General features: G+C 40.4%; 2 protein-coding genes and 1 pseudogene across 4 annotated transcripts in view; 1 reads left to right on the top strand and 2 right to left on the bottom strand.

Annotated features, from left to right (window-relative positions):
- Nucleotides 1–17,139, bottom strand: part of LOC107384019 (ephrin type-B receptor 1-B) — a 331,212-nt gene extending 314,073 nt beyond the window's left edge. For 2 of the 3 annotated variants that reach the window (XM_054739946.2, XM_054739938.2), the window contains exon 1: nt 16,926–17,118. In XM_054739946.2, coding sequence (XP_054595921.1) covers nt 16,926–16,986 — 61 coding nt within the window. In that variant the 5' untranslated portion in view covers nt 16,987–17,118. Of the gene's footprint in view, nt 1–16,925 lie in introns of all 3 variants that reach the window. The other variant, XM_054739931.2, reaches the window with a different exon arrangement.
- A 25,370-nt stretch (nt 17,140–42,509) lies between these two features.
- Nucleotides 42,510–143,298, bottom strand: gpc1b (glypican 1b). The gene is made up of 10 exons (XM_070541696.1): nt 142,916–143,298; nt 80,294–80,452; nt 61,035–61,262; nt 60,527–60,690; nt 51,066–51,231; nt 49,205–49,329; nt 45,758–45,886; nt 45,411–45,544; nt 44,240–44,415; nt 42,510–42,828 (listed from the first exon to the last, which is right to left on the bottom strand). Exons 1-10 carry the CDS (start codon nt 143,073–143,075, stop codon nt 42,623–42,625), a joined length of 1,647 nt encoding a protein of 548 aa, XP_070397797.1. The 5' UTR covers nt 143,076–143,298; the 3' UTR covers nt 42,510–42,622.
- Nucleotides 136,067–137,771, top strand: LOC139061810 (piggyBac transposable element-derived protein 4-like; annotated as a pseudogene).
- Nucleotides 143,299–144,179: the final 881 nt, after the last annotated feature.

The raw sequence follows: 144,179 nt of genomic DNA, 5'->3' as shown, positions 1-144,179 counted from the left end.
ATATTTTAGATTTGCACACACACTAATTTAAAAGTGTAGATAGAACATTTTTAAAATCTCATTTAAAATTATAATTGGTCACAAAAATAGACGGCAAAACTAGCCTGACACAACTATGTCACATTGTCACTTAACATTTGTGGACTCACCCATCTTGACTCGCAACGGGGAAGGCTGTTGTTGGTTTAGCATCCAGGAAACAGCAGAGAACGTCTCGGCTAGTAGACGCTAACCGTTAGCATTAGCAACTCCACAGGCTTAGGTCATTTGTGGAGATAAAACATCCATATTGAAAATTAGTGGTAGTGGAGTTGCTGTTATCCATTCCGAGGCGAGATGTCATCTGAAAATAAGACTCCAAAACCTGCCTTCTGAAGCTCAGCTGCAATGTGGCTCACTTCTAGTTCCAAGAAGTTCTGTTTTTCCCCTACCAGAGTGTGACTTAAAAGGCATTCCTTCCTACTAGAAACCACTGCAAATGTATTGATCAAATTACTTTCTATAATTAATTAACTATAAAAAATAAATAAATCACATAACAAATAAGCCTATTAATGGAAAAATCGAAGTGCAAAGTTGCATCCTAAAATCACAGCTGTCTTCCACATCCAGGCAAAAACCGCTCTGTGTTTTCTAATGAAGGGTAGACTAAAGCCTTTGCATGAATAATAAAAGCTTGGGAGATTGTCACTCCGTAACACACCCATCCATGTTCGACTTTGCTCAGCCAGATGCTTTTGTCTACAAAGCTGCTTTGTGATTTGTGTTGCACAGTCTGTGTTGTCATCTACACAGGTTTGAACATGATATATCCATCTTGGGAAAAAAGGGGTTGGGAATGAACCCAGCTATGTGCCTCGTTGAGTTTTAAGTCATCTTAAGATTGAAATGATGCCTTTAAACCAAAAAAAAAAAAAAAACATGCTGTGTTTGAACATGAAAGCATGAGAAAAGAGGCCTCCCTGAAAGGGGTCGGTTATTGTTTTGTTTCTGCTTCAACACTTTGACGTTGATCCAAGAATATTTCTCATTTACCATGACTTTATGAAGCCATCAAAATACACACTTCTCACATCGTCCTTCAACTGTAGGATATTTTGCTTAAAAAAACTGCTAAGAATCATGATGACTACAGAGACAACGTTGGTGGCCAACCTGACATGAAGCAGGCCTGTATTTGTTTCAATTACTTGCTGAGCATTTTGCAACCCTTTCATTTTTACTCCGAACGCCAGCACAGCTCCACTGTATGCAAATTAGGGCTGCAACAAACGATTATTTGGATAATCGATGAATCGGATGGGGTCTCAGCAAAATTAATCGATTAATCGGATTACGTGGGGAAATTTTTTAAAACTGCTTGGGAAACGTTTTTTCCCTCCTTCCCTCACTTTATTAAACACAACGTTATTAGACAACAGTTCAATAGCAGAAAAAACAACATGCTATCACCGAAAATGTCTTACAGCTTCAGGTAAGTTGCATTGCAATGCAAAAATGTAAGCATTTCAACATGCTCCTGACTCAGGCTGGCTCACTTCTTTGAGGCTATATTGCCAGCAGCAGAAAACAGACACTTAGATGGAGTTGAGGTCCCTGGGATGGACAAGTAGGACCTTGCTAGCCTGGCCAACATGGGATATCTGTCTTGGTTCTCTTTCCACCACTTCAATGGACTTTCTTCTTTTGCAAGGTTCTTTTCTCCAAAGTAACTGTGGACCTCATTCCTCACTTGGACATTCTCATCATCACTAGCTTCCACTTGCCCTGGACTGTCTTCATCACCATCAGAGTCAAGGAGTGAGTCATGAAGAGTTCCTGATTTTGATTTAGGAGCTGCATCACTGGTAGATGTGGTCCTGCTACTGCTTCGCTGCTGCATATCCACCTCCCTTCTCTCTCCAAATGCCATTGCTTGGATTTTGCCCTGGACATCAAAGATTTCCTGTGGTGACAGAAACTTCAGGCTGCTGCAAGAACCACTGTGTTTGGTGCTGTGTCTGAAAAAGAAGTTTCAATCTTCCATCGCTCTTGCAGCTGCTCCACAGCCGTAAGCTTGAAAGCCTGCAGTGCAGCTGACTGAAAATCTGCACTCAGAGTGGACCTCAACAGCTCCTTCACCAGTGGAGGAATAGCAGATATAGTGGTGCGTGTTTGCCTGCTCGTGAAGACAGTGGCACATTCAAAAGGCTTAAGAGCCTCCGAAAGCTCCTCAAGCAAGCTCCGCTGGTCTGGTTTCAGGTCCAGATACGTTTTGTCCTTGTGTGTGACAGAGCTGTCAGACAGTGTTGCTGTCACGGGCCACCTTTGTTCAAGCAGTCTGGTGATCATATACAATGTGCTGTTCCGCCGTGTGCTTACATCTTGGACTAGGTTGTGCTCAGGTGTGGCCATTTGTTTCTGTTTTTCTTTAAGCTTTGTGGTGGTAAGCTCACTTCTTTTAAAGTGTTTAACCAGACATATTGCCGCCTTAACAGCTTTATCGATCGCTTGATTCTTCAAAGCAGAGTTGATCACAAGTTGTAAGGTATGGCCAGTACAACTGACAGAGGACAACCCATATTTCACCTCCAGGATGTTTGCTGCAGCCACATTGGCACCATTATCATGCACTAGAGCAATGATTTTGTTGAGAGGAATTTCAAATCGGGTTACTGCCTCCTCTAGCGACTCTGCATTGTTGGACACAGTGTGTCTGTCCTGCAGTGGTTTGGCGGTGAGGCAGATCAACTGCATTTCCCAGTCTTCTGTGATGTAGTGGCATGTAATTCCAAGGTGTGCTTCAGTGGCAACGCTGGTCCAGACATCAGCTGTAAGAGCAAGATTGCTGTTTGTTGATTTAATTAGTCTTAATCTTTTGAAATGTGTCCACATATTTTCTCTCCATGAGTTTGGTGAAATGGGTCCTGGATGGGAGGGTATAACCAGGATTCAAGGTATGGACCATGGCGATAAAGCCATCATCCTCCACCATTGAGAGAGGCCTCATGCCAGTCACCAGCATATTCAAGATGATATTTGTGATGACAGCTGCTTGCTGAGGTGTGCATGATTTGCTTGACAATAATAAGCTGCTCAGTGTTTGTTGTTTTGCCCTGGAGATCATAAAGAATAAAGTCAGCCTATTAGGACACAACATGAACTTTTAGCATAGCAAGTAAGGAAGTGTTGACTCCACCCAGCCCCTTTCATGTGTACCACGCGGTTCGCCAGACAACACCTCTTTCTGCCTCAATTTTCAAAAAATGAAAAACCAGAAATGAAGCCAGAATACTTTGAATGGGATGAGCAAGGGAGGATAAGGTATATGGACAGAGACCCTAAGCTACACCTATCTGTGACCTAAAATGCTGGGTCCAAGTTAAACAGCTTCAGGGCAATTCTCATCTGTCTTGTTTGATCTAATCTGTAGACATTAATTATAATTGGGGATGTCAAGCGACTAATTTTTAAATGTAATTAAACATAGGCTGTGAATTAATCAAAATTAATCACTATTTCCAAAAATGACTGAAAAAATAAGATGTAAAACAAAAAAAATTATGGATACCGCCCTCCTTGTGATGATGCCCTGGGCAACCGCCATAAAGTCACATCAAGAAATGCTGCTGATCGTTCCAATGATCCCAAATTCCCTTTCCAAAACAACACCAACAACTGAACATTTTAAATAGAGTCGCATTAGGCCACATGAAAGCAACTTAACCCAAAAATACATTACCCAGTGTATAACTGCACTCTCACACATCACACCTGCAGCAACAGTTAGGACTCCGCCCTCCCTTTTAAAAGTGTTTTCGCTTCTGAGGACATTGTGGTTGTAAAGCCGCATGTTAGTAGACTGGCCCCGGTGTGACCACCAGTTTCTGCAGGAATATAACGGCGGAACCGGTTCGCAGCAGCGCGAGTCTACGGGAAGACACCCCCCCCCCCACCCCCCCATTTATCTAATAAGCGTCGCACTTACGAATTTATAGACTTTTTTTTTTTACTAGCTTAGGGCATGTCTAGCCTGTGTAATAATCCGGGGCTTGGGGAATCACTTTTGAAAAGTTTTTAACTTACCCGGACACAGAGCTCTCTCCCTCCTCGCTGATGATTCCGACATTCCGACATGCTTGCGTTTAAGATGCTGCATCATCACCGTAGTACTCCCGTGCCATGCTAAGTCTGACCTACAAACATTGCAGGTAATGAATGTCTTTGCCTGAATTAAACAGAAAATGCTCCCAAACTTTAGAACTTTTAACTTTTTTGGATCTCGCTGCTTCTGCCATGTTCCTCTTCAAAACATCTGCCGGCTCTCCCTCGCGCTGAACTGACTTGCTGCGGTCTGCGCGCAAAGGCGGGCGGGGGTGGGGTGGGGTGGGGCTTTTGGAAGAGTTGTGCAACACAACCAATTGATGATGCAATTTGTTGCCAATGCTTTTAATAATCAATTTTTATTGATTTTATCGATTCGTTGTTGCAGCCCTAATGCAAATTATATGGTATCACACATCACAGACTCACAGATAAACCTTCAGAAATCGAGTTGGAAGCTAAGAGATTCTATTAAATTATAAGTGATGATTTCTACAATATGCACCCACGTTTCTTGCACGTCTCGTGTGTAGTTAAGCTTCTACAAATTGTCTATCATTTGCTGAGCATGTAGAAAAGCTCTAGGGCTACGCTGATGCTAGTCTGATTTCAACTTTAGGAATAAGAAAGATTTTTATAATTTAGATGGACTGACTCTTATCCTACTCTTTGTCAGGGATGTATATTTTGATATTAACTGAACTCTGCTTAAAACCAATGTGACACAGTTGTAAAACACCCAGAAAACTGCTGTACAATTACCTTCAGTTTGACTTAGTAGGACCGTTTATCATTTTGACATGTCATCAGCACACAGCTATACAGCCCCAGTGGAGAAAAAAAATAATAAAAATGAGCACATCTGTTCATTCAGCTCCACATCCAAGCTTTACCTTATTTAAAGCTACCTGACTGCATGCCATATTTATGGTGCCCTCAAACACTTCATTTTCCCAGCGTTCGGAAAAGGGGCTGACTCCGCCCAGATCATCATATGTCAACCTGCTGAGTGGCTCTCTAACAGTGCGTGAAGCTCAGATCAAAAGCGTTGCTCTTTAAATGCTCAGCCTTGAAAGCAGGGAAGGGACAGACTTCACAGGAATAAAGAAGCAATTAGAAAGGAGCTATGAATTTTAGAGTGTTCCGTGATTCCCAGTGGGTAACACAAGAAGAATCCTGTGGTAACCAGAGGAATTAAGATCTGATGACAGGTCTTTATCACATTTTGTGAAGCAGTTATATCTGAGGTCATACTGTCGCCTCAGTGATACAACTGTCTGCATGTTTTACAGCCTGAACTGTTCCTCCGACAATGACTGGTCTCTCTCTCTCGTCACCATCAGACTGATAACCACTGTGGTATACGGTGTTCATTTTAGGACATCCTCTGGTCTCATGTGTCACACATGAGATGATAAAGAAAAATAACATACCATCAGACTTCTAACTAAATAGCAACAGACAAAACGGTCTTAGGAAAACCTATCAGACAAAAATGTGTTAGGAAAAAGTTTGTTAGACAGTAATACATCAGACAAAAATACTTTATCTGACCATTTTTTTCCTGAGACCTTTTTTCTGACAATCCTTTTCCTAAAACCTTTTTTTTGGGGGGGGGGGGGGGGGACCTTTTCCTGAGACCTTTTTGTCAGTTGCTATTGAGACACACACAGCTGCATGTTGGATAGTTTCATTTATTGAACGAATAAGTAAATTTAAAGAATGTCTGAAATGTGAAAAAATGTCTTTTCTCTCTACTCACAATGTACCACAACATATACTACTAATATATGTACTAGTGGTATAATACTATATACTCACTAATAAATTGAGATCATAAGTTTGTAAAAGATACACTTGGTCTAAAAAGTTCCAAACTTATCAGTGAATAGGAGCTTTTTGAACACTGACTTGGATTTTTTTTATGTTGGGACTCTAAAATTTACAAAATTAAACTATGATGATATTAAATAACTAATATAAATTTTATTCCAAATCGCAAACCCTAGATAAAATAAGTTGTCCTAATGTGAACTCTTTTTTTAGGGAAGTGCTTTTCTCACTCTGTCACATGTTTTGCTGTTCAGCAGTGAGTCAAGCTGGTGGATCGGGACATCGTCCTCTTATTTCCCATTACCCTTTAGATCAATAGTTAATTACCTCCAGAAACGCTTCTCTTATCCAGCAAGAGAAGTGGACAGCAGGGCAGAGGAATTCAGAGTTACGCAGGGTGAGAACTGTCCTCCCACTTCTTCTACTTATTGGCCCATCAGCGTCTCTCTTGGAAGCTGGCTTTCCATTTTACACTCTGCCGGCACTTCATGTATATCTTTTTCCTGAAAACCACTTTTCATTTGTCATGCCAACACAGCAGCACACACACACACACAAATATTCATGCATACTTTCTTATACTCTCCAGCTAAGAGTCCAGTGTTTAATAAGAGATGATTACATTTATGGTGAGGATAAGGGCAGGAGAGTGGTGAAATATGTCCACATGTCCTGAACCTGGATCAGGCGCCGGTACTTACTCATATATAATGGGACAGGCCTCAGGCCCTTAGCTCTCCATCTCAGCTCATTTCCTTTCTACACATCAAAAGCCTTGTATGTATGTGTATTGAGGTCTGTACACATTCATGGCTCTATGTGTGTGTGTGTGTGTGTGTGTGTGTGTGTGTGTGTGTGTGTGTGTGTATGCTTCAGCACCTCTGACCAACAACAGTCTGTGGAGGAGGAGGCTTTTATTCAATCAGAACAGCTTCTCCCACCATTCGTAGTTTTACCCCCAATAATTCCTTCGAGCACTGGACACGCAGCACACCATACTATGTTTATTTCTATAGCACATTTGGGTCTGTATTTATATAGCGCCTTTTAGGGTTCTGCAACCACAGGAGCAGGTGATCAGCAGACTTCTGAGCTGCTAGTTCACATTACATTTGCAAATGACTTCTTTAAGACCTAACATGAAAGACAAGGAATTAGCTGACAGACAAAGGGTTTGTGCAGTGACCTGAACTGGTGACAAACAACTCCAACAACTTTGAAGCTGCAGGCACATTACACCGCCTTACCTGCCTTTCACACAAGCCCTTGTATGCATTAGCTTATGACATTGTTGCATTCAAATAATTCTGAGTCCAGCAAAAAAAAAAGTGTCTTTGTTTCAACAATCTCAAAATCCAATCACCTTGTTGCCCTTTTCCTGCTCCTACTAACGCCAGGATCACATCAGCTGTGAAGTGTCGAAGTGGATTGCTCATGAAATTTGCGCGCTGCCCGCTGCTCCTCTGTTCACATCAGGTGAGAACTTTCAACGAGCGCTTCTGATCACACCTATTGTTTTCCAAAAACTGCATTTAAAACTATGGAAACGCTCTGTTTCTCCGCAGGTGTGTTTGTGTCTTTGTTTCGTCTCTCTAGTCTGTTTAGCTATGCAAAGGTTATCACATTTATCAATTGCAGTGTTTTATTTTGAAAAATGTCTATTTTGTTAAATTTACCGGCCTGCCTCTTCTGTTTTGATTTGACTTCCTGCCAGAATTGAAGTGGCTCGTGAAAAAAATTAGAGCACACACCGAAATGATCGCTGCACGGCGCAAGCCTTCGTCGCGTTTCGCAGCTGATGTGACCGAGACCGTAGGTTAATAAGGGCACCGAAAAGAAGCGCTCTTCATTCCACGGCGCTTTGCGGCGCATCGTCGCGCTTCCACGTCTGATGTGATCCAGGCTGCACCCATTACTTTCTTTCTGTGTGAGGACCAGCCCGTGTTTCACTTTTTCTTCCTTGTCGTTTTCCCTGCAAATCTTCAAAGATGAAGGCGGGGGGGGGATTTTTTTCCTGGCAGGAAGGTTTGAAGGGGACCAGGATGGAGACCTTGTAACTACTTACTGGTTAACTTAATAAAGATTGAAAAAATGTTGAAGTTAAGTTAACAACAGGGTTTTGTGGACCTAGACTGATCAGAGCTGATGATGTGACTTTAAAGAGGCTAAACTAGCCATGGAATGGTGGTCAGGTGCTGAAAATGGGCTATAAGTATAGAATCCTTAGGAGCCAGGCTTTGTGAACGGCACACTCAATAATCAATTGCTTTTGTTCTCGCCTCTCGATTCAACAAATATTATATGTAGAAGCTTCTCTTTTCCTCCTGACCAAATAACTGTAATCTGATCTGTAGGACAGGTGATAATCGAGAGGAAGGGGTATAAAAAAAACCTTGGAAGCAGAAAAAGAAATGGGAAAAGCACATTTTTCACTCCGCCATCCACTGAGGTACTGAGGTTAGCTGGGTCACTGCAGCCAATCAATGACTAGCACTACTATTTTCCTCTAGGTGTGGCTTAGGTTATCTATTGCTTTCTCCTCCTGCACATATCAAGTCTTACCAGAGTGTCTTAGCGGATATGTGTGTCTTTATCTAGGATGTGCTCGCAACGTTTGATAGATCTGGCTTCTCCTGCAAACAGATGACTCACACAGTTTGAGGTTGAACTGTGTCACGGGTGTCGTTGCTTCCACTCCCATGCTCTAATATGTTGTGCATGTTGCCGATGCGGAGTGTCTGCTTATCCTGCAGATTGGCCTGATAAGGCCTTAGCACCCTTCCCACAGTCACCTGCAATGATAAGGGCCGAGCATGAAGCAAGACGGGTGGAACCTAACATGGCTGATAGCATCTCCTCAGCAAATCTCTGGACAACCGGAATGTGGTTGAAAGCACGGGCAGGAAAATCATAAGCAACACAAGACGGCTGCACAGAAAGTTTTGAACTTAATGGAAAAATACACACAAAAACACATTGTTTACTTTTTTTTCCCTTTGCTACTGCTCACATTCACCCTGGAAGGGTACAAAAAGTGTGCACATACACAAGCGTCCAGCCTGCATCTACCATATGGCCCTCCCAAGGCTCGGATGTCTCTGGGGTAAGGTGAGCTGTGAGGGGGGACTCTGTGTGTTCATACATGATATGCTTGGGTGTGTTTGCATGTGACTGTGTGTGTGTGTGTGTGTGTGTGTGTGTGTGTGTGTGTGTGTGTGTGTGTGTGTGTGTGTGTGTGTGTGTGTGTGTGTGTGTGTGTGTGTGTGTGTAATTGGAAAAAAAAATCCAGCAAAAATAAAGAGAATGAGGAAGCAGCGATAACATGAGGACTTTAATGAAACTGTATATTGTGATGGAAAATAAGATGCATGGATCCCACTTTCTTGCAAGGCTCTCTGCAGTACATTTTCACAGTAAGACACATTTGCAGCTCTTCAGGCACAGCCACTGCCAGCAAGAGTTCACATCAGGGTCGTCGTAGGTGACTAGGCTGCCTAAGTGCACCTTTACATTGTGCAAAGCCCCCGTTATGAGATGAGGGCATGTCTACTGGCTCACTCAGCCATAATGGCGTTAGCACTACTCGAATAGCTGTACAAAACAAGTGAAGAATCAAATTCTACTTTAGGTGGTTCCAGGTCAGCAGTAGTGCCTGTGGCCAAAATGGACTTATGTGTGAACTCAAAACATAATCCTCCAAGTCTTTTCATTCCTCCTGCATTCAGCCACAGACTCATGTTGCACATCTCTCTCTCCATTTGTCTCACTTATGACTTTCTTCTTTCGTTTAACAATTTAAAATGAACGAGCAAAGGAGCAGTTTTGCATTACCATACAAAGGAGACACAACGGGAGTCTTTTCACAGGCCATCTCCTTTGTAGAGCCGGTGAACTCACCAGTTACACATTAGGAGAGAGAAGCCTTAATGTAACATTTTTGTACACGCAATTACAGTTAAAACAGCAATATTTGAAAAATGAATGTAGAGCGATTAGAAATATTAGTCTGAACTGAAAAACAACAGCTAAATGAAGCAAATACAGACAATAAATCAGACTGTTTTCAGCAGTATTTTGCTGAATTTTACCCTTTTTTTTTAAATGATTATACTATTTTGTGGTTTGGTTATCCAGTCAGGTACCCAGGCGCGCAGATTGGGTGGAGGACGGGGGGGATCTGTTCCCCCCAGATTCAGATCGACCCCGATCCATCCCCCCCAACTAAGGCCAGAAAGAAAACAAAATCGGAGGTTAAGCACATGAAGCTCCTTTTTCCAATTACACTGAATGCAGCATGACGTAAACAAACACCGACTCCAGAGGTGCCAAAGTGGTTGCTGCTAGGACGCAGGATGAAGCGAAAAAGGCAAGCAACGATTACTGCATATTTAAAAAAGACCAACAATGTAAGTAGGCGGGGCCAATCTGTTTGTTTATGCATGTTGGTTATAGATTCAGTACGTTGTTGTCAGTGTTGGGACTTACTCGTTATAAGCACCAAAGCCTCATTGCTGACTTTAACAAGTCCCATCTACAAATATGATCCCTCATGAAGTTACTACTTTACACCAGAAGATAGTGGAGATGCGTAACCTTCAGGCTGAGCAAAGTTTTGGAGTTTTTAGAGTTTGAAAATCGTCTCCCGCCATGAGGCTCCCAGTCAGGGAGAGGAGGAGATGCGCACAGCATGAAGAGCGCAAATATGAGATAAAACGTATAATTGCCGGCAGGTCTGGTCTTTGTTGCCTGATCACTTTGTCTGGTAATGCTTGACTCTGATTATGAAGCAGAATATTGACTCTGATGAAGAAATTCACTCATCCGGCCGGGAAGATTGACGCTGCTGCATCATCATACAGCTGGTGCTGCACGAGAGGTGTGTGGAGTTTACAAGCTCCAAACGTTGGGTTTGATGTTGGTTTAACCTTCTCTGGGACGTGATGGATGTAGAAGTGATGGTAAAACACCGCAAACATGACAGACGTGGCGACAATGTAAAAAAAGCTGTGAAAAAGGGGCAGATGCCGAAGCGTTATGTATGGGAGTCAAGTATGCCACATAATCATAAAAAAGTCAAATATAAAATTTGAAAAGATATTTATATATTTATATATAAATAAAAACTTCCCAAATATAATGAAAATTTCTAAATAACGTAAAAATACGAAGGAACATCTGTTGGTCAGGCTGAAAAGTTTGGGAACTACTGCTCTAAGTGATAAGTGAATTTTGTTTTTTAAATGTATTTTATGTGCAGTTTTTTGGGGGCTTTTATGTTTTCTGTAAAGATTGGTGTGCTGAAAATCATTTTATGTTCTTCATAAAGCATGAGGTTTTGTTAGTAATTGATTGGAAGAATAACAAATGAGTGAATGAAATAGTGGTGCACCTCTGTCAGTGCGCCCCAGGGCAGCTGTGGCTACATCGTAGCTCATCAGTATCAGTGTGTGAATGTGTGTGAATGGATGAATGATACACTGTAGTGTAAAGCACTTTGGAGTCCTCACTCTGAGAGGCGCTATACAAGTGCGGGTCATTTATCATTTAGAGTGTTGATCAGGCAGAGCTTTGTTGCCAGCGTTCTACTGCATAGTGGCTTCAAACACGTATATAAAAGTGTTAGGTTTTACGTAAACCGTTGGATGAAATTACACAAACTGACTGAGCTCTAGTTAAGGCGCGTGCAATAGTTTGTGTATATGTACGTGTGTGTGCGTGTGCGTGTGTGTGTGTGTGTGTGTGTGTGTGTGTGTGTGTGTGTGTGTGTGTGTGTGTGTGTGTGTGTGTGTGTGTGTGTGTGTGTGTGTGTGTGTGTGTGTGTGTGTGTGTGTATGTGTGTGTGTGTTTGGGGGAGGGTACATTGGAACTTTGTCCCCCCAGTTTGAAAATCCTATCTGCACCCCTGCAGGTACCCACATTTCTTTTAATTCTTGAGAAAAATACAGAAGTATCAGTGACACACAGTAATTCACTTGAATGGAACTATTTTTGTTTACAAAAAATCCTCCTGAGCTTCACCAAACTGTGATAAATACAGTAATTTAATCCACAGACTGGATAAAAAAAAAAAAGATGTCGCTTTCTGGTTTATAGAAAACCCTTCTGAAACTATCATTTAGCTTTAGTAATCCAGAGTGAGGCACACGAACATTTAGGTGTCATCTGAAATAGTCACATTAATCTAATTCCTGAAAATGAGTCTTGTGTCTTTTCCACCCACCTGGTGGCACAGAGCCATTTGTTAAAATCTCACTAAATCCAATATTGATCTTTGTCCTAATTTGAATGAGGAAATGCTGTTAAAGAGTCTTTGATGATTAACCATTTATGGGTTTTGTGGTATTCATCATTCCTGTTTTGATGGGTTGGTAATGCTTACTTTGTTTCATGGAAAACTTGCCATTAGCTGTTATTAGTTGACTGAGATTAGTTTAGAATAATTTGTACATTTATTTAATCAGTTGGATCCTAACTTTATTTTCCAATTAATGCAAACACGAACATTTAAGAGGCACCCCAAGTGGCTATTAAAGTAACTGATGTTCTGCTTTCTTGGACTTCAGCTATATTTTTATATAAACTGTTATTTGGCTTTTAAATGTAAGTTTGAGTTTTCTCTGCAGGGTGGCTGGGCTCTCCCTTAGAGATAGGGTGAGAAGCTCAGTCATCCGGGAGGGGCTCTGAGTAGATTCGCTGCTCTTCCACATCGAGAGGAGCCAGTTGAGGTGGCTCGGGCATCTGGTCAGGATGCCTCCTGGACGTCTCCCTGGTGAGGTTTTCCGGGCACGTCCAACCAGGAGGAGGCCTAAAGAAAGATGCAGGACACGTTGGAGGGTCTATGTATCTCGCCTGGCCAGGGAACACCTCTGGATTCTCCTGGAAGAGCTGGCCCAAGTGGCTGGGGAGAGGGAAGTCTGGGCCTCTCATCTTAGGCCACTGCCCCCGCGACCCGACTTGGGATAAGCGAAAGAAGATGGATGGATGGATGGACTGAAAATATACATTAAGCTGTCTATGAAGTCAGCCTTTGCCTTTCAACACTTGGTCAGACATTGTTAATCACCAAGGCTAACAAATTGATAAATATATACCTGCATCAGCATGCTGAAGTGAACTCTACTTAGATATTTTAATGCATTTGCAGTGGTCTCTAGTAGTATTAAATGCCCTATACATCGTTCTCAGGGGAAAGAAAGCTCTGGTTCGCCTGTTTGAAGATGTAGGAGTCAACTGGAGGAGAAAGTGGCTTCAGATGGCAAGATTTGGAGTCTTATTTCCTGATAATTGGACATCTCACCTCTGATTGGATACCAGCCACATGACTCTACCACTGACTCTGTTTGCTCTGCAATGTGGAGGTTTTATCTCGACAAATACCACAAGCCTGAAGGAGTTCTGCTGTGTGGTGGTGTTGCTAAAGCTAACTGTTAGCTTCTACTGGCTAAGACGTTCTCTGCTGTTTCCTGGACGCTAAGCCAACAACAGCCTTCCCTGTCACAAGTCAGGATAGTGAGTTCATGAATGTTAAGGGACAGTGTGATGTCACTCTGTCAGGCTTTTCTAATCCTAGAGTTTCACCATTTATTTTCTATCAGAAGCTAAAGTGGGAGATAAGTGTAGGAGACTATTTTCATGTTCAACCTGCATGAAAATCTCAGTGAACAACTTTTTTCAAAAATGGTTTATCGGTGAACCTGCTGTTCGGGTAAAAATAACTACTACATTGTAATATGGCAGTTATTAAGGAGCTGTATGTTAACATATTCTCAGCCACCTTGTTTTATGTAGCAGTACTTTAGAAGAGCGTGGCTTAGTCACTGACTTTATGTCAGAAAACTGAGACAACACATTTTCCTCTGCCTTGTTCTTCTTGCTGCTCATTTGTAAAACATGCATACTGTATTTCTTCTGAAACTATCCAACCTTCCCCTTCTTCTGAGTCTCGTTCCATCTTCCTCTGTCTGTCTTCAACCACTGATTAATCCCCATTTCTTCCTCCTCCCAACCACCCAGTTCCAGGCCGTTAAATGAGCTGCTTTATCAAAGCCTAATTGGTTAAAGGGCAAACAGAAATAAGCAAAGGCTCTCCAAGTAGAGGAGAATTACTGTTTCTGTTGGCAGGAACGATCCTTTGTGCCACAGAGACAACAAAGAGGGATGCAAAATGGAATTGGGAGATTAGAGAATGAAACTAAGGTAGAGAAAGGAGAAGTGCAGAGGGAAGTGGGTGAGGTGAAACAGGCAGGAAGGAATTGGGAGAGAAACAAACAAGGTTGAAAAGGAGCGCTGCACACGCTTTTTCCTTAATGTCATGCAAATCCTCGATTTCAATCTCTCCCATGTTAGCTTTCTGCTGTGGGTCTCCATGCCCCTCTTCAATCATTTGTTTGTGAATGTATATCGCGCCATGTGTGTGTAATGTAGCGTGTGCGCACCACTACGACTGAAGTATGAACCCAAACCGTTTGATCCTTCATTGCAGTTTGCCCAGGTGAATAAATACACATTTACAAAGACCGCTGCATAATTCTGCTTTAGTTTGTTCTGTCTTTTTTTTACAGTCAACAACTAATAGCTTCTTTTCATCCTCAGAATTTGGACAGACTGAAAAAAAAAACATTTTTTCCCATCCTTTTTGTTTTCTTTTCTTGCTTTTAATGGCTTACAAATGGATTTCATAAATGAGAAAAGTCATAATTGAAAAAAATCTCTAATCTAAACTTTTATCATCGGATTCATACTCATAAAGTTAAAAGATTCCAGGTTATTTTGCTTGCTTTTAGCACCCCCAGTGTCCATTATTAATTCACTATAGTTGAACCGAAAATGAAACTTTTCTCCTCGCTGTGTGTTTGTCTTTTTAACACCTTAATCCAACTGCTGAAATGTCTTCCCAGCCTTCGTTGGTTTCTAGAGGAGCGATCCTTCACTAAAGCAAACAAATCAGCTGTTTTAGTGATTTAAAACATGCAGGAAACATGGAAGCAGACTCCAGCTCCATCCTGTCAGCTCGACTCCACAACTCCCTCCACCAGCAGAGACCAAGTCCGGTATTCTGGCCACAGGAGGTGGTGGAGGTCTGAGTAACATTTCATCAACCATGTAAAGGGTCGTTTTGTCACATGTCTCAAGAAAATGGTTTAAAAATATGAAAAAGTTGCAAAGTATCCCTTCAAAAGTGAAGATCCACCTTTAAAAATGAGACACACCCTAAATTCCCATTCATTTTGCTCGTAGCCATCTTTCCACATATCCGTCAGTCACCCAGTTCATCAACTAATTAATCTCGTATCAGGTGTTTGTGTGTGTGGATTGATTAAATAAATCAGCCATGCATCCATATGGTCTGAGCTGCTGATTCCTCAAGCACATATGCAAAAAAGACAGTTTTGATCTGATTTCCACTTGTAATTAGATCATTTGTGACAGGACAAGCAAGGATAAAGTGGTCAGCAGATCCACTTTCACACACACACACACACACACACACACACACACACACACACACACACACACACACACACACACACTACAATAAAGCCAGGAAAAAAAGAAAACAGCAACAGATTGGAGTTAGTTCAGTGAGCATTTTAACCTTCCCATGGGGTAACTTCTTTTCAATTAGCAACCCAAACAAGAAAATCACTTTCATCTATGTTACTGAGGTAACCCAGGGGACATCTCCATGCCCATCTGCTTCATTCTCATCTCATCTTCTAAAAGCTGAAATCACACCCCTCAGCTTGCAGGGAACTTTCACCCTGCCCCTCCATCTCCACCCTGTTTCATTCACCACTCATCTTTCATCCGTTTGCTGTCATTTCATACAGAGTAAACCTTTTGAACCTCAAAATATCCGCCCTTGCAGAGGTAGCAATTTGGTCCATGGCTTGGTATCTGCAGCCTGTGTTAAAATCTGATGAGCACAAACAAGAAAGCCGCTGGCAAATTATAGAGAGCCAGAGCTGGGAACAATCCTGAAGCAGCCTTGTAAATGATTAAAGAGGCGAAAGAAAAAACATGTATATGAAAAAACTAACGCTAATAGTGCTCTTCATTCACTCTTGTGCAGATGCAGACCGCCACAGGAAAGCTGGTGAGTTCCTGTCTCTGTTTTATTAGATAGGATGACTGACGGTGCAGCGACCTGGGAGAAGACACCATCATGTAACCAGGAGTGGAGCCAAAAGATAGTGACTGTGGCTGCAGCCCTTGGAGTGTCCGGTCCCTCAGGTCCCAGCGTGGAAATGAATATATATATATATATATATATATATATATATATATATATATATATATATATATATATATAAAGAAACACGAGGTGATAATAGCTACTGTACCAGTGGCACCACAGCTTATTCAGTTGTCTCTATCAGGATGGACAAAGAAGTAGGAGGAAGGAAAAAAGGAAAGAATTGGACAGAAGAAACAATTTTCTGTCTGTTTGCTTTTTTTTCCTCTCAGCATACAAGAAAACTTCTCATCAACACTGTTCAGGAGTTTGTTTAAGCTTTTTAGAATGCTAAATCACGCTAGGGGGTCACTTTTAACCAGAAGATATTTACTTACGTGTGTTCCTGGGAAAAAAATATCAAAAGTTGGAGAATTTTGCAGATTTGACAGGCAGTTACAACAAAGCTTTGTGCTCCTGCTTTGAAAGAGGGATTGCTCTTGGAAAAATGAATCTCAAGCAACTCTTAATAAATGTTTAAACCTTTATGCTGCATAAAATGGCTTTCATGCAGTAGTTTGTTGTATAATGCTATGGTATCCACATTTAAAACAAAAAAGTGTTGTTTTTGTAAGAACATGTGTAATTTTGAGATCAAGGACGCTGCATTAGGGGAAAACCACACACAACCAAAGCAATCCACGTGCCATCCTGGAAGCCGGGGACGCAGCAGCGCAGCCCAACAGAAAGCATCACAGGCGTCTCCAGAGCGCACCGCGCGCGCCGCGGCCACATCTACAGCAAGTGGATTATTAGTCCTAGATTCTTTATTTACCTTCCATCGCAGATGATGCGGTGAGCAGCACGCATAGAAGCGCAAACAAATCCACTGTCATGGCAGAAGAAGGGGAGTCTCCACAGCCCGTCCCCAAATAATCAGGACGCACAGCGCGCGTCCAAAAAAGAAAGGAAAAAAAAAAAAAGAAAAACAGAATCCCTTGCTTGTCAGAGCGGTACTCCAGCAGACAGCCTCTGTTGTGAGTCACATTTCAAGCCGTAGTAAACAATGTGTGACAGTCAGCGCAAGGGACAAGCGGAGTATAGGGGCCGATGATGAGGGGAGGGTGGGGGGAGTGCGTGGATCGGGGGAAGGACAGAAGGGGGAGACCCGAAATTGCCTGCTCACAGCCCCATTAGGTGTCCGGGGCCAATCAACGACTGGAAGCTGAAACTCACTAACCAATGGCCAACCCGCCGCTCCGCCCACCTCGCATTGTCAAAACAAAACTTTTCCTTGACCTATTTGAAGCGGCGTCCGCTGCTCTGAAGGGGAATGACGCCCCCAGTCGGTTTATGACCGCTACTGCACCCTGTGGTCGGACTTCAAAGACTCAATACATTTTATTTTATTTTATTCCACTTTGAAGATTTGGTTTCTACCACATGACATTCGAGCTCAGATGTTATGCACCCGAAGCCCTGTCCCTCCCTTCCTGCAAACTCCATTCGCACTAAAACCTCTTCCTCCGAGTTTGGACAAACTCAGCCTCTAATGATATTAAACAGGCGCTGCACATCAGCTCCATCCTTTGGCCTCTTGACCCTGTCTTTTATGTGTGTGTGTGCTGCAACAGATGGTGTGCACAATGGGCTTTCCCTGCAGGGACACAGAGGACCAGAGTCTGCTTCAGCAGAGGAAGAGGAAGAACCCGCCTTGTAGCCCAGAACCATACACCTGTCTTGTGCTAGATACGTGACCCCCCCCCCCCCCCCCCCCCCCCCCCCCCACACACACACACACACACACACACACACACACACACAAACAAAGTCCCTGGAGCTGAAGAACTGGGATGGAGCTGTTAAACTTCAACACGAATAGGTCTGGGTTTTCTCCGGGCCAGTGGATGGCCTAATACTTCAGTGTTGTCCCTTTGCAGAACACTGGCCCAGATTCTTTTCACCTGCCTTTTTACGTAGAATAAATTGAGGATTTGAATATTAGGTACAACTTAGAATACTAATTATGTGCCTCAGTCCCATGCTCAAAATTTCTGCCTTGGTGGATATTGAACTGAATTCCCAAATGCATAAAATTAATACCCAAGTGTGTCTTTCACATTTTTCAGCTAGAATTTATGTTCACTAAATTGTTTATGAAAACATGTTGTGTTAAAAATGCAAATTAATCCTGAAAATGAGTCTTTAAATCAGTTTTCCACAGAGCATATTCTGGATAACATTTGCTTACAAATATCATTGAAAATCACCACAAATTTTGAAGTCTTTAAAAACTCTGATTCGATAAATCAAACAGCATCCATGAGCTCATTTAAACAGCGGCTAAACATAATGAATAATAAAACAACCGTGGTGCATAAGAGAAGACAATTTTAAGTGATTTTAGCTGGACAAAGGTAACATTGACATGTAAAAGAAAAATATACCATTTTAAGGAAACTATGAATTCAAACATTAAAGACCAAGCTCACTCATTTATTCAACACATTTGCAGTGCTCTCTAGAATAAATACATGCCTTGTGAGTTGACCTCTGTTGGAAAAAAAACCCTGGCGCTCCTGTTTCAGGAACAAGAAGTGAGCCGGAGCAGAGGTGTGCAGAAGAAAGCAGTTCTGGAGTCTTTTTTCCAGATATTTTAACATCTCACCTCTGATTGGCTAACAGCAATATGACTGTACCACTGACTTTGTTTGCTCTGCATTGATATTTTATCTCCACAATCAACACAAGCCTGAAGGAGTTATGCTGCGTTGTGGATTTGCCAAAGCTAACAGTTAGCTTCATCTAGCTGCTCTCTCTCTCTCAAATGCTAAATCACCACACCCTTCCAAGTCACTACAGCCCCCTTCAGACAGGCCTTGAAAAACGGAAATGTTCCGTACTCTGTCCGTAACATCTTTGTGTCTGAATACAAACATCTGAATAACGTTTTCCGTAATTAAACCGGACGAAGCCCCTAGTAACAGGTCCGGACTTGTTACGGACAGGGTGGCTGCTTCAGACTGGTGAGGTCGAGTACCGGACAGGGAGGAGGGGGAGGAGGAGGGGATCGGGGACACTGTGCGCACCTAGATAGCTCGCTTCTGTAGCATGCGGCGAACCATGGCAGCTTGCCTCCTATGGTACCATCTAGATATGCGACGGAGCGCTTCACACCGCTTCAGTGATTCATTTAACCATTGAGCTTCATCATCCAGGTCTCTTATGCGGATTGAATTGTCCGCACATATTCCAGAATGTCTATCTGAAAAGGGTTTAAGATGGGTGAGTCCATGAACATGAATTTGACAACAGGGCATGCTATTGACTGGCTCTTTTAATCAGAGCAATGCCTCTATTTTCTCTTGGCAGCTAATACAGGAAATCGGGGTAGAAGACTATTTTCACATTTAGCCTGCATGTTAAACTCAGTGTGAGTGATTTTATTTAAAAAAAAAACAACTAATAAATGTTCTCAGTGAACGTGGTCTTTAAGCAAACCTCTATGGTATTTTTAAGTTATTATGCAATTCTCTTCACTGCAGCAAAACTCACAAAAATATATCTAAGAGTAAAGACATGTCTTCAAAAAAACATCAAGTGTGTAACAATTTGGAGGAATGTAAATGGCCCACCTAAACTGTGCTACGCTATCCTGTACTGTACTTTACTATACAGTACTATACTATGCTATGCTATGCTACACTATACCATACTATACTATGTTATGCTATACTATACTATACTATACTATACTATACTGTACTGTACTGTACTGTACTGTACTGTACTATGACTTACTGAACTATACTGTATGGTACCAGACCATACTATGACATACAATACTATGACAAACTTTACTACACTACATTATAATAATAATAATAATAATAATAATAATAATAATAATAATAATAATAATAATAATAATAATACATTTTATTTAAAAGCGCCTTTCAGGACACCCAAGGTCACTTTACACAAAACACGTAATAAAATACAATAAAACAATAATAAAATCCAAAGAAGAAAAAACAAAGAGAGAAACAGTTCAATAAAATCAGAGGTTGTAGGCAGATTTAAACATGTGTTTTGAGTTTTGTTTTGAAAAGGGTAAAACTGTCGATGTTCCTGATGTCTGGGGGAAGTGAGTTCCAGAGTCGAGGAGCAGAGCGGCTGAAAGCTCTGCTCCCCATGCTATGCTTTGTACTATGCTATACTACACTACACTACACTATACTATACTATACTATACTATACTATACCATTCCGTACTGTACTATACCATTCCGTACTGTACTGTACTGTACTATACTATACTATACTATACTATACTATACAGTTCCGTACCGCACCGTACTGTACCGTACTGCACTGTACTGTACTGTCCTATACTACACTATACTACACTATACTATACTATACTATACTATACTATACTATACTATACTATATCGTGCCATACAATATACTACAAAACATTACAAAAGGTCAGTGGAGGGAGGATAGAGTAAAATGAGAATATTGTTCTGAACAAACCTCAAAAATCTTCCGCCATACCCATGAAGGATTAGCCCACCTGTGTGGAAAATGACTAAAATCTAACAAAAGTACACAAATGCATATTCTGAAGAAATAATGTAAATTAGAGAAAACGATAGAGACAATGCTATAACTTAAAGTTCCAATGGGATCTGGGAGACTCAGTTCTGTCTCTTTCTTTGCTTCAGCCTTTTTTGTTTTTCTTGTCTCAGATTTGCTTTTGAGAGAATTAAAACAAATGTTTAGCTTAGAGCTAAGGAAGTTATCTTGAACTTACGACCCACATTTTTGGGTGTCACTAAAATGTGTGAATTGTAATAGGATAACCATTTCCCTTTAAACGTATGCAGCTTACTTCCATCAGCTCTAAGTCATTTGGACTGTGTCCCTCTCTTGTGCCCCGCTGTGATTCGACTCCTAGCCTTTCCAATGACAGAAATCAAACCTGCTGTGAATGGACGACGACTCAGACATTATAAATGATTGTTCCAGTTGCGGCAAACAAATGAACGGGGGCAGACACAGGGCTCCGGGAACACCAGGCAGCCGGTGCTAACCTGGGAAGGTAGAAGATGAGAGCATTTGTCATTTTTAATGGTGTGGTGAGGAGTGGCACAAAAGTGAGGCACTGCATGGCCCCTGGTGCTGGGTGGTTTGTTGGACTCTCATAGCCACCTAGTGTTATTTTTCACGCACCAGTGATTATACTGTTCACCTCCATGGGTCATATCCACAAAGGCCGGTAGGAGAAAACTGTCTCTGTTTGCTGTCAGTGGCCTGGGGAGAAAGAAGGAAGGAAGGAAGGAAGGAAGAGCATGAGGCTAGCGAGAACAATAGCACTTCTGCTGCTGCACAACCTCCCTTACACACACACACACACACACACACACACACACACACACACACACACACACACACACACGATAGCACACGTGTTTATAGTCATTCACCTACTCACTACACCTAAAATGCTCCACTTCAGCTCAGAAGCCTCCACCCAACACCAACAATGAGCCTAAACTCAAAGTACCTATCTCTCAATGTGGCCTGTTTATTTTTTATTTTTTATTAACTAGTTATCTAGTTCTATTTTCATTTAGCTCTTTCAGGACCAGGTTTTATGACATGACACGGCAGTAAGCTCTGATTTCAGATCCAATAAGTGGACTTCACACTTCACTTATGATTTTGCCCTCTAAACATCAAACCTGGACTTAATCTCTCATATCTGCTGTTTTTGGAGTGTTTTGTGGCTTTCTGAATGAAAAAAGGATCAAATTAATTAATTTCAAGACAAAAATCTTGTACATTTCCAACCACTACAAAACCAAACAGGTGTAAAACAAAACAGATTTTTAATTCGACAGGAAGAAAGATGTTTTGAATTTGTTTCATTATTCAAATGTGTGGTGCAGAGATGGAGAAAAGGAAAAGCGTAGCTGTTGACAGCCCCTCAAACACCAGAAAAGAAATAAAAGATAATGTTATTGGTGCAGAATGAGAAAGACAGTGAGATGAAAGATTTGCTCTTTCAAAGTGAGTTTGAAGATTGGTCCAGGCGATAAATATGAATGAATGAAATAAAAGCTGGAGTCAAAATGGAGACAGGATTCAGGTGACAGAGGGGAGCGGGGCTAACATTCACCCTCAGGGCACCAACTGGCTAGCAGGTCAAGCTTTTGCTCCATCCATCTTCAGAGGTCTGCACTGGTCATAGACAATTTGAGCACAGGGTGAGGACTGAATACAGATGTGCTGTGGACCAGTGTTGCCCAAATAAGGGGTCAGGACTTTTCTGGTAAATCCCAGACATGTTTGGACTTTCTGGGTCACTGCTCAAGAGTAGCATTGAAAAATAGGTTCATTACAGGGGAGAAACAAGGTAGGCTGGTTAGCTTAAAAATGTTTTTCTAAAGAGTGCTCAGGCAAAGGTGGTGTCTCCCTGGATTACAAACGGAAACGTTTTTTTTTAAAGCACGTAGACAATGTATGTCAGCTACTTCTACATAAAAGTTTTAAAGCTGATCTCAAAGACTCGTGTGAGAAGTACAATGTTTTGTTCAGAGTTTCAAGAGTAGAATCACTCACTATATGACAGCAGGTTACACAGGGAGATGTGGCAGTAGCTAAAAAAAGCACAATCTTTAATCTGACAGGTGCCGTAAGTGATGGTACCTGTGCCCCGCTATCGGCGCAGTCACTTCAGAGACATTAACTGCACTGCTATGACACAGAGTGACTCAAAAAGACCAAAAAGCAGCTTCACGAAACCGTGGAAATGCCTGTGCACACCTGTAAACACGATCCACGGTTGTTAAATGTTAAAGAAGACTGACTGCATTCCAGCCCTGCTTGCAGAAACCTGCGATCTTAGTTTGTTTTGCTGCTTTATTTGAGAAATCTCTTTAATTTAAAGAAACTCATTACTTATGTCAGAAGAACTGAAAACCAAAACAGCAAAAAGAAGCATTGCCTGCTTTTGTCCACAGCAATTAAAATGCATTTATTTTACTCTTGAGTGGAGATCTTATCTCCAGCGAGGTTAATGGGGTTCTTCTTTTGTTAGTTTTTGTCTGGAAACATTCAAGATTGTTTCCTGATAACTACATTTGCACACCTCTCTTTAGTCTTTTGCATCGTTCTTTTTATGCTTGAACCTTTACGCACCTCATTCAAGCAGCTGCCCCGTAGCAAACAGCATCTGACATGTACTAAATTGTTTTTTTGAATGACTAAACATGTAATCACGGGCTAGTTCACCCCAAGCGCTGTAAAAAGTTATTTTCTGGTGGCAGAAATATCATTTAGGTGGAGATCTTCTTAATGAGGAAAAGCAAAGCTAAGCTGACAGCTCATCGCTTCAAGTCAGCTTCTAGTGTCATCCGTCCCGCTGGCTTTTGTGGAGTTGTTTGTCTCATGGGGGACACTATCAAAATGCAGCTCCTTGTCTCCTCCGACCCGTCTTTTTCTCCCCTTCCTGGTCCAGTGACAGAGAGCTGAGTGCAATCTATCAGCCTCAGTCAGGGCTTGGTGCTTTGTTGAAGCTGTGTAAGGACAGAACGCAAGTGCACAAGAGTGCTCATTTCTTAGTTTGTCACACTAAATGGGATAAACATCTGGTAGAAGAGGTGGAGAGAAAACTCGGGTGTGAAATCAATCTAACCTCTGTCAGCCATGCACTGATCCACTGTCACAAGCTGACCTCTGCAGCAAATGAAACTTCTGGACTGCATTTGAATACAAAGAGTGGACATTTTGGGTCTGGTTTGGCACAGGAGATGAAGTGCATGAACTTCGACTCAAATGATCGTTCTTCGATTCTTTAATAGGAGATGCAAAATGTGATTAATAAGCTTGTGCAAAATAACTCAATGTGGAGATGGGAATAATTATATGTAAACATGTGATTGTGTGATTTAAATATATTATGGAAACAAGTACATTGAAATGATCATTATTTATTTTTCTTACTGGATGCTGAACGGTGACCGCAGTAGGACAGTGCCAAGCTCATTTTTTCAATTTTCTGGGTAATCAGTGGTTCACAATAAACATTATGGAATTTGAGGACAATTAGTGAACTGATTATTTTGATTTTGACAGAAACACACCTGCTACCAAAAGAGCACATACATCATGTTTTGGTCTCCATGAACGTGTGCACAAGTTAGATACCAGTCAGGCATCACTTTTGCAGCAGAGAACGTTCTAAGGCATATTTAAGGCACACATGTCACTTCAGTTCACATTCAACAATTCCTTTTCAGTTTAATTCCCTTCTGTGTAAATAAAGCTGCAGCTATACAAACAACTAAAATGACATGGCTTTTTACAAAATTACAACAAAATTACCTCAGAGAAAGTACTAGAAAAAAAAGTGCAGTTAATGTTTCTGAGGATGGCTGCAGTGCCAACTACAAAGGTAAAAACAAATCAATACTCTGTGTTTAGAAAATAAACAAACAATAGAATTTGAAAATACACAACAATTTTGGTCAGTTTTCAGGTTTTGCTTTAGTTTTTCTCACACACAAACATTAAAATTAGCCTCTAAATGCATTTAATTATAAAATAACTTCAGCCTTCAGCCAATAAGGGAAGAGTGGTTTTATCATAAAGATGGCTGCAGCCAACAGACAACACCTGTGGAGTTTTTTGATTATCTTAATCAATCAATGTCTTTGAAGCACGCTCAGAATTTGATTGATTTCATGTTTCTGTCAAATATTATAGCTTAATGAAATCTGTAAGGTAGTGTGATGCAAAAGTTTGAGCAGCATTGTTAATCTTCATTGTTTTCCTGTAAAAGTCGTTGGTTGCTACAATAAATAAATAAAAAAAATCAGTTAAATATACAATATAGGACACAAACAGTGATACATGAGAAATGAAACAAAGTATTTTCTAAACACAGCCAAAGTTAAAGTATGCAGCTGCATGGTGGCGCAGTTGTTAGCACTGTTGCGTCGCAGCACGAAGGTCGCAGGTTCGAAACTCGGCTGCGGCCTTTCTGCGTGGAGTTGCGTGTTCTCCCCATGCATGCGTGGGTTTCCTCCGAGTACTCCGGTTTCCCCCAGAGATCACAACACGCCCTATAGGTTATAAACTGTAAGTCGCTTTGGATAAAAGTGTCTGCCAAATAAATAAACATTATACAGAACGTGTGCAATCATTGTTTGAACAAAACTAGGCATGTGCAAAAATTTGAAAATATAAATTAAAAGAAGTGAACTCAGTATTTAGTAGAGACTCCTTTGCAGAAACAACAGCCTCTAAACACTTCCTATAGCTTTCAGTGAGGATCTGGGTTCTGGTTGAAGGTGTTTAGGACCATTCTTCTTTACAAAACATCTCTAGTTCATTCAGGTTTGGTGGCCTCTGAGCATGGACAGCTCTCTTTAACTCACACAACAGATTTTCAATAATATTCAGGTCTGGGGACTGAGATGGCCATTCCAGAATGTTCTACTTGCTCTTCTACATGAAGGCATTAGCAGATCAGTGTTCAGGATTGTCGTCTTGTTGAAAGATCCAGCCCCGGCACAGCTTCTGCTTTGTCACTGATTCCTTGACATTGATCTCCAGAATCTGCTGATACTTAGTGGAATCCATGCATCCCTCAACTTAACAAGATTCCCAGTCCCTGTACTGGCCACACAGCCCACAGCATGAAGGAACCACACCATGTTTTACTGTAGGTAGCAGGGGTTTTTCTTGGAATGCTGTGTTCTTTTTCCTCCATGTATAACACTCCTTGTAACGCCCAAATAACCCAGTTTTAGTTTCATCAGTCCATAACACCTTGTTCCAGAATGAAGCTGGCGTGTTCAGATGTGCTTTAGCAAACCTCAAGCAGCTCTGTGTGTGCTGTGGGTGGAGAAAAGGTTTCCTATGCATTACTCTCATATACAACACCTTCTTGTGTAAAGTGCACCGAATAGTTGAACGATGCAGAGTCACTCCATCTGCAGGAAGATGATGTTGTAGGTCTTCGGTGCTGATCGGTGGGTTGACTGACTGTTCTCACCATTCTTCACTTCTGTTTATGAGATTGTTTTTGGTCTGTCACTTTGAGTCTTAACTTGAACTCTAACTGTGAGCTTCTATTTCTTAAATATGTTGCTAACTGTGGAAACAGACTAGAGGCCGACCAACATACTGAGCTGATATATTCAATATTTCTACATCAGCCATCGGCCGAAATTATTTTAAAAAGCCGATAAATACAAAATTTAAAAAAATCAGGCACCTGTGTGGCCAACTGCTAGCCTGGCAAGCCAAATTCGTCCTCTGTTTCTGCACAGAGAAAGAGTCTGGTTACTCACAGGCAGAGAAGCACTGCTAGTAAACTCTTTCTCATAACTGGATTCACCTGTGTATGGAGGTCAAGGGTCACTGAGCTTACACACCAATTTTAAGATCCAATAATCTGTTCTAAAGGTTTTGGGATTAATAAAACAAAAAAATTATGCCCCTGACTAATTTTGTTTAAACAGTTATTGCACACTTTCTGTGAATCCTATAATATTTTTCACTTTATAGACATTTTTATCTGCTTTTGTTGTTATGTTGTATTTTAATCAAAGTTGTGACAAACTGATTTTCACAATAGCCTCTTTACATTTAGAGTGAATAAAAACTCTAAATGAAATAACTCATACGCAGTTGAAAATATAGATTTGATGTCCCAAGACGAGCTCAATTTGCTCCCAAATGTTATCTTTTTTAATTAACTGCTCTGTTAGCAAAGTGTTATATTTCACAATTGTATTTTCAGCTTGGAAGTCAGCTTTTACTCATTTGCAGTATTTTACTGCAATAATATGAATCACATAGAAAATAGCACTAAAAATACATAGAATGGAAGTTTTCTAACAAGCCGAACCAGACCTGACCTTGGTGTCACAGTGTGTGTTCCTTTGCTGCACCTCAATAGCAAAAAAGAACAAAGGAATTCTGAAATAATGCAGACGCCATCAATAAATGTCAGAAACGGGGAGCAGAGTGGCTGAAAGCTCTGCTCCCCATGGTAGTGAGACGGGCAGAAGGAACAGTAAGATGGAGGGAAGAAGACGATCTGAGGGAACGGGAGAGGGTGGTAATACTTATAAGGTCTGAAATATAGGGAGGAGAGAGGTTGTGGATGGCTTTGAAGGTATGGAGAAGGATCTTGAAGACCTGAATTTAACTGGAAGCCATTGAAGCAGCGGGAGAACCGGGGTGATGTGGTGAAAGGAAGGGGTTCTGGTGATAATATGGGCTGCTGAGTTCTGGACCAGTTGAAGTTTATGAAGGAGTTTGTAGGGGAGACCAAAAAGAAGTTCCAGTAATTGAGATGGGAGGTGACAACACTGTGGACAAGAATGGCGGCAGTGGGAGGGGTAAGGGAGGGGCGGAGACGGTTTATGGATTGAGGATGGAAATAGGCTGACTGAGTTATGTTATTGATTTGAGCATGAAAAGAAATTGAGCTGTCGAGGATGATACCCAGACTGTTAACCTGAGGGGAGGGGGAGACTGTGGCCCTGTCAATAGTTAAAGAAAAGCTGTCAGATTTGGATATGGTGGATTTGGTACCAACAAGAAGAAGTTCAGTTTTGTTGCCGAGGAAACAAAGATTTGATTTCTGAGAGGCAGAGGGTAAGGGAGGAGGATGGGAGAGTGGAGTTAGGTTTACTGGAAAAGTAGGGCTGGGTGTCATCCACGATGCAGTGAAATTGGATACTAAATTTGTGGAAGATATTGCCAAGAGAAAGGAGATAGATTATGAAGAGGAGGGGCCCCAGGACAGAGCCCTGGGGCATGCCTGACTTGAGTGGGGAGGGTTTTGAGGAGAAGGATTTTAACTAGATGAACTGAGTGCAGCCGGTAAGGTAAGAGTGAAACCAGCAGAAGGGGGTGTGTGAGTGATACGTAAGGAAGAGAGTTTATTGAGGAGGATGGGATGAGAATTGATGTTCAACGCCCCACTCACATCAAGGAGAATGAGAATGAAAATCAAACCAGAACCAGCAGCATTGAGTAGATTATTGGTGATTTTAATGAGAGCTGTTTCTGTGCTGTGGTGGGGACGGAAGCCAGACTGAAGTTGTTCATAGAGGTTATTGCAGGTGAGATGGGAATGGAGCTGAGATGCAACGGTTTTCTCAAGAATTTTCCAAATGAAGGGGAAATGGGAAATGGGACGGAGAGTATTGAAATCATTCAGATCTGAACCAGGTTGTTTCAGTATAGGACTGACTGAAGCAGATTTGAGGAGGGAAGGGACTGTTCTAGATAATAAGAATGCCATAATGATGAGGAATGAATAAGGGCTTTTATAAAGGGGAGCAGGGAGGAAAGACAAGACTCAACTAAAACTGTTGGAATGGGATCTAGCTGACAGGTAGAAGGTTTGGACTTAGTAATGAGATCTGATAGTTCTGAGGGATGGGGAAGTTTAAAGGAGGAGAACTGTATGGAGGGTTCGAAGAAATCGGGGTGGGGGTGGGGCGGATGAGGTGAAGAAAGAAGGATTCTACTGACCTCATCATTGAAAAACTGAAGAAGAGAGTTACCAGTTTCTGAAGAATAACGATGGATGGGTAAAGAATCAGGAGGCTGAAAGATGATGTTCATGATGGAAAATAATGTCTTAGTATTGCTGGAGTTGGAGCAGATGAGACCGGAGTAATACTGTGATTTGGCGCGAGAGATGGAGTCTGTAGCGAGAAATCTGAGCAGAATATAAGTCTTTATGGATGGTGAGACCAGTTTTCTTATAAAGTCTTTCAAGCCTTTGGTTTGTGGCTTTCAAGGAGCGTAGGGCAGGGATAAACCATGGAGCAGACCGAGTATAATAGACAGAACGGGATTTGATAGGAGCAAATTAATTGAGGATGGACGCCAGACCATTATTGTAGTGAGTGACAAGATTGTCGGGACTAGAGGATACATCTCGGGTCAGGGTGGTAATGCTGAAGGAAAGGGAGGTTAGATCAATGTTCTTGATAATATGAAATGAAATGATACGGGCTGACTTGATGATGGAGAGACAGAGGGGAAGTGAAAATGAGATGAGGAAATGGTCCGTGAAAGGGAGCTGATCAGCTGTACAGATGGAAGGGGTCAGGCCGGAGAAGCAGATTAAATCCAGGGTGTGACCTTTAAAGTGAGTGGGAAAATTGGCATATTGGTGAAAACTGAAACTGTCCAAAGATGAGCAGAAATCTTTGGTGAGGGGGAGAGCTGTATTGTCAGTATACATATTAAAATCACCAAGTAAAATTACATTTAGAGAGAGAGTGGAGAGATGGGTGAGAAGAGCAGAAAATTCATTTATAAACTCAGCACTGAACTTGGGGGGATGATAGGTAGTGGCGAAGATTGTGGGGGTCGGGCCAAATAGCTGACAGGCGAGGCATTCCAGAGTGGTGAGAGGAGGCAGACATACAGGAAGGACCTTCCAAGTCTCGCGATAGAGTATCGCGAGATCACCGCCGCGCCCCGACCCACATGGTTTGCAGGTGTAAACAAACCCGGCAGGAGTACAGTCACTGAGCTGTGAGAAATCACCGGGCTTTTGCCAAGTCTCGTTTAAACAATGAAAGTCTAGCTCACGGTCCTTGATGTTGTCTTGGAGGAGATGTCCTTTACCAGAGAGGGAGCTAATGTTGAGGAGACCAGTATTAGCTGTCAGGTTGTCACTGGCGACAGGAGCATTAGCTGGACTAGCCAGTCAGGCTAACACGCTGGAGTTGACAGCTCAGCAGGTATTCCTGGGTAGCCACCAGTGAACTGTGGACCAGAAGGAGGGTATTTATGTTTATGTTTATGTTTATGTATTTAGCAGACACTTTTGTCCAAAGCGACTTACAAGTGATAATCGGAGCCGTATAATAATAATAATAATTGGAGCCGTTTAAATGGAGGTTCCGCCAGGACCCCCAATAGATATACTGCCGGCGAGGCTGGAAGGCGATGCTGGGAAGAGGCACAGAGCTGGTGATGGAGATACGGAATGGTGAAAGCGGAGGTTGAAGAGCTCCGCCGCCGAATACTGGAGAAGTCCATCCACGGATAGATTTAATGAGTGACAAGATGATCCAGGCCAGTGTGAACCACAGAGAAATCCTGCTGGCCCACATTATGGAGTAGAGTGGGGAGGTGGTGACGTGGAACCAGAACGTAAGCTGAGCAGGTACGTGAAAATGAGTTTTCGCCGACATAGAGATATGGCAGTCAGGTTGAGGACCATAAGCGAGAACAAATAGCGCTAAAAAATCCGAATGAAAGGACTACACAAATGACTCGGGTGAAAAGAAGTAAAAAAACCAGAAAGTTCTGCCGGCGAGCAGCGGCAGCCAGACACGCCAGCGTTCACTCTACCGGAAGCTTATGTGCTACTCAGTTTTTGTTAATGAGATGATTTAGGACAGGCACACATCTACACAACAGTGTTGTTGTTGAGCTAACAATAAAAAAAAAAAAGATTAACACTCTGACCTTTTGATAGTAACACCGACCTTTCAAAGCAATCTTTACTCCCAGCATGCATCGTCAGATCAATAATCGTTGCTGCCAGGTGATGCCTGGAGCCTAATTGGCCTGTTGCAGGCTCAGTGAAAGGAAATGCACACCCACACATAAACGCTGCAAAGTCTTTGTCAAATCCTAAATGTCAGACTAGCATTCTGCACGTGTAACGTACACGACTGGTAATCATTATCAGTCAGTCTCATGTAAACATGATTCAGCCCCAATTGTTGTATGATTAGAGACAAGAACTCAAACCAAAGTTCTCATTTATCTTTCTGCAGTACTCCTGTTTTGTCTGATCGTTCTGTTTTAGCATTGAAAATCAACCCCCCCCCCCCCCCCCCCCGCATAAAATCTATGCAGCTCAGCTAACCTCTCTTCGATTTCTTCATCCAATCAGAAGCAGATCCCGTTACGGGTGTTCTCAAGTCAATGACTCCTCATTTAAGTCCCTCTTCCCAGCTTCTTTGCTCAATAAGACCTTGATGGATGACCTGTCAGAATATGAATGTGAGTATGAAGGGTGTGTGTGTGGACGTGTGTAAGTAAAAAGTGTGAGATCCAAAAAATGTTGAACGTAGGACTAGTCCAATACATGCATATGCAAGGTTTAAAACCCCCTCTAAATTAAGAGTTGTGACATGTGAGGGTTATTATTCAATACTATTGTCTAGGGATGCATTAATACCTCCAATGAGGGTGTTTACATATTACTGATGAAATTAAAGAAAACAGCATTTATTATTTTTGGTAGTTTCATACTACTAATTGTTCAGTTGTTTCCACATTGACTCAATGTTGATCGTATAACAGCAGTGCCTCAAAATTACAATGAATAAATAATAAACCTTAATTGTAATTGTTACTTATTTTCTTTTTGACTCTTGGTCAAAATTAGGATGGTGTTTGGCCAGAAGGGATGTCACTGTGACTGATTCATGTTCAGCTTTCCAATTGGCTGCAGGGCATGAAGGATCATGGGTTAATATACTGTAGATACTTTTATGACAGAAAAGTAAGAAAATCACTGAAGTAAATTACTTCAAACTACTGAAAAAAATCATTGGCAACTATTTAACATTTAATAAACTGTGTATTTATCTCCTTCTTTTTCTTTGTTTGCCAAGTCTGACAAATGGTCAAAAACTAGTGTTTTTCTAGTGCCAACACTTTTTTAAGTGCAGCAATCCGATGAGACTGTACTGTCATCTGGTGACCAATGTTTGCCACTACAGTTTGATGTGACCCTCTAACCACATGGCCAAAAGGCAAAAGACTACATGTTGTAAACAAAATAAACATAAATAGTCACTCTGTATTAAAATAGTTTATTTTTTAAATATTTTTTCCACCACTGTGCTGTCCAGATTCCTAATACTAGGAGCTACTTCAATTTGTTAGGATTATTCAGACTAAAAACACTGTATGGTGTGAAAGTATCAGGCTACTTCTTTAAGAACTTGTTTAGATGAAAATAATGATAATAATAATAATTTCAAATGTAGTGTTATTTTAGGAGAAAAATCATGGTCTCTCAGGTTAGATTGATGAAGTGGATTGATGTTTAAACTCCTTAAGAATGCTGCTGCTGCTAGTCTTAACAAGAACCAAGACAACCGAACACATCACTCCTGTTCTTAAATCTCTACACTGGTTACCAGTAAACTATAGAATACATTTGAAAGTGCTTCTACTAGTTTATAAATCACTCAATGGCATGGGGCCGAAATACATGTTGGATCTCCTTGCAGTATATACACCCAGCAGGGCTCTGAGATCCTTGGGAAACAGTCAGCTGGTAGAATTCCAGGTCAAAACTGAACAAGATGAAGCTGCTTTTTAGTCACTATGCTGCACACAGATGGAATCAGCTTCCTCATGACCTGCAATGTGCCCCAACTCCAATAAGTTTTATATGAAAATTGAAAACTGTCATGTATTCATCAGCCTGTGAATGAATGATTCTTATGCTGCACCTTCTGCACTGTAACTGCTCACCCTTTACATATATATATATATATATATATATATATATATATATATATATATATATATATATATATATATATATATATATATATATATATATATATATATATAGGGCCGGGACTTTAACGTGTTAATTACGATTAATTAATTAGAAAAAAATAACGTGTTAAAAAAATTAACACATTTAATCGCAGCTTGCATTTCAAGCACGGCGGAACGTTTGTCATTGCACGATTTCCTCGTAGACTGAATATCACAACAATGCACAGTGGCTAATGGCTACTAAAACGGAATAAAAACAGAAAGAAGTTGCCTTGCTTGGACTGATGCAAGATTTAGGAAACACGCCCGCTTCTTTTCTTAACTTAGAAAAAAAAACTTCCAGACAACAACGGAGTCCGTGTCGCGGCCATTTTTCAGAGATCGTCTGTGCTGCGGCTGCCCGGTGGCACCGGAAACTTTACAAAAGTTGCGGTAAGCTATATTTTTAACATTTACGTAACATCTGTGCAGCGCTGAAAGCACCAGACAGAATAATTCTGTGTCCTAACAGTAGTTTATGAAAGTAGTCCGATAAACGAGAGGCACCTGGCTGCCGCTGGGAGAACGCTCCGTGTTCTCACTACTCTGTAAACAATCACAAACAACATGTCTTAAAGTTGAAAACAGAAGTTTAAGTTTAAACAGAAACACTCTGAAACTTTTCTGATGATTTTCTAAACAATTCTGTCGGGGAATTATGTTTCTGAGACGAGTCACTGTCCAAACATCACATGCATTACTATCATTAAGCAGTGAGGTGTTTTGAAGCTGTCATCAGCTAAGGGGCGGATGCTTAAGTGTATCAGAGGCAGCGGGGAACGAGAAAGTTTATAAGTTTGTAATTATGGGCTGCATGGTGGCGCAGTGGTTAGCACTGTTGCCTCGCAGCACGAAGGTCGCAGGTTCAAAACTCGGCTGCGGCCTTTCTGCGTGGAGTTGCGTGTTCTCCCCATGCATGCGTGGGTTTCCTCCGGGTACTCCGGTTTCCCCCACAGATCACAACATGCCCTATAGGTTATATATTGTAAGTCGCTTTGGATAAAAGCGTCTGCCAAATAAATAAACATAAACATAAACATAAGTTGTGATCAGCCTGGAGATCACACCAGATTCACTGCTGCAGGCGTGAATCTGCGGGTCTGCAGCATCCCCTTCTTAACGTGACATCAGGACTTCCCATGTAAGGAAGGTCCGCTCACCTGTTCGTCAGATCATTATTTCCTCGCCATGATCTTTTATCTTCCCATCAACCTCCAGTTATCCAACTGGAACCAGTTAGTGTTCCTGATCATTCTCAGAATGTCACGCCTGCTCTGGTGTTAAAAGTTAGTACATTTAAGTCCTAGATCATATTTGTGCCTGTTCTACTGTCATTTTGGAGGATAATTATTCATGTGTTTTTACTACATTATGAGTAGAAATGCTAATAAAAACTCCCAATTATACAAACAAGTGAAACTGGAAAAATTAGAATCTGGTGCAAAGTCAAATTTATTTCAGTCATTCAACTAGACAGAGAGGCTATTTAAAGGCTCAAGAACCCTTTGCAGGTGTTTTCTATTTGTAATTATAAATTTTAGTTGATTTGGGTTTTGTTTCATATCACACAGTGACATTTGAATAATTAAAATGCATTGTTTTTATTAAAAGCTTTAATTTACAGTAATAACCATGTCTAATGTTTTGATTCTCTGTCTCATAATTTTAATTAAAAGTTTTACTTTGAGAGCACATTTTCCTGAATGATTAAAATGTGATTAAGTTAGATTAATTAATTACAAAGCCTGTAATTAATTAGATTAAAAATTTTAATCAAGTCCCAGACCTAATATATATATATATATATATATATATATATATATATATATATATATATATATATATATATATATATATATATATATATATATATATATATATATATATAACAGGAGCTACTTTGAGATTTCCAAAACCAGAATGAAATGTGTGAAAAGGCTAAATAAAATGGTGTAGTTGTTTTAATTCTACTTTACTTCACTTACTGTTCTTTGCCGCTGTCCTTGTGCTCATCCGTGACAGTGTGCTGTATGTGTAAGAAAAAAGCATCAAAACAAAAAAGCAAAATTATTGCAGCCATTGCATTTAAAAAAAACTTGTTGTAATGAAACTACTCTTCCAACAGGTGGTGGTGTATGCATCTGTACAGAGCAATCTGAGGTTTTTCAACCCCTTTTTCTTCTTGTGGTTGAATTTCTCTCACATCCAGCCATCTGACATAGCAATGATGTTAATCCCTTGATCTCAAGTATAGTTAGTGATGTGAAAATTTTATTACCACACAAATACCAGGAACCTTTAAGAGAGAGAAAGAGAGAGACGGGGAGAATAAAAGTTGTGAGAGGATTTAATTTAAATTGAAGGTCAAACAAATAAAGTGAGAAAGGAAGATAATGTTTAATCAAGTGATTTTTATATTTGTCATGGTTATAACACTCTAAAATAAATAACATGTTTATGTAGTGAATCATTGTTCTTAATTTACTGCATTTTCCTTTAAATAAAGACAAAACAAAGCCTACAAATCTGGACTGGTCTCCGTTTCGGTCATGCAAAATCAAAGCAAAAGCAGAGTTTGGGATATTTCATTGACAAGTGTTTTTTTTTTTTTTTGTTTTTTTTTCCCCCTCTGCAAACTGATACTTCAAATCCAGAGGCGGTGCAAGTCTGTGAGGCAGCCGCTCATAAAAGGGCTGTGAATCAAAGAGCAAAGCTGAAAGTCAAAAAGCTGTTTGTGTTTGTGCAACAGCGTTCAGAGAATGCAAACACAATCAATAGCCGAGATTACGAATGTGTCTGACTATGAGTGTTCAAAACAAAGAGAAACAGCACAGGCTAAAGTGATAATTCCAGTAAAATGACTCGTTTCACACTCTGACATCTTGCAGTTTGAATGGATTGCAGTAGCTTGAGAAAATCTGATCAAAAGTTGTAGAGAAGGTTTAGCATGAATATGTTTATGTTTATTTTTTAAAATTCATTTTGACAACATAGAACAGAATCAAGTCTGGATGTTTCAACCTGCAACTTTTTTGACTTGACTTGACCTTCATTGACGGTGGTCCAATGATTTCTAAACTTGCAGATTTCTGTGGGGAAAAAAATCTAAACAAAACTGCATCCAGACAAAAGAGCAGGAGAATACTAAAAAAGATTGAATTTCATTATGTGACTTCATAAATGGCCGTTTTAAAGTCACAGTGAAGGTCAAGTGGAGATCTTGGAGATCATTTAGAAACCTTCAGAGAGAGGTGACTCTATAAAAAAGATACAATCATAGAAAATCAAACCTTGTTGAAGGTGTTAGTGAATGAAAAAACATTTTTAATCATTTTTTTTTCTGAGTATAATTGGTCACTGGGTTTTTCACGCCATCTGAACAGGAAAATGGCCTCCTGCATTAGTGTCTGAGAGAAAATAGATGGTGAAACTCTGGGATTTGAAAAACCTGACCGATCTACGTCACACTGTCACTAAACATTCACAGACTCATCCATCTTGACTCACAATGGGGAAGGGTGTTATTGGCTTAGCATCCAGGAATCAGAAGGAAAAGTCTCGGCTGGTGGAAGCTAACTGATAGCATTTGCAGCTCCACCACACAGCAGAACTCCTTCAGGCTTGAGTTTTTGTGGAGATAAAACATGAATGTTGCAGAGTAAACAGAGTCAGTGGTAGAGTCATGTTGCTGTTATCCAATCAGAGGCCAGATGTGCAGATATCATGAAGTACAAACCCAAAATCCAGCTGTCCAAAGCTCAAATCTGATGTGGCTCACTTCTAGTTCCTGAGACAAGTGTACCGGGGCTCCGCCCCAGAGTATGACTTGCAAAGCATTCATTCTTACGTGGTTATCCATGCCTTTATCTCCTACAGTCTAGATTATTGTAATGCGAGGCTCTTAACTGGAGCAAACAGAAGAGCACACATCACTCCTATTCTAATGTCTCTGCATTGGTTACCCATTAACTTTAGGATTCATTTTAGAATCCTGACTGTAACTTTTAGGGCTCTATATGGTCAAGCTCCTCCCTATATTACTGATCTATTAAAGCCTTATGCTCCAACCCAGCCCTCATGTCCACCCACCAGAACCTTCTAGAAGTTTCGAAGATCAGAAGTAAAAGTCAAGGTGATCGCTCCTTCCAGACTGTAGCACCCCGACTTTGGAATGATCTTCCTTTATCCTTATGCAGCATTGACAGTCTGCAAACTTTTAAAAACAACTGAAGACCCTTTTATTTAAAGCAGCTTTAACCTAAATCTTTTATTTTCTTATTTTTCAACTCAAATTTGTAATCACCTTTCATCTGTTTAATGGTAGTTTATAATTTTAAGACTTTGTTTTTATCATTATGATTTTATGACTTTATTTGTTTTGTTTTGATGTGAAGCACTTTGTGATTTTATGTCTGTGATGAGTGCTACATAAATAAAATTTACTTACTTTACTACCTGGGACCACTGCGAATGTATTGATTAAATGAGTAAACTACGTCTTTAAAGTTCATGCACTAGCTCAAGTGGTTGAGCAGGTTTTCCAGTAATCAAAAGGTTGCAGGTTTGGCTTCGGACAGAGTTCTGCTGTTATGTCCTTGGGCAAGACACTTAACCCACATTGCCTGCTGGTGGTCAGAGAGACTTGAGGCACCTGTGTTCAGCAGCTTCACATCTGTCAGTGCACCCCAGGCCAGCTGTGGCTACATTGTAGCTCATCACCATCAGTGAGTGAATGGATAAATGATACACTGTAGTGTAAAACACTTTGGAGTCCTCTGACTCTGAAAGGTGCTATACAAATGTGGGTCATTTATCATTACCTGAGAAAATTTTATTCAACTACATCTGTCATCAGAGAAATGTTTTGTGCGTGTTCCTCAAAAAGCTTAGAGGATTTTAAAATGAACATCCAAAACATCCTGACAAGGATGGTTGGTAAATGAAATAAAAACAACTATAAATTCTGACTGAAGCATGCAGAAACATGTTCTGGTGCTCCAATAAAATGACCAGACAGTTCCTACGGAAACGTCCATTACCCCCTCGCTTTTTAAAAAGTCACTGCAGAGAATCCAACACATTTTTTTTTACCTCTTGGCAGTATGACATCATGAAAAGAACTTTGTGAGTCTTTCATGAGATCTTTTTCTCTTTTACTGTCTCAAGATCACAAACGTGTACTGCTTTCATCGACTACACACTCAGACAAGACAAAGCACTTAGTGGACTCTAAACATGAGGCAGGTTTCTCTGCGGAGGACACGGGACAGCAGCTGTCACTTCTGACATCGTCTCTCGACCGGTCCTTTCAGGAAGCACGATGCTCTGCTGCACTCTGAGGAAATGTCTGTGGCAGATGGTGCAGACGCTCTAAACACAGCATCACACTTAACTTAAAGTCATTATTGCATATATTTTTACTCACAACAAATATTAAAAAAGGAACTTTTTTTTACTTTTATTGTTTCAAAATCATCGATAGAAACACCTTTCATTAAAGAAACCAGACACAGGAATGTTGAAAATCTTACACTGTATGTGACTGACACAATACTGCAGGTACAACAGCAAAATGAGACATTTTTCTTTACATTTCTCATCCTCTCTCTGGCACCTGTCTGTAAAGTTAGAATAAACTCTCCATAGATTTCTGATAAAACGACCAAAGTAAAGCAAGACAAGGAGAGAAGTACTCATAAGTTTGTCGTTCTGACACGTCAGTGTTTTTGAATTGTGACTTATTAGTTTTGCATCTTTAATTTTTGCCACACAGCAATGAATAAAAAGGCGTGGATATATAAAAATAATGAAAACTGATTTCAAATCAGTGCAATTCTTTCTGCGTCTCTCTCTCAAATTCATTATGTTTACACTCTTCCACCATTATCAACAGGAGTTGGCTTGCTGGGCCACCCTCCATCTGCATACACACATCTTCCAATCAATAGTCGTTTCTGGAAGGTGTTGACTCTCTCATTGATCTCGTGATGTCTTTGTGCAGACAATGCCATTTAGTGACCACATAACAAAAAAAGTGCAGTTTAGGCTAAAGTGGGGAGGGAGTGAGTTTAGAAAAGAAAGGCGGAAGGTGAGAGGGTGAGAAGTGGGGTTGTGCAAATTTCAGTCGATGACATTGTGACGCGATCAGTCTGGAGAACTGGTCGTCTTTGAGCTGGAATGTCACCATCACAGTCGTATTCATTCCTGGGTACCTTCACATTGATTTTCAGACATTATCTTAAGGGTCACACATGAGGGACCTACATGGTACACTGACTACTAGATGTCATTTTTATTTCCACCAAAATATCTAACAGAGTATATCTCTGCTTTTACGTCTCATGGGTGATCCAAAAGCATCAAAGGCAGTTGCAGGCAGATTTCTTTCTCAGGGACAAAAGAAGTGGCAAACAAATACAATGGCCCATCATCAATAAAGAATAACAAAAAAATTAAAAATAAAAACACCTGCCATCTAACAGAAACAGACATTTTCAGAGCTGACAGAGCTGCTGATGGGTTTGTACTGCCTTCACCTGTGCAGGTAGATTTTTTAAACATTTGGGTGCACGACTAAAACAACGTCCCATTTTTAAAGACACATGTCTGATTTAATATTACATTTTAGTGAGATCCAGTTCTGACTGCAGAATACAGGCTGGTAGCTATTACGGCCAAAATACTAATTCTGAAAAATGGGTCTTATTAATCTCCTGTTGCTGTAAGTTTAATAGCAATATGTCACACGCCGTTAGTCTGGCACAGTTTTAAAAGATTTCACCCAAACAAGGTTTACACAGGCTCTATCTTTTGTACCTTTGTTGGGCTCTGTCAGTTGTAGACAGGTGCACACATTCACACAAACATGCATGCAATTGTCTCATCATCCTGCGCACAGATTCTTTAAAATGAGATCTCCGACAGTCCTTTGAATTAAAATATGGTTTCTCCTCGGGCAAGCATCTCATCAGGAAAGGCAAAACATTGTGTTCTCAAAAAAAAAAAAAAAAAAAGCATTCTGGGAAGGTTGACACGTAATGACGCAGTGTGTCATTGTCATATTGCCTTTGCCATCATGTAGAAGCATGAGGAGTGCTGTAAAGGTCATTACAAGTGATGAGTGGGAAAGAGAATAGGAGTGGAGGTGGGAACTGAGAGGCACTCGTGTCGGAAAGTTGCAAAGAGATGAAAGTCAAACATGAATAAATTATTCATTATCAAGGTTTGTGCACAGATTGGTTTGTTACAAATATGTGTAATTTGTTTTAAAGTTGTATGTGATTTGACTTTTTATATGATACTGAGCAATGCTACAGTTCCACACAATGCAATTCAGGTAAGGGTAATACTGGGTTTTTCCAAGAAAGACGAAAGTGCATTCTGTATTTTTGATTTGCGTTGAGGAAATACTGAACAAAGGGCACCAGAAAAGTACATCAGGTGAATTTTGGAAATTCAAAACACTGTGCAAAAATGAATTTATGTAAGCAAAAGGGGCCCGAACCAAGAAGGCTATAGCTCATATGCATGATTATTTTACTACGTTGTTTTACTGATTTTGTGTAATATTCTAATTGGATGAGATTTTTCATAATGTGTAAGCCATATTCATCACAAATAAAGACTTGCAATATCTGACTTAGCATGTAATGAATCTATCTCATATATTAGTTTCACCTTTTAAGTTGAATTACTGACATAAATTAACTTTTCACCATATTCAGATTTTGTGAGTTTCACCTGTATGTGAAAGTTAGCATGTAGCTAGTCTCAGTAAAAGAGATGCTTGACTTAAAGCCTTTCTATGCAACTTTTTTCATATTTTTAAATTCTTTTCTTGAGCCAGTTTGAGCTAAAATGACCCTTTACAAGGTTAATGAAAAGCCACTCGGACCCCCACTGACCCCTGTGGCCAGAATACCACGCTTGCAGCTTCAGTTGTACTGGGCTGCTCACCGCTGGGGGAGGATCCTGTTGAGTGGGATGGGGCTGACATGGTAGAGCTGAAGTCTGCTTCTAGCACATTTTCTGCATGTTATAGATCAGAGCTATTCAATTCTGGACCTGGAGGGCTGGTATCCAGAATGTTTTAGTTTAAACTCTGCTTCAACACACTTTAATTTCAGTCAACAGATAACCAGGTTTCTGCAGAGCCTGGTGAGCTGCTGCACAGGTGATTCAACAATCGAATAGTGTGTTGGAGCTAAAACATGCTGGATACCAGCCCAGAATTGAATTTAGTGATGAACCGCTCCTGCAGACACTAATGAAGGCTGAGGAGACTTTTCAGCAGTTTGATAAGAGTGTTAAAAAGACAAACACACAGTGAGGAGATAAGTTTCACATTTGCTTTGAGCACAGACAATTAATAACAGACACTAGGGGGTGCTAAAATCAGGCAAAACTGCTTAGTATCCCTTTAAACCAAAGGCCTGCTAGATTCTAAGGGTTATTCTAAAATGTTCCATCAGCTATTAATTTCAGCTCCAAATTATCAGTGAAATAATTTACTTGTCAATGCATACAATTATTTAGTCAAATTTCAGTTTTCAAGCACAATTTATTTGATCTTCCCCTTCTGAGGATTAAAATCAGCTGTTAGTGGCTGTGTATTTGAAAAAGTCACTGCAGTGTGGGAGGGCAGAGCAAAGGCAAAACACAACTACAATGCATGACGCGCCAAAAAATGTCTCCATGTTTTCTAAATGAACCAGCTGCTGACAGCATCTGTCAACACTTCTGAATTATGTTCTAATTTTAAGCATCATCACTCCTAGGAGGAAATAAAAAAACCCACTTTTTTATGAACCGACTCCCTACTTGGACACTGTCTGTCAAGGTTTTCTCAATGTGACCAAATTTGATCATAATATTTAGTCTTATTCTATAACAGCTGGTGATTTTGATGACGAGTCTAGTATAAAAACAATAGTTTTTGGTCTCAGTTCAATCAGTGCTAAACAGAGCAAATCTGCCACCTGCTGGGGTAAATCTGGATGGTGATTTTACAACTCTGTAACTGTATTAAATAATTATTGTCAATATTGACAAACAACCAATTGTTTTCCACACATTCAAGCATTCCTATCAACTGGGGCTGAGTGGGAGGGGCTGGAGCAGAGGGTAATATAAGGAGAAAAGGATGGATAGACTGGAGGACAGGACGCATTACCCTTCCTCCAGGAACATGTCTGTGAACATGATGATGGCGTTTATTGCAGCTTACAAGATGAAATGGCAGAAAGTGCTGAGGGGCAGTGCTCTCGTCCTCCCCGTGTGACAGAAAAAGTGGGAAACCTAATACACTAATACGTGATGTTCAGATTATCCTCTAGTAATCAAACCTTTAAATCTTCTTTTATCACATCAGTGGTTTGTGTGTTTTGTTCATGATGGCATGGCCTGATTAATCAAATTGGTGCTCTGCTGCCAAATGTTATTACAAATAAATAATGTCTACTTATTATAAGTGGAATTCAAATAATGCAAATGAGGACAGCTGCAGTGCTCCGTCCTCGCTCCTCTGCTTTATCAGCATCACGTTAGTACACTCGTACAAAATTTCTTAGGTGCAAATATAATCTCAGAGAACACAAACACTAGAAACCAAACATATGTAGATGCAGAAAAGACCAGCTCTAACAGTGTCATAGAATAGCAACACATAAAAAGGACAAGAGAAGAACAAAAACAAGAGAAACTCATAACTCCGATCTTGTTCTTATCTGAATCCAAAAGGAAGTCCACCTAATTGACGTTCTTTGTCGTTTCTACACTTACTTACTTTTGGCAAAGTTACTAACACCCATATTCTCTTCTCTCTCTCTCTCTCTCTCTCTCTCTCTCTCTCTCTCTCTCTCTCTCTCTCTCTCCTCTTTACAACTCCAAGTCCCAGATTCAGGATTATCGTCTGAGCAGCAACAGGAGCAGTGAAAGCAGGTAGATGGTGTTGGAAGGGAGGGCTTGCTGGGCTGAACTTTTAACTTTGTTGTTTTCGGGTGGATTGACGTATTGTATGGGACGATCAGTGCTGGGGGCAGCAAGGCGTGGTCCTGGCAAACACGTTTCATCTGTGCACACGCCACTTCCTGATCCGCTAACATCATCATCTATGGAACAAGAAACGAGACAAAATTCTAAGCTTGCACATAAATTAAAGAAACTTGTGATGGTTTCCTAATTCTCCCAAGCACTGTGCCAAGGACTAGGCCACACACAGAAAAAGGAAAATCATACTAAAAAAATAAGCAACCGGAAAAAGACATTAAAAATGTATACATTGGCCTAAAAGAAGTTTTAATTGTATTTAGGGAAAAACACAAAAACAAGACAAAAGTGCATAATACCATTGCAATATACATGTATGACTTGATTTTTATATTATATTTTATAATTATATCATTCTCCCCCTTTTACACTAGTCCATGGAAAATTTGCCTTGTACCTAACCAGTCTATAATGGAAAAATGGTTGGGGACCATTACTTTGTAACATCAACTTGTTTTGAAGGCTTCCTGAAACTTAAAATACACAAAACCTACAGTAAGGAGCTCAAAATCTGATTAATGCTATTTAGTTGGTTTGCTTCCAAAAGCCCAGAATTGTTTTTTCGTTTTTTCAAAATGTGTTCACAATTTTTAATGTTTAAAACACATTTTCTTCAGATTCTAGGTACAGCTTTGGTACTAGAAACATTATTGTGAAAGTATTAACAAACTCAAAAGAAAATAACAATTTAGGAAAATCAACTTTCTAATTTTGAGCTTACCTAAACATTATCCCTGTTAGAAAGTTTAAAACATATTTTCATATTATATGTTTATGTAGACAGATGCTCTACACCTCCCTCCCCATTCCTCGAAAAGGATCTTGGGCTCCTTGGACCAGTGTCAGGAAGGTTGTATTGTTACATCTGAGGCGACGGACATTGCAGCTGAACTGACAGAATGTCCATTGACCCACTTACACTGACGCATGCATGCATGCACGTGGTTACATGACAGACACACACTCCCAGTTTTTCAGCGTGCTTGCGCATCCTTGAATTTGTCCTCCCATTTCCCAGGCAGCGGAGGTTGAAGGTGTCCCTCTGATGCATGGGGATTCCCACCCCTCCTACCCACCTCACGTTTGATAATGTTGTGACTGTCTGACTGTGTTTTTCAGCCTGAGGTGTATTTTTTTTCTCCTGCAAGCCAATTCTGTTCCCTGTAGGGGGTTTGTGGGTGCATTACTTTTCTTCATCTCCCTGCACTCATGTTACCCATTTTATGTATCTGCATAATGGGAGTGCTATAATGACTGCATGACCATTGTAAAACCTGTTGTGTGTCATGTGCTGTATGTCTGATCTTGGAACGGTTGTACTGAAACTACATGTCATTGTACCAGGACACTGGTTCAATGACATACAAAGCTGTCCTAAAGCAATCATAATCATATCCTACTAAAATAAACTACAATTAAAAATTATTAATTTGCCCTTTGTATTTTGTTTCTGTCAATTTCATTTCAACTTACTGGTGTCTTGAAAGTCAGTATCACGACCAATTAGAGCATTCCTGAGGTTGTGGGTCCTGATCTTCAGCTGCATTATCTGTTGTCGTATCGTCTTGTCTGGTTTTGTGATGTCAAGTTCCACTTCAGGGTTGTTGATCTGGTTGGCCAGGCCATCACCAATCGCCTCAGGCAGATACCTGGCTCACAAAAACACTTGATTAGCTGGAAAAATAATAAAACCTCACAGTCCATAGCAACCATTTTAGCCACCATCCTGTAATACAGATTTGGACATCAAAATTGCAACTGGAGGTTGAACGTCTGTAACAGGGAAGTAATGTTGCCGTGCGTTTTATGATAGTTTCTAACTGCAGGGTTGTATGACCTGAGCTGATTTACATAAACTTTTACAACATGCATGAAAATGTCCCTCATTATTAGGGTTTGGTCTAAAGGACCCCATGATCTTATAAAATCTCCATTGTACAAAGATCTTGTTTTTATAAAGAGAGTTCAACGTTACACAAAACTAACTCAGGCTGCACAGTGTCGCAGTGGTTTGAGCTGTTGCCTTGCAGCAAGAAGGTCCTGGGTTCTCTTCCCGGCCTGGGATCTTTCTGCATGGAGTTTGCATGTTCTCCCTGTGCATGCGTGGGTTCTCTCCGGGTACTCTGGCTTCCTCCCACAGTCCAAAAACATGACTGTTAGGTTAATTGGTCTGTCCAAATTGTCCTTAGGTGTGTGTGTGTGTGTGCATGATTGTTTGTCCTGTGTGTCTCTGTGTTGCCCTGCGATGGACTGGCACTCTGTCCACGGTGTACCCCGCCTGATTGCCCATTGACCACTGGAGATAGGCACCAGCCCCCCCGCGACCCTACGTGGACAAGCGGGTTCAGACAATGGATGGATGGATGGATGAAAACTCTAACGCTACGAATCAGAATGGCAAGGTTGTACTGTTTTAAAGTAAAGACGAACTTAACATTTCTAGTAAATACTAGTCAACAATTAAGAAAACTTCTAATGAAAGTTTCGTTCAATATTTTTGGTCCTTTTTATGTGCATTTCTAATCTGTGCCCCAAATTGTAAAACAAAAGCAGACATGGGCCAAACTATTAAGATGTTGCAACAAAAATGTAATTTCTCATTTGGATGACTAATAAAAAAAATTCAAAAATGTATAACTCTTACCTTGCACGACTCCCACCATTCCAACACATATCCTCCGCCCCAGCTCCTATGGCCACTCTGTCGCTGCAGAGCAAGTTTGGTAGAGAAACCCAATACGACCGCATGCCCCTGAGCCTCGTTGTTACATCGGATATCTGAGACAGAAGTAACCACAGTTAATTCATTATGACACAATATACATCATTTAAATGGAAGAGTGAGAAAACCTGTAGCTATGGTTCTCAGTCATCCATCAAAACATTCATGCATCTCTCTAATAACACGTGCAAAGTTGACATAAGCAGCTAAAGTAGTTTATTGCTTTTCTTTAAGCCATTTCTGTAAGTGGGTGAAGTAAGGTCACTAACCAACTTTTCCATTCTGTTTGAGGTGTCTCCCAGCCTGTCCTCCACTGTCATACTTCCTCTTTTCATAATTTCCCCATCACCTGTGCTGCTGACCTCTCCTCCTCGGAGGTTCCCACAAGCCTGAAACAGCTGGGAAAGGGGGAATGAAAGGAAAGATAAAGGACATGAGATGGAGAGAATAGGAGCCAGTTAAATGTTTCTGCTTTCAAAAAAAAAATAAATAAATAAATAAATAAATCTTAGTAGTCCATGCAAGGGCAATGTGAATTTTTTTCAGTAAAATTTGTCTAAACATTTTACTTTTACATTTGTGCAGCTAGTTCTCCTTTAGCTCCCCTGTCCAATCAGATTTGATTTGCTTCTGAGATTTGTCTAAGAGACCTTTCCACAGAACAACACTTTAAAAAATCCCCATTGTATCAAAACTTAATGTTTAAACTATACATTGCATAAATAATTAAATAAACAAATCGTTTAGGTTATTCCCAAGAATGACACGTGGCGGTTATTCTCATGACCAATGTGTGAACCAGTGCACTGGATTAAAAGACCACCCCACAGTGTTGTTAGTCAGAACGTTTACATGCACATCTAAGTCATTCTAAAGTAATAACGCGGGAGCCTTTATCCTAGTTTGTGTGTACATTAGAAAACCGTTATCTCAAATGAAGTTTGTTCAACTTGGGTACAGTAGGTGGTGTCATGCACCCTTTTATGTCGGCATTCTTCTGGTTAGCTTATTGCTACACAGATAGTTAACAATTGCTGGCGGGAGTGAAGCAGACAGTTTAAAACAGGATGGCTGAATGTGTCAGGCGTGCTGGAGTGTGAAGCGGAGGTGAGGATCCACACGCGGGTGAAGAAGGTAGGCAATCAGACATGAACGTTAAAGGCTTTAATAATAAACACGCTCACACTGAAACAATGATCCAACACGAGACACAGAACTGAAGGGGTTTAAATACAAGAGGGCTGGGAGCTTGGGTGACTGGAAAACGAGAGGCAGGTGGGAGGAATTAACAGAGACACATGGCTGAACCAAACGGGGAGACAGGACAGGGTGTGACAGAATGAATGAAAAACAATGTATGCACATTCATTTTTGTGCATAATATAAATGTAACTTGTGTTTCTTTCTTAAAAAATATTACTTGGTAAATTTAGTTGAAAAACAAAACTTTACCAGAACATTTTTTAAGTGTTATTAATGTGAAGGTACCGTTTTAAATGACACTATAACTCAGGATCAGATTTTACTTTAACTTAGAAAAATTAGTTAAAAAGTGAGAATTTATTTTCGAGACAATCAGCTTAACATTGGTTAAAACTTATTAAAATGAGTCCATGTGACTTTGCCAGTCATGTTATAAAAACTTAAAATTTCATGTTAATTCAACTTAATGTAATAGTCTACAAAACTTAATAAAATAGGTTGGAACATCTTCTTGTTTATTTCTTTTGACAGATCATTTTAAGTTTTTTGTACTTAGTAAAGACAGTCAGGTCAGCTTGCTTAAAGTTGTATCATTAGCTTTGATGAAGTGATTTGAACTTGACAGTGATAGTTGATGTAACTTAACTGAGTCATTGCAACAGGATAACTAGACGGAGTCAAGTTAAATCAGAAAATCCTTTTTTTATGGTGCTGCAGCACAGCTTATTTGGTACATACTGTACTGTTTGATGGCATTAATATTTCCCTGGTACTGTCAGTTCCAGAATTTAGTGGTATCAGCTCGACTGAGTCGTTTACATGCAAATGCAGCCGGTTTCCTACCACATTTACTGGGTGCTTCAGCATGATTAAAACCAGTTTGCCTTCAGCCAGAGCAACGTGTTCATATGTATTGAAACAAAAAATGACATCAGGTCTATTTGGGGCAAAATTTTGGTTTTCTGATGCGCATGAAAACACAGCGTTTTTAGTTCTTGTGGGGTTTAAGGTTTTTAAATAGTTCACTGGGAGTCCAGTGATTCATGCAGTCAATTTGTCATCTAAGCTGTTCTGTTTAGAGGAATAAAATCTCTGAACACACACACACACACACACACACACACACACACACACACACACACACACACACACACACACACACACACACACACACACACACACACACACACACACACACACACACACAGGGCATTCCCATGTTCAGTTTCCAGGAATGTGATTTACATGTAAACCACAAGTAGCTATTTGAAAAGGCATATTGGATTTTCAGTCTGAAAGTGTTTGATGAGAAAGAACCCAACACATGGTCTGGCTTTTAACGCCACCAGCTTATGTAAAAAAGAGGTAATCTCTTCAGCACTATGAGCATCAGTTGACTTCTGAGAATCATGTGACTGGAAGATGTGTGTGATGACCGCATTGAACCAGGATCACCTCTAAACCAGGCCGGCTCTTTTAGGAAACCTGCACAGAGGAAGCTTTGTCTCTCCTCCTGCTTTTCACACCATTTTCAGACTTTAAAAAACAATCCAGTCGCTTTATGCTGCTGCCAGTTGCTATTAGGGATCATATAAAACTTGTATCCAAACACCAATAAAGAGTAAAGTAAAAGCCTGGCCTAAAGGCTCTGTTATGACTCACATCCTTTCATTTAAACTAGATATGTGGGGAGTTACAATGCAGTGAGAGGTGTTAATCATGTAAACAACACTAAAGGGAATAGAGGCACAAGGGACTGTGAAATCTGAGAAAGGTAAGGGTTTCTTTCTAAGTAAATACCCTTTTTAAACCTTTTAAACTTGACCCAACCACTTTTTCTTCATATTAAATATTTAAACCCCTCAATTAGCTTCTATGCTAAACCTCGGCTTTGTGGGTACGCCATGGCTTCCTGACTACATAAAAAACAAACTCAATAACTCAAGTGTTGTGTTACACGTGTTCAGAAATGGTAGCTGGAGAACATTTTTTCTTCTTAAAACAGGAAAAAAAGAAATAATACACACACACACACACACACATATACATATACATATGTGTGTGTGTTTGTGTGTGTGTGTGTGTGTGTGTGTGTGTGTGTGTGTGTGTGTGTGTGTGTGTGTGTGTGTGTGTGTGTGTGTGTGTGTGTGTGTGTGTGTGTGTGTGTGTGTGGTTTGCTTGTGATTGTTCTATGACACTGCTATCGAAAACATTCTTCCAGTGCAAGCACAACATGTTCCAAAGAATGTACATCTATTTTGGGTAAAGGGCTGGTCCACACTTCCAGAGCCAGGACGAAAATCACATTACTCCACCTAAGTATGATATTCAAACATCGACTGTCATCAGAACTGGAGCAAAATTGTTAAATGTCAAATTTTGGCTCTTGGATTTAGACATAGGTATGCAACATTTTGATCCAGCTTTCATTTCTGGATTTTTTCCCTACAAGTGTTTCCATTTCTGCTGGATTGGGTTTGAACCTGTGTGTGTGTACCAATTTGTGTTCTAACCTTGCTGTTGATGGTGCCGATGTTCTCCATCATGGTAAACATGGCTTCCGCTATGTGATTTGGAAGAGAGAGGATCACACTGTCCATGTCATTCAAGCGGTGCTCAGCCACCTCTACCATTGTGTCTACAAAGACAGACAGTGAAGGTGAAGAGAAGTGGTTAGCAGGTGAAGCTTATTAAAATGTGCTGGGTTGAAGCTAAAGAAAAAATACATATATTAGGGAATATTTCACGAATTTGATGATAGGATTGTGTTGAATACATATACAGTCATATACTGCACGAATAGTGGAGAAAAGGGTAGAATGCCTTCTCCAGGTCAGGGATGAGGTCCTGCACCCAGTGGAGGAGTTTAAGTATCTCGGGGTCTTGTTCACGAGTGAGGGAAAACTGGAGCGTGAGATCGATAGGCAGATTGGTGCTGCATCTGCAGTGATGCGGGCGTTGTACCGGTCTGTCGTGGTGAAGAGAGAGCTGAGTCAGAAGGCAAAGCTCTCGATTGACCGGTCGATCTACTGTACGTTCCTACCCTCACCTATGGTAATGAGCTTTGGCTAGTGACCAAAAGAACGAGATCGCGGGTACAAGGGCCGAAATGAGTTTTCTCCGAAGAGTGGCTGGGCTCTCCCTTAGATATAGGGTGAGAAGCTAGGTCATCCGGGAGGGGCTCGGAGTAGACCAGCTGCTCCTCCACATTGAGAGGAGCCAGTTGAGGTGGCTCGGGCATCTGGTCAGGATGCCTCCTGGACGCCTCCCTGGTGATTTTTTTTGGGCACGTCCGACCGGGAGGAGACCTAAAGGTAGACCCAGGACACGTTGGAGGGACTATGTCTCTCACCTGGCCAGGGAATGCCTTAGGATTCCCCCGGAGGAGCTGGCCCAAGTGGCTGGGGAGAGGGAAGTCTGGGCCTCTCGCCTTAGGCTACTGCCCCGCGACCCGACTCTGGATAAGCAGATGAAAATGGATGGATGGATGGATGGATGGATGGATGGATGGATGGATGGATGGATGGATGGAGAAAAATTCTCATGTATCCAACTAAATGCAAACCAGAACTAGGCCCAAACAAGAGTACAATTCCTTAAATAACTTCAGTTCCCAAAAGTAAATGAAATGCAAAAGAGACTATGATGAACTATTCTTGTGAGAGAGAGAGAGAGAGAGAGAGTGTGTGTGTGTGTGTGTGTGTGTATGTGAAGTATGAGTTAGAGCAACTTAAAATTGACACATATGATAAGATGTTTAGCAACTATTTTAGCTAGGTTTACACACATGCCTGTGTATGAGAAAGCTGTTTGCATTATTTCACTATTTAATAAAGTGTACGCTCAGTGGAAGTGTGATTCTTAGCAGTTTAGATGGTGTAAAGTCACAAACACCTTAGGATTGCTTGATTCTTGCATGAGAACTTTTCTTCAATTTTCCTAATCAGAATCAGATGGGTTTATTGACATATGTGTGAGAACTCTGCTGCAGTACATGGTGCAAAAAAATAAGAAATAAGTACAATAATATAATGTACAATAATATAATGATACAGAGAGGCAATAATTAGAGAAACGGATAAAATTTACAGGGCAGCATAGGTACTGATCAGCGGAACAGTCAGGTGCAAACACAACACAGGGTCAGGTGACTGGAACAAAGCAACAGGAGTGGGCAGTCATACGACTGTCATTCATGAGTCCAACTGCAGAGGAGAAGAAACTGTTCTTCCCGTATGGCGAGAGTTTCTGATCCGAATGGATCGGAGCATCCTGTCAAACCAAGATTGACTGCTGTCTACTGAATATTGCATATGAGACACTGATTGATAACCCCATTTATACATATCCACATGAAAATGTCAGTGCACCAACCTCCTAGATGTGTCCACTCAGTGTTAAGATCAGCTTGGTTGGCTAGACAGCCCTTCATGACGTTGATGCAATAGTTGGAACAAGGCATTGCAGAGGACATGGTCTCACAGCGAGCACAGTAAGTCATCTTCATGATGGCTTTCGCACACACCTGGTTCAGTTTCACCTGGGTTGACAGACAGATTATAACATCAGCCATATGGAACAAATAAAAGCAACAAAACAACAACAAAATGAAGTTCTGGTCTAGCAAGCAGCCATTTAACATTGATTAACAGTACATATGCTCATGTCCAGTGTTGGGAAAATTACTTTTAAAAAGTAATTAGTTATAGTTACTAATTACATTGTCAAAAAGTTACTCAGTTACTAATTGAGTTACAAGATTATACAAGTAACTAATTACCAAGAAAAATAACTACTTATTTACATTTTCATTAAAGAATGCAAGAAAAATGGGTTAATTGAACTTATTTAATTTACTAAAAGTGACTACAATAGTGAAATCTAAATGACTAATGCCTGGAACATACTAAAGTGTATGTCCAAATGTTTTTTTATAAACCTGAATAATTTAAATAAATAAGCACTTAACAGGAGGAACTACTAACAGGAACATTATACTTATCTAGACTATTAAAAGGTCACTGTGTGATATTTAACAAGATCCCAATCAGCTAAAATTTAAAATTGCAAATAGAAACACATGTAAAGGTTCCCGAGCCTTTAAATGGTCTCTCAGTCTAGTTAAATTAAAGAAATGAAGGTAATTTTTCACAGTATTTGAATTTTTCCAGCTTCACAAAACTGTTATTAGCAGCATTTCTGTTGCTGGTAATCTAGTAACGGTTAAACAAATAAATAAAAATCCTTTAAAATGACACTAGAAGAGGCACAAGCCTGATAGAGGACTTAAATGTACTAACTTGGGTCAGACCCAAACACAGAAGAGCTGAAGCTGGGTGGTAAATGTCACACGCAGGTAGTTCTAATAACACCTGAGCTCCATGGCGTTTGAGACTGATGCATCAGTGTTACAGCGGGACTAAAGACATGATCAGGAACAGGTTACAGCTGGATGATCTAGGAAAGGTAGAAGATCAGGACGTCTGAGCGGTGAACAGGTGAGCGGACCTTCAGGACGTCCCGCTGTCACGCTAAGAAGGGCACGGCTGCTGATCCACACCTGCAGCCGTAGACTATTCATCACATCTTCCTCGTTCTTCACGGGCCGTGATGCTCTTGGATGAAAACATCTACCTCTTTAGCTCCTGATCAGTTGATGACAGCTTCAACACACCGTGCTGCTCAACGCACGCATTTCCTTATCAGTAACAGAAACAACGTTTTGATAAAAGAAGACGGTAATTAATTAGTTTGCTCGTTACTGAAAGAAATATTTTTTTTAGTAACACGGTTATTTTAAACAGCGTTATTCCCATCACTGCTCTGTTGTGTCAACAGCATTCAGTGACTGAGACACTGAGGGTCTCCGCCCACCTGGCCAATCATCATCCTGTTTGTAAGTGCGTTACCGACACCTCTCTCTCCCTGGCTGCAGCTGAAGTGTGGCGGTCAGAAAGCCTCACGCTGCTGCTCAACGTTCGTCAAGCACATAGTAACGCACAACCTTCCGTCCCCAGTCACGGTAACGGTGTTGCCACAGTGGGAAAAGTAATTAATTAGATTATTCCATTACCCAAAAAAAAGAACGCCGTTAGTAACGCCGTTATACTTAAACGGTGTTATTCCCATGACTGCTCATGTCATGGTTCTGTTGTGCTAGAGACATACTGCCATACATTTTACAATAATGTTCTGTAGTTTGATATGAAAAAAGACTTTTCTTATTGAAAGTGAAAACACCCACAGAACTGCAGGAGGTCACCTCCCATGCTGACCTCTTAGCTCCTTATATTCCCTGGAAACCACAAAAGGCAAAATCTAGTTTTTCTTCAAATGAGATGAAAATATCCTGACACTGATACAAATACTCCCTCTTCCTGTTCCTCCTGCTTCTTGCAGTTTTCTCCTGATCACAAGGCTGTTCAAATGAGAAAAAAGAAGGTCTTGCATGGAAAGTGAAACTGGGTTAATACCAGTAAGCTGTGTTCACCAGAGAGCACAGCTATGCATACAAAACCTCAAAAAGGATGGGGTGTGTGGAGAGAGAGAGAGAGAGAGAGAGAGAGAGAAGACTATGCATAAGTCTTCTAGGCTGACATCTGGGCCAGCGTGATGCTTTTTTTGAAGACTCCTCCTCCACCAGTTCATTCACCATTAAAACAATAGTTTTACACGTATAACGGGGGGGGGGGGGGGGGGGGGGAAGAAATAGGGCAATGATTGGGATAAGAGAAGGTAAGCCAGAGACAGTGGAGGTTGTATAACTTTATCAGGGACTAAAGTGTGTCTTACATGAATGTTAGAACAACCTCATTGCATGAGAAGTAGAATGCTATTTCTGTATGTGTCTTAAAAAATACATCACGGAGCTAAATTAGTGAATTGCCCTTGACAGAAAAGACGAGTTGGGTTTGTCAGTTTTGCCAGAGGGGCAGCATGAAGAGAGGCAAGTGATGGAGAAGGGCAATAACCCTATTTTTCAGCTTATCTCAAGTCATATGACATGAGTCAGATCCTCATTCCTCCACTCCCTTTCTCCACTCCTTCCATCCATAGCGTAGGACTCATTAGCTAGGGATGACTCAGATGATTGCTTTTTTGTTGAGAAGTATGAGAAAAGGAGTGTGCAGGAATCAGTGGGGAGGATGAATGAAAATTAGAGAGATGATTGGATGATAAAAAAAAGCCTTGGGTAGTATTGATGAAAGTCTTACTGACAACCGACGGCCTGTAATATATTTCCTGTTACCTGATCTGCGGAGGACGACCTTTTCCACAGCACAGCGCCGAGCCTTTTTATGAATGTGAAAGGTTGCTGTTTGCTAATACAGCTAAAGTTAATGAAACATTTCTTGTGTTTTACTTTGTCTGCAACAAGTATGGTAAGAACATCTTCGGAGCACCAATAGAGAAATCAAATAAAAAAGAGAAAAAAAATTGAGAGATATATTTTTTTCTTTCTAGGAATTACTTTAGTGGTATATCATATTTGGAAAGAAGTAAATCATATGGTTTTACAGTGGGCTTGCTTTGCTGTTGACAGCTGGTGAGTCAGCTTTCACTCATTCTTATGTACATCGTTTCTATTGTTTTTTTTTATTAGTCTGTTTTAACATAGGCAAGAACTACTCCAATAAGTTAAAACTGATCGCTTTTAAATACAGATATAGTCACGGAACACTCAGCCATCCCCGTGGGTATCTTCCCTGAGATGCTTCTGCCAGAATCCACATTGCCAGCAGAGACATGAGAGTGCTAAACACCAGTCGCTTTTTTCTAGGGCCAAATGTCTTTTGTTGTCCCTGACATAAAATGGTGTTTTTCCTTTTGGGATTGTCATAGTTTGTGTTAAAGTTGAATTGGTAGCAGCCGGCTGCTTCTCCTCCTCTGATATTACTGAGCAGCAAACCTCTCACACCAGGGGTGTTCAGTCACATAATCTGCAAGCCCATCATGAGGTAAATGCAGCAGTGCAGTGGTTCGGTGGAACTGGATGGTCCAATTGTTGCTTTCAGTTAAGCTAGCTGGTTTTCCAGACTTGCTATTGTAGCTTTGTAGCCTTTTGGACCGAAAGCAATTATTGGACCATCCGGTTGTTGGTCTTGTCAGAACAGCAGTAGCTCAGGAGGTAGAGCGGGTTGTCCAGTAATCGGAAGGTTGCATGAATGATCCTGGCTCCGACCAGTGAATGCTGCTGTTGTGTCCTTGGCAAGCCACTTAACCTGCTTTTCCTGCTGGTGGTGGTTTGAAGGATGGGTGGCGCCAGTGTTTAGCAGGCCTCGCCTAGGTTAGTGTGCCCCAGGGCAGCTGTGGCTATATCGTAGCTCATCCCCACCAGTATGTGAATGGGTGAAGTGCCTTGGGGGGTTGTAGAACCCAAAGAAGTTGCTATACAAATACAGGCTATTTTTGCCAAACCCCTGCACTTCCACACTTTCCTGGGTCCTACATAGACTGTGCACTTTTGTATCCTCCGGCTTCGCTCATTTCTGGCTCCGGCAGAAGCGTCTCAGGGAAGATTAGGGGAGGGGTGGGTGTTCCGTGACTGTGCTTGTGTTCAAAATAGCTTTAAGAACTTCACATATGTCTTTATATGCAAACATACAAACTGACCTTGTCCAGAAGCTGATCTGACAGACATTAAGATAATCTTTTACACTTCAAATTACCTCTTGTATTTTCAAGTGATGCATTGGCATGTATCCTTTATGCTCACAATTTTTTTTAATCTTTACACCATGTCTTTCACACCCATATACATCTTCTGTCCATCTCTCATTTAATGCTTGTTTTTTCTGTAATTAGTGAGAATAAAAACCAACACTCCTCATTGTGTTATAGAGTGAGACAGTCTAAGGCTCCTTGCTTTCAGAGTTCTGCCACTTGTGTCCTACGTCCTGAATTCCCATTCCCAAGGGATTAAAACAGTTCAGGACACACTGACTGGTAAAGCCTGGAGGAAAGCTATTGAGAAATAATTGCCAAACTGGGGAAAAGATATGAGGATTCTGGCAGATATCTACTTTTCTGTTTCAAAAAAGGAAATTAAAAAATGCTTGATATATTTTTGCTAGACACTAGTGAAGGAGTAAGTAAAGTAAAGTAAGTAAAAGTTTATTTATATAGCGCCTTTCTCAGGTATAAATCACAAAGCGCTGTACAACATGATAAAGATCAGGGCAAATACCTCTAACCAATAAAAACATCCAAAAAACTATAGCAGTGATAAAATAGTAAATAAAATCATGAGTATAAAAAAAGTGAAGGTGTGAACCCAAACAAAGCCATCTTTTTGAAACATTTAGGGAGGGAACGCCTGGATGAAAAGGTGAGTTTTTAGATGATTTTTAAAGACCTCTACGGTGTTAGAGAGACGGAGATTTGAAGGCAGACTGTTCCAAAGTCTGGGTGCAATAGTCTGAAAGGCCCTGTCCCCTTTGGTTTTCAGTCTGGTTCGAGGAACAGCCAGGAGGTTTTCAAATGTGGATCTAAGGTTCTGAGAGGTGGTGTGTGGGGATAAAAGCTCAGATAGGTAGCTTGGAGCCTGGTTGTTAAGAGCTCTATAGGTCAGGACTAAAACTTTAAACTGTATTCTATATTCTACCGGGAGCCAGTGGAGGGACTGTAAAACTGGAGTCATGTGAGCTCGTCTGCTGGATTTGGTTAGGAGTCTGGCTGCTGCATTTTGGATGGCTTGAAGGCGTGAGAGGGAGGTTTTGCTGAGACCAGTAAAAAGAGCGTTACAGTAGTCTAAGCGTGATGACACAAAGGCATGGATGATTTTTTCTAGATCTGCAGTAGAAACCAGTTTACGGACTTTTGAAATGTTTCTCAGTTGAAAGAAACAAGAGCGGGAGATGGTTTTGACGTGTGAGTCTAAACTTAAAGCTGGATCAAAAATAACTCCTAGGTTTCTAATGTTGGCCTTGGCTGATGGGCAAAAAGAGGCAATTTTTTGCTCGATTTTTGGCTGAAGTTACGGGGGTGCAGCGATCAGGGTCTCTGTCTTGTTAGCATTTAGGACAAGAAAGTTGCTGGACAGCCAGTTACTGATCTGGGTCAGGCAGAGTACAAGGGTGGCCAGCCTGTCCAACTGGTGTGGCATAAAGGACATATAGAGCTGTATATCATCAGCGTAGATGTGGTAGGAGATGTCTGGGAAAGACTGAATGATGACAGCTAGGGGAAGAATATAGAATGCGAATAGTAGAGGCCCTAGAACTGAACATTGTGGGACCCCGCATGTTAGAAAGGCAGTATCTGAAGAGAAGGTTTCGGACTTCACTGTGAATGTTCTGTTGGTGAGATAAGAAGAGAGCCAGTCTAGAGCAGAACCTGAAATCCCAGCCAGGGCCTTTAACCTGTTTAGTAGAACGTTGTGGTCTACAGTGTCAAAAGCTGCACTGACGTCAAGCAGGACCACGACAGAGCATTTCCCTGCATCAGCAGCCATCAGGAGGTCATTATGCACCCTTACTAGAGCAGTCTCAGTTGAGTGCTGCTTCAGAAAGCCAGATTGGAAGGGGTCAGAGATCTTTGATTTGGAAAACCAGGATCTGAGTTGGGTTTCAACAACCTTCTCAAGTACTTTGCTGATGAAATGTAGCTTAGAAATGGGCCTAAAGTTACTGGTGGAGCTGGCGTCAAGGTTGGGTTTCTTTAAGAGAGGAGTCACTACTGCATTTTTAAAGTAAGATGGAACACAGCCTTGGCTCAGTGAGCTGTTGATCATAATCAACAGAGATGGAATGTTAGAAGCAAGGGACCCGACTAAAACAGAGGGAGTTAAGATATCTGAAGAGCATGATGAGAGTTTCATCTGACTGATTATTGAGGTTGTCATTTAGTGTAATTGGGGTGAAGGAGGTGAAAGACTCGGAGCACTGAGGGGCCTCCCCTCCTGAGGGGGTGAGGGCTGGTGGAATGCTGGATCTCAGATTCAACACCTTGTTTGCAAAAAAGTGGAGAAAGGTGTTACAGTCATCAAATGAAGATAGCTGAGGCTGCTGCGGAGGAGAAGACACGATGCTGGAGATGGTATCAAACAAAACCTTAGGATTATTCTTATTTTCACATGTGAGGTTGCTGAAGAAAGAAGACCTGGCATTTTCTACAGCTTCGTTGTATGACTCGAGAAGTTCTTTAAAATATTCGCGATGAACAACCAGACCTGTACTCTTCCACAGTCGTTCCGCTTTTCTATAGGAGCGTCTAAGTTCAAGAATCTGGTTGTTCAGCCAGGGTGAACTGGAGGCACTGGAACTGTGGCTGGTTTTGTAAGGGGCGACCTGATCTAGAATTCTGAGGCAGTGATCATTAAATGAGTTGGTACGGAGCTCTACGTCATCAGAGGAAGGAGGTACAAAGTCAAAGAGGGAGGAGAAATTTAAAATGGTAGAACTGTTGATAATACGTCTTTGCTTAGCAGAGACTAGTAAAAGAGATTCTGAATTTAGGTTAATGTGAAAAGAAACTGACTTATGGTCACTGAACACAACATCATGTATCTGCAGCTTATCAACAAGAAGTCCATAGGAAAAGACCAGATCCAGGGTGTGGCCTGCTCTGTGAGTGGGACCAGACACGTGTTGAGAGAAGTTAAAATAATTCATCATGTTTAGGAACTCCCTGGTAGAGCTGTTAGATAGATCCTCAGCATGGATGTTGAAATCTCCAACACTGATTATCCTGTCTAGTTTAATAGTTGAAGATAGGAGATCCTAAAAGTCAGACAGGAAGGATGAAGTAGATCCAGGTGGGCGATAGACCAGAATTCCATAAACTGGTTGAACTCGACCAATTTCAATCATGATCATCTCGAATGAGCTGTAGGAGTTTGAGGATATAATTTGGCACGAAAAGTGTTTCTTAAATATAACAGCTATTCCTCCACCGCAGCCTGTGGTCCGTGGAGCAGAGAAGAAAGAGCAGTCTTGAGGACAGAGCTCACGGAGATGAGTGACGTCATTTTCGCGCTGCCACGACTCAGAAATCCACAAAAAGTGTAATTTTTTGGTCCGGAACAGATCGTTGAGGATGTGAGACTTGTTGGCGATGGAGCACGCGTTAATCAACATAATTTTCACGGAGGAATCTGGCGGCGTGTGTGCCGCGGGCTCGATAATGGCGGGCGGCTGGCGGGCTAAGCTACGTAGCGACTCCACGCTATGACCGCGGTGGTTCTTTGTCTCCCACGCCTTCAGGTAGCATCCCGCATCAGGGGCTCCATTTAGCAGCGAGATCAGCCCAACTCCGTTAAGTTTCTATTGGATCCGCCACAACACAGCCGCGGAGCAGCGATCGGGAAGTGCTTCGCCTCTCAGGATCTTTCACAGCTGAACGAAGAAGCCGGCTCTCTTCCCCCGTTTCCTCTTCCATGGCCTCCTGGGCAGCGGCAGGCCGACAGGTAACAGAGGGCCGAGACCTGGGTTAACGCCAGGTTCCAGAGGCGGTGGGAAAGCGGGTCTAGTATCGGAGTTCTGAAGGTTGATCATCGCGGACCTGATCGACAACAGTAAGTCTCGATCATATGTTAGCAGGGACTCCGCACCAGATAGACAAAAAACAATAAAAAACAACAAATAACCAAAACAGATCAGGAGCCTAGCAGACGCACAGCCACTCATGGGCGCCATCTTGCTACTACTAGGAGAATATGTTTGATTCATAAAAACAAAATAGAAATAATAAAAAAAAATTCTGATAGCAAATTATATGCTAAATTATCTGCAAAAAATATCCAAATAATATTTTGCCCTTAAAATTTTGAATCTTGGGCTCTTGTCTCGAGAGGAGCCATTTGAGGTAGCTCAGGCATCTAGTTATGATGCCTTCTGGACCCTCCTTCGTGAGGTTATCCGGGCACGCCCAACCGGGAGAAGACCTAAAGAAAGACTCAGGATACGCTGGAAGGACAATGTCTCTTGGCTGGCCAGGGAAAGCCTTAGGATTCCCCCGGAGGAGCTGACCCAAGTGGCTGGGCAAAGGGAAGTCTGGACCTCCTTGCTTAGGCTGCTGCCCTCGCGACCCGACCTCAGATAAGTGGCTGAAAATGGATGGATGGATGGCTCTTGTCCAAAGCTCTCTCACATCTACATCTTACATGGGTTCCGCATTTATTTTGTTATTTTTTTCAAGAAAGTCTTTTTTTTAAATAAGATTAAAATCCTACATTTAGATCTCTTTTTCACCAAATCCAAAGCTCTTTTTGTTTTTCAGCTTTAGTCATCTAAGTTTCATTTAATCACTGCAGTATTTCCTGAAAAAGAAATAACTTTTCTGAAGCAGTGCATTTTTGCCAAAGACACATCTTTTTCCCCTCACAGTACCACTTCTTTGATTGTTCTCTTCTTCTAGTATATGACAAGAGATCATTTTAGCACCGGCATCAGAGCTGGTCACCTCCTTGAAACAATTTCTCAGTCTTGCACTGATCTTAACCTCCCTCTTGTCTTACACACAGAGGAGCCATTCCTCTTGAGACACATTAACTTTCCCGCAGCCCGAGGGGGCATTTTTCAGTTGGGAGTTGACATTAACTGTTGTTGCTGGGGCTGATTGTTTACACCACAGGCCATACATTATGAATTTTCTCACTTCTACCAACATCAATCTGCCACTCCTTCAAACAGTATGAGGAGTGGTAAGAGCCAGTTTTAAGTGAATATGTGTGCAGTTGAGTTTGCATGTAGAACGTGAAGATGAACACTTTAGAACATTAAAATGAATGAAAATTGCTTCAAATTTGATGCCAGGAAAACAAAAAAGAGTAAAAGAGCAGTAAAAGTGGTCATGTTGAAGATAGATTGATTATCTGTCAGGGTGAGAGGCTTTACCTGTCCCACTATGCGCACTACGTTCACACTGGAAGACAATCCTTGAATGAATGAGCGTGCAGCCACGAATGTGCGCGTGACTTGTACCGCCATTTTATGTGGTGCATCCCCAAAGGGTCGCAGAGTTTCCATTTGCTTGGATACACACTCCAGATAGTCTTCACCTGTAATTGGCAAACACATTTTATTATGAGGAGAATGCTGGAATGCAAAACCGCCCCCAGTAACTAGGTGGCAGCAGCGCTCAACCTAATCACCAAGCTGCCATTTTTAACCCAGCAGAAGAAGCAGCTTATTAACGCATAGGAACATGGAGGTGAGAGAGGAAGCGGATGGCTGTTGGCAGAAAAAGACGACCAAAATAATGATGTTCCTGGAAAATTACTGCGAAACACTGATTTAAGATAAAATATTCAAACAACTTTTGCTTAGAAGAAAAAAACTGTTATTTTAATTTAGACACTTCCAATGTTCCCTTTTGCAAATGTGTTTTCCTGTGTGAACGTACCTATTGAACTCTGCTTGTTTGTTTGGTAAAATATTCTCTCCAGAAGCTTGGTCCAGAAATCACTCAGCACCTCCTCCAGATTGGCGCTGTTGCCTCCATAGTAGCCCATCAAGTCCTTGTACAGGTCAGAGAAAACCTGGGAGTTTTCGGAGTATAAAGAACCCCAAGTTGATGTAAAAGTATCTTTAAGGTTCGATATGGAGCGGTTCAACAACTCGCGCACAAAGCCTGAAAAACAAAGAATATTAAAGCTTAATTATCTAGTTTCTATGGTAAGTATGGTAATGTGAAAAATATATTGTTTTGTATATTGACTAATAAAGTCATCACATTATAGCGTGATATCGCTCTAATTTCATTTTGTGTGGGCGGCAGCTCTATGTTGCCTTAAAATGTAGATAGTTTAATAAAACCTTGTATAAAATGTTTTATGAACAATAAGGTCCTCTTCACAAAACATCTGATAAGAATATAAACATAGAACTTTCTGAGTGTGTGTGTGTGTGTTCTCTGCTTAAAAATACCTGAAAATACTGTTTCCTATCTTTGCAAGACTACCCAAATGTCAAAGAAATGCAGAAAACAAGAGGATGGGACCCCTGCAGGGGACATTCATCACACAGCTGGCTAGGTACTCTGCAAAGATTACTTCATGTAAAAAAAAAAAAAAGAAATAAAAAAAACTGCAATATATTTTGTATTTCTTAACTAAATTTGAATTAAAATAGGAGAAAATCAAGTCAAGTTTCACAGAAGAACTATCACACCCACGGACAGGAAAACCTAAAGACACATTCAGCAACTCCGTTTCAGAACATGTTAATATGCTAAGCTCATACGGGCCCATCTGTGTACCATCCTCTAAGAACTGGCCTTGCTGGGTAGTATTTTCCTCCTTTGATTTCCACCTCATTAATAAACAGTAGCCAGCTTGCTTCACAGCTGCTGCTGTTAGCTACTTTCCTCTGGCATTTCACCAGTTTCCAAGGTAAAACATCCAGGCTCTTCCCATGATTTAGTTCACTCTCATCTTTAAAGCTTCCACCATCTCTCCTACTTTATGCTCTCTAGAGGAGCGATGAGAGCACACAAAAATCACATATTCACATGTAGTAAAAGATAAATATGAACTTTAAATTAAAATTGGTCATCAGTTCCATCTTAACCAAATGCCTTGAATCATCATAGAAAACATATTGATCACATCCTTCCATTGTTTAAGTAAAGACTGGCTACTCACACTGAAGGATAGATTATTAATTGATCAAAGCTGAACTAGAAGTGGGATCTCTCATCACTTGGAAACAACTGAAAAAAACTATCAAAATGCCAATACTATTATTGGCAAACCAGGAATTAATGGACAGTTGTGATTTGCTTTCAATTACCAACAACTCGAAATTACAGTGAAATGTATATGTGAGATGAGTCCGTTGTGGCATTTTACTTCCTTTAATGAGGCGTTGAGAACCAGAACAGCAAGACAGCTAAATCTACTACATGTAATGCCAGAAAACTATTACCATAATAAGTGTAGAAAGTGCTCCCTATTGTAAAACACTCAAGAGTGCTAACACCAGATTTGACAATGCATTTGTCTACTTAAGAATTTGCTGTGTATGATGTGTTCTATAATGTCAGAATCGTCTGGCGCTGTTCTGTAACAGTCATGAAACTCAAGGAACGGGAGTGAGACAGTGACTTTGTGTTTAGAAAAATAGACCGCAGTACCCAAGTTTGACCACAGGATTCCATTCTTACTTCTTTCTTGCATGTTGCACCATGAAGAGGAAAAACATTTATTCACTGTGACAAGGTATAAGAGAAATGCACACACACACACACACACACACACACACACACACACACACACACACACACACACACACACACACACACACACACACACACACACGTGACAACAACAACAACAAAAACAAAAATAAGCTAAGTGAGGATGTGTGCTATAATGACTGTTCCTGTGATGAGTCGGGAGTTAATGATTTCATTTGTAATCATGCTGAGCTTCACATCCAGGCCACCTTGACATGTCAGTCATATTAAGCAAATGAGTCAAAATGTTTATGTGTTTAACCAATTTTAAGTTAAACTCTCCTTTACGATCATACAAACCTTTGTCTCTACTTAATAAATTATAAAAGTCCCACTCACCTTTCAGAGCCAGAACACTCCAAAGCCCTTTACACTACAATGTATCATTCATCCACCCACACACACACATTTACACGCTGAGGCTGATGAGCTACAGTGTAGCTACAGTTGCCCTGGGGCGCACTGACAGGGACGAGCCTGCCGAGTGCAGACACTACCAGGCCTTCCAACCACCAGCAGCAGGCAAGCAGGGTTAAGTGTCTAGCTCAAGGACACGACAGCAGAACACATTCTCTGGTCTGAGTCGGGATCGAACCTGCGACCCTCCGATTGCTAGACAACCTGCTCTACCTACTGCTGCCCCTCCAGAGCCACTGCTCAGTTAGATTCTGCAGGTTTGCCCAATGACAAATAAATGATCACTCTACAACGTCAATAGTAGGTTTAGTTGAACAGTTAACAATGGGAAAGAAAAGCCAGAAAACTGAACTTTTTTCATTTTCATGAATTCAATAAATATTGGATCGCTTTGCAAATGTGCTTTAGTACTTAGTGGCAAACCCTTTACTGAGATTAGATGTGTATTATAGTTTGCACGAGTTTTGCACACATCTAGAGGAAAATGTGTCCTACTTCTCTTTTCAGATCCTCTCCAAGTCATTGATGTTGCTTGGCTGACGTTTGCCAACTCAAACTTTTATCTCGCTCCACAGCTATTCTAAGGGATTAAGGACTGGAGACTGATTAGGCCACTCCAAGACCTTATTTTGCTTCCCTTTGTGCAAAAGCATGTTTTGGATACTTGTCATACCAGATTTCCCACCCATGACCCATTTTCAATACCCTGGCTGAAGAAAGGAGGTTCTCACCTAAGGCCTAGTCCACACGTAGCCGGGGTTTTTTGAAAACAAATATCCACCCTTCCAAAAACTTGCATCCACACCACCGCGTTTTAAAAACAAACTCTGTCCACACGTACCCGGATAAATACGATATTATGGACATGCCAGACCTGTAGGCGGCAGTACTTCCCCCGTTCTTAACCTTGTCCTTCGTCTGTGGTCTTCCGCAAGGAGCAGTAATTCCGCTTGCAAAACAAACAAGCAAAAAGCGCTTGGACAATTGATAAAGCGAGCGCAGCTCTGAGGGCATCCGTGCTGTCGGCTAGTGTAAACACAGGTCGCACACGTGATGTCAGCATTTTTCTGTCGTGGAAAGTGACGTTGCGGACCTTAAAACTCCGGTTTTGTCTGTCCAAACGCAGACACCCAAAACGGAGAAAACGCAGATCTTCACTTTGGCCGGAGTTTTTGAAAAGATCCGTTTTCGTGTGAAAAAACTCCGTTTTCGTGTGGATGACAGGCCAAAACGTAGAAAAATATCTACGTTTTGGCAGATCCCCGGCTACGTGTGGACAGGGCCTAAGATTTGACACTACATGGCCCCATTGATCCTCCTTTTCATGTCGTGCGATTCTCCTGTCCATTTGATAGAAATCATCCCAAAAGCATAGTTGCCCCGTCCTTGTTTATTAGTAGGGACAATGTTCTTAGGAGTCATTGGCAGCATCCCTCCTCCTCCAAACACAGCGAGTTTAGATGATGCCAAAGAGCTGGATTATGGTCTCATCTGACCACAGGACATTCATCCAGTCCTCACGTGAATCATTTAGATGTTCAGTGGCAAACTTCAAATGGGCTTGTTCATGTACTTTCTTGAGCACAGGAACCTTGAAGGCATAATGAGTTACGAACTGATTTCTCGGTGATGCTGCATGACCTAATCTGCAACACAGGACCTCAGGGACATGCTAGGGGTGTAGGGATGTCAAAGATCACTGATTTAGGTTGGTGTTTTTCCATTAAAGCCCTAAAAACCAGAATTAGAATCTTGAAATGATCTCTGCAGTTTAGTAGCAGCCAGTGAAGCTGGAAGAGTAGCTGGGTTACTTGGGAGTACTCGGGGGGCTTTGTCAGGAGCCTGTCACAGTCATTCTGACCTATCTATAATCAATCCAATGATGCTTTTCTCAGACAATTGAAGAGTGAGATTAAGTAGACTAAATCCCTTTTTACAAGACACACCATGCCGGCAAATTGGCGAAATAGTACTGCAACAGTGTGTCTTGTAAATGTGCCATGCCGGCATGGCGTTGCACAAGTTTTGCTGCATTTGTTCCGCCTCGCTTGGTAGTGATATTGCGGTAATGGTCTGTCTTATGAACAGCTATTGCACCATGGTAGGAAAACAGGGAGGTGTCATGATGATGCTCCGACTGGCACATTTATTAACCATGAAAGTAAATATGGGCAATAAGTTTGGCTTTTGGAACAAAATTAGCTGAGATGGCAAACTGGAGCGCTGCAGCGCTCAGTGAGCGTCTCTCTGTTAGAGCTGAAGCTCACATCATCAGAGACTGCACAGGGACTGATGGGGACAGAAACCTTTAGAAGCTGCTTGTTAAAAAACGTAACAATCGCGGCTTTAATCACAATAAAAAGCAAGTTATGTTCAAGATAAACGGAAGTCCGCCACATCGCAGAGACTGCCCCCATACCCTCCTAATCTTTTATAAAAACGACACGATTGCTCCATCACCACCACGGTCTGACCACTTATAAACGACCTAAAGCTCCCTGATGCCGCCACGGTGTTGCGCCAAAATTGACGGCACTGTTCTGTAAAAGCAGCTTAAGTGGGAAGAGATGCAGACATGGATTACAAATGTCAGCTCAGAATGCTAATTCTGAAAACTGACGTGCGTACAGGGGGATTCGGGGTAAAAGCTGAGCGTAGTTTACACCAAGATTCCTGACAGAGGGTTTGGTATAGGAAGCAAGGCAGGGAGCACAGATGAGCACTTAGTGTTAGATAATCAACCTAAAGGATTTTGAATTTATGAAAACATTGTAAAAGTTAACAAAATAAAAAAATATATATAAAAAAAAGGCCCAAATGTTATGGCCAAGATATCTTTCACAAATCTATTTCACATATGAAGAAAGAAGACGGAATAATGTATTCATAATACCAGGCATCTTAAAGGGTAAGGGTTAGGATCAGGTTAGGTTAACGTTAGGAAAACAATGTGTCTGCTAAATGAATCCTCTCATAGTGCAACCTACAGCTCTATGTTAGTTCACCAAACTAATAAAGCTCCAAACCATCAACATTCAACATAACTGAGCTAGTAAGGATACTAGTTGAAGATAACAAAGGGTAAAATAGCCATGCTGAATTTCAAAAAGAAAGCAAATTGTATTTCCCTCTTACATAACAGTTCAGTTACAGAAAATATTTACTTGTATATAAAATGTATTGTTATTATTTTTATTTTTTGCAAGGGTAATGGAAAGGTGAATGCAATAGAAACCAAATGCTGCAGCCCTGAAACCAATAAATGCACAAATGGTTATCTGGTAGCCATTAGACTTGCTCATGAGTCAAACTAGACATTTGTGTAACACACACACACACACACACACACACACACACACACACACACACACAGTGACCTAAGAGCTCGCCAAGACAATTAGTGACATTTTATTTCTTGTTAAGCCATTTATTGCCTTTTTTTTTAAACAGTGACAGTTTTTTGTTTCACTTCCTTTTTGTTCCTTTTCAAACCTTCTCTGGTTGGCTTAATGCACAGTTTAAAGCTGTTTTCATCATCTATCCATCTGGTTCTGTTTTTCATCTCTTTCTTTCCTATTTTCTTGTTTCCCAGAAACTAATATCGTTTTTCTCCTTCTCCGTCACACGATCAACTACAAATCTATTCTCTCTCTCTGAGCGTACTTCTCTATTTTACTCGTCTGCGTTTGTCATACTTTAATTATTCCAAGGTGCCATCTCTACTATAGTAAAAGGTGTATTTGACATAATTAGGCCAGTGTACTCCATGTCTATGGAGCTAGGATTGGGACAATATTCAGCGTAACTTGTACCAAGTTTTGTAACTTCGAACGTGTTTCATCACATGTAACTTTGGATTCGTAACTTGTAACTTTGGATTCGTAACTTGTAACTTTAGTTTTCTAACTTGTAATTCTCAATTTGTACTTGTATTTCTTGTTTTGTAACAGGAAATTTTCATTTTGTTCATGGATTTTTTATTTTGTAAAATCAAACTTTTATTTTGTATGTTTACTACTCATTTTGTAACATCATTCATTCAGAAACATGAAACTTTCGTTTTGTAACTAGCAGACTTCCAAATTGAAAAAAATCAAGGTACAAGTTTGAAATCAAAACTCTCAAAACACACATTTCATTCTACAGGTACAAACCTCAAATCTACAGTGTTACAGATCAGAGAATCAGAGAATCAGAGAACCAGAATCAGAGAATCTGAATTCTGATTCTCTGATTCTGATTCTCTGATAACCTTTGGAAGCAATACTAGCACAAGGGCTCTTATTCCTCTGTGAAGATTAGGAAGATGGAAAACCCTCCACTGTGGCTGAATTAAAACAATTCTGCAATCGAGGGTGGGTGGGACACAATTCCTTCAATGGGACATGAGACATATTACCAGTTTCAACAAATGGTTGATGGTACTGTTAAGGGTGTTACAGCTGATAGGTACCGGCCAGGGGTGTGACCAAGTCACTGCTTTGCAAGTCACAAGTCTTTCCAATCAAGTCCAAGTCAAACACAACAAAGTCCAAGTCAAATTCAAAGTCCTTAACTTTGAATTTTCAAATCATAATCAAGCCATCTGTCCAACTTCAATTTAATGACAATGATAATATATATAAATAATAAATTCCAGAAATAAAGCTTCTTAAAGCTTAATTTATTTAATCAAACAAACAAGCACAAAGTGCCACTGGAATAGATTATAAACAAAGTGCTGCTGCTTTTAGCAGTATAAAATCAAACCTAGAATGAAAAATTATTCACGATTTTTGTCCATGCCGTGCCACTTCTGTGCTAAAATATCAAATATGCTCAAGCCATCATCAAGTCAACAGATGCAAGTTGATTCGAGTTGCAAGTAATTGGCGTTCAGGTCCGAGTCAAATCATAAGTCTTCATAGATTTTATCAAGTCAAGTCAGAAGCCATTAAAATAATGACTTGAGTCTGACTCGAGTCCAAGTCATGTGACTAAAGTCCACACCTCTGGTACCGTCAGGCCAAGCAGAATTTGGCTCACGTGGTCATGGAGGCAAAAGCCCGGCATGGGAGGAGTTTGGTGAGATCTTAGATCAAAATATGGTCCACCATCCACCAGCTCAGGAGGAGAAAGTGGTACACTAACAACACTGTTAATAGTGGGGACAGTGTGCTACTGACCTCGACTTAGGACATAGTGGATTTCTGGGTGGAGTACTTGAAGATCTCCTGAATCCCATCAGCATGTCTTCCAGTGAGGAAAGGAAGTCTGTGGACTTTGGGTCAGGTTCTCTAATTTCCAGAGCTGAGGTCATTGAGGTCGTCAAAATATACCTCGGGGGCAAGCACCCAGGGGTGGATGAGGTCCACCCAGAGATCCAGGCTCTAGATGTTGTAGGGCTGGGTTGTTGACGTGACTCTGCAATGTTGCATGGACATCAGAGGGACTTCCACTGCAATGACTATATTGGTCATCCTATATAGAAAGAGGGACTGCAGGGTGTGTTACAACTACAGGGGATCACACTCCTGAGATTCCCGGGTAAAGTCTGTTCAGGAGTTCTGGAGAGGAGGTTCTGTCTGATAAACCTCAGATTCGTGTCCTGGACGCCACCCTGATGAGATTTCCCAGGCTTGTCGAACTGAGAGGAGTCCTAAAGGAAGACTCGGGACACACTGGAGGGACTACCGTAAATCCTCTAATATTAGCCTGCATTTAATTAACTGCCGGGTATCACATTTTGGCCGGTGTCGGAGTCGGCGGAGGTGAATAATGGCCGGGTGGAATGTGGTAACAAGCAAGTACGGGGGGCGGTTGTGTCATCCGTCTCACTTTTGATTTGCCAGTGATAGACCGCGAGGGTAACTTTAACCGTGCGGAGACGAAGAGGAGGCGAAAATTTGATATCAAGTTCAAAGAGAACATGCTGATTATGCTGCAGAACACTCTGGGGAGCAATAGGGGTTGTATGAAGTAATCACTAGTCGACTTCACTATAGTGACTTTTTATGCCTGTCATCGACTACTCGCTGTCACGTGATAATGACCGGCAAGATGCAGTCCTCGGAAAAGACAGCAGCCTGCTGTCAGCAGGTGACGAGTTCCTGCGTGTCGGGAGGCAACGCGCTGTGCCAGAGCATCGGTACTGACACCCGCCGTAAAACGGACATTTAACAAAATTGTGACGTTTACCCTCTTGCAATTTAACCTTCCCCTCACCCCCATCCTAACCTTAACCAGCTTGCGCATGCAAAGCTCTGATTGTTGACGCGCTCCAGACATCTGCGTCCTGAGCACGGCCACAGTAACATTATCAAATCAGGTGTCAAAACCTCAAAAACTAATTTAACACGCGATCGTTCATGTTGGCTCATTTCCTTTTATGTTTTCTGTCTTTTATTCTTTTATTTGTGCCTGATGCGTTTCACTGCTGTGGATCGGGCGCATCACCTGTTTTGTCCTCCGTGACGCACCTAACTGATGTGGCCGGCGTGCACTCCGCTGTTTTTGCAGTCGGAAGATCTTTGAGAACTGCAGTTCAAAGGTAACTCATAAGGTGAATATATATGAACCCAGGTAGCAGTTTTTCTTTAGGATTGAGAGGAGATGCAGGAATATGATAAACAGGCAGGACAGAAAAATAGTCAAATAAAAACAAGTTAGTTTTTGTACCTGGTAGCAACAAACAGACACCATTGAAGGTAATCAGAAGTGAGGAACAGAAAATGAAATAATTATTTTAATGGTTAGAGCAGCAGGAACTCCGAGAGGCTGCAGGCACATCAGTGAGTTTGTGACCGCTGCGCAGGGGGAGAGAGCTGAAGCAGAAACTACCGTTGTTAAAAGAAATGTGTTTAACTTTGAAAATGTGGGTGCAATTTTAATTGTCAAAAACTCCAGCGAGCCATTAGTTCATTTTGCTCAAATAGAAATTGAGGCCTGCCTCTAATTCTGGTCGTCCTTCCAATAAAGGCCTGGAGTTTGATGAGCGTGAGTCAAATACAGGCCCAGGCCTGTATTGGAGGATTTACGGTATATCTGTATTTCTCAGCTGGCAAGGGAACGCCTTGGGATACCCTCGGAGAAGCTGGCCCAAGTGGCTGGAGAGAGAGAAGTCTGGCCTCTCTGCTTAATGTGCTTAATCTGCTGACCCTGCGACCTGACCCCAGATAAGCAGATGATAATGGATGGATGGATGGATGGATGGATGGATGTTACAAGAAATCTTGGGGGGTTATTAGTCTTTGACGTGGGTCCAGGTTGGATTTGATTGTTTTTTTGTTTTTTCACTTTTTTTCCTGTAGTAAATAAAATCCTCATTTGAAAACTGCATTTGGCATTTCCTTAATTTTCTTCATTATTATGATTTTTTTTCTAACTGTTCAATGATCTGAAACATTTAAGAGTGATGCAAATGCAAAAAGAAGAAAACTGTCAGGAGAAACTTATTTACTGATGACTTGTATCTCCATGGTGAATGAATGGGCCACAGTTTAAAACTGTGGTTCGTAGCGTGATGTCATCAAGGACAGGAGGCTTCCAGCAGGAAAGCTTAGTTGAACCACATGGTCACAAACTGTTTACATTTGTACTATTTGAAAACAACACGAGTATCTTAATTTGTATAATTATTTTGAAACGTATATTTAACACATATAACATCACAAGAAAACAATTATTCATGCTGTATCCTTTGCATTTCGGGGCTCAATGCGACTACAAACCTTTGCATAATTGTTTAATGGGCCTTTGTAAGCCTGGGCATGGTGACTTGCAGATGAACTGTTAGTTTTGATAAAGCGCTAAAAGCTATTTTTAGCACACTGACGGCCTGTCCAACTACGTATCAGGACACGGATATGCAGATACAGACAGTCAAATGCCAGATTCAGTGTGCTCCTTTCTATTGATTTCATTGTAGAGAGAGTAAACCGTCACATTATGTGAAAATCATACTTTTAAATAATACAGAGGTGGTACAAGAGAAAATGTCAAAACACACAAAGTGTACACAATCCAGATGTCACTGATGACAACATTAGTCCAAGGTCTACCTGTCAGCTTCAGAGCTTATACACCTGGCTGCCATCTAAACAAAGCTCCCTCTGGTACCATCATTCCCCGTGTCCTCCGTGACATTTTCCCCTCTCACTTTCCATTTCGTATTATTTTCATTCTACATCACTGGCCATGCCTACCATCTGCCCATTTAGCTTTTAACATAATCCATTCTTGTTCACATTGTCTTCTCCCTTTACCAAACATTAAAGTTTTCCAAAACATTAGATGCATTGTCTTTGTTTATTTAAAAAATAAATAAATGTGTTTGCATGATTTGCATGCTCATGTATAGACACAGTGTACAAATTCTTGGGACTAAAGCCAGCTGTATTCCAGTATGCTAGTCCTCTAATCTGTGGCTTCATCGCTGCTTCTTCCAAAGTTCCTAGACTCAAAAAAATGCCAAGCCTGACTGGGCTGGAACAGTAACACCCTGCACTTAGCCACATGGTGCTAGTTAGCCCACACCCTGCTAAACACAGCCAGCTGTGCAGGGACTGGAAAAATGGTACAATGTCACTGCATGGTCATGTGGTCAGAAGAATGAAAAATCTTTTCAAAAAATGGTTGAGAAAAAGGAAAACCACAAGTTTTTTTTTCTGCTTTGTATATAACAAATTTGATCTTAGACACTTTTTCAACAGCTGTAGCCTGAAATATATGAACCTCACTTATTTTTTTCTACTTTTAAACAGCTAACAACAGGATGTCTTTAGCAGGAAAGACTGCCTCCTGCCAAATTGCTATTTGTATGGTAGCAAATGTGACATCTCATGGTCCATTTAACTCTAGTCTGTTGCTCAGCTTTCCTCAAAGATGCAGCTCACAGCAGATGGTTTTTAGACCTCAAGGTCTCCATAAGCCTTCACTTCTCCCACTGTCGGCTCTGCTTTTCCCATCAGATGCTTTCTAAGTTAAATTAGGGAAACATGGGAAGAATAAAAAAAAAAAGAAAAAAGGAAGTGAACTCAACATTTCAAAAATGAATTGGTCATTTTCATAACAAAAATGTTAGCATCCTATTTTACATTAAAGCCATACCAGAGGATCTTTTTCTTCTGGGTGGCTGAACCATTGGTTCTGCACAACTGTCAATCATTCTGGTGAAGCTGTTCATGAAAGGCCGTCGTTGTAGGTGCTCATTCCTGGGCTAGTTTTCTCTTTCTCTTTGAGTGTAAACAGAATGTGTTATGTTTAAAAGAGCAATATGCCTTTATCCATTAATTCTACCTTGCTATTGTCATCTGGTTCTTTTGCAAATGGCTGAGAGTCCCAGGAGAAAAAGTGTCTTTGAAGTCACTTATTATCAAAGATGGAGTGCAGTGCACTGAAAGTGAAGATTGGACTCCCACAGATGCCTCTGTCGCCGGTTTTTTGTTCGACAGGTAAGCTAACGTACGGCATGCTTTTTTGGAGGAAGTAATTTCAGATTACTGCTAGAAGAAGTTATCTACGAATATATTCTAACTTTCCAGGGAAGAATTGTTTGATTCTGATAGGAGAATAAACCTAGTGGTTATCAGCAGAGACGTTAATCCCCATGGAATTACTTTATTAATCCCACGGGAGGAAAATCATATCTCCGGAAGCATAAACAAATCACAAAATGAATAAGGTACGGAGGTAGACAGACAGTAGTAGAAAAATACGGGTTGAAGCAGAAATAAGTCAAATAAAATACAAAAACTTTGAATAAAAAAAGAACTGCAACTAAATAAACATAAATCTGACATTGTTAATAAAACACAAATCTTCTTTTCTGGCGTGAGCGTGTGCTGCAAGGCCGGCAGCTACTCGTAAACAAAGTGTGCACAAGGATAACTGGGCGTTCTCTCTCGTGCATTTTTTCACAACGTGGAGAGGGTGGTTCTTTCTTGAAATTCAGAAACATCCTCCGTTATACCGTTAACACCACCACATCTCATTGAAAGAGTTTGCGATGCATTACCGTAAACAAAATTTGACCCCAAACAAAGACAAACTACTACTACTTCTCCTTTTATTCAACTTAGGGCATGCAAAAAATATAAATAAATAAAATATTTGAGCATTCCATGACCATTTTCTTCACTCTGGCCATTTATCAATAATTACATGTGCTAGTAGGTTCTTGTGTACTTTGCAAGTACAGCAGGAAGTGTGTTCTACCAAGTATGGAGGATTAGGACAGCATTTATAACAGAACCATACTCCGTTGTGTTAAGACAAGGGTTAAAAAAACCTGAAATAAAAATAAAAGTCTACTTAGACCCCAAAAATAACAAAATAACAATGAATGTTATTTGTATACTACTTGATCCATTTTTGATCAAAACTGACTAGCATTTTTTGCTGTTAAAAGAAAACAGCTATTTAGGGCCATGCTGCTTTTATTTTGATAGTGGGTTAACTAATTAGCTTTCTGAGAGATAAGAAGAGTCTGAAAAAAACAGAAACAAAACACACAGCTAATTTTGCAGGTTACACAAGATGATTTACAATAACATAAAACGTTTTATGTCTTTATTTGTATTTCTGGTATAAAACACTACAGTTAGGAGCTTTCTCCTCTGCCCCTCAAAGTATAATTATTTGTGACACAATGCATTATGGGATACTTTGTAGTTCCAAGTCTGCAGAAGCACAGACATCATATACATAGGCCGTGTTCGACTTGAGCTGCGCCTCGCCTGGAAAACAGAAGAGAGCAGACAGAAGCAGCAGGGGGAGTGGCTGAAAGCCGGCATTTAAGTTGGACAGATTTCCCTACTTGTGTAGCTCGGGGGTGACAATGGCTGAAGATATCGCGCTAGAATTCATACTTGTTTAATTATTTATTTTAATTCTGGTGCCTGTTAGCAGCTGAAACACATCCTCACGTGCTTGTGGATATCATATATTGTATATGAAGTCATGACTGTATTAATAAGTAAAGGTTATCAGCTGTAGGTTTAGTGTGCTCATAGGAAACGTTGACAAAAGAACACAAAATACATTTCTCTTTATGGCCTATATAGTTGTCATCATCAACATAACATGATTTACAGAATACATGTGACCAACTAACATTTCATGTTCTACCACCGGATGTTTGGATCAAAATATGAACCAGTCAGATCTTAGATCAGGTGAGAGCCAGGCGTTTCCCGTCATCCTCTAGAAAGCAACTGCAGCGCCTTGCTCCAAAATCTGCAGCCGCCTTGATCTCACAAGGTTATCGTTGCCTACGTATGCATGACGCCAGAGCAAGTCAGACACAAAGGTAACCGGCATGCACTGCTCGCCGATCACCGGTGATCGAATCTGCGCAGAACTGGCTTATCTCGAACACAGCCATAGACACCCCGTGGACTAGCGCTGCCTACTGGAGCTGCCGCAGTGGCCGGCTGCCAACTTGGATAGGTGTCCATAAGTCCCAGTTAATTTATTTCTACTGAGGAAGGTGTTTACCCAACTGAAAAACATATTTTATTAGGCCCAAGCAGCGAAAGCGCTGCGAAGACCTCTTGTTTTTCTTCCGTTTATTTTTTGATATTCTCGTGCCCTTTTGAACGGCTTTTTGGGGACCTTATCATACCCCAAAACTCACAATATTTTTCAAACTTGTCAGGCCTGGTGAAAATTTTGATATTTTAAAGGTCCCCAAAAAATTGCAAAGAAAATGGCTGAAAAGCACCCACTACAAAGTGAAAAATACCCCTCTCTATAAAGCTTAGTTTATCGTACCGTTATGCAATTTTGTACACTTGTAGTACTCAACAGTCCGCACAGAAAAGTCCCTTGCAAGCATGGTCAATATCAAACAGGAAGTCGGCCATTTTGGGTTGAAATGGCGATTTTTAGCCGTTTTGGCCGTTGTTAGGGTCCGTTTCTGATTGGATTGCTCGATCATTTTTTGCACGATCATCTCAAAAATTGTGTAAAATTGCTCAGAAGGGATGGGCAAACAAAATGAGACAAGGATTCCGAGTTTTTGTATATGTTGAAGGGGCGGGGCCAGGCCTCAAAGTTTGACTACTCGCCATTTTTTTTAAATTGCTACAACTTCATAACTGAATGGAACAGAGTTAAAAAAAATCTCTGTGGTCATTTGTCATCCATCCACAAAGTAAATTGAATGGTCAGATGATGACATCACACAAGCCCCGCCCCCTCAGGACCAAAAAGGTCAAGTTTTACTGTGATAGGTCCCAAATCGCCCCATTTTACTTAATCACCACAAATTTGTAGCTGGTAACTCAAGTTAAGTGGGGGTTGCTTGGCTTCACTTTATGGGAGTTTTCTGCAGAAGGCGGGGCTGTGGCGGAGTGGCGAAGTCAGGGGTACTGCCGTGGCCTTACGTTTGCCTCCCATTTCGTCATTTCTAAAGATATCATCACGAAACTTCTTGATCCTAGTCTGGCCCCCCAAAAAATCTGATGTGAACACCCGGTGGGCGTGGCCTATTTTCTTAAATAGCGCCCCCTAGGACCATTAAAACTGTCAGCCCCAAGCCATGCTTTGACTGAGGATTACGAAATTTGGTACACTAATTTGGTGTCTCAGGACCTACAAAAAAGTCTCTTGGAGCCAAGCACAAAGTCGCACAGGAAGCCGGCCATTTTGGTCCAAGTACGCAATTTTGTGGTTTTCACACACGTTGTTTGGAGAGTGATGCTCCGTTGCCCTTTTCACCAATCGCCTTCAAACTTCTGCTATATACTCTTAAGACATATGGGAACATTTTCAACTGTTGGATTTTTCAAAAGTTGAAAGGTGTGGGCGGGGCTAAGCCTCAAACTTTGACCTGTCGCCACGCCACTCTTTTTTTCACAGCTCCCTATTGGACTCCTTTTACCCAATCACCAGGAATATCTGGCAAATAGCAGTAGACAAGTTGAGGTCACTTGGTATCCAGTACTGGCAGGTTTCGAAAAAAGGTGGGGCTTTGGAAGAACGGCAAAAATCTCCATCACGCCTTGGAAATACTTTTGTCTCTTATTTCTTCAGTTATCATGATATCACTACGAAACTTCTGGTGAGTGATTCTAGTCTGACCTCCAATAGAAGTAGACAGCTGAAGTTTGTGGGCGTGGCCTATTTTATGAAATAGTGCCCCTTAGAGCCATTGAAACTGTCAGCCCCAAGCCATGCTTTGACTGAGGATTATGAAAAACGGTACACTAATGTGGTGTCTTAGGACCTACAAAAAAGTCTCTTGGAGCCAAGCCCAAAGTCGCATAGGAGGTCGGCCATTTTGGTCCAAGTACTCGATTTAGTGGTCTTCGCACACGCTGTTTGGAGAATGATGCCCCGTCGTCCTTTTCACCAATTGCTTTCAAACATCGGCTATATACTCTCAAGGCATAGGGGAAAAAATTCAACTGTCGGATTTTTCAAAAGTTGAAAGGTGTGGGCGTGGCTAAGCCTCAAACTTTGACCTTTCACCATTACATTACTTGACTTAATAACTCCCATGTGCATGATCAGATCTATATCAAACTTAGTCTGTGTGATCACTGACCACATCTCAAGACAATGACAATGTGGACAGCTGACATCACCTAAGCCCTGTCCCCTGACGACAAGAAGTCGATTGTTTTATGGTGAAATGCCCATATTTGTCCCCTCTAATTCAGTCAACATGACACTAAGGTCATGCACTGTCTTCCTGATGCTGTAATGACCATTCAGATCTGATAGCTTTCCAGATAGGGAGGGGCTTTGATGCCATGGCGAATTCTGGCGTGACGCCATGACCTTACGTTTGACTGTAACTTCCTCAAACAGCCTCCGATCTGCCCGAGACTGAACATGGCAATGAACAATCATGCCCTTTAGCCAAAGAGGCACAAACAGTTGGTGAACGTTATATAAAATCACCACAGCGCCCCCTACATACCTTTAAAATTGTAATAACTCCTACAGACAAGGTCGTAACTGCACCAAACTTGCTATGTCACACAAAGGCACCCAACACAATCCTGTGGTAACTGGTTGATATCGCTTTAGCTCCACCCTCTGACACATATTAGGCCCTGAATAACACATGCATGATGCAATTCACACCAAACTGCACACAAGTGACTGTTATCAGCCTACAAACTTCTTCATGGAATATTTCCTAAATTTGGGACAGCGCCCCCTAGATACAATAAGACCTTTGTAACTTCTGCAAAAAAGCTCCAAACTGTATCAAACTTGGTGGGAGTCATCATGCAACTGCAATCAACACATGTATGTGCTCACTTTTTCAAATCACTTTAACTCCGCCCACTTACAGCTTCTTGTCTCTAGATGACCCATGCAACATTTGATTGATGCCAAATTAACAGAAACCCATCTTTGATGACCAAAGATGACCTCAATGGTATTTAGTTGTAAATGGTCACAGCGCCCCTTAGATGGGTTCAAACTTTATTAACTTTTAAAGACAAGGTCAGAATGGCATTATACTTGGCTTGTGACCTCACGTGATTGCACCAAACACATTGATGCGGTTGTTGGTTCAAATCCCTGCAGCTACGCCCCTTTCAGCTCACTGGCTCTAGAAAGAACGTCTGATTGAAACCAAAATAACAGAAAACCATCTTTGTCAACCAAAGCTGACCTCAATGGGATTTTTCTGTGGTTGGTTACAACGCCCCTAGATAAATTTAACCTATAATAACTTCAAAAAAGGTGGTCAGAAAAGCATTAAAGTTGGTCTGTGTCATCACACCAGCAGTGTGGTAAAGATAGAGTATGCCCTAGTGGTGAGACGTGTAATATAATGGTGGGCTCAGATGGGGATGCTGAGTCAGGGTGAGGTGCGGACAAGGTGACCGTTAGCGGTTTCTGGTGTCGGGGTGGTCGACGTTTCTGTTCCGCGGACGTACTCTGGTGCCTCGGGCTGCCGGCCAGCCCGGAGCTGCGAGGGCCGAACGACGCTGCTTGCAGCTTTAATTAGACTTATTTTTTAATACAAAAATCAGACATATGGTATGAAAACAAAAATATAAATATAATTAAACAAAACTAATTAAAATATACAATCCCAACAAGTAGGCTAGAAAAGTTAATAATAATCCCACGGGACCTGTTTTCATTAGTGTGCCGGTTGTTGCAAACGTAGTTTGTACAAAAAAAACTGGGAAAATTGCTCACTCTGCACTCACGTCAGTTGGGTTTGGAAAGTAAGGAACCTGTTGACGCAGCCATGCTGAATATGAGTTGGAAACCGGCATCGGAGGACAAATAGACACACAGACGCTATTTGCATTTGGCCTGCATTCCCATTTTGTGAATGAGCAGTCCTTTTATTTCTCACAGGTGTGTAGCTCTGCCCACAACCCGATTCCAGGTCATTCAATTAAGAACACAAATGGAATAAACAGATCACAACAGTCCACAGAACCCATTCAAAATGGCAGCAATGCTGTTACACTCTCCAGTGCCCAATGGGGTGTTAACGTATCCATGTCTATGCGCAGGGAAATGCTGAAATCCCTCCTCGATACAATGGGTGGAGCAAGATGACATCCGGGAAATTTAAGTGAACTTGCTATGACACATACTCAAAATTGGAATAGTACTTGGGCCAGCATTGATGACATCTCACAAGGTCATGACTACACAGGTTCAGACAAGTAGGCCTGTTGAGAAACGGCCATTATTGCTTCCAGATTACCAGATAAAAATGGTCGCCATTAAAAATATCTAACCCGTTTCTGCACTGATGCAAAACATCTGAGTCTTAAATCTCCTAAACTTAAGCAAAACTCTAAAAATATCCTATTATCCACCGCACTGGTATCCAGTCTAACCTCTGAATGCAGTAATATTTTCCTTACCGTAACAGAACACACAGTGAAACCCATTTTGACCAGTGTTTACTACATGTCTGCTCACAGCCACCCTCCACCAGAAGTACTTGCTGCATTATGCTGTACATTTGTTTTTCACTTTCATTTAATAAAATGACTAAAATAATTATCCCTACCTTTGAGTGCATGACCTATGAAAAGTAGCAAAAAAAAAAAAACCCAAATCAAACACCATCCCCCACATTCACCCGCCACCTTTAAGCACTCACTCCTAGCAAGCAGCAGAGCGCTTGGGAGAGATGAGGGACGAAGAGGTTGCAGCAGGATTTATGATCAACATGAAAGAACACTTTAATTAATTTTCTGGTTCAAAGCAGAAGCACTTATTAGAAAGTTGTAGCAACATGTCTGGCAAGACTTTCTGAAGATAAACAAGCTCCAAATGACTTGTGAGACAACACAATTAATCACATTCAGACTGTAACCCTGTGCTTTTATCTGTGAATGATTTGATGTAAAACACTGGAAGGATTACAACTGAGTGCAGGTTGAATTTTATTTATTTATTTATTGGTTGACTGTCTTGTTTACTTGCTCTGTTGTGTCTAATGAAGCATTTTTTTTCTGACAGAGAGCTTCAAGAGCTGATAAAAATGTACACCATAACCATTTATTTTTATGTTTTTGTAGTTGTGGGTTAACTCTAGCACAGCTGCAGAGGTAAAATAAGAGGTATGCAGAAAGAAGGAAACAAGTGAGAAAAGAAAACAAATCTCATTCAGCTACCAATCAGTGTGATCTGAAAAGGGCAGGCTGAATAATCAAGCTCAGAGCTCCAGCTGACAGACTTATTGTCATGAACTGGCCAAAGGAACAAGAGGAGAAAACACAAAAGTTTACTTTTTATTGCATCAGTTGTCTTGGAGTACAACCCTAGCAAAGACTACAAATGTAATTTTAGGAATCTTTAATGTGCAGCACTTTTGCATTGAATATTTATTTACAGAGAACACCGCAATAACAATCTATTAGAAACACATTGCAGAATGAAACATGTAAACGCTGAGTAATTAACCTTGCAAGAGTAATGCTAATCTAAACCAGACCTTTGAAATTCTGTTTCCTGTATCTGTGTTTCAGCATTATTGCTCTAACTCTGAAAGCCCACACAAAAAGGATGCAATAAAAGCTAAAACTCACCATCAAAGGCCTTTTGCTGTCCATTAAGCGAGGTCAGTAAAGATCGTCGGGATTCTCTGAGAATTCCGTCCACCTCCTTGACACTCAGAGTGGCCAGGTTGTCCTCTATGATGCTGGTGCAGCAGGTATACCCCTGAGAACAGATGCGCAGATGCTCCCCTGGCAGAAGAACAGGAGGAGAGACAGATGAGAAGACAGTGTGAAGAGGAGGTGAAAGATAAGCAATCAGCATCAGCATCATTAAATCATAAATCACATACTTACATTCATACAAATTCAAGTTTATTTATATAGAGCCAAATCACGACAAGAGTTGTCTCAAGGCACTGCACATAGTAAACATCCCAATACAGGTCAGTTCATTAAGTCAGTCAGTAAAAAGTTTCCTATATAAGGAACCCAGCAGATTGCATCGAGTCACTGACTTGTGTCAGAGTCTGTACAACAATCCTCATACTAAGCAAGCGTGCAGCGACAGTGGAGAGGAAAACTCCTTTTTAACAGGAAGAAAGCTCCATAGGATCCTGGCTCAGTATAAGCAGCCATCCACCACGACTCAATGGGGATCAAGAAGACAGAGCAGACACACACACACACACACACACACACACACACACACACCACCACCCACCCCACACCCAACACATATACCAAGTAGTGTTTCTACGGCTACATTGTGAGTTCTTAGTAAACATTCAACTTAGTAAAAGATAAACTTTATTGTATTTATCTCACTGAATCTATAATTAAACCTGTAAACTAGTAGTAGCACAGTTAATGCCAATGAAAGTAAAACGTTATTATCAGGAGAGGGAGAATGCTTAAGTGGTTAGCAGCAGTGTTCCAGCCGATGGCCCCCAGCAGTCTAAGCTTATAGCAGCATAACTACAGGGCTAAATCTGGAGTTATAGTAAAGTACATGAGTATGAATGTAGAAACAAGGTTTGTGTCAGAAACAACCATTGGCAAACAAGTTACCTTTCTGAAGGACAAGATTTACAGCCCTGGCATGAATAAAACTCTAGTGTGTAAATATTTTTTCCTTCATAAATTACTTATTTTTTTCTTATAACAATGATTTTGAGGCAATATGTAGGAGTTATTCCATTCATATTGCCTGACATAGTAATTTTACGTTTAATTGAATTTAAGAATTTATGTTTTAGGAGGACAAAAACTGCTTGAAATGGAACATCTTATTTTTGAGTGGGTCCACCAACCATACAACAAATAAAGTACAAGATACCAGAATCAATGGGCAACATACAACAAAATTAAAATGATAATCCTGCAGTGGTGCATCACAAATAAATGTAAGCTTACATTTCTTTAAAGTTTACACATACACTCTCAATATACATCTGAAGAGTCCTCCCTGTTTTCAAACAATCATTATCTCATTACTATATCTAAAAAAGTGCTGAATTATTGTTCAAAAACAAAAGAAAAAAATAATGGAATGCAAATGGAAGAGTAGCCCACTTACATCACCAGACCTTTCTCGTCCCCCTAAAGCTGTTCTGGTTTTGGTTCTAAAACCTGGACATTCTGACAAATGGGCGCTTAAACAACTGGACTGCCAAGGCCAATACAACAGCAGGTTAACCTAAGACGCTAGGTGTGTGTTGTTGGAGTGGGCGGAGCTACATTGAAACAAACCATTTCAGTTCCAGGTACAAATTCAGGCGGACAAAAATAACTCACATTTAAAATAAATGGCATGCCAATAGTGCCAACGGTAACATTTTATCATATATTGTGCCTACCTTTGCGCTCAAAGGTTTTAAAAAGCATGACATGGAATCTTTGAATAAAGTAATTGGACAAATTCCAGTTGGGACAACAATCTGATCTGATTTTGTATGAATTTAGGTGAAGGAATTCCCCTTTACAGTGCCCAAATAGGGACATCCTATCCACTTGAATCTGCACCGAAGGGCCTTGAGTGTCTGTTAGTGCTTGTTTTTGTCTTCTTAAACTTTTGCTTTGCACTATCTTCCATTGGGAAAAGAGAATGAAACTCATCTGTGAGTAATCCTGTTGTCTAGTAGCTCCGGTTTTGGCCAACTGAAAACAATACTGTAAGTGCAGTCAGGGGCTGTGAACGAGTTGTTTCTCCCCTCCCTGAAAACACTCATCAGGTGATCTAGGTCTCAACCATTACAATCAACTGCTGCACGAACACCTGTTTCCAACTAGTAGCACAGCATAAGTTTAGTGGCATAACTGAAGCGTCAGCGGAAGCATCAGCCCTTGTGTCTCAGCCCCTCCGGTGTGAAGACACTCCAGGATAAAGACATACGTGTCTACCTGCGCGTGTCCACAGAGCAAACTAGCTTGAACCAGACGCTGCTCCATCGACACCTTGCAAAATGTGCCATTATCCTATACCTGTGATCACCGGCTTCAGAGGAAGGTCACACACAGCAAACCACTTTCGCAACCTTCAAAACCTCCGCTCACTAAAACCAACTCCCCCCAAAGACACCCACCTGTCTATGGGCCTGTGGAACTGCCAATCAGCTGTAAACAAAGCTGACTTCATTATCGCATATGCAAACCACCTGTCACTTGATGCACTGGCTCTCACTGAGACCTGGATCAAACCATGTGACAATGCTACCCCATCTGCTCTCTCAGTTAATCACACTTTCTCCCACACTTCTTGTGCATCCGGCCGAGGTGGTGGAACGGGCATGTTAATTTCCAACAAATGGATATACAGTCAGTTGCTACCCATCACTAAATACAACTCCTTTGAATACCATGTCATCCAGGTAACTGTACCGAAAAAATTCTTTTTGGTTGTCATATATCGCCAACCAGATCAACTCGGAGACTTTCTTGATGAACTCGACACCCTGCTCTCCTCCATTCCTGAGCACGACTGTCCCACAATGGTCCTTGGAGACATGAATATTCACCTGGACAATCCCAGCTCATCAGGCTTCCTGTCACTAATGTCATCATTTGATTTAAAACTAGTACAAAGTCCTCCAACTCACAAAGCTGGAAAAGCACTTGGCCTCATTTTCACCAGAAACTGTGCCATAGACACAATCTCTGTCACACCACTGCATCTTTACGATCATTACTTCATCCATTTCAGCACGACTCTACAAGGGAGGTCCACTGCTTCCTCTCCAATGGTCTCATTCCGCCGCAACCTCCGCAATCTGGTACCCAACTACTTCTCCTCTCTTGTTGCCTCCACTCTTCCATCTCCCAGCACATTCTCTGCTTATGAAGTAAATGATGCCACCGAGTCACTCTGCTCCACACTCTGCTCTTGTCTTATATCTAGCTGATATAGTTTAACAACTATATCAGCTAGATCCTCTCAGTTGCACCCTTGGCTAAATGATACCCTCTGGTCTCTATGCACCAATCTTAGAGCTAAGGAATGGAAATGGCGCAAAACAAAAGATCCTGGTGATCAATTGAAATTTCGTGAATTACTGTCCTCATTCTCTGCCAGCATCACTGATGCAAAGAAAGCTTTCTACACTTAGTGTCTGTGAAGTTTCTCAGTCATCCAGGTCATTGTAGTCTCATGAGCTTTGAAAGAAAAGCGTCTGGACTTCTTTGAGTTGCTTGAAGACGTTTCACCTCTCATCCGAGAGGCTTCTTCAGTTCTAAGGCCAAATGGTGGAGAGTCCCGGATTTAAACCCGGATTTGCCATATACACCACCTACACTGACAAAATTCTCAGCTCTACTGACTCTCAGAAACTATTTTCAACATTCAAATCTCTGCTCAACCCTCTGTCTCCACCTCCTACCAAAAATCTATCAGATGACACCTTTGCTTCATTCTTCACTGACGAAGTGGCAGCTATAAGCAAACTGTTTACTCAACTGGCCACTCCTGAACATTCACTACAACAAACTCCTTCTAGCCCAACCATCTCAAGTCCTACTGCTTCATTTTCCTCTTTTCCCTCTCTCACTGAGAACTGGGTGTCCACGCCTCTCACGTGCAGCCGCCCTACTACACCCTACTACATGCCCATTTGACCCCATTCCGACTAAGCTACTCCAAGCTATTGCTCCTACAGTAGCCGCAGCAGTCACACATGTGATCAACGCTTCACTGACATCTGGTACATTTGCCACCTCTCTCAAGCATGCTCAGGTTAAACCGATGCTAAAAAAGATCTCTTCCTCCAAATCATGTGGAAAACTACCGAGCTATCTCTCTCCTCCCTTTTCTGTCTAAAATTATTGAAAGGGTGGCTTTCAAGCAGATCACAGAATACCTCTCACAAAACTGTCTGCTTGACCCTTACCAATCTGGGTTCAAAAAGGGCCACTCTACTGAAACTGCTCTCTTAGCAGTCACGGAATCCTTAAAAGAAGCTAGAGCGACTGCCAAATCCTCGGTGCTTATCCTGCTCGACTTATCGGCTGCATTTGACACCGTCAACCATGGCTTCCTTTTGTCCACACTCTCTACCATGGGCATCACAGAGAAAGCACACACCTGGTTTGAAGCGTACCTCACAGGACAATCATTCAGTGTATCTTGGCTTGGACAATCCTCTACCGTGCACCATCTTGCCACAGGAGTCCCCCAGGGCTCTGTACAAGGATATCTTCTCTTTGCCATATACACCACCTCACTGGGTGAGATCATTCGATCACATGACTTCTCCTATCACTGATATGCAGATGACACCCTGCTCTGTCATTTCCACAGGACGACCACACTGTCTCTGCACGAATATCAAACTGTCTCTCTGACATATCAAAATGGATGAAATCCCACCATTTCCAATTCAACCTCTCTAAAACTGAACTACTTGTCATCCCAGCAAAACCATCCATACAGCACAATATCTCAATCCAAAATGACTTCCTATCTCTGGCTCCTTCAAAGGCAGTTCGAAATCTGGGTGTTGTGATTGATGAACACCTGACCTTTAAAGATCATGTTGCCTCTGTTGCTTGTTCATGCCACTTTGCACTGTATAACATACGAAAGATTGGACCATACCTAACACAACATTGCACCCAGCTCTTGGTGCAATCTACTGTCATCTCCCGCCTCGATTACTGCAATGCCCTTCTAACTGGTCTTCCAGGCTGTACTGTGAGACCTCTTTAAATGGTCCAGAAAGCAGCAGTGCATCTAGGTCTTCAATCAGCCAAAAAGAGCACACGTCACTCCTCTGTTCATTGATCTCCACTGGCTACCACTAGCGGCACACATCAAATTCAAATCGCTAACACTAGCATACAAAGTCTGAGATGGTATGGCTCCCATCTACCTGAATCCTCTTGTAAAGGCTTACGTCTCGGCCCGGCCACTCCGGTCATCACAAGATCATCGGCTAGCAGTGCCTACACCATGCTCAGGACTATCCAGACTCTTCTCATGCATCATTCCACAAATGTGGAATGACCTTCCAAGCACTACCAGAACAGGGGCTTCCTTTTCAATTTTCAAGAAACTCCTGAAGACCCTGCTCTTCAGAGAGCATCTTCTTAACTAGCACCCTCCGTGCACCCGTCCCCCCTCTCTACCGTCTACTCCTTGTTCCCTCCTCTCCATGACTGATGTCAAGTTGTTGTTGTTACTGTTGTTGTTAGCCTCAAGGGCAACATGCCGATTATCGCTTTGGACAAAAGCGTCTGCTAAATACATGAACATAAACACCCCCTAACCAGATGCTAATAAAAAACAGTGTTTTGTTGTTGTTTATTTGTTTTCCTCAAAATAAGTCATTTGCTGTTCTGGCGATAAAAGTAAACCTATGAAGTTTGAGGTGGGTGTTCGTATTGTTATTACTATCTGGTGTAAATAGAAATATATGAGAAACTTCTCCATATCTCCATGCATCTCTTATAGCTTGGTTTGGTTTGTGAGTATTTTGTCCACATCATCCTCTTCATGCATGTTGTCCTACTCCAAGCTGTATAGGCTCGAAAGCCTACTACCAATTAAGCATATTAGGTGATGTGCATCTCTGCAATGAGAAGGGGTGTGGTCTAATGACATCAACACCCTATATCAGGTGTGCATAATTATTAGGCAACTTCCTTTCCTTTGGCAAAATGGGTCAAAAGAAGGACTTGGCAGGCTCAGAAAAGTCAAAAATAGTGAGATATCTTGCAGAGGGATGCAGCAGTCTTGAAATTGCAAAGCTTCTGAAACATGATCATCGAACAATCGAGCGTTTCATTCAAAATAGTCAACAGGGTCGCAAGAAGCGTGTAGACAAGTCAAGGCACAAAATAACTGCCCATGAACTGAGAAAAGTCAAGAATGCAGCTGCCAAGACGCCACTTGCCACCAGTTTGGCCATATTTCAGAGCTGCAACATCACTGGAGTGCCCAAGGTGTGCAATACTCAGAGACATGGCCAAGGTAAGAAAGGCTGAAAGACGACCACCACTGAACAAGACACACAAGATGAAACATCAAGACTGGGCCAAGAAATATCTAAAAGACAGATTTTTCTAAGGTTTTATGGACTGATGAAATGAGAGTGAGTCTTGACGGGCCAGATGGATGGGCCCATGGCTGGATTGGTAAAGGGCAGAGAGCTCCAGTCCGACTCAAACGCCAGCAAGGTGGAGGTGGAGTACTGGTTTGGGCTGGTATCATCAAAGATGAGCTTGTGGGGCCTTTTCGGGTTGAGGATGGAGTCAAGCTCAACTCCCAGTCCTACTGCCAGTTTCTGGAAGACACCTTCTTCAAGCAGTGGTACAGGAAGAAGTCTGCATCCTTCAAGAAAAACATGATTTTCATGCAGGACAATGCTCCATCACACGCGTCCAAGTACTCCACAGCGTGGCTGGCAAAAAAGGGTATAAAAGAAGAAAAACTAATTACATGGCCTCCTTGTTCTCCTGATCTGAACCCCATTGAGAACCTGTGGTCCATCATCAAATGTGAGATTTACAAGGAGGGAAAACAGTACACCTCTCTGAAAAGTGTCTGGGAGGCTGTGGTTGCTGCTGCACGCAATGTTGATGGTGAACAGATCAAAACACTGACAGAATCCATGGATGGCAGGCTTTTGAGTGTCCTTGCAAAGAAGGTGGTTATATTGGTCACTGATTTGTTTTTGTGTTGTTTTTGAATGTCAGAAATGTATATTTGTGACTGTGGAGATGTTATATTGGTGTCACTGGTAAAAAATAAATAATTGAAATGGGTATATATTTGTTCTTTGTTAAGTTGCCTAATAATTATGCACAGTAATAGTCACCTGCACACACAGGTATCCCCCTAAAATAGCTAAAACGAAAAACAAACTAAAAACTATTTCCAAAAACATTCAGCTATGATATTAATGAGATTTTTGGGTTCATTGAGAACATGGTTGTTGTTCAATAATATTATTCCTCAAAAATAGAACTTGCCTAATAATTCTGCACTCCCTGTATATATTAAACTGCTAAATGTCATTGTCCATGATACCTCTGCTTCTTTAGAATTTTACTTTCATTATCTCTTGGCTGTTTTGTAGAATATTCAATCTCACTGTGCAATGAGATGCACTTTGCTTAAAACCGTATTTTTAAAGCTGCACTACCCATCACACAGGATATATTATGGGTTACTTTCTCAGCCCTTTTATCTAAAAAGCATTCCAATTCTTTCGTTAGCATTCTTCTTTGGTACTTGATTTGAATGCTCTTAATGTGATTTAGAGATTATTTTGCATTGTTATAAACAAAGTATTACTAAAATGGCTATGCATAGATTTGTACTCTTTCAATGGAGACTTATTATCAATAAATGTAAAACATATATCCGTCATATTTATCTTTGATTTCTGAAATTACCATTAATAGCCAAAATGACTGCTGTCAAAATAAAGGTTCCTGGGAGTTCTAGTGTTAAAGTGAGTTTTTTTAATCAGTTTTTTTTAATAATTATTTATGGCAGTAATGTGAACACAATCACATGTTTATCATAAATGTGAGGCTATCAGGGGAGATTTTAACCATTCAGTGGTCAAATTAATACCAACAAGACATGGGTGCTAAGTAAACAATTCAATCAAAAAGGATAATAAATCAATAATAATGGCTTAAAGCAAGCTAAAGTTTCATCTAGAATGTTTTCAAACGTGTATGCAAGATTATTTTCTTCATTAGTAGCTTGATTAAGTCAAATAATCGGTGTCAATCCAGGCATTATCGATGAGGTTCGTGCCATATCTAAGCTTCAATTGAATGAAAACCTTTCAGCAGATTGTGCATGTCTAGTATTGTGACAGGTCTTGAAAAGCTTAATTAATATGCCATCTCACATTGTAGAGTCTCCCACGGTCTACTGAGCAGCATGTAGAGAAATCAGTAAACACTCATGACTCTTGGATTAATTATTTGCAACAACTAAGGTAGGCATTCCTGTGAACAGAGCAAGACTTTAGAAACATCAAATTACTGCGCTCTGGCTCAGAAAAGAAGGTGTTTCTGTTTTATTTATTGTGAATGTAACAATAATTCATCAGTGCGCTCCCCTCATCTCGTCCACCACCTCTGTTGTGTTTTACAATGAGGCAACGGTGTTTGACAAGAATCTGTGCACTTCACTGATGACGTTTCAGCCAGGTTTCAAGAACTCTTCTTAAAGTGCCTCGCTGAGTGCAAGTCTGAAGTGGAGTAAGAAAAGGTTATTCTGATGTTCATACACTGAAGTGGAGAAGAGGCTGACCAGATCAGCGGTAACACTGATGTAACGTCCAAAAGGGTCAGTTTTCATCTATATATTGATCAACATAATAACCTTTCATCTACAGTATAAATCCACTTTCTATTTGGCCTTCCAGAACCAGAAGGTTCTGTTCAGCGCATGTTGACATTCCATGAAGACAAAACATTCAAACAAACATTCTCTCCCAAGGTCCTACACTCTCTGCATGAATGCCAGAATGCATGAATGTTCCTTTCCACCGGATGTCGAAGCGTTGCTAAACAGCCACAAAACACTTTTTGACAATTAGCTGCCGTTTTAGTGAACAGGTTCCTTTTCACCGGCCACAAAGTGCAACTCTTTTAACATGTTCTGTACGTTAATTCTTTGCATTTTGCCAACTTCCATTGCTTGGTTGCTTTAAAACACAGAAAACAAAGAGTTGTAATGTTTTACACGCATCCCAGAAGCAAATACTTTCATTACATTTCAAGTCTATTTTTTTATGCTCTACGCTTCCAAAACATGTCAAACTCTGCAGTTTATATTGCACCAGACAGGAAGTCAAGGACAAAATCCATGTAAAACATCCAGAAACTTTCAAAATAAAAGCCACGTGCAGATAAACATAGGTCATTTCCTGTGAAACCCCTGTAGCCGATGTTAACAGGACAGAAAACAAACCAGACCTTTTAGAGTACATTCAGCTGTCTTTCTCCTTAATTTTTTATTTTGTGGGCTTTCCAAATCACACGTGGTGTCGCAATTCTCCTGTGATTTTGTAACCTCATGAAATAAGTTTGGAACGTTTTTGCTCCTGTTTTGCATCAGAATTGCTCCCGGTTGGTTGATTGATTGATTGATTGATTGATTGATAGATAGATAGATAGATAGATAGATAGATAGATAGATAGATAGATAGATAGATAGATAGATAGATAGATAGATAGATAGATAGATAGATAGATAGACTGGGAAATAACAATGTAGGAGCAGCATTACACATAGTTGTACAGTTAAAAAACAATAGCAACATAAAAAAGGGCCAAAAAAATCAAAACATTGAAAACATAGTGGCTGTAACTGTGACTGTATATTATGAACCAGGTTGGAAGGGAGCGCACGGGTAAAACGTCTCTATTACATCACACGCAGATTTCATGTCCAGTGAAAAGGAGACTTCATGGGATTGCCATGCAGCATTCACTAAAGCTTGTATCACGACTATTTTTCACATACATTGCGAACGGTGAAGTGAAATTGGGAAAAGAAGGGAGGAAGAACTATACTTTTTAAATAAAAGCACACTGCACTTTAAAAACTTTAAAAATCCTGAAAAGATTTTACTGTATAGAGGTATTATTCATTTGCCATCGCTCCTTCCAGACCAGCATGACTGCTGCCTACCTTTGGAGTTCTGTGCAAAACAATTATGAATGAACTATTTGGCCCAAGTGAACAGCAGGAGGAGTGAAGCTTCCAGATGCAGCCTGACAAGAAACACCTTCTTCTGCTCAGCTTAAATAACAACATGCAGTCAAAAAGGTCACCTGTAACAGAGCATTATGTTTCCCATCGACTAACCTACATGTTGGCTCATGTTGCAGACAGAGCAGTCTCATCCGCTTGACTCGGTAAACTGCCGTTGTGTCTGTTTCTATTTGAGTGATGACAGTACAATCCCTCCAAAAGGGAAATGTACAGTTGCATTGAATTTTAATTTCCTGTTAATATCAAACCAACTTTTATTAGAAGGAGTGAGATACTCTCTTAAAAATACACCCAAACATAAACTAACCACCCAACAAAATTAGAATCTGTCCATGAGGGTAAAATTAAAGAAACTAATTGCTCACATTAAGCTCATAACTGTTCTTTATCATTTCAGCCCTTATTCCTTTTGACAGATATGACTGTTAAATCCACCTAGCCATTAGCTTATCATTGTCCACCAGGGAGGAAGGCTCCTATTAAACAGCAGTCAGGGAAAGGCAGAATAAGGTCATGTAGACTGTGATGAAGCAGGGGAGAGACTGACAGTCAAAGGCTTTTAGAGATGGTGGGAAAACACACTGAGAGGAAGGAGAATGACAAGGAAATTTTGCAGGATTCAGTGGTCTTAGAACAAAATGGATTTCCTGTCCAGTTTTGTCACTCATACTATGATATTTAGTGCAGGATTTTTTTTCATCTGTTTTTCTACAGTGTGGTAACCAAAGAGTAATTATCACGTTCTATGCAATATTGGGGAGTGAGTTGATGCGATATTTTAGAATTGTATTTGTCATCCACTGTTTAGATGGCTCATTAAAACCATTTTGTGAATTAATGCAGGACCTTTGGCATGCTCAGGATTATTAAACATTTTTATTTTTGTTCCCAGTAGTAGAAAACTGAGCATGAATATAAACCATTTTTCATTGTAACACTGTGTTCCCATGAGACATTCCTAAATGTGACATTGAGTACAAAAGGGGTCCAGTGATTAAAACATTGCTTCTCAGACAGGGGGGGGGGGGGGGGGGGGGCTTCCAAATGTTTGATTTTGTTGTTGTTTGTGTGTGTGTGTATGTATCTATGTATATATATATATATATATATATATATATGTATATATATATATATATATATATATATATATATATATATATATATATATATATATTAGGGTTGTCACGGTAACCGGTATAGCGGTAAACCCCGGTAAAAAAGTTGACAATAAAAATAACCGTCCAGTTTTTAAAAAACTATATTATCTCGGTGGGTTTACCGTGGCCGCGGTTTCAGCGCGGTGACCCTTACCAGCCACCGTCGCTTCAGCTGAAGTTCCCGCTGCGCGCACACGCACTTTTTAATTTGCAACGGCACCAAAACTTTGAAGCTGAAATAATGGCCGAAGGAGGAGACGGCAGCGCCCAGGACATCCATCAGCCCTCAAAGAAGACTAAATCGGAAGTATGGGCATATTTGGGATTTCTGAAAAATGCTGAGGGACAGTTAATAGAAGACGGCTATCCCGTTTGCAGAACGTGCAGGAAACAAGTGTCTGCAGAAGGCAGCAACACTTCAAATCTCATGGCACATCTGCGTGACGATCACCCACGTCTCCACAGCCAGTGCAAGGTAAGTTAACATTAGCATTTTAGCTGAAATGCATGACGTGAGGACTTTTGGTTGAGGGAGAATGCAACGAGTCACTATATACTGCAGCCGCAGCGTCCTCTGCCAGCATTTAAACCGTGTCACGGACACCCTGTTGCTGGATGAAGCATCTTATTTGTTGATGATGAAGAGAAATATACAATTAGTTCCTTGTCATGGATTTGTTTACTTATTCAATGCCATTTATACTTGAACATTTGGATTTGATTACATAGTGTAGTAGTTATTTTAGTAATTTGTTTAAAGTGGATATTTATTTTAAATACATATTTTTTAAGGTTGACTTGTACAGTGCTCAAGTCAAGTGTGGACTGGAGTTTTAGATTTTCATTTTGATAATGAAGAAAACAAGTATATGAGAAAACAAGTGGTGTTTCTTTGATTTGTTTACATATTGTTTATGTTTTGAATGTTTGGATTTGTATAATTTAAACCTGCACTGACTACTGTAACAAGTTCCAGAAAAATAAGCTATTTGTTCCTTTACTTGTGAAAAGTTGCACTTTTGCTAAGGCTTTGTGTTATTTTAGGTTTAATAAACACTGTTAAACCTTTTCAGAACTATTTCAGTTTGTGTAGAACAGGACTATCAATGCTTTCTGAACATATGCAACACCGTTTAAAAAATACCGCGATAATACCGAAAACCGTGATAATTTTGGTCACAATAACCGTGAGGTTAAATTTTCATACCGTGACAACCCTAATATATATATATATATATATATATATATATATATATATATATACATATGAACTTTTGTGCATTTTAACCCCATCGCTTTCCTACTTCCTGAGAAACCCTTTTGTTGTTTCAGGTAACACTTTCCTCTCTCCAGACTACTCCACATGGCTTAATGAGGAGCAGCTGTGGTTCTTCTGAACAAAGGCCCATCAATCCTAAAACTCTTCAATAAATATCTTAAAACATTTGATGTACCACAGTCTTCATTCATCCACAAATGCACTTGAAAAGGCAGTGATAATAGGGGGTCAATTTTAAGTGCTTCTATTTCACAGTGTGATAAACATCAGTGACAAAATACTTTACAAACAAGAGTAATGAATGTCCTCTTCATTACAAGGATGATGGGGAACTGGTCCTTATTTCCGACAGTCATCAGGCTGGTTTGCCAGTCCAACAAACTCAAACCCAACAAGACAATGGTTTAGTTTTAGATTTGTCACTGGCAGTTGGTGAACTAAACAGCACGATTCAAAAGCGCCACTATTAAAATCACAATGGAGAGAATTTTCACATGTTCACTCTTGAGTGTTATGTCAGAATGTGTTTTTCTTTAGTCTTCACCCATGTGGTGTTAGCGTTGACCTAGCAATTGTTGGTATAGCTAATGTCAGTCATTGTGTGAGCCATCTACTTCACAGATTCTATTTCCCAGAAAAATCTGTGTTTGGTTTAAAAATAAAACTGCCTGTGTTAATTTGACACTGATGAAACTGCGGTGTACTGACGTAACTAATGGCTTCTGGTAATGACTGGGCTTGCATAACTGATTATTTTCAAATCACAGTCCATAATATATGTGTGTGGGTGTGTCAGGCATGCGTGTGCATTGGGACCAAAGGGATTAGCAACCTAATCCAGTGAGTGCTCAGAATGCGTGTGTCCACGGGTAGGTGGATTATTACTCAAGCTGGAGAAAACATCCATGGAACACCAGGAATCACACGCATGAGAATGGACACTCCCACAAACTCTCAGAGCAGTGGATTAGGGTTAAACACTTGCTGTGCAATGAGTCAGATGCAAATAGAACTGACCCATTGAATGTACCTTCAACCAAAATTCAACAAATGCTAATTTTAGACCCCGCTATGGCGCCCGTCCCACACTACATGCCTATTTGATGATGGTTGGGACTTTCTTTGTACTCCTCTAACTATCACACATAGTGAATGACCCACATGCTACCCAGGCTTTCACCTGGGTGACCCTGGATACTCAAGCTTGGTAATGTGAGCCAAAGTAACATAAATAGCTTTGTAGAGCCAGACTAGGTGGCAGCCACACAACACATTTGTAACACTTCACAACACAAGTCAGCTGATTTAATGCTCTCCTTAAGGCCGACTTGTCTATCGGCTCTGCTGCATGACCAAATATTTCTTTATCAACGCATGTAATGAATAACACAGCCCTTAATTAAAATGCTAATTAGCAACAAAAAGTTTGGCCAACTACTCAGGATAGAAGCAAATGAATAGAGATTAACGATAATGTGGCCTGTAGGGAATAGATTACTTAGTTGATGTTGAACAACTCCAGCTGGGATTAACAGAAACAGTGGCCAGCCCTTTGGAAATGTCTAGAGAGAAATTAAGTAGCGCTGTAAAGAGATCGGAAGGAATGTAACTCAGCAGATTGTAACAGATGGGAAGAAGACAAAACAGATCTTGACATGACTTATGTAATTATCAGCGAGGGGTGCAACTGAAAGCTCTAAATGTGTTAGGGGGTGACTTAGGAGCGGCTCTTGCAACTTTCCTGCTGATATAGCACCACATTTCTGCAGCTGAGTTGTCCCCTCTGCAACACTTAAATAAATCCCATTGGGGAAACATGACATATGGATTCTTTTAAAATTGGAAAACAATCAACTCACATTCATGTGTTTGATACATAACTTTCAAAGATTGGTATAGAAGAAAAACGACTTTCATAATTTTTAAAAAAGGTACATTGAAGCAATCGGGTCTTTCAAAGGAATAAAATGAATCATGTCCACTCAATAGTTTACAAAATCCCCTGCTACAGCAGATGTGTACCAGATGCTACAACATCACCCATGGGAGTATCAGCAATCCTGTCATTGTTTACAGAAAAAAATTCGTTAGAGCTGGCAAATTTCTGCAGTTATGAGGACAAAGAATGTGAGTGGGAGAGAAAATGAGGCAAACTGAACTAAAAATTTAATTTGCCAAGTCAGGAAGATAGAGATGCATTATTCAAATGTGAAGCCCATGAAGCCGTGCCTATGCAGAGGTCAAAGAGAATCTGCAAAGATCCCAATATATCTGCAGCTTTTGAAGAGGAGCTATGCTTTCTAAGAAAGATGACGGATTACAACGACTTCTGTACTTAGGTTGGCATGGAGAAACCTGCTTGCATGTGCAGTCTGATGGGATGATCACGGAATGGCAACCTCGAGATTGGACACACACAGGGTCTTTGTTCAGCTTTGTCTCTGCTATTTTCTTCATGTTTCACTCTTAATTATTCACACACAAAACACACAAGTCCCTGTGGTGGATGAATAACTAAGGGGTGTGAATGTCAGCTGCATTAACTGAAAGCAGCAGCTTGTCTGTTTCATTTAGCAGGTTTTGTAAAAAAACAAAACAAAAAAAAACGTGTTTTAGGTTACTGACCAGCCTGGTAACTTGCCCTGCCTCCTGCAGTGGACATCTGTGATCGCCATCCTCAACATCTTCAGCAACTTTTATGGTGAGTTTTTATTTGTGTGCAGAATAAATTGAGCTGACCCAGAACACAAGAGGATGCTATTTATTTAGAACTAAAAAGAATAACACATCCAGTTACCTGCTGTCCCAGTTACACCTTATAACCCATCCTTTACATGCATGTTAGACATGCCTGAACTTGGTTTTCTCTACTTGTTGACTGATAGTGTAGGGGCAAAAGATAAGATCAGTACACGTTGACCAGGGTCACTGAAACTCATTTTGAGGAAACATAAATTCTATGCTGTATTTTATACGAGCTGCATCATCTCAAAACAAAACGAGTAACTATATGCTGCAGGGAGCTGACCTCATTTCTGCGTGAGGGAATTTCTGTTGTTTTGGAGTGCATGTAGGTGGATATTTCACCAACGAGTAAAAAGCCTTGACAGTAGATGTCAACAGTTGGAGCACAACAGACAGAACATCCTGTCACATCAAGCTCAGGAGAAAAAAAGGGAAGAAGGCAAGACTGAAACCGTACACTGCAATGAACTCTGGAAGCTTGGCAGAAACAATAGCAAGTGGGAGGATGAGGAGGGACTGACAGATGCTCTTTTCACTGTGTGAACCTTTAACATTGCTGGATTCAAAGATCCACAGGGCACTGTCAGACATGGAAACTCACAAGTAGCTTAGTCTTTTAGCAAGGGAAAAGGCTGATTAGTTATTCTGTTGTTGGATTACTGTTTTTCTCTCTAAGTTGGCTCCCAAGTCGTATGTGGGATATGAAAGATTTATGACTACTAAACTACACTCCGGTTTTAGTTTTACTTTCAGTAAACCATTTTTTGTATTTTTTATCTAATTTATCCATTTATTATTTCATCATTTACCCAAGGGCTAAGCTAAATGGCCTCAGCGATATTGAGCATTTCAACTCAATAATGATAAATGGTTGATAATTACCTAGACAGCAGCAGCTAGAGGGAGCTGTGGTGGTGGTAGATTTGGTCAAGGAGACTTGTCTTATCCTGTCTTAGCTTCCCTACGTTGGCTGCCTGTTAAATTCATAAAGATTTTAAGATCCTCCTTCTCACATGTAAAGGTCTTAATAACCGAGCTCCATTGTACATCAGTAACCTGATTGTTCCATATGTTCCTAACTGAGCACGTCGCTCTCAGACTGCAGGTTTACTGGTGGTTCAATGAATATCTAAAAATAGGATGGAAGGCAGATCTTTTAGCTATCAGGCTCCACTCTTGTGGAACCAGCTCCCAGCTTTAGTCTGTGAGGCAGACACCTTGTCTACTTTCAAGACTAGGCTTAAAACATTTTTATTTGATATAGTCTATGATTAAAATCTGATGGTAGCCTAGATCTGGACAAGTGGGGGAGTAGAGGGAGGTGGAGTGTACAGTCGGTAAAGACGACTCTCCCTTGCCCTGCCTCCAACATGCCTCCATCTAAAAGGCTAGGTTATCCAGAGTTATGCTGTTATAGGCTTAGACTGTTGGAGGACATAATGACAACTTTGCACACTCTACTATCTCTCTCTTAATTGCATGATTTCCTGCTATTTCATCTGTTAACTTTATTTTTTCTCTAAGTATTTTCTTTTTCTCCTCAGAAGAAGCCACAATGGTGTTCTGCTTAGCTGCGGTGGCCTCATGGAGGGGGCTACCGGGGGCACACTGTTAACCACTTAAACATTCTCTCTCTTGATAATAACATTTTACTTTCTTTGACATTGAATGTGCTACTACTAGTTCACCTATTGAATTGATTATAGATTCACCAAGATAAAGACAATGAAGTTTATCTCTTACTAAATGGAATCTTTACTAATAAATCGCAATGTAACCATAGAAACACTACTTTGTATACAGTACAAGCCAAAAGTTTGGACACACCTGTCTCATTCAGTGTGTTTTCTTTATTTTCATGACCATTGGTAGATTCTCCATGAAGGCATCAAAACTATGAATGAACACGTGAAGTTATGTACTTGACCAAAAAAGGTGCAATAACTGAAAACATGTTTTATATTCTATTTTCTTCAAAAAAGCCACCCTTTGCTCTGATTACCGCTTTGCACACTCTTGGCATTCTCTTGATTAGCTTCAAGAGGTGGTCACCTGCTTAGTATGAGGATTGTTTATTTATTATTTACTTAACCAGGAAGGCTCCATTGAGATTAAAAACCTTATTTTCAGGGGAATCCTGGCCAAGAGGCAGCAAAACTTAGTCACAACTTTTTCGGTTACACAGACATGTTATGCACAAAATTACAGAAGGCAGTTTCAACACATGGAATCTGTCTCAAGGGCTCTCAGTCTGGTTTTATATGTATTCAAGATTGCTGTAAAGACTCTGTCACTGGTCAGTGACTCAATGCAATCTGCTGGGTTCCTTATATAGGGAACTTTTACTGATTGGCTTAATGAACTGACCTGTATTGGAATGTTTACTGTGTGAAGCTCCTTGAGACCAGTCTTGTCATGATTTGGCGCTATATAAATAAACTTGAATTGAATTGATTTGTCAGGCAAAGGTTAAGATGTTTGGGCTTTTGTGTGTGTGACGAAATAAAATAAAAGGCTTCAACCTAAACTCAGATTCACTTGCAGCATTCTGCTAGTGACACGACTCCCCTACTGCTGGGGAGAGAACAGTTGATTGTTTGCCTCTGTCCTGACCTGCTCAGTGGTAGAGACGCTGACACGTTAAAGCTAACCTGCTGTTGTCAGGGTCAGTCAAAGCAACAAGAGCTAGAACACATATAGTCAGCAAGGGGGACTCGAGGAGTGGTGCAGCTGCATGCAGGTGGAAAACAAGGAGGTGGACATGAAAGAATCAACACGATGAAGAAAAATAAGGAGGGGAGTTAGGAAAATGGGAAGAAAAGTTACTTTAAACTGAACGTCATTTACTTATTTCTGTGCACAAACAAGCAAAATTACCTCAGCATCATGTCCAAATAGGAAATGAGTCGCTGTAACTCAAAGTAAAGTTTGCTGGACCTTTTCATGTTGATGATGGGATAAAAATCCCTTTTCCAACTTGCTTCATTTTTCCCATCGATACTTGCCTCAGGCAGTGATACAAAAAGAAGTTTGCAGCATCCAAAAAGGCTGTTATATTTTTTGCTCATATTGTATGCATCCAAATACTTTGCTGCTTGACTAGCAACCAGAATATAAATAAATGATGGCCTCTGTATTCTAGTGAAAAAGTCACAAGCTATACACAGTAAAAATCACTAAATCATGACAGAGTAGAGGTAGAAATCTGATGCTATTAAGTACTGCCACTGTTGTTATTTGAAGATTAATTTATGTTACTATGTTAGTGTTTCTATTTTTGGTATCCTTGCTTAGAGAAGCTGTTTGAGAGTGTACCTGGACAACAGACTAGCCTGGAAATCAGACTGTACTTTTTGAAAGATCTTTCAAGTTCTTCAGGGTTTGTAGCGATCTGTTGCCTTTCAAAACATTTTAGTAGAAAGTAGGTTTGAGCGGTATTAATGTATTACTGTTTATAGCCGGAATTTAAAAAATAGCAACTGTGTCAGTTCCAATACCATCATGAACAAAAGGTAAGAGACAAGGATTAAAAAAATTAAAACAAGTAAAAAAGATAAATACATATAATTGAATCTATTAAACAGATGTGTGGTTGAGCTTTCAGTTTTACTTAAATAGTTTAAAATGTTTTGTCCAAATTTTAGAGATGTTCCATAAAGATTATGATTGTGATGTCATCACGCGCCGACAGAGAGACGGGGAGAAAGATGGCAGCTCGTACACCAGCTGACTTGGTGTCTAAAAACAACACATCTTCTGCACATTAGGAGTATTTTGAGTTTGAAGCAAACTTAAAAGGAGAGCCTGTAAACACTGATGAGATAATTTATGCAAACAAAAGTTGACCGTGAAATTTGCACGCCCCGTCGGCACAGCAGAGGAGCGAGTCGGAGCTGAAATTGTAGCTTTTTGTCTGGAGCCTTATAAAAGAGATTAAATCCCACTTTTGCGGTAGAAAAATGCTGCCAGCCTTCCCCAGATGTCGTGACTAGCCCCAAAGTAACCGTATGTCTGAGCCACAAGCTCATCAAAGCGGGTTTCCAGCACCGAGGCAAAGCTGTCGCTCCACAACGTCCTATGTTGAGAACAGTTTAGTAATTCCACTTGATGCTTATGTCATCATTTTTAAACCAGTCCCGGTAATACCGTGCACCTTGGTTAAATGTGGAGGAAGTTGAACGGTATTAACGCTTGGACACCACCCAAGCCTGCAGTGGAAAGTGCAGTTCACCTTTAAGCCATCTGCTGGGACAGCAGTGTCAGGGTCAGCAACACAATCAAACACACAAAATAATAAATAAATATTTAAATAAAGAAAAGGTCAGACTGAGTGCACTGCTTTAGAGGCTCTAGGAGCCACAAAAAGCAATGCTGCTCAAGCTGCTCAGTACAATGAACATCACTGAACACACAATGCAAAACACACTTATCAACCAAAGAGGAACCTTTCTGCAAAAGCTTCTTCAGCTGCACTGCAACAGCAGCCAAAAGAAGAGGCTATTCCTGTCTGCAGTGTTGACGTCATACAGTGATTTTCTACGTTAGAAGAGGACACGTCTTAAGAATAAAACAAATGTTATAAATGTATTAATTTGCTTTTCAAGGTTTGGCTCATTATTTGTCATCTGTACCGTTTTTTTTTTTTGTTTGTTTGTTTGTTTTTTTGCATCATATTCAAATTTTACTCACGTTATTTACAGAAATAAACTGATTGGGGCTTGTCAATTATGTCAAAATTAATGATCACGATTAGTTTGCCTGAAATTGGGATCTTGATTATTTAACACAATCCTTTAAATAACATTGACGACACAAATGCTCCGATCACCCAAAGAGATATACCGTGCAAGCATTTGTACTATAAAAATAAAGAGAAAAATGTTAACATCTATGTTGTAGTGAACTTCCACAAGCTGCTGCATAAAAATTTAGTCCTTTTTCAGAGGTGCTGTAGGGGAGTGTGCACAGTGGGTGATGCAACGTGTTGCTCGGGTAGATGATCTCTTCACCAGCCAGAGAAATTGGAGGTGTGGCATGAGAGTGGACGAAGACAGACAAATGAGTGGCGTAGGCTCATTGCATGAGAGTCTGCTGACAAAATATGGATCCACTTCAGAAATGGCTCGCTATTAGCCTGGAAAGCCATCCTATACATGCAAATATACAGCAGAACAAAATCAGTTTTGCTTCGGCCACTGTCTGTCTAGATTTCTAGGCTAGCTCGCTGTAGCTTAAATTTAATTTGCTTGTAAAACAAGTGGTTTTGTGAGATCCATGGAGAAAGGTGTATGATTGGTCAGTAGATGTAATGTAATGTTGCACATGTGCACATCATCCCCTTTCATAATGACCGGGATGGTTCGGCGCGCAGACTGGGTGTTTTGCTAATGCGTAGGGAATATCGACAAAGTTTCACAGAAAATTAGCTAAAGGGAATCAGAAATGTAGATAGCTTGTTAGCTATAGAAACTTTTGAGGGAAAAAGTCACAAAGAAGGTCTGAAAAGTTGTTAAAAATAGCGAAAAAGCTGCTAAATTGGCAACTCTGTGCGGGAGGTGCACTCCTTTTGAAACTCAGAGCAGCACAAGAGTCAACTGTGAGAGAGGAGCAAATAATCGGTTCATTTTGTTTTTATAATCGTTCAGCACAAAGATCACAAATGTTATCAAAATGTAATCGACCATGCAGCCCTAAAACTGATACACCAGAAGGGTACTCCTAAATATCCTGGACTTGGACTTTATTTCTGTCACTCATTTTCTGACCACTACTTCTATGAAAATACAACTGTAGCATGTACCTAACAATTTCACAAAAAATATAAAAAAATAAGTTTTTTTCTGGCCTGAAAGTATACCTCCATTAGATGAACAACATCTAATAATAATAATAATAATACATTTTATTTAAAAGCGCCTTTCAGGACACCCAAGGTCACTTTACACAAAACACGTAATAAAATACAATAAAACAATAATAAAACCCAAAGAAGAAAAAACAGAGAGAAACATTTCAATAAAATCAGAGGTTGTAGGCAGATTTAAACATGTGTGTTTTGAGTTTTGTTTTGAAAAGGGTAAAACTGTCGACGTTCCTGATGTCTGGGGGAAGTGAGTTCCTGAGTCGAGGAGCAGAGCGGCTGAAAGCTCTGCTCCCCATGGTAGCGAGACGGGCAGAAGGAACCGCAAGATGGATGGAAGAAGAAGATCTGAGTGAACGGGACGGGGTGTGAATACTTATAAGGTCTGAGATATATGGAGGAGAGAGGCTGTGGATTGCTTTGAAGGTATGGAGGAGAATTTTGAAGATGGACCTGAATTTAACTGGGAGCCAGTGAAGCTGCTGGAGAACCGGCGTGATGTGGTGAAAGGAAGGGGTTCTGGTGATAATACGGGCTGCTGAATTCTGGACCAGTTGCAGTTTATGAAGGAGTTTGTTGGGAAAACATCTGACACGCGTGTATTAAAAAACAAAACAAAAAAAAGATTTTATGCTCCAAAGTCCTGACAGGATTTTAAAGATGCTTCGTTGTTTTCGAAGTATTGATACATTTTCAGTAAATGCTTTTTTAGGAATCAGGATAATTATATGTTAGTCAAGCTGTATTTTATAATAAGTCTAAGGGATCCAACTACAGTTCAAATTGTGCCCTTGTGACAGGCTGACGGTAACAAAGTGTCTACAGATTGAAATTTAAAAGGCTTTCTTGTTAACTTGTCTGTTACGTGTCAACTACACTGATTCATCGTTTGCGTTTACAACCCTTTTTATGTCTGAATGATTCATAGGTCAGAGCTAAGTGGCTCCTTCTCTGAAAAGTAGTCTGGTACTCACCTGCTAATTGGTTAAAATGAAGGCAATGTTAAAAAAAATCTGAGGAAAAGAATATCTTTGAGCAGTGGCAATAAATTCTGGCTTTTTGGAAGCAATACACTGAAATGAGGGATAAGTCAAAACTTTGTTTACACTGATGTGAGATGGCGGGACGACCAAGTGTACAAATACTCTTTTCTTTCTGCAGCCAGTTTTAAAAGATCTTCACACAAATGTCATTAGTTATCAGCATCAGACCTGCAAAACCACACCCCTGTCTCTCATATTTAAGCATTTTCAAACCAAGACTGGAAGGTTGTCAAATCCTTAATCAAGTCTTCTTCAGTTCCCAATAATGACTCAGATGAGCATTAAAAGTCAAGCGAGCTGGTTATAGCCTTCCTTGGAAAGAACACGGCTGATGTTTTTTGCCTCAGTCATCAGATCAAAGCACAGACAAGTAACTCAGTTCCTCCTTTGGTCCAGTCATCTTCCTCTCTCTCTCTCTCTCTCTCTCTCTCTCTCTCTCTCTCTCTCTCTCTCTCTCTCTCTCTCTCTCTCTCTCTCTCTCTCTCTCTCTCTCTCTCTCTCTCTCTCTCTCTCTCTCTCTCTCTCTCTCTCTCTCTCTCTCCCTTTTCTTCCTTTTCTTCCTTTGCCTCTGGCTTGGAATCTGGCCAGGGAACCTGAGCTTCCAGACTGCAGATCCACACTTGCCCAGATCCTCAAACACTGCCTTGTTTAATTTATGGCTTGAGCTAGCCAGCAGTCATTACCTTGGGGCGTTTCTCTTGTCTATATTATTTCATTTGTCTAGTTTTAATATAGACCAGGATAAATAGTATCATCACCCGTCACAAAGGGGCAATTTTGGTTGCATGAGGGTTAAATTGCAGAAGGTATTTCTTGTATAAAATATTCTGTGCAAACCTTTTATCATTCCCATGCCTTAATCATCCAGAAAAGCTCAGATCAATGTGAAAAACCACCAACAGTGGTTGGTGTAGTCACTGAATAATGAGACAAAGCTGAACTTGCTTGTGAACTGACAATAAGAACAGTTGTGGGGTTTAATGATTGCTCCCACTTGATGGCTCATGCGTTTTTTAACCAGTGACTCATTCTGAAAGTCTAAGCTGAAAGGGGGTCTGACGTGAGAACTCAAACTGTACAAGGATAGCCCTGTTTTAGCGATGTTCTGAGAGAGCGCCGTGCGTGCCAAGCTGTCTATTTTAAAGTCAGGTCAGGGCAGGCTAGCACTTCAGGCCCCTCTTAGTCACTGGGAGTCCGTGAAAGGTCTTGACAACGAATGGATAGGCACAGTTAGCTGACAGCCAAAGTGATGGAAACAAACAGAGACATGAAAGCCACATGGCTAACAAGACACCAGTGTGTGGGGAATTTACTAGAAATTGACGGGAAGTGAAAAGCCACAACAAAAAGGACTAATGAGAAGATATTCAGATTAGGTAAAAAAAACCACTGGAAATGAACAGCAGCCAGAGACAAGGATGAAGATGTTGAGGGATGTCAGGACCATTAAATCTGTGGTCTCTGCTTTCCTGATCCGTCAACAAACCACAATGACGCTCTGTGAAACAGCGAAGGCCATCATTCACCACAGTGGCTTATTTCGGAAACCAGGCCACCAAATCATTGTTCTATGTAGGCCACCATCCCTGATGTCGCATATCTCCCATAATGCAAAGCAGCATGGCTCTTTACCATACACAGAATGTCTGAAGAAGTGCTCCAGCTGTGTACTAAAGTGGGATCTGTCTTGCATGATCTGTACAATTAATCTGGTATTTTAAATGTAACATTGTTTTAGTTTAGTCTAGCTTTAATCTTTATTGGTTTTTCATAACAGCTTATGCAAAGACCGAAAGGAGTCAAAATAGAAATTTCTAGGTGTGAATTCATTATTAATGCATCATTTTCTCATCCAGCAGGGAGCTTGAAATTTAGAGTGTAAGAGCCTTAATTCAATGAGTTTATTTGGCCTAAAAGATTTAATGGAATAAAAAAAAATCTAAAGCCACATACAATTTTTTATGAAATATTAAAAATACACAACAAAAATGAAAAAGCCTTGACAATGTGACAAAATCTGCAATAAATTGACTAAGGCGACAACACGACAACAAAAGCTGAAACATGAGAATAAAAAGGTGCAATGGCAGCAATAATAAACTAGAAGTCAATCAGAAAGTATGCTAACACAGAAGTTAATCTAACCAAAAACATAAGTAAATGAAAGCCAACAGCAATAAACTCTTATAAACTAAGATGTTTTTGCATTCTTTAGTGTTTTTATGTAAATGCAAGTGCATGTCAATCTTTATAAATCTGCCCTAACCTTATGATTGCTCTCAAACTGCAGTTCAAACAAAAAAATAAAACTTAATACAGTGCAAAAGTTAATTTTTTTCATTAATTCAACTTAAAGGTGAAACTGATATACACCAGTGACCCCCAACTCCTTTCCCCGAGAGCCGGCATCCAGCGTACTTTAGTTGTTTCCTTAATCCAACACACTTGATTTACCTGTTCAAGCTCATCAAGCTCAGCAGAAACCTGCTGAATCAAATCAAAATCAAATCTAATTTATGTATGAAGCGTGTTTCATGCAAAGAGCGCAACTCAAAGTGCTGTGCAATATTAAAAACAACCACACAACAGTCAATTTCCCACCCCTTCTTCTAAATCAGGTGTGTTGGAGCAGGGAAAACAGTAAAACATGCTAGATACCGGCCCTCGGGGAAGGGAGCTGGGGATCACTGATGCCGACTCATCACATGCAAAGCCAGATATTTCCAGCCTTTCTTCTAATTGTTATGATTATGGCTACCAACTTATGAAACCCCAAAGTCAAAATCTCAGAGACGTTGAATATTGTGAAAAGGTTAAAGGCTCAAAGTGTTGTACTATAATCAGCTAATTCATCCAAATCTAGGGATGCACCAATTTGAAATTTTGAGCCAATGGCGATGTCCAATTTTGATAACACTGCTATGGTTGATAACCGGTATTTTCACACATATACTATATATATATATATATATATATATATATATATATATATATATATATATATATATATATATATATATATATATATATATATATATATATATAATGTGTATATATACAGGGCACATATATATATATATGTGTATATATATATATGTATATATATATATATATGTGTATATATATATATATGTATATATATATATATATGTGTATATATATATGTATATATAAATACACACATATATATATATATATATATATGTATATATAAATACACACATATATATATACGTGCCCTGTTTTACTTCTGGGACCGATACCGATATGTTAAAGATGATTATATATTTATACATTGATGCTGATATATCATGCATCCCTATCCAAAACACCTGCAAAGTGTACCTGAGCCTTTAGATGGTCTCTAGGTTTAAGGTGGAATACGGAAATAAATGCACATTATTCTAACTTTCTCATGTATGACAGTTAAAACCTTAAGTTCATTGATGATTTTGTTTTGGATTTTTGACACAGTGACCATACACATTTGAATAGTCACACAATGACTATCTGGGTGCTGAGACAGCTTTCCTAAGATACAAAAGAAAAGAAGAGCCAATTAGTTTTCTCAGTGCCGACAGGAAGTCAACAAATTTATATGTAATTAGAGAATTTATTTTCTACTTGGAAAATTTCTATATTTCTCAAAGAAAGTAGCATGAGTGAATTACTCCCGTCTGTAGCTGTAAGGGGAATTAATGAGGGACATAAAAAGGTAGTAAAGCTCTGATTCTAAAAGGTCAAACTGGTACAAATAGACAGATTCAGATGTTATAAGATCTTGCATGGATTTTTTTTTTTTATTTATTTTAACCGGATGCAAAGAAAGCTCTGGGTAAGAAATGTGGGCACCTCAGATCGGTGAGTGGTCATTTTGTTTAAATGAACTATGAAAAGCAGAAACAGTTCTTTTGACAAAACCACAGAGCTTGTCTGGTGTTCCGATTCCTTCAGACATCCCTGCAGGTCTTTTGAATGCAGAATTTGGCTTAATGCCCGTGTGGGAGCAGCTTTATTGCAGTGCTCTGACAGGTAAATGCACAAGATGTGTAAAGGAATGTTTCTGTCTTTCACTCTGCACTCCTCTGTCTAATCCCCCCATCAGTCCAGGCTTGAAAGAGGGCTTTTCATAGTTTCTTCAATGAAAACAGAAAACTAAATGCTTGTCAAATCTGCACTCATGAGCTTGTTGGAGCAGCGGCCAAGAGCTCTTCTCTTCTCCTGTATTCATCCCATCTACGTTTCTGTTCTGGTCACTTATGCACCCCATTATAGCTGCCCTCTAAAAACCATTAAATTCACAGGTTTGTTCAATTCTTTGGTTTTAGACTTAGAAAGGCTTTTATCCTAAAACTTTATGTTTGCTGCTGCCACGTTCACAAAATGTCTCTTGCTTAATTTTAGGTTGGTTTTTTTTTTGTATCAGTTGTGGCCTTCTTCCTTCTTGTTTATTTATTTATTTATTTATTTATTTATTTATTTATTTATAGTAATTTTTTCAGTTATCGAAATTGTTTTTATTTTGCATTTCAATTCAATGTTGATTTCCACAATGGCGTCTAAAATGTACAGTGCAAATCCGAAACACGACTATTCCCATAACTTCTGAAGTGAATCAGAATGATGGGGACAAAGCGTTTCTACTGTGCTCCATCTCCTGAAGCAGCCATTAGAAAGAGCTTGCCAGTGCTGAAAGGCTAGATGGTTATCCTCCCAGAGTAAGATGAAGGCAGGGCAGAAGGAGAAAAAGAGGGCCAGGGAGAGGCCATTGGGAGACAGATAGGGCTCTGGCTCTGCTGAAAGGGTAGATGGTTATCCGTCCAACCAAGGATGGAGAAGGAGAGGCTGAGGGTATAAAAAGAAATCAACATTCTAGAGATCGCAGGGCTTTGAGCGCTGTCTGCTTTTATCTCTTATATTTCTCTGCAAATATCCAACATCCTGACACATGCCAGAAATAGGGGAAGGGCTTTTGCAATTTTTAGATTGTCAAATGCAATTTATAATTGCTGTTGTACTTGATTTGTATTTTGATTTACTTTTTAAATCACTGTTTTGCATTAAATTGGGTGGGACAAGCTTCAGTCGTCTTACAATTTTAACTTCCAAGAACACATAACTTAAACCAGCCATGCCCACCATGATTGAAGATGGCCATCGTGCATGTTTTGGAGTTTCTCTGCTTCAACACATCCGAGTCAATGGTTAGCTTCCTTTTTAAGAACCACAACAGAAGTAAATGCATATAAAATTTACAATTTACAGTATAAATATGTAAATAAACTCGTACACTTAATGCTGACAAACCAGTCATTACGCATCAGATGACACCAGTAAATTAGAAATTACTAAAAAATTAAAGAAAATAGTTCAATCAATAGTTTTGAGTTTGCAAACTTATACATTAGTCACAGTTTATTTATTTATTTGTTTAGCAATAAATTCACTTAAGAGAAATCTGTTCATATTTAGGCATTTGCCACTGATGGATAAACCGTTGGTGGCTTTGGCTTCATATTTAATGTAACCTGATCTTGTATTGCATATAATACTTGGGTTAATGCTGCAGAGGCAGAATAACATGGCCATACACATTAAACATGTAAAGTAAGCTTGTGAAAAAAATAGTAATCTTGTGTGTCTTTTCGATGAATAAAATCCAATCAACAAACTAAAAACTACATCAAGTACCTGAAAAAGAATGTGCAAAACGATTAACAAGAGATATAGTTATTGTACATTCTTTGTCGGGATAGATTTCAGCCACCTGTTTCTCCTTTTTTTCTGCCTCCACGTGCAGCTGCATGAAGGTGTTTTTTCTCTGAGGAGTTGACCCTGATGTGTGAACTGAAGCCAGCCCCTCCTTGACATCATATCACATTTTCTCTGCGTCACAGCACCCTACAAAGCCCTGTTGTGCAGCTCAGCGTTTTGCCCTCTACCCATTCTGATGAAACCCTGCAGACCACACTGCACCGGCATCAGTCAACACATAAAAAATACACTTTTAATTAAGTTCAAATCTGTCAGCAACCACTAAGCTAAAGCATCTGAAAACATATGTGTCAGCTAATGCTGCATGTTTTCAAAACAAATGAGCAAAAAAATAAAATAAATAAAATGAAATACAAAACATTAAACAGGACCAAGATGGTATCCACTCTCGTTTACAGGTACTCACAAGTGTTGTGCATGTATCTGTGCTTATTATTGCAAAGCATTGTGTACAGTAAGCTCTTAGAGATCCATGCTCTGATTAGAAAGGAATGAATGCAGCATTTTTATATGTATTTGTTTATTTTATTTACAAAATGAGTTGCCACCAAGAAAAAAAGGTAGCACACTCATATTTAGTTGCACCGCCCTTGGCTTTGATCTTGGCATGCATTCACTGTGGCATTGTTTCGGTAAGCTTCTGCTATGTCACAAGATTTATTTCTATTCAGTGCTACATTCATTTTTCACCAAGATCTTGCATTGGTGATGGTAGAGTCTGACCGCTGCACAAAGCCTTCTCCATCACATCCCAAAGATTCTCAATGGAGTTGAGGTCTGGACTCTGTGGTGGCCAATCCATCTCCAAATTTTCGTTAATCTCTAAGATCTTGGAAAAGGTTGTGGCTAAACAACTCCCAGCTGCTCTTCAAGAACAAAAATCTATGATAGTTTCCAGTCAGGTTAAAACTCATTCTACTGAAACAGCTCTTCTTAGGGTCTCAAATGACCTTCTGATTCACAGTGATGCAGGGGACTGTTCTGTTCTGGTCCTGCTTGACCTGATTGCAGCCTTTGTCACTGTTGACCATCAGCTGCTGCTGGAGAGGCTGAGAGACTGGGTGGGCCTATTGGGAACTGCTCTAGAGTGGTTCTCCTCTTATCTGTCCGAGAGTCCCTTCTCTGTGGCTGTCTCCAAGTTTAGGTCCTCCACCACCTCTCTTACCCATGGTATCCCACAAGGTTCTGTGCTGGGGCCTCTGCTCTTCCTCCTCTATCTGCTTCCTCTTCAGCACATCCTGAGCTCTTTTAAATGAATCTCCTACCATATTTATGCAGATGACATCAAACTGTACATCTCCTTTAAGCCCCATGAGATGTCTAAGCTCTATCAAAACCTGGATGGTTGGGAGCTTTCTACAGCTGAATGAAGATCAACCTGATATCCTCATCTGTGCCCCAGACAAGCTGGTTCCCAAAGTCAGAGACTCTCTTGGTCAGCTTTCTTCTCACACCAAACCCTCTGTCAGGAATCTTGGTGTGACCATCAGCTGCTGCTGGAGAGGCTGAGAGACTGGGTGGGCCTATTGGGAACAGCTCTGGAGTGGTTCTTCTCTCATCTGTCCGAGAGTCCCTTCTCTGTGGCTGTCTCCAAGTTTAGGTCCTCCACCACCCCCCTCACCCATGGTCTCCCACAAGGTTCTGTGCTGGGCCTGTGCTCGGCTTCTGACCAAGTCCTCCAAACACACCAACAAATGCATAGCCTTGAGTTCTACTGTTGTTTTTTTTTTCTTTGATTTGATTTCACTAAAGACTTAAGTGATCGAAGATCATTCAGGAATTTTTCCAGCTACATTTCTTCCTCAAACACGATGGGTCCCCACTATACTTCCAGTTTCTAATGTTGCGTCGGACAGTTCTTAACCCAATTACAAAATGTATATTGCACAGGGAGAAAGTGGAGTGTAATGAGCAGGTATTATTTTCCATCACAACATAATAAGAAGATAAGAATAAAGAACAGAAAGGTGAGGATGTTTATTTTACAGTAGAGACACATTGCTACAGAAGAAAAAGACACTGAACATCAAAGCTGATCCTTGTCTTGTAATAAGGGAGAAGATGAGAGGAGGGTAGCTCGAACTCATGGCGAGTGAGTCTAAGAAACTTTGAATGGAAAATCTGAGGACAGGAACTGGGTTAAAGGGAAACTGAGAAGAAAAAAAGAGCTTTGTGCCACTTTGGAGACAGAAATGTGAAGTTGACAGAGCCTAATTAAGGGTGGATGTTTCCAAACAGCACAATAAGATGCCTTTACCCACAACAATATTGACTACAAGGGTAACTGCCAGGCCAGATCCCTATATCACCGAATACTGCTGCAGTGCAGAATCAAAGTTTTATACAGTGCTCCAGGGTGGCTTAACTGCAAGGACAGACCTGCTCATCAAAAGCACATAGCATCTCCATGTAGAGACAATACGGTATGAAACTGCACCAGTTTCTGTTTGCTAAATAAGTCGGACAGTAGATTTCCAAGAAAACAGACAGGCACCCTTCCAAAGCATCTCCTCTCTTCCAACAAAGGAAGTAATCGCATCAGCTTGAACAGGAACCATCCATTTGCTCTTTCCTGACCAGATGCATTTCATTGAAGCCTCACAGCAGAGAGGAATGATCATTTCAATTTAGAAAGACATTGTAGTAGTTAAAGAGACTGTTAGCCATCTGAGCCTGCTGCTGCTGATGTGTTTTCAGGGAGGCTGGAGATAGAATTGTAATTCCATCTCCAGCCAGGAACTCTGTGGGATGCGAGGAGAGCAGAGTGGTTATGGTCCATTTACATAAAGCTTAGTTAGAACAGATAGGCATCTAATTGCTGATTAAATAGTAAACAGTAAGATAGGAGCTGAAGTTTCTTGGCTCTATCTGTCATTTGGGTAATTGAGTCTTGTCTTGTATTAAAGATTTATAAAGTCACAAAAGATAACTGTTAATGAATCGTTCATGACAATAAGAGTTTTGCAAGCATGCAATACATCAGGATTGGTTTAGATTTTAGAGGTTTAGTTTTATTTATTTATGTTTTTTCAGACCAGTAAATGTTCAAAATAATAAACACTAAACTATAAAAATGTTAGCATGGTCAATGAAAAGGAGTATTTCTAACAATGGCGCATTAGTCACGACGTTCCCAGGAGAGAATGGACCTCATATGATTTTCAAAATATGAAGGGTGTGGGAAGATCAAACAGTGTCATTTCTAAAAGCTGCTGCATGACATTCAGGCACAAAAGAGCCATTTGGCTACCACACAGAATAACTTTCCATGTCTTTTCAAAGACGCAACCTGTGAGAGGGAAAGAGCAAAGTGCTTTTAGAAAAAAGGTAACAATACATTAAATCAGAGGTCAGAGGAATATCATGAAACATCAGAGAAATATCTAGACAGAAAATGGTGCCTACTGGAAAAAAAAAACTATGTTATTGCATCACTGTGAATATAATGTTTTTGACAGCCACTTTAGACTGAAGACCTTGATGCAGATGATATGTGGTTTTGGTAAAAATCTTTTCTGAATGAACTGTAATTATTTTTGCTTTTACCCGCTGTTGTGGTAAATGAGATGAAAAGGCCAACAAGCAACAATAGCAAAAGCTTCTCAATTAGTGTCAATAAGCACAGATATGCAGGAAAAGCTAAAACATACTAAACCCGACCCATCTTTAACATGCACCCTTCTATTATTTAGTGTGAATGAATGTGGTGTTATTTAGTGTCATCTCAAACAGACCTGACACAGATGACCTACTAGATAAAGGTGTGCGAACATGTTCAGTTAAAAAAAACTTTATAAAAATGAAATGAAAAAGGTTTACTTGAGCTGTTGAACCTTATTCAGGACTGAGACTCTCAACATGAAGAGAAGCAATCCTCTGACCTTACAGAAGAGTTATCTTTGTCTTGCTGAAGGGCAACTGTTGGACCAAAGCTCCTACCCTTATCTCCAAAGAAGATGGATGTAGGTGTTTTAGATCTGAGAATGATTGGGTTTGACTTCGGTGTAGTCTTATTCATTTTGTCTTCACTGAAGGCAGTGTGTAATAATCTTACTTGTTTACTATCAATTTATTTGTATCTGTTCACAAATGCGTCCTTTTTCATTAATATCTCTCACCAACATCTATTCAAAATTTTCCTTTTTGCTTGAAATCTTTTATAAACTGTGGTCGATGCTCCACTGTCACGCACCAGATTGAAATATCGTAGCTGTTTGGGGACATGCAAGTTACAACTACTGCTCCGAGTTTGGCATGAAAGTTCTCGCTCTTAGCGTTGAGTGGGAGATGGCACTGGTTCTCTCCATGGCAGCCTTGTGGGTTGGGGGAAATTCTGTTCCTTCCCCTCGGGTTGCTTGGCCTGCTTTGGCCACACGTGATCGCTGGATTGAAAGTTGCATGCACAGTTGCAGGGGAATGGGGGACGAGTGAGACTGTAGCAGCAGAAGAGACGGGGTGTTTCTCAATGCCAAGGAACCTGCCCCGGTTGCCTAGGAATGTCATCAGGAACCGCCAAGACGTGTTCCAGTGTTCATTTTCTACCAAGGCATGTCTCCTCCATTTTTTAGCCAATTAGCTAGCTGAGCAAGGATACACAGGAGGTGTCTTGTAGCCTAGCCTTGGTCAAAATTTTCCCAGAATACACTGCAGTATTTAGAAATGGATGGTGGATCAGAAGCTGGCAGCTACTTCGGGGGTACATTTCAAGTTTAAAAGTAAGTCAACTCATTTAAAATGTTTTTTTTTTTAAGATCCAAAGCAGTTATCTATGGTTGGTTAGTTGCTTAGTAGTTGCAGCTTTGGTGGCTAGTGGGTAGTAACTCGCTTATATATTTAATTGAACAAATATCTACACAGTTAAAAAGTAAAAGGCTCTTTATTTATTTATATTGAAACTTATACATTTAAAATATAATGTTCGCTCCTGTGTCACGTGATGTCAGTCTGCTCCATTTAACCGTTTTCTTTAACCAAGGAAGGACAGTGTCCTTTTAAGCAAGGCGCCTGGTCTTGCAAGTCATCGCCTTGCAAGACCAGGCACCTTGACATAGAGAAACACCCACAGTAGAAGCTGCAACAACGGAGAGAAAAGCTGTTGCAAACAACTTATCAGGCCTGTTCTACATTTACTTAAAGGACACCAAAGAGTTCTTTCAATTTACTGAGAGAAACGTTGACTGCAGGAAGCAGCAGAGCAGCGGAAGCAGAAAATAAAAGGTGCACACGGTTGAATGCTGGAGTGTGGTGCTTTCTGTGTGTGACCCCAAAGTAGCTGCCAATGCTACATACAGTTTTTCCTTCTCCCCTGCTGTTGTGAAAGCACTGCCACTACGGCATGCTGCCATTTTGATGCAAGTGGGCTACCATAGATGCAATACCTACTCTGAACAGTGTGGTGCTAAAGCATCAGACATTTTTACACACTGCCTTTAAGATGAATGGTTTAGTTCTTCTGTAGGTGGAATTTTGAACACATTCAGAATTAATGATTCTTCAAGAAAGTGACAGTGTCATTGTGGGCATCTGGAACCTATGTTAAGCCCTTCCTAAATTGAACAAAATTATCAAACAAAAAACAAATTAATTAGGACCAATCACGGGGAAAAATATCTGCTACTGGGTGAATAAAAAATGCAAAAATTGTAAGTTGATTAAATTAATTGAACACAAATGTTTCAAAGACATTTCTGTTTGAACACATAAAAGTTCTAATTATTTTTTGGAGTGTTGTGTCTTCATCCAACAAGAGTCACAGCTCATTAAGATACAGGCTTAAGTTTGTTGGCTTGTACTGCAAAGAGTTCCAAATTAATGATGACATCAGAACTGTTGAGACTAAAACCAATATAGTATGAAATGTTTGCACCTTTGTTTACAGTAAGTGTCTAAAGGGGGAGCCAAAACTGCCAAATGATATTTTGTATTCCTTGAAACCGAGTTGTTCAAAAATGTGCACCTCCTGTTAGTTTATGTGGAAAAGAAAATGAAAAGCCATAAGGAGGTTGTTAAAAGTTTCTGTGGTCCTTTTATCCTATTATTTAGCTGATCTTGCCCAGCAAATTGTGAAAAAACAGAATTTTTTAAGTTACCATTCATTCAGTGTCACAGCTGACGCAGCTTTGGTCTGCCCCGGTAGCCTGTGGGCTTACATTTCTGCTTCAGAGGGATTCAAATGAGGAGACTAATGGTCTATGAGCAAATATGTCCAACACAATTCTTTTTTTTTTTTTTTTACTGTAGACTTAGATTTAAGAATTAAATCTTAATAAAACACGTAAAAACCAAATTTACTAATTTTTTTTCAATGCATTTGCAGTGATCTCTATTATAAATTATTGAATGCTGTTTGAGTTTATCTCTGTGGGATTTGGCGTTCCTGGTTCAGGAACTAGAAGTGAACCCAATCAGAGTTGAGCTGAACATGGCAGGATTTGGACTCTTATTTCCTGATATTTGGACATCTTGCCTCTGATTGGCTAACAGCAACACAACTTTACCACTGACTGTGATGTTTTATTTCCACAAATAACACAAGCCTGAAGGAGTTCTGCCATGTTATGAAGTTGCTAATGCTAATTGTTTGCTTCTACTAGTTGATATATGCTCTGCTGTTTCCTGGAAGTTAAACCAACAACAGCCTTCCTCGTCGCGAGCCAAGGTGGGCGACCCCATGAATGTTGATTTGTGACAATGTGACATAGATTTGATGATAATCCGAGATTTTTCCCATCTATTTTGTTTTGGAGGCTATTGTAGGAATTAGGGTAGAAGACTATCATCATGTTTAGCCTGCACTTTAAAATCAGAGTGACTGATCAGATTTTTAAAATAATAGTAAAAAGCGGTTTCTCAGTGAACTTGGTTTTTAAGGAAGCAACGCATTTTGCGATTACTTTATAATTCACACATGTATTTCACTAATGCTCCCATTAATAAATACACCAATGCACAAATGTACACACACTCACACACACACATGCACAATTTAATCCTTCCAATTTACATGTTAGCTAAACGAACCCAGTCGAAGCAGCCCTAGGAGACATCAGAAACACCCATGTGTCCAAAGCCTGAACAACATCTTCTGACGTCCAAATTCTAAAGAGCCAGGGCCTTAGGAAAACAGCCAGCTAATTTATATAACAAAGAAGGGGAAAAAAGACTTCAGCGGAAGCATAACAACTGCACTTAATCAAGACAGCCAATGCAATAGAGATGTAGAGAGGCTGAAAGTAGGTAGGCAAAGCTGGGCTGAGGATGAGAGGCCTCTGGGGAGAAGAGAGGCCAAATAAGACTGAAAGACGTCTTAATTTTAAACTTGTATCTCAAACCCCAGGAGCCAGAAAAAAAGGACGGAATTTTAAGGGAGAGAAAGCATCAAGGGTTTACATACCAGCATAATTTTGATGAACAATCAGACATTACTAGATTCACTTCAAGAATATGAGTTATTTATTTGAATCAAAAACGCAAAAAAAAAAAGTTTGAAAATATGCATCAGACAGATTCAAATTTGAGAAAAATCTGCACTCGGAAAATCCTTCCCAACCAACATCCTCCTTGAAAACATCTTCAGCTTCTGCTTACCTCGGTTGAGTCCATTCAGTCAGCTTGGCCCAAGCCATTCATCAGCACACATCACATGAAAGACCAGAGCCATTCATCCTGAGCCACAGTTCGTTTCTGGCCAAAAGGATTTGTGATTCAATTTGACTGAGTGATGCCCTGGCGCTACTAAGCCTGCTGGACTGGTGAAAAAGTAGTGCAGTGTGTTTAATTTAAACTAAATTTACTGATATTCTGTAGAAATTCTAAAAAATATTATAACTGGTCAGACAATAAGTAGCTTGATTTATTTCAGTATTTATTAACTTTGTATTTTTATGACAAAGAGCCAAACTTAGGTGGGAGTAGAAGCAAAGGAGATGGCAGCAACAACATAAGAAATTTAAAAAGTATATATATACATATAAAATGCAAATTTGGAAAAAACAGACCGATATGTTTATATAGTGGCGATGCAAAAGTTTGGGCAGCCCTGTTAATCTTTGTGATTGACCTGTATAAATCGTTGGTTGTTACAATAAAAAGTTTCAGTTAAATATATCATATAGGAGACACACAATGATATTTGAGAAATCAAACAGAGCTTATAGGATTTAAAGAAAGTGTGCAATAATTGTTTAAACAAAATTAGGCTGGTGCATTTGAGCACTGTTTTGTTGTTCAAAATTGGTTTGGCAAGCTCAGTGACCCTTGACCTCCATACACAGGTGAATCCAATTACGAGAAAGAGTATTCATGGGGTTCACTTGTAAGTTCCCCTCCTCTGTGAATATTCTCTGAAGAGTAGCAACATGAGGGTCTCAAAACAACTCTCACATGAGCTGAAAAAAAAGATTGTTCCTCATCATGGTTTGGGGGAAGGCTACAGAAAGCTGTCTCAGAGATTTCAGCTGTCTGTTTCCACCATTCCAGCGTTAGGAACATTATGAGGGAATGGAAGACCACTGGCACAGTTCTAGTTAAGGCTCAAAGTGACAGACCAAGAAGAATCTGGGATGAACAGAAGTGAAGAATGGTAACAGTCAGAGTCAACCCACAGATCGGCACCAAAGACCTGCAACATCATCTTCCTGCAGATGGAGTCGCTGTGCATCGTTCAACTATTCGATACACTTTACACAAGGAGATGCTGCATGTGAGAGTGATGCAGAGGAAGCATTTTCTCCACCCACAGCCCAAACACAGCTGCTTGAGGTTTGCTAAAGCACATCTGGACACGCCAGCTTCATTCTGGAACAAGGTGTTATGGACTGATGAAACTAAAACTGGGTTATTTGGGCGTTACAAGGAGTGTTATACATGGAGGAAAAAGAACACAGCATTCCAGGAAAAACACCTGCTACCTACAGTAAAACATGGTGGTGGTTCCTTCATGCTGTGGGCTGTGCGGCCAGTACAGGGACTGGGAATCTTGTTAAAGTTGAGGGATGCATGGATTCCACTCAGTATCAGCAGATTCTGGAGACCAATGTCCAGGAATCAGAGACAAAGCTGAAGCTGAGTCGGGGCTGGATCTTTCAACAAGACAACAATCCTAAACCCTGATCTACTAATGCCTTCATGTAGAAGAACAATTAGAACATTCTGGAATGGCCATCTCAGTCCCCAGACCTGAATATTATTGAAAATGTGTTGTGTGAGTTTGAGAGCTGTCCATGCTCAGAGGCCATCAAACCTGAACGAACTAGAGATGTTTTGTAAAGAAGAATGGTCCTAAACACCTTCAACCAGAACCCAGATCCTCACTGGAAGCTATAGGAAGTGTTTAGAGGCTGTTATTTCTGCAAAGGAGTCTCTACTAAACATCGATTTCATCTCTTTTTGTGGTGCCCAAAATTTCTCACCTGCCTAATTTTGTTTAAATATTATTGCACGCTTTCTTTAAATCCTATAAACTTTGTTTAATTTATCAAATATCACTTTGTGTCTCCTATATGGTATGTTTAACTGAAATTTTTGATCGTAGCAACCAACAATTTTTTACAGGAAAATCATGAAGAATACTAAAGCTGACCAAACTTTCATATCCCACTGTAGTTTGATTGTGACTCGTGTGACCTAACCATATAGAAAATTTCTGAAAAAGGGCTTAATTCCAAATTATTCACACTAAAATTAGTTGTTGTTTTTTAAACAGCCAGAATATGGAGCTGTCATATTCTGCAATTGCTTTATCACCTTTATTTAGAAATATAATTTCAACATCTCCAAATTACTATTGAAAATCTAAACCACAACTTAGAGCAAATATGATGAAATGTTGCCATTTTAAAATCAGTATTGTAGCGTCATGAATGGCCTCATATTTGTGACCCAAAGGTCACATGTCCCCAGCTGGGTCGAGCTGTCACTTTTGTTCCACATATTACCCCCAGGAGCCGGGATGTCTGCTAAACACCATCTTTATCTGCTGCTGTGTCGTCCCAAGATGAAGGACACTTCAAGATTTTAAAATAATAATTAAAAAAAAAATAATTTAATAAACTGTTTTACTGTTTATTACAATCATATAATAATCATCATAAATAATCATCTTGGTTCAGTATAAATGTATTTAATTACTGAAATGACTTATTATTCTTTGGGTTAATAATAATTATTATTTATGATAATCAGTAATGTGTGATCAGTAACCAGAAGGTCATTTGCACGTGTACACCTCATGCAGGGGGCTGATCCAGGGTTAAAGTTAACCACCTCACATGTCTTTGCTCCATAACATAAAGCTTTCTGACGCTGAGAGGGTGTATTCTGAGGTTTTGTTGAACCCAAATCTCCGCAGCTGAAGTGCAGTTCTTGAACCATCCCAGAGGACGAGAGTCGGCCGCCTGACTTCTCACTAAGCATTCTGTCACGCCAATAGAATTGCTCTGAATAAACACACCTGTAACCAGCTGACACAAAAACTCCTTCAGAGTTAAGCCAGACACAAGCTCAACACTGTGTACCCTCTGACAACTTTGGACCAGAGAGTCAGTTTCACTCGGGTCTTCTCTACCTGACCGAGTACCTGAGGCTGACAACATCCTCCCTTTGACCTCTGGATCCACACAGAGGGCCGTCTAACTGGGTGAGGTGTCCGATGCTGTTCTCTCTAAGAAACCATAAGTTAGCTATAAAACAACTTTTTTCCACCCAGAACGCGTTTCTCTCTCTGAAAGAAATCTTCTGAGATATCATTCACGCATCCAAACCTCGCATTTCATTTTAGCTTTCCATCAGGGCAGGTTTGCTTTTAATAACAAGTTTTAATATCAAGCTATTACAAATTGTCAGTTACAAATTGTCATTTCAATTGTCATCTTTAAAATTGTTACTAATAAATTCTTAACTTTTAAACCTGACTCTTCTTTGAAATGAAACACAGAATGGTGTATATTTTGGTTATTGAATAAGCAAAGATCCCTTTAAGCTTCTGATTCAATAAATAAGCTTTTGGTAAAATTTAATTATCTTAAATTAAAAATTAATCTTTGGATTAAATATAGACCAAGCTCGTTGGCGTATGAATTTCTATCGAATAAATTAATATCCTAGATATTTATATATGATAGAAGCTTCATTTGCTAACTCGTTTGATCTTCTTCAGAATCTAACAAAGCTGATAGCAAACAGCGTTAATTCTAGTATGTAGTTTAACCACGCAACAGTATTTTCTTTTCTAATATTTTTTCCATTTATGACGTATGTTGCATAATTGTTGCATGCCACCCTTCATAGACTTCTGCAAATTACTTGTAATGTAATGTTTCAGGAATGAAAAGATTAAATCATTATATAAAACATGTTTTCAGTGCACACATTTCCAAATAAGCTAGCAAAAACTGAGTTGTGAGGTAATGTAGCGAGAAACTCATGCATATGAGCTATTATTCTCCTGATTTAAATGCACACACACACAGAAGCCCAAACACATATCATACATAAACACATTATATGCTTTAAAGAGATGAGTCAGTCTGCCATGCAGCGAGCTTGGGTTGGCAGGGTTCATTTGAAAAATGTAAAATATTTATGAGAGAAGCCTCTGAAGGGAAGGATGACGAGATGAAAATTGCAAAAGAGAAACTGAGAGATAGCAAATAAGATGATGAGTGGGCCCAAATGAAATGCTTAGTGTTACAGCTGAACAGAAGAAATAAGTTCTTGTCATTTCAAGTCTGTTGACTTACTGCATGTGACCTCCTCCTGAGTGGAAGAGGGGAGGAGAAAAGATACAAGTGTAACAGCTACAACTGTAAAACCCACACATCTCGGAAAACTGCTTTTTAGTTTGTTGTTGTTTTAGGTATGACAGTAAAAAAAACTGTCAAACACAACCAAGACCTAAGTGGATTGCTGCTGCCTTAAAACAGCTTTGATTTCCAAAATGTCATAGCAGCTCATGCAAATGAATGCTTTTTAAAAGTATGTTAGGTTCATATCCTCATTTAACAGATTATTTATATATTGGTAAGCTAAAAGTAGCAACACAAGCTGCTAGATGTAGCAATTCTGGTGCAATCTAGGGACATTTCCACCAGCAAATAGCCACACATAAAGCCAGGCGTACACTGTGTGACTTTCACTTTTTTGAGCCGATTTTCCCCTCAAGCGAGAATCTTTGGAGACTGGGGCAAGTTTTGCGTTGTGTAGTACATAGGGGGTTACGAAAGGTGGTTAACACCTCACGAGCAGCCTCCGGTCAGCAATTGTGCACTCACATAAATTTCAAGCGTGTTTGATATTTTGCTCATCCCTTGTAGGAGTATCGTACTGATGAAGTAGCTCTGAAACCTAAAAGTACCAGAACCGCTCATACAGCACATACACCAACCTGGCTTCATAGGTATTTCTGTGTCAACGCATCTTGTTTCTTTTTATTTTTACACTTTCCTCCACACATAATGATGAACATTGTCAAGAAAGCAAGTTTTTCGAGTTTATGTCAAATAAAGCAGATCCCAAAATGTATTTCACTCATGGACGTAATTTTGGGGGGTGGACAGGGGGGACATGTCCCCCCCCCCCACACTTTTCCCAAAGTCAAGTTTTGACACCTGCACTTTTTATCATCCAAAAACAATATTACACTATATTAAATTGACACTGGTTGAGCTCTAGGACCAAGCGGAAAACAGCCGTTTGTGTTGAAGCCAGTTTCCCATTAGAACATACTGTAAAGATAACACCCCCCCCACCCTACTTTTAAACTGAAAATTACATCCATGCTTTCACTTCCTTTTTTTGTCTTACTTCTCCAACCCATAAACCCACGTGTGTCCACTACGGCAAGCCTGAAGGACAAATGACAGAACAACACAACAGTCTGAGTATTCCGGAATTTGGAACTCAAAGGTATGATGTGTTAAAACTACTATTTTTAGCACATTTTCAGGTCTGACGTGTTACCAGTGTGTTACCAGTGTGAGCAGTCAGATTGCATCCAAGCATTTTGTCGTAGAGTGCGAGAACATGACTCGTTAATTTTGCTCTGCGAAGAAGTCATGCAGTTTGAGATGGAGCTGAAAGCTCTAAGTGAAAAGGTCAGTGCATGCTCAACTTAACCATTCAATCCAAAGTAAACATTATAACAAAACAACAATTTTTTACTGATTAAAAATACTGTTTGGATGAAATAATATTAAAAAGGCAGAATATTGGAATTGAAATATTTTTTATTTTAGTGATGATGAGTTTAACTAACTAACACTACATCAGTCCTCCCAGAGAAACTCAATTTCTCTAGACTATGGCTGTTCTAAAAAATATCTGTAACATGTAAAATAATTAATTGCTCACAACTTTTTCATTGAACTCCACTTCAAAATGCCCAAACTTCACCTATGTTCTATTTGAATTTTCTTTCTAATGATTAATAAAGTAATTGATGAGTGGTTGTAATATTGACTGAAGGGTAGATGTAAAAAGCTAATAAATAGATCTATGAATCGGCAAACAGTTTTGACAGTGAGTTTACATTTTACTTCTCTAGTTAGAAGTTTGTTTTTATTTCTTTCTTTTTTTCGGCTCTCTTCTCCTGAGACATTAGTAATCTGATGGTCCTTCCTGCTTCACTGTTATTAAACAGCCGTGATTTCCCGATGTAAATAAAAATGAATGGTCACATTAAATGAGCAGAACACCTTCAACTGGAGGGACTTCCTTAGCCCTCAACAACAATTCAGAAATAATGATCTGGTTTTCTAATCACAGAAATATGTGATGGCTTAGAATGACTATAAATCCAACAGGATGCAATGGTGAAAATGGTGGACAGAAATAATAACAGTGCAAACTGAAAAGGGACACAGAAAGAGGCTGCAGGCACAACTAGGAGTACTCTCTTGGGTATTCTGGATGCTACAAGAAGGACCAAGGGCTGCTGAAGTTTAAGGCAATTATGCAGAGGCAATCACAAAAACACACAGAGTGAAGAGGCACTCATGCACAACAGAGTTCTGAAGCTCACAAAAATCTGGATTTATTAGGCAATGAGACAGATAAAGAAATAAAACAAATATTCGGTTTTTAAATATATTCAGTGCAAAAGACTGGTAGAAGGGCAGAGAAGACAGGAAAGCTGCTGAGAATTTAAATTAAAATCAGAAGGATGTTGGGAAAACTTTATTAATCAGTTTTACTCCAATGAAAAAAGGATTGAGTCGCAACTTCTACTATAAAAGCAGATAGTGAAAAAAAAATGAGAAAGATAGTATCTCAAAGACAGAGAAGGTTTTTGAAAACAAACAATAGCCATCAGGAGGAAGAGACAATAACAGAAACTATTATGAAACATTTCATCTAAAAATCCTTCAGAAAATGTAACTGCCAAGTTACAAAAAAAAGCAATCATAACAATTGTGATGAGTTTACTGCCCGGCAGCCAAAATACAAAAGCTTTATGAAATGACTTAAATTAAAAGAAACAAAACACTCTCAAGAAGTTAAAGATTTATGAAAGAAGAGGGGAAAGTGGCAAAGAATTCTAAGTATGAAAACCGTGTCTTTGAGAAAGAGGTTAACAAGAGCAATGAGCTTTCCTCAGGGGATCGGAAGGGAGAACGGAGACAAAAAAGTGCTCAAAAACCCGGGAGGTCTGCCTCACACTCACAACTAAAGACATTCTGTAAGGTAGTTGATGTGTGTTTAGTTTCGTTAAAAATAATCCAGCTATTACACAGCTGTCATCTCTGATATAAAAACAACTCAGAATTGAATAGAGAAGAAAAGAAAATTCCTTTATTGTCACTCACTGGTGTAACAGCACCTCAGTCAGCACCAGTTGCATTCATTATGGAAGCAAATGGGAGAATAAAATATAAAAATAAAGAGTAAACAATAGAAATTCTGAAAATATTCTAAATACTCAAAAATGCTTAAGAATTAAATGCTGAATATATACATGTATTTAGAAAAAAGAAAAAAAAATATATATACATATATACTGTGTGGATCAAGAAAATGGCTTATGGATAATTTATTTTTTTTTTAAATAATTTTTATTAAACTTTTATTTAACCAGAAATGGTCCAAAAACATCGTTTGCAAGCGAAGTCCTGGCCAAGAGGCAGCAAAACAGTTACAAAAGTTAAAAAAAGTCTGTTACATACACATCATGAAAGACAGTTACAATGTAAAGAGTTTGAGTGGGATGATCTCACTCTTGACTTGAATGCGTTTAGTGAAATGGATTGAGTTAAGTTCTAATCTTTTTGACGCTTGTTCCATGTAGAAGGAGCTGAATGAACGAAAGCTCTTTTTCCCAGATTTGTATGCACAAATGAGACCTCCAGCATTAAGTGATCATTTGAGCTCAGACAGTAAGATCCAGTACTCCTCTGTGTGATTAAATTGCAGATATAGGAGGGCAGTAGACTGAGCATAGCCTTGTAAATAAAAGTATACCAGTGACTCAGCCTGCTGAAGGATAAAGGTTGGTTTATGCTTGACGCGTCCGCGAGGTCCGCACGGCTCCGCGCGGAAAAGTTGCGTCATTTTGCGTCATTTTAACAATCACGCCCCTCCGCCGCGCCTCCGCACGGCCCAGAATTTCCGCAACGCGCACCTCGGAAAATTTCTAACCACGCGGACGGACGTACGCGGAAAAACATGGCGGACCGGCAAGAACTAGTATGGCAGAGGTTCGTAAATACAGACATTTGTATGATTCAGCTCTCAAAGATCACCGTGATCAACATGTTAATAATTCTTGGAGAGAAATAGCTCGCACTGTCGGAAAAGACGAGGACGCTGTTAAAAATGCTGAAATGCCATGTTGTAAACAGTAATTTCTACTTCTACTATGGTGTAGTTTCGGATGCATGCTGTAGAGCTCCATGCTGCCCCGTTCAGTTTGGGAGAATATTGGCTCACCACAGAAACGAGCCGCACAAACCATAAACGCTGCGAGTTGTGAAGCGCGTTCCATCCACGAGCCGCATCACCGCGCGGAAAGTGAATGCGTCAAGCATAAACCAAGCTTAAGGAGGGCCATCCTGCTTAAGAGTACAGTTCACAGTGATGGGTCAAGGCCCTGCTGTTTGCAATAAACATCAGGGCAGCATGGTATTCAAAATCAATCTTGTGAGGACATTGGGCATAGGCATTCATATACAAAAGGTCTCCATAGTCCAAAATGAACAAAAATGGTGCATTTACAAGGCGCCTTTTCCTTCAAATGACAAACAAAATGTTTTTCTAAAGAAAAAGTCTAACTTAAGTTTGAGTTTGTTGACAAGATTTTCTATGTGGGGCTTAAAAGTCAAGGAATCATCAAGTAAAATACCAAGGTACTTGTTAGTGCTGCCTTCAAGAGTAAAAATCAAAGAAGATGCCTCCTTAAGGTTGGTTTATGCTTGACGCGTCCGCGAGGTCCGCACGGCTCCGCGCGGAAAAGTTGCGTCATTTTGCGTCATTTTAACAACCACGCCCCTCCACGCGCCTCCGCACGGCCCAGAATTTCCGCAACGCGCACCTCGGAAAATTTCTAACCACGCGGACGGACAGACGCAGAAAAACATGGCGGACCGGCAAGAACTAGTATGGCAGAGGTTCGTAAATACAGACATTTGTATGATTCAGCTCTCATAGATCACCGTGATCAACATGTTGTAAATAATTCTTGGAGAGAAATAGCTCGCACTGTCGGAAAAGACGAGAACGCTGTTAAAAATGCTGAAATGCCATGTTGTAAACAATAATTTCTACTTCTACTGTGGTGTAGTGTTGGGTGCATGCCGTAGAGCTCCATGCTGCCCCGTTCAGTTTGGGAGAATATTGGCTCATCGCAGAGACGAGCCGCACGAACCATAAACGCTGCGAGTTGTGAAGCAAGTTCCATCCGCGAGCTGCATCACCGCGCGGAAAGTGAATGCGTCAAGCATAAACCAAGCTTTAGCGTTTGTTTTTCAGCATTTAGAATCACTTTTAGCTGCAGAAGTGTATGATGGACCACGTCAAAAGCTTTCTGGAATGATGCAACAGCTCTAGGATTCCATCCAAAAAAATTAATTATTGTGTCATTGGCATAAAAATGCATATTTGCATATTTTGACCTAGTTTATTTATATACATGATGAAAAATAGAGGCCCAAGTATTGAACCCTGTGGCACCCCCTTGTGGACATTCAAAAATTCAGAACACCAACCATCACATTTGTTATACTAGCTCCTGCCACGCAAATAATTTTCGAACCAAAAAACAGCCTAGTTAGACAATCCTAGACAAAGAAGGCTGTGCTTTAAAATGGAATGATCCTCAGTGTCAAAAGCTTTTGACAGGTCAATAAAAAGTGAAGCACGGTGTTGTTTTTTGTGAAGAGCAACAAGTACGTCGTTTATCACTTTAACAGCTGCTGTGGTGGTACAGTGCTTTTTTCCTGAAGCCAGATTGTAGCTTAGAGAGACGTTCCTCTGAGTAGAAACTCAGTTGGTTACAAATAAGAGATTTGAGAACTTTTGACAAAACACACACATTTGATATTTGTCTGTAGTTGGTTTTAACAGATCAGTCACCACCTTTTAATAAAGGGGTGACAAACGAGGACTTCCAAACAAGTGGGATTTCTTTATTCTGGTTTGAAAGATTAAACAGAACCATAAGAGGTTGTGCCACACATGCAGCAGCTAATTTCAAGAATGTTTTATTTACCGAGAATGGAAATCAGGAATGACAAACTGTGCGAATGCAATAATGTGTTGCAGGTAGAATGTTAACAGAAAAATTTGAATCACAAAAACAGCTGAGGTTAAGGAACGCAAAAGAGGGCATTAACTGGGTTTGTTGGGAGCAATGGTGGTTGTAAATTATAACAGCTGCAGGGAGAAAGAACCTGTGATGACTTTCCTTCATGCACCTAGGATGCAGCTGTCTGTCATTGAAAGATCTCTCCATCTCCAGAACAGCTTCATGCATGTGGTGGAAGATACTGTCTAACAGTGATGTTAATTTTGCTAGTGTCTTTCTGTCTCTCACCTCCTACTCCGAATCAAGTGGACATCCTAGGAATGGTCTTCTCCATCTCTCAGCCACAGAAAAGCTGTTCCCCCTAAAAAATACACCATAAAGATGGCTGTTGCCACCACTGGGTCAAAGAAGGTCTAGGAGTCCACCCTGCACTCCAAAGAATGCCAGACTCCTCTGTAGGTAGTCTGCTCTGAACCCTTCCTGAAAAGAGTATCAGTGGCATGGCTCCAGCCCAGTTTGTTGTGCAGGTGAACACCTGAGTAGGAGTCTGCTATCTCAATGTCTGTTCCCTGGATGTTATGGAACAAAACAGTAAACTGTGTATGAAGTGTGCAGGATTATACATATTTACTCTTGTAACTTGTCTTGATTAATTTAAAAACAAATAAGTAAAGTTTATTTACACCAGCTGTCAAGATGAAAGTAACAAGGTGCTTCACAAGTAAAATGAAAAACAAAACAAACAGGAAAATAAAGTAATTTGCTAAATTAAGTGCACAAAGTGAGGTTTAGGACAAATGAATGTATGCCATGTTATTTTCCTATTTGTTTTACCAATAGTGTTATTTTGGTCCTTTTCTTTTTATTCATAGATTTGCCTGGAGGCTCTCTCTATGAGATGATCCACTCTCTCTTTGTGTTAAAAAGAAATAAAAACCAACAAGTTGAAGCCATGTTTGACTAGTACTTAAAACAAAATTTTGAGCCAAATTTAAAGCCTCAGATCTAAAAAATAATAATAATGATCAAGTATTTGGAGATTTTATGATAATGTTTTGAAAATGTACAGTACAAGCCAAATGTTTGGACACACCTTCTTTGGTGGCTTTTTCTTGTTCGTTTGTTTTGTTTTTTGAAGAAAATAGCAAAGAAACATGTTTTCAGTTATTTCATCTTTTTGAGTTAAGTACATAACTCCACATGTGTTCATTCATAGTGTTGATGCCTTCAGTGAGAATCTCCCAATAAATGGTCATGAAAATAAAGACAACACTTTGAATGAGAAGGTGTATCCAAATATTTGGCCTGCACTGTATGCCAGAAATTTGACCAAGTCACTGCTTTGCAAGTCACAAATAAGCCACAAGTCTTTCCAGTTCAGTCTCGAGTCAAGTCCAAGTCAACAACAACCAAGTCCAAGTCGAGTCCAAAGTCAATGATGTGGAGGTCCAAGTAAAGTCCAAGTCCTTAACTTTGAATTTTCAAGTCATGATCAAGTCATCTGTCAAACTCCAATTTAATGACAATGACAATAAATACATTCTGGAAATAAAGCTTCTTAAAGCTTTATTTATTTGCTCAAACAATTCAATTCAGTTCATTCAATTTTATTTATATAGAGCCAAATCACCACAAGAGTCGTCTCAAGGCACTTCACATAATAAACATTCCAATTCAGGTCAGTTCATTTAAGCCAATCAGAAATAATGTTTCCTATATAAGGAACCCAGCAAATTGCATCAAGTCACTGACTAGTGTCAGTGACTATACAGCAATCCTGATACTACTGGCTCAGTATAAGCAGCCATCCACCACGACTCACTGGGGGTCGAGAAGACAGACCACACACACACACACACACACACACACACACACACTAGACAAAGTAATGTGTCTATAGTCTATATATATATATATATATATATATATATATATATATATATATATATATATATAGTTGTGTGTCTTTGTATATGTTTTCTAGTCCAAATAAACAGTTGCACTATTTTTTTAATTAAGGTTGATCCTTCCCCAGCTGGATGCGGACGCTGAGCCGATCTGTCGTGGTGAAGAGGGAGCTGAGCCAGAAAGCCAGGCTCTCGATTTACCGGTCGATCTACGTCCCAATCCTCACCTATGGTCATGAGCTTTGGGTAATGACTGAAAGAACGAGATTGCGGATACAAGCGGACTAAATGAGTTTCCTCCGTAGGGTGGCCGGGCTCAGCCTTAGAGATAGGGTGAGGAGCTCGGACATTCGGGAGGGAATTGGAGTAGAATCGCTGCTCCTCTGGATCGAAAGGAGTCAGTTGAGGTGGCTTGGGCATCTGGTCAGGATGCCTCCTGGACGCCTCCCTGGGGAGGTGATTCGGGCATGTCCTGCCGGCAGGAGGCCCCCGGGTCGACCCAGGACACGTTGGAGAGGTTACATCTCCAATCTGGTCCGGGAACGCCTTGGGATCCTGCCGGAGGAGCATGTGGAGGTGGCCGGGGAGAGGACCGTCTGGAGCTCCGTAGTTGGGATGCTGCCCCCGCGACCCGGACCCGGATAAGCGGAGGAAGACGACGACAACGCCTTCCCCAGCTGGCATGAGGTTAAACAGAAAGTAGAGGGTTAAGAATCTCTCTTCCAACACAGAGGACTTTTCTCCTACATTTCTTCTTGAGAATGTTGTCAAAGGAGAGGAGTGAGACCACAATGACTCCCTCAGCCATTCTCACTTTGCTGTAGAGTTCCCCCATCAGTCACACTGCTACAAAGAGGTGATGCAGCTAGGGGGCTTGATCTCACGTAAAGGTGGTTCAGAGGAAATGCAACCCCTAGGGAAATCTCGGTCATATGATTGGTGTTGACATTACAAGAGAGATGTGGAGTCTCCAATATTCTAACATTAGGAGGCGACTGATGCTCAGTAAATGGAATGAGTGGATTTTTGAAAATACAGTAATAATAGTTTGCATTTTAAAATTTCAAACTTTTATCGGACTAATATCGTTTCAGCAGCCATCAAGCATCCAAATGTCTGCTGGGTTTTAACACCATTTTCAGTGGTAGAAATATTTTCTGTGACAAAATGTCAAAGGGATAGCTCAAATACTAAAACACCTTACTTACATGTGGATGACTCAGGTTTGAATCTAGGCCAGGTTATCAGATTGCTGTTTGGAGTTTTTCTTTGCCATGTTATATTTTTACAGTAATAAGACGCCCAAATTTTTATTTTTAAACATCCAAATGAGACGCGCACAAAGACATTGAACTCACGGCCAGAAAAGATGTGGGTTAAACTTTCATTTTTGAACTATTTTTCAACCATGACAGGACAAGTCATTTGGGATTGTAGTAAGTCCAAGGAAGGGGTCTTTCTCGCTGTGCTAAGTTCACAGTTTCTTTACAAAACTCCCCAAAACTGCTTTCTGTTGGTGGCGGTGGCAGGAGAACAGTCTGCACTTATCAAGGGAAGGTGCCAGTTTGCTGCTAAATCAAATAGTCAATCGTAGTAGATCCCTTCTAGCCAAGCAGAGGCGAGAAAGACGGGATCTTCCTTAGACATCCTATGATTCCAAATGAAGCATCCAGCACAGCCGAAATATCGCGTGTGCTCTCGCAAGAAAACATGTCCTTTACAAAAAATGGTCAGAAAAGCACTTTTTTAAATTATTTTTGCAATACAAATTATTTTTATGGCCTAAAATACAATAGTATGACATAGATATCCAAGCTAGTAACAGGTGATGACTCGTTTAACAGTCTATTTGTGTTTGTTGCTATAGTGCCATAGCCACAGGATTACCCAACTGTGTGTGTGTTATCCTCTGATTCACAGCTGCAACAGCATTTGTGTGCATTGGTTAGGGTGTGTCACGCTGCAGCCTTCATACTGCGTGCCCTCACTTAAAACAGTAGTGGCCGTCTTGGTCTGGGTCTACACCATTTATTAAGCACCAACAGGAAAAGAGCCGAAGCAAAAGCAGCCTCATGCTGAGCGCTTGTCACTTTAAATAGCTACGTGAAGCACAACAGTGCAATGTTGCACCGTACACATTTACATACTGAAGAAAGGGCAAAAACAAAAACGCCAGCAATCATAACACACGGAAAATCTCCATGCAGTGTCTGCAAAACAGGAAGGAAGCAGTTTTATAACAATTACTGTGCATGACTCCAGAAGTCATACTGAGTTCACACATCTGTGCTGCACAAACACCCAAACATACATAAATAATGTGCTGTGTTTGTTCATGGATGCAATGGGTCTATGTATCCACATCTGAACACACACGCACACAAAGACACACACTCAGCTGGAGATATCAAAGGAGCTCACAGTAACAAAGTAATAATTCTCCCTTTGACACAGCCAATATCTCTGGGGACAAAAACGGAGTCACACAGTGTCACAGTGCAGCCCTCTAAAGACAGCACACACACACACACACACACACACACACACACACACACACACACACACACACACACACATAAGCATTTTCTGCAGTCACCCCTTTGATTACTGATCAAACCTAATTATGTAACTCCAACCATCATCTTAACAAAGTAAGACTAATGTAAACACATGTGCCTGTTGCAATGACTCTGCTAACCCCAGTGGAGCCATAAAAATAAAAATGGCCTTTGCTGTCATCTGAAATTCTATAGCTTGTGTGCCCATGGAGGGTTGAATGTGCGAACTCACGTTAAGGAAATGTCAGAGAGCAAAAGACAAGAGGTGCCCAAGAGAAGAGAAGCGAAGAGCCACATGTTGGACAAAGAACAGACAGCAGATGCAAATCAAGGTGATGCATCACGCTCTAATGGGCACTGATTTCCCGCCTGTGTGCTGGTAAAGTTGGGCGGACGCTGTGTGACGTTTCCACTCTTTTGAGCCGATTTTCCACTCGTGCAAGAATCCACAAGATTGGGGCGAGTTTTGCGCTGAGCGCTGTGTCGTTTATAGGGGGTAGCGAGAGGTGATTAACACCACGTGACCTGCTACTGATCAGCAATCGTGAGCTTGCACGGATTTCTGGCGTGTTTGATATTTTGCTCGTCCCTCGTGAGTGTGAATACAGTTTGAGCACCAGACTGGGGAGATTTGCTCTGCGAGGAAGTCGTGCAGTTTAAGTTAAAGCTAACACTTCGAGTGAAAAAGTCAAACACAGCTGACATTGTTCTGCTTCAGTGTTAGTTATAGAAATTTACAAGACAGATTTTTGGATATTCATCAGCTTTCTTGACTGAGACAGGACAAAAGAAAAAAATGTTGATGCTTCAGAGAGAACTTCAAAGAACAAGACAGTTTTACAAATGTGCACATTTCTGACAAAAATGATTATATGCAGAAAAAGCCTTTAGAGGCAAATTTTCTGTAATAATTTCCACCTTTTTTTGTCATATTTTTTTCTCAAATCCAGCCTGCCACAAGAGCAGAAGCAAACAGGCCAAAGCAGTCCAAGTCAAGTCAGCAGGCCTGCCCTCTTATTCTCCCTTTGGTGAACATCAAACACATGTGGTCTGTTTCATGCTTCCTGCAGCCCATTATGGCTTAATGCTTCAGGAGGCTTCTTACTGACATTAACATTTTTACAACTTCAGTATATTCAGTTGCACAGTCACAGACACATACACAGCGATGCCCAGACAAGTGCAGACAGGATGCAGGAATTGAAACTCATTAAAACACAGCAGAGTTATGAGCTTTCATGCTGTGACACAAAAAAAACAACTCCTGCTTTAGCTTTAATCTGTCTAAATAGGACAAACAGAAGCACAGGAGACACATCCTGCTCATATATATATATATATATATATATATATATATATATATATATATATATATATATTATAGACTAGACATTTTGCAGTTTAACTGGGAATTTTTCCCCATCTTCACGCTTCCCTACTTATTCTTGTCCAACATCTGCAATACCAAATGTCAACATCTAAGTGCAGTGTTCTGAGTTTTTCTCCTCATATTTTATTTTAGTAATCGTTAAATTTGGCTCCAACCTTTGCAAATACAAAATACAGTGTAACATGCACCAACTGTTAAAAGAACAACAACAACAAACTTTTTTTCATCAGACCATCATACTTGTTTTGTATTTTACTTAATTTGTAAATTTGAAATTGACTATCAAAGACACATTGCTCAGAGTGGCTATGCTTGCATAATATATTATTTTCCCAAATGGAAGAAAATTCTGGTTATGGCGTTTACTTGACCTGCATTATTCATTTTCATTTGCCTAATGTTTCCCTAATGACTAATACTCCATTCCTTGACAGAAGTACAACATTTGCATCAGTCAAATTTCATTAATGCCACACCTCTCAAAATATAAAGTATTTTCTTCCTAGCTTCCCATTAAAAGGACAGCAGCTGAATGTGTTTGTGCCATGAGTCAATTGCTCCCCCGGTGCCTTTCTGCAACATTCTGAAAGGGAAATCTGACAAGGTCACAATTAGAAGCAAGTACAGCATATGTCACTTTCAAAATAGCACAAGTTTGAACTGCTGCAACCGCTTTCATATGTTTGAAATGTGATCAGCTGTTCAGAAGGATCAAGCACAACATTTATATTAAACAAATATAAAACAGAGCTGTCCAAACGTGATGGTGATTAGCCATAGCACAATCATTTTTACAGCATTTGACACTAACCAAAGAGAAAATACTATTTAAAAGCATTTCAGCATTATAAAAGTCTCTGTTTTGAATTTGTATCAAAACTTTTGTAAGTGCTCCTAGTCTCAAAGTCTTATCAATTATTGCAGTAAAGCACACTCCCTACGCTTACATACGCTTCAATGTGAGGTTTTATGTCAAACCACAGCTTCTGGCCCCGAATCCACACTGGAGTCATCAGCGGCACGGAACGGCAGCGGGACGGTTTATCCGCATGCTCGGCAGCACGTGAATCCACACCAGGGAGCGTCTCAGACGTGGCTCTGCATGTCTGACACCTTCCTCGCTGGACTCGCAAGATCACAAAATATTATAGTCTTTTATTTTGAAAATTACCAGATGCTTTACACGGATACCGCGTGTGATTTCTGTCTAGCTCTATGCGGAAATTGACGTGTCCCAGAAGCGGCTTCTGTGAAACGTTCCGTGCCGCTGATGCCTCCCGTGTGGATTAGTTGTTAGGCAGCAAGTCGCAGTTGAATGTGTGGATGATGATCATGTTTCTTGAGTCAACATGTCATATAATTATTAATTATTATTAGATAAATGCCATTTTAAGCCTAGCAACAAAACTGAATGCTCAATAAGTTAAGGTGTGCAAAAGGAATATTTACAGCTCCTGAGCACTTGGTAGGCTAATCAGAATGTTGTATGAAATCTGTGAATCAAAGGGAATAGGTGACTCAGCATTCATCAGACATACATCTCTATGTTTATATCTCTATAAATAATACATAAATATCTAAATATGGGTTTGACATGCGTTTATGAAAACAAGACCAATCAATGAATATCGTTAGACTCATAAACCCTTCAGGTTATGGGTGGGCAACATGTTGATATTAAATCATTAAATACTTGTAGGTGTTGAAGATTTGCCAGTGCAGAGGGGTTGTAGTCTGAGAACGTGCTTCCAAGTGGACTGTTTTAAATATGCCACTCTAAGCCTCATCACTTTGTCATTTATGAAAAAATGTAAGCAAAGCTGAAGATCTGTGTACTTTTCTGATCATCTCTTTATTCATTCTGCATTCATTATTTTACTGTGACTTGGCGATTTAGTTGACTTTTGTTAACGGCCACATTTTTTCAAACACATTTGAAGTGGTCTCTAGTATAAATTAATTCCTCGTGAGTCGATTTCTGAGGGACAAAAACTCTGGCACTCCAGTTTCAGGAACAAGAAGTGAGCCGGATCAGAACTGAGCTGAACACGACAGGAATTGGTGTCTTATTTAATGATATTTGGACTTTTCGCCTCTGATGTACTAACAGCAACGCGACTCTACCTCTGACTCTGCTTTGCAACGCAATGTTTTATCTCCACAAACCACAAGCCTGAAGGAGTTATGTCGTGTTGTGTAGTTGCTAACGCTAACGGTTAGCTTCTACTAGCCGAGAAGTGCTCTGCTCTCTCCTGGATGCTAAACCAACAACAGACTTCCTCATCGTGAGGAAAGATGGGTGAGTCCATGAATGTTAGACAATTTGACATGCAATTGAATGGATTTTTTTAATCCAATATATTCCCCATATATTTCTATAGGCTACTAATGCAAGAAGACAATTTTTATGTTTAGCCTGCACGTTAAATGAGTGACAGATTACATTTGAAAAATATCTAATAAAAATCAGTTTCTAAGTGATCGTTGCCCTGTGTAACTATTAACAGCAGGGTATAGTGCGCAGTGTTGATTGAATATAAATGTTTCTGATGGTGAATGTTTGCTGAATTAGAATTTAATGCATAAACTAATCTCACACAATTGTATTTTGAGCCACTTCAAGACTGCGTTGTTAATATTGGAGATATTTGCAACAAAATTAATGCAAACATGCAAAAAATATACCCAGAAATGGTATTTCACCTATACATGTTTTTGCTTTATGGTTGATTCTACATTGAACAATGGTGTGGTTAGACTTTTAAAAATTTACAAAACAGGAAACCAAAAAATAAAAATCCACAGCAAATAATTGTTATATATTTTTGTCACGGTGCCCTAATTTACTTGATGTACCTTATGCAGAAACACTGTTGACTACCTCTGTACATTTTAGGGTACATTTTAACAAAGCTGTGCTTGTCACCTTGAGAGGATGGTTTGGACCCAAAATGCAGTTACCCAGGATGACACGAGGCAGGAGTTGATATAAAGAAAAAGTCCTTTATTGTAGGATGAACAAAAATAAGTCCAAAAAGGCAGGGAGCCAAAATCCAAAAATCCAGAATATGAGAATAGAGCTCACCTAGAGCACAAACTGGGGGACGGGACAGGAATCTCACACAGAGCACCAAAACAACACTGACAAACAACAATGGACCGACAAGACACTGAGACAAGACAGGGCTTAAATAAACTGGGGCTTGATGGGAGGCAGATGAGCTGCAGGTGTGCGGGGAGAGGACGAGGTGAAAGCAATACTTAATCAGGGAGGGAACTCACATGACCTAAGAAAAAAACTAAAAACAAGAAAAGCAACCACATAACTAATATTCTAAAGGGAAGGAGAACTACAAAGACTGGTGGGACAAAACATATGAAAGAGACTAATAAAATGAAAAGCTGAAACTATAAACACTGCAGAGGGATGACTGGCTGCAGAGGGATGACTGGAGAAGACTAAAGGAACACAGGACCTGAGAGATATATTTGGAAGGCTGAAGACCAGGGGACAAATGAGGAACACAAAGAGACACATAAATGAGACGCAGACAAAGGACACATGAGGGCACTATGAAACACAAAAGGAGAACCTGGAGTGGGAACTGGAGGGGCTGGGGAACAAATGGACACAGAACATGACAGTGCAAAAAATAGCTAAAAATTTACAATTATATAAGCTGGGTCCCCCATGTCTGCTCTATGTGTACTTTGTCTCTATCATGTCTAAAAGAGTAAAATGCTTTCCCATGAGAAATGTTTTCTTTTTACCCCCCAAAATAATAATTTTTAAACCTTCTTATTATGTTAAGGGTCAATTTGACCCGTTCCAGCTTTTGTGTTGACCATAGCGCTGGTCATCTTCTATTTTTCTTAATGAAACTTTTTGACTTTTTCTTATCTGGGGCCATGAACTGATATGAGAAATATGGACACTTTGATGTGTCCTGGGAAGTCTTAGCAGTGTTTGTATACAAAAATGATGTTGTGGGTCATTTTGACCCACGCACTTTAATGTGAGTAAAAAGCTGTTCAGAGCCAAAATAAACATGACTCTTTGATGTGCTATGTTGTGATTGCCTCTGAATTTACATTCACACCAAGAGGCCCAGGTGTGTGCGCGAGAAACTTTTTCTGCCCTATTCTTGTCACTGATGTCATGTCATTTCAACACACCAAAAATGAGCTCCAGAAGGTTGACAGCTGAAGAAGCTTTATCACAGCAATGACAAAGAAGATGTTTCAGAGACAGGGGGTTTTTCAGAGGCTGAGGACAATGTTACTGATGATCCAGACTACCAATTTTCTGATGAGGAGGATTCTGAAGAGGAGTTTCCTGTCATTGCTGCATCAAGTGAGAACCAAGGAATGCAGCAATCATCATCTACAGAGAGGACATGGACATCTAAAGATGGTAAAATAAAATGGTCAACATCACCACACCGAAGTCAAGGCAGAGTGTCATCTGCTAATGTCATCAAAATGACTCCTGGTCCTACAAGATTTGCAGTCACGCGAGTTGATAGCCATTCAGCATTTCATCTCTTCATACCCCCTCCAATAGAAAAGATTATACTGGACATGACTAACTTGGAGGTGAGGCGTGTATTTCAAGAGAAATGGAAGCCACTGGATCTGACTGACTTGCATGCTTATATTGGAATCCTGGTATTAGCTGGAGTATACAGGTCAAAGAGAGAAGCAACTGCAAGTCTATGGAATGAAGGGAACGGAAGGCTGATCTTTCGTGCAACAATGTCTTTTGAGACATTTCACAAGATATCTCATGTGATCCGACTTGACAACCGCGAAACCAGAGCCAGTCGATGTGAAAGAGACAAACTTGCTGCAATCAGAGATGTATGGGATAAATGGGTTGAGATTCTACCTTTGTTGTACAACCCTGGTCCCCATGTCACTGTAGATGAGCGCCTTGTTCCATTCAGGGGTCGCTGTCCTTTCCAGCAGTATATGCCCAACAAGCCGGCCAAGTATGGCATCAAAATATGGGCAGCTTGTGATGCTAAATCTAGCTATGCATGGAATATGCAGGTGTACACCGGAAAGCTACCTGGAGAGGCATCTGAGAAGAATCAGGGGATGCGTGTGGTGCTGCAGATGAATGAAGGGCTGCAAGGGCATAACATCACCTGTGACAACTTCTTCACATCCTACTGGCTTGGAGATGAACTTCAGAAAAGAAAGCTCACTATGTTGGGAACAATCAGGAAAAATAAGCCAGAACTTCCCAGTGAAATTCTGAAGATGCAGGGAAGACCTCCACATTCCTCAAATTTTGTTTTCACTGAGAAAGCAACAGTTTTCATACTGCCCAAAGAAAAACAAAAATGTTCTTGTCATGAGCATAATGCACACAGATGCATCTCTGAGCACAAGGGAAGACAAAAAAACACAAATGATCCTGGACTGCAACTCCACCAAAGGAGGAGTAGACAATCTTGACAAAGTCACAGCAACATACAGCTGCCAGTGCAAAACAGCTCGTTGGCCCCTGGTGATTTTCTACAACATTGTGGATGTGTCAGCTTACAATGCCTTTGTCCTGTGGACTGAAATCTACCAACATTGGAATGTCAGCAAATTTTACCGACGTCGGCTTTTCCTGGAAGAACTGGGCAAAAGTCTTGTCATCCCCGAGATCCAGAGGCAAGCCAGACCAGCTCGATCCCCAGCAGCAGCAGCAGCTCTCACTGAAAAGGTCAGTTCTGCATCATCCGACCAATCTACAATGGATCCAGTGGATACAGGTGCAAATAAACAGAAAATATGCCAGGTCTGTCCTACCGTTTGTGAGAAGTGCAAGAAGTGCATCTGCAGAAAGCACACAGATGGACAGCACTCTGTCCTTCACGTGGACAACACTGAAAATGTTGAACATTGAAAATCTGAGAAAAATAAAATAAAATAAATGTGTTTGTATAGAAGAACATCTTTTACTGAACAGTTCTTACAAATTGTTCTGGATATTCAAACTTTATTGTATGTCTGTGTTTTAAATGTTTCTCTAATGGAAAATAAATTTCCTGTTGTTTTATTGCAGTTTTTTTGACAGTTCTGAGTGAATTTAGACAGGGCGGGTCTAAATGACCTGCAACATAACCAATGCGATTTTTTTTCAACATAATACATGAGGGAAAACACCCTCTGCTTTAGCAACAAGACTGTGACTACAAATTTCAATTCATAGTTTTAAATCCTGCATCAAGCAGCTGATTCCAAACCATTCCCATACTTCTCACAGTGGGTTACTGTACTGATCAGGGCTTGTTTTCAGCCACAAACCAGTTTTTAGCAGCTAGCGCTCCTTAGATTTCCTAGCAGCGCTGGTGAACAGCAAGCCAACTCTATCATTATCCAAACACTGGTTAGAGATGACACTCCAGAGCATTATACGACTCAGTCAGTGTGTAGCAACCAGCAATCAGCAACAACAAAAATACAGCATGGGAAAATCAATGCCAGAATGTTACCAGGCTTCCTGCAGATGGCCCATAGAGCTTCTCTCTTTGTACAGGCCTATGTGACATTGAAGATCTAACACTGCTGCCAGCTGCTTTCAAAGACCGCCTGACACCTCTCTCTTAAAGAAAGGGAGAGACACATGAAGATGAAGTGTTTCATTCACTGAAAGACAACAAGATAAGTCATCGAGTCTATAACGATGGGGTGGGGACAGGGTGGGGAAGGGACAAGAAGGAGATGAACGAGCATCATAAAAATCAGTCATACAGTACTGAAACACTGTTTCCGATGTCAATTACAATCCGTAACGTTGAATCATCACACTCATTCTGAAAGCATCCGACAGTTTACTTTATTCCCCATGAACTTGTGTTTTTTTAAAGTGCTCCGCTTATAATGGCGCAATGGTCTAATAAACATTACTTCAACACAATGATAACAAACAGCTCACCCTTAACTTAACAGTATTCTTCTGCGTTGCGTAGCTCTGGGTGAAACTACTTAAAAGCAGGAGGCTATCCAATACATTAGATGAGGCATAGCAGTGTGAAAACTCTCTTACTGAGTCTAATCAAACAAAGACTGTAATATGAATTGGTGATGTTAGATTTCTGACTTTCGTCACTTGAGTACAAAAAAGTAATTCAAAATGAGGTGTAAAAGGAACTTATTGTTTTGTTTTGCTGTTTTGAGACCTTAATCTTAAGGAAATTGCATTAGATTGAGCCTAATTTAATGTCTCTCTATTTGTAGTATATTTTAATCTTATTCAAATTTATATGCATATTTGCTTACACTTTATTGCACACAATTGATTACCTTAATAATGGAGATTCCACCTGTAAGTGAAATTTAGTCTGTTTTAATATTCTGCAGAATTTGATAAGTGGGGAAAGGCTTTTTACAACCAGCTCATACACTGACCCAATCTGGCAATATTCTGTTTAGTTTAGCATAAACAATGTAAGTGAATGGTAGCATTTGAGGTAAAAGGTCATGAAAATTACTCCCCTATGATCCCTATTATTATTGGTGACCTTTAGCCTAGCAAGCCATGAACATATAGTCTGTAGTCCATAGACAGAGCTCAGTCGTGGAGCAGTATCTGCGTCTATCAAACTGTCTCCACATCCTTTTGGACACCAAACCACGTGACATACTCATCACTACAGATGTCAGTCAACAGGGCGGTCTGCTTTTCACTGTCAAAATATACATCTTTTTATCCAAATAAATGACTTAAGTACCTATCTGCTCTTGACCCAAAGAAAAGCACAAGTCTAATTAGTCTAAAGTTGATGCCAAAGCCGTTTAAAAGGAGCCGTCATCATCTTTGTTGTTAAGTTTCATCGCATCATCCCACCCACCAAACCAACAGAGCTGATTGGCATAACCCAATACTGCTTAGGCCTGCTGAGGCTCCTGTGGAGCATGACTAGACCGATAAGGCAACTGTCTGTCTAGATTGCTAGGCTAAGTGACCTCAATGCTTATATTTACTGCAAATAAAAATGATAAGTAACACGGAGGAGTTACAGAAACCAATTATGACAAAGCACCAATGTAAGCCTCTGATGCAAGGGGCAACGCAGTGGCACGTGCTTCATCTGTCATGTACTCATCAACTTACTATTCCTTCAAAAACTGTACCTATGCGGCCTATTTGCCACATGTTTGTTTATGGAAGTAGGTGCCTTTTTGAATTTAAATGATTTATGCTAGCTACTACCATTCACTTACGTTGTTTATGCTAAGCTAAAGAAAGCAACACACAACCACATTAGAAGTGTGGCTGGGCCAGTTACAAAATGCTTTTTACCCACTTATCTAACTCTAGGGTATATGGCAAGGGACAAAATTTCACTTATGGGTGGGTTATCCCTTGAATAGTCTCATTCTGTAATTCTTTCTGTACCCAAGCCAGAGGACTGCGGTGGCCATTAAAGCTTTAACCAAACATCACTTTTAGAGTTAGGAAGCAGCCATCTCACACCGTCCCACTAAACTTAATGTAGCTAAAGTAGTCGTCATGTGACCTTGAATCAGGCCCAGCCAATACATTAAGTTGATCAAGCGCTGGTGTCACAGCAGGATGTACCCTCTGCAAATGTCAGGGATTGTTCATGATGCTCAAGTGGCTCATAATTTGGAGGCATAAATTGAACCTTTCATATTTTACTAGGTGTTTATTATGCCAGACTGCAACTAGTGATTAACTGATGTTATTTATGTTCCATGTGACAGACAAGAGAATCCTGCATTGCTTCTTCATCTCCTGTCCAGTTCCTTTTTGTCCTCAGTCTGACCAACTCTTTTATTTGTTGTCTTGGTGAGAATGTGCTGACCCTGGACTTAAGCGCCACATGATGAGCTAAAACAAGAGGGATAGTTACTTTTATGGCGAGATGGATTTGCTCTTTGAAACACTGTGGCTAGCTGACATTTGGATGAAAGCTGGATCTTGAGAAACGAGCTGATGTGATTTCTGTCAAATGATTTAATCAGTATGGTCAGTTAAGTCAGTTACAAGTGTTCACTTACTACTTGGCCCTTTCTGCTGGTACTTCTACTAAAATAAGTGATGATCTAATAGTTTGATCATATTAATGCTCTAGATTCACATTTCATGACTGCTCAAATCTATACCTCCGTATTAGAGCACTAAGTTGGACAGAAAAGCGAGACCTCTGTGCGTTAGATATCACATCCTTGCCGCAGCTCCATGAAGCTCCGATTATGCTTTTCAGTACAAACTTGAAATGAACATAAACAACTTGCCATCAAACAGAAAAAAAAAATTCCATGGACTACTGATAGAATATTTCAGTATTCTTGCATTCAACTTGTATCATCCATCCATATTCTCTCTGTATCGGTTTGCAAGTGCCTATTTCCAACAGTCTGAAAACATTTCCTGACTAAATTGTCTCCAAAAAAGGATAAACCCAATACATACTAGGGGTAGACCGATATATCGATCGGCCGATATATATTGTCTTATTATTACAGTTTTTTAATACATCGGCCGACAGTTGTCCTTATTAAAGCCGATTTAAAGTCAGGCACATTCTATAGCAGCCTGGTGCTGTTGCGGAATTTAATTTCAATGTATTTTACATTCACTAATAGTCTAATACCATCTCTATAATAAATACTCTAAATTAACTTTATCTGAGTGTCTGACTTTAACACTGAGCATTGCACAAAGTTAAGATTTAACAGTTAGTTAAATTCAGAGTTCAAAAAGTGATTCGGTTTTTTGTGCATCAACTGATGTGATTAGTAACATTTTACCATGAAAATAAAGTGAAAAATATCTAGATATCAGCCATTAAATCTGGCCTATAAAAATCAGCAGTACCTATCGACCATCGGCTGGCCATGTCTCGTTTATATCAGCATCGGTATCAGCAACAGAAAAACCAATATTGGTCTGCATTACTATATTGGCATCTCGGTATTAATTATTTCAAAACCATCAGCAAAATGCCTCGGAAACAGAAACAGAAGTCCAGGTAACTTGGAGAACAACCTGTCGGACACCAAGGGCAACTTTAGAGTTCCATATTAAGCTTAGACCTTTTGGTGGAGATGAGAAGCGAAACAGGTGATTTTAATTGAACATCTTAGGTGTGTTCTTGCTGTGTCGTATTTCTAATTCCATGCTAGAAACGTAGCAGGAAAACAGGTAACAAAACTGTTCTGTGTTTTAAAAAAGAACAGGTGATTTTAATGTTGACTGGGAAGTTGCCTCGAATTGCAGTGAGCCATGTTAAAGGGCCTGTAAGCACTTCTCTGAATTCCACCAGAAGCAAACATGCAATCAGCTGAACAGCAAAAGGGGCTTGTGACTGACAACAGACCATGAATAACACACTGAGCAACATTATATTACGCGTATGTTCAGTCAGCTCATTTGACTCACAATTTCCTGCTTCAACAGAAAAACTTAAAAGGAAGCTAATAGCAGGGAGTGTCTTCAAAAGCAGGAGCTCAGGTTGAAGTGATGGAGACTGTGATAAAGGGGAATGCTAAGCAAGAGGCGGGTTTTTGCATGCGTCTTTGTTGAGTGTGAGAGAATTTGAAGGGACTTTCTAATATTTTTTTCTTGATCTGGGATCAAACAGGCAGATTTTCTGCGGCATGTCTGCTCAGTCTCAATATCTTTTCAAAGCAGCGTTTTATCTTCAGACAGCCAGGAGCTGCAACTCCACAGTGCCATGTGACTTGAAATAAGTGTGACAACAGATTTAGGAGGTGTAAAGATAGATGCCTTCTCATGTCCCTCAAACTAAAACACAAGTTGTTGTTGCTGTTTTTAAGCAGATTAGAAAAATGCAGACATAGAGCCTACATAGACACACATTTTCTCTAGTTTTGTTATTTTCAATAAGTATTTTCTTTTTCTGGGCTACATTATTATCTAGTGCTTATTAATAAAAAATCTTAGAAGAAGGGAATAAAGTTTTCATTATTGATTTTGTTTGGATCTGTTTTGCTTGAAAGAGAGAAACAGAGAAGGTAAAACAATAGAGTTTTGAGCTCACCTGAAATTTCAGACTGAGGCACATCATCCGTGGAGAATGGCTTTGTGCCATAAAACTGCCGAAAATCCGAACAACTCCGGGCTTTGCTGGACCCTTTGTCTCCGTAGGCTGGTGCCGTGAGAGAGCACAGTGCCAGAGTCGCTATGATGAACGAATCCATTCCTGCTGACCACTCTGGACAAGTGAAAAATCCAACAGAAACACGGAGCAAGAAAAATAAAATAAAGTAGCGCTACTTGGTGTTGCTGTGCGTAAAATTTCCACCCTCCTGCTCCCTTTTGCCCTCTTCGTGCGTCTTCTGAGTCTCTGGCTGCTCTTTGCGCACTGCTGCGCGGCACAGGAGCGGTTCCTTACAGCGCAGAGGACCCGTCTCCTTTTCACTTCACTTCTTTATATATATATATTTATATTCTCCCCTTTTTTTCTGACAAGAGGCTACACTCTCGACGGATCGTAAATGTCCGGTCTCATTTATCCCTCCGGTTCCGGCTCACCTAAAAAGAGATGCGAGAATTAGGTTACGCGCTTCCAGCTGAAACACGCTATTTTAAGTGACATCAGAAAATAGCTCTGCACCGGTTGACGCCGTGCAGCCTGGTTCTGTTGACTCACGCCTACCGGCTGTAACGACCCGGGAGGGATCGCAGCAGCCTATAGAGGTGCACACGGGCAGATCGACTGCAGCTCGGGCTGTCTCTGAACGATGCCAGCGCTGCCACTCTGGAGTAGGAGGGAGGCGGGAGTCGCAGGCAGACAGAAATAAGAGAGCAGAGCAGAGCTTTCATCCTGTCACATCCCTGGCTCATGCAAATGTTATTTTTAAACACGTTTGTGAATATTCTGAAGGTTGCAGGTTATTAAGGTCCAACTAGCCACTCGGTCTGACTGATGGATCATAAAGTGATCTGGTTAGGTTAGGATTGTGTTTGACACATTGATCCCCACCGACCAGGTGTGCCACACGCACCTGCCCTGACAGCCACCCCACCCACAGTGCTGACTGATAGTATATCTGTTGAATCCATGAGCTGCACATCAATCTCAAAAGTGCAACTATTCCACCAAGAGTCAATGTTTTTACAGAGCTCCCCCTCTTTTGAAGTCTGAATACATTCATTCGCATTCTGTGTGTTTATTAAAACATTTTTTTGTTTAATTTTGTGTGGACACTGCTCAAAGAATAATTACATCGATATTTTTTGAAAATATAAGTCTCTAAAATGTTTTTGAAATGTATTTTTACACCAAATAAATTACAGGCAAG

The sequence above is a fragment of the Nothobranchius furzeri genome, chromosome 11 (genome assembly GCF_043380555.1).
Source record: "Nothobranchius furzeri strain GRZ-AD chromosome 11, NfurGRZ-RIMD1, whole genome shotgun sequence".
In the NCBI taxonomy this organism is placed as follows: domain Eukaryota; kingdom Metazoa; phylum Chordata; class Actinopteri; order Cyprinodontiformes; family Nothobranchiidae; genus Nothobranchius; species Nothobranchius furzeri.
This window is presented reverse-complemented; position numbering and strand designations above follow the sequence as displayed.

Excerpts from the sequence above, each read along its gene's own strand:
- gpc1b (XM_070541696.1), bottom strand. The coding sequence starts at position 143,075 with ATGGATTCGTTCATCATAGCGACTCTGGCACTGTGCTCTCTCACGGCA. Across the intron at positions 60,691-61,034 it reads AAACAAGCAGAGTTCAATAG|GTGAAGACTATCTGGAGTGT; the intron begins GTACGTTCACAC and ends TGCCAATTACAG. Across the intron at positions 51,232-60,526 it reads TAGTGCGCATAGTGGGACAG|GTGAAACTGAACCAGGTGTG; the intron begins GTAAAGCCTCTC and ends CTGTCAACCCAG.